This window comes from Canis lupus, chromosome 19 (assembly GCF_003254725.2).
Source record: "Canis lupus dingo isolate Sandy chromosome 19, ASM325472v2, whole genome shotgun sequence".
Classification (NCBI taxonomy): Eukaryota; Metazoa; Chordata; class Mammalia; order Carnivora; family Canidae; genus Canis; species Canis lupus.
This window is the reverse complement of record NC_064261.1, coordinates 31,509,350-31,614,655: the sequence shown is the minus strand read 5'-3', so window position 1 is coordinate 31,614,655 and position 105,306 is coordinate 31,509,350. Positions and strand designations below refer to the sequence as shown.

The following is a 105,306-nucleotide window of genomic DNA, read 5'->3' as shown; positions in this document are numbered from 1 at the left end:
AGTGTCTGCTGTGGTCAGAAGGCTACAGCTCAAAATGTAGGTGAGAGCACCTGCTTCTCAAACTAGAATGTACACAGGAGTCACATACGGATCTTGTTCACACACAGGCTCTTAAGTCCTGATCTAGGATGAGGCTGACCCTGTGCATTTCTAATAAACTCCCAAGTAACATGGATGGTGTTTGATCCTCAGACACTCTGAGTAACAAGGGCTTAGATATCTTCCTTTGTCCCTGCTGTGCTGCATTGCTGCTCTATTAACCTTCCCCAGGACATGGGTTCCCTGGCCATGCTGGAGAGATATGCCACTGCACGCTGCAGATGTGGCTGCAGCCCCTGTTCTCTGAAAGGCAGAACACCAACCTATTATGCAGTCAAGCTTTTCTACTAAAGCAAAACTGTCTTACTCTATAGGGGGAAAAAGAGAAAAAAGAAATCCATGTGCACAAAGTAGTCTAATACCTAAAAACCATTTCTTGGGAACAATAACCAAAAGGTGGCCTTGAGCCCATGAGAAGAGTTTTCCAAAGAAAGAACCATGGTCAGAAAACAACTTCACTTCAAATAATTTTCAACAGCAACAAAAAAATCTCATGCTTGGAGTTTTGTTTTTTTACTCTGTGTCCTCCCACACATAATGCTGAGAGAGTTAAGCTTTAAAAGAAATGATGAAAGAATGTCCATTATTAAGGTGGTTCACGCAAGAACTAAGGAACAACCAAAATAACTCATACAAGTTTAAGAGAAGATTTGTCACTTGGCTATTTGACAAGCTGAATCTTTTCCAAAAGCAATGACGTGGGCCCCTGGAAGCACAGAAGCTTGCTTCTACTGGGTCACTGCCCTGGTCTTTGTCAAAAGAGGAAGCCGGCAGCAGTAGAGCAGAAACTCTCAATCCCACCAGACCGGCATCAACTTATTCTAACATATTATTTGAAAACCCTTTCTACTAACCTAAAATTAAATTCAGAAATATAACCTACCTATGCTTTTTAAAATCAATATAAGGTCTTAATTGAAATATAAAGTAGAAATAATGTCTATAACACTAATAATAGTAATTATTACAAGTGATAATCTTACAGTAATTGGTTTTAGGAGAAATACAATGATACTCAACATTATCAACCAGGTATGACAAAAAATAGAAAATTCAGAAATGAAATATCATTGGAAACAAACCTAATTTGATGGATTTAATGGCCAATTGGAGAAAATTAGTGACTTTTAAAATGGAGCTGAAGAAATTACTCAGGATGCAAAAAAGAGAGAGAGAGAGAGAGAGATAAAAGACAAATGGACAGAAAATATAAAAGGAATGCTAAAAGAGATAGAGGTTAAAATGAAAAAGTCTAACGTACAAATAAGCAGAGCTCCAGAAAGAAAAAAATGGTAGAAAGGCAAATGTTAAAGAGATAAAGGGTGAGGATTTTTTAAAAGTAATAAAAGACTAGACTCTAAAAAGCAGAAAGCACAGTGCGTACCTCTGAGCAGGAAAGCATATCTGAAAACTGAAACCACACCTAGAAACATTAGGAAGCTCAAAAAGCAGCTGGAGAAAAATGACAGATTATTTACAATTGTGAAATTATAATAATAAACTTAATCAATGGAAATCAGAAAATAGTGATCTCATATCTTGAAAGTACAGAGAGGAAATAATTATCAATTTACAATTATAAATCTAGCAAAATTGATGTTAAGAAAGAAGGAAAAAAAGGACATTTCAGATATGCAAAAATTAGAGAGTTTACCAATAGTTCTTATCTAAAGAACTTTTAAAAAGTATACTTTGGATAGAAGGAAAAAATAATCCCAGGGGAGAGGCAAAAAACAAGAAGGAATAGTAAAAGAAATAGTGACCATGAAGGCAAATCTAAATAAGCCATGTCTATATAAAATAATAATAATGTCTACATATGTGAGTTTCTTCTAAAGGGTACCGAAAGACTGGACAACAATGACATGTAAGGTGACTGAGTAAATGAGTGAGTTAAAATGTTCTGAGACACTTGTATTTGTTCGGGGGTAGAAGAAATTATGGACTAATTAAGGTTTTGTTAAGTAAGTCTGGAAAAATGCTAAGGGTGACCACTAAAAACTAAAAATATAACATCCAAATCCTTAGGAGAGGAAAAAATGAAATAAAGCAAATAAACAAAAATGTCAATTCTTAAAAAGCAATAAAAGAGAGAAATAGCATAAAACAGCAGGAGACATTAAAAACAAAAGTAGAGGGCAGCCGGGTAGCTCAGCGGTTCAGCGCCGCCCTCAGCCCAGGGCCTGATCCTGGAGACCGGGGATTGAGTCCCATGTTGGGCTCCCTGCATGGAGCCTGCTTCTCCTTCTGCCTGTGTCTGCCTCTCTCTCTCTCTCTCTCTCTCTCTCTCTCTTTCCCTCTCATGAATAAATAAATAGAATCTTTAAATAAATAAAGAATAAAAAAATAAAAACAAAAGTAGATGTTAGAAAAAAATCCACATATATCAATAATCACAATAATATAAACAGATTAAATTCCTGAATTAAAAGACAGAGATTACCAGATTGGATTTTTCAATACAATTATTTACTATTTACAAGTGGCACACCTGAAAACTAAAGATAAAGCAATAGTAAAAAATGTGTTAGGCAAAAACAAACCAAATGAAAGTTGAGGTAGCTAGATTATTATACAAAGTATACTTTATGGCAAAAGACATTATTAAAGATAGAGTCACTATATATAATGATAAAGATTTAAATATTTTAAAATTGCATGCATTTAATAATGCAGCTTCAAAATACATAAAGCAAAAAAAATGACAAATTCATTGTTATACTGGGAAATCGCAACAAAAATTGTGTGTGGGTGTATGTGTGTCTATAACAACATAATCTTAAAATCATAAGGTATAAGGAAATTACATTTTTCTCAAGAAAACAGAATGAAAATATATTAGACCTGGGCAAATCTCAAAAAATTCAAAGAATAAATGTCATACAGATATATTTTCCAAACTTGGCACAAAAAAGTTAAAAATCAAGAATAAAAGGCTATATTTTAAATGCCCATACATTTTGAAATTTAAAATATAGATTTCCAAACCATTAATCAAAAAGAAAATTATAATGATTTTTTCCAAAATTTAAAATGGAATGGTAATCAAATATCTCCTTATCAAAAATTTGAGGATGCAGCAAAAATATTACTTAGAAGGAAACCAATAGTCTCAATTATTCACTAAGAATTTTTTTTTTAAGATTTTACTTATTTGGGATCCCTGGGTGGCGCAGCGGTTTGGCGCCTGCCTTTGGCCCAGGGCGCGATCCTGGAGACCCGGGATCGAATCCCACGTCGGGCTCCCCGTGCATGGAGCCTGCTTCTCCCTCTGCCTGTGTCTCTGCCTCATTCTCTCTCTCTCTCTGTGACTATCACAAATAAATAAAAAAAAAAAAAGATTTTACTTATTTAATGAGACACAGAGAGAGAGAGAGGCAGAGGGAGAAGCAGGCTCCATGCAGGGAACCTGACATGGGACGACATGGGACTCGATCCCGGATCTCCAGGATCACACCCCGGGCTGCAGGCGGCGCTAAACCGCTGCGCCACCGGGGCTACCCTATTCACTAAGAATGAATACACTAAGAATCGACCCAGTAAAAGTAAAAAGAAAGGCATACTAAATGGAGGATCAGAAATTGATGAAATAGGTCACTAGAAAGGACTGACCAAGTCAAAGCCTGGTTTTATGGTAAGACTAATCAAATTGATCAGTCTTTGATAAGTCTAGGCATGAGAAAAAGAAAGAAAAGACTCAGAAATAATCTTAGTATAAAAAGAAGACAAAACTACAGATGAAGCAAATTAAAAAGATAGTAAGAGAATACTACACATGAATTTATGTGATTAAATTGGACAACTTAGAATGGACAAAAATATAACTTACGAAAATGGATTCCAAAAAAGAAAGTCTGAATATTCCTAAGTTATTAAAAAAAAACTATCAGTAGTTTAAAATTTTTCCACCCCCACCCTCCAAAAAATTCCCCCAAAAAATCCAAGGCCCAGATGGTTTAGCAGAAAAATTTTTACTAAACTTTTAAAGAACAAACCATTCCATCTTATATAAACTTCTAAAAATTACAAAAAGATAAACTATTCTCCAACTTATTCTAGGAGGCAATGAGTGATAACAAAAATAGACAAGAACTATATGAGAAAGGAAAATTATAAGCCAATCTCACTCATGAACATAAATGCAAAAATCCCAAATAAAGATATCAGCAAATTTAATCTTGGATATATAAAAAGATTGAATACCATGACTAAGTTTGACATATTCCAGGAATACAAGTATAATTTAACATAAGAAACTCTATAAATATTCACTACATTTTTAAAAACATTTTTTGAAGATTTATTTATTTTAGAGAGAGAGGAAGCATGAGCAGGAGGGGCACAGGGAAAGAGAGACTCCACACTGAGTGCATAGCCTAACCCAGGCTCCATCTCTTGACTCTGAGATCACGACCTGAGCCGAAACCAAGAGTTGGATGCTTAACTGCGCCTCCCAGGCACCCCCCAACATTTTAATATCTCAATAGATACAGAAACAGACATGGTAAAATTTAATACCTATTCATAATTTAATTTTTTAAAGATCTCATAGCAAAACAGGAATAGAAGGGAGCTTCCTTAATCTGATAACCTATTAAAAATTCACAGAAAAAAATTTACAGAAAATATTACTCTTAATGGTGAAATGTTAGCAGTTCACCTAAAATCATGGACAAATATGAGTGCACCTGAGTGACTCAGTTAAGCAGCTACCTTCAGCTCGGTCATGATCCCAGGGTCCTGGGATCTGCTTCTGCCTCTGCTCCTCCCCACTGCTCATGTTCTCTCTCTCAAATAAAAAAATAAGTGAGTAAGTAAGTAAGTAAAATCTTCAACCACGGAGACCAGAGACAGAAAGATGACATATTTTAACTGCCAAAAAAATAAAGAGATTCAACCAAGAACTCTAAATCCTGCAAAACTATACTTGCAAAATGAGAGACAAGGAAGATCCACTTCCAACGTGACAGCGAGAGGAGCTCCATTGAGCTCCATTGAGCTCCATTGAGCTCCCTAGTGAAACTGGTGAAAATTAGTTTTTAAAACAGCATTTAAAGCCTCTAAAAATGGTTTTAGTGGCAAATAGCAAATGACAAAAGATATATTTAAGAAAATCTACCCCCAAAAAATTGGTAAGAAAGGCAAGAGTGTGTGGTATTTGAACTAAGACCATTCCTTTCCTCCTTCTTCCAGCTCATTGAGGTAAAAAGACTCCAGAATGTTCCAGAAAGACTCCAGCAAAGAACCCAGAGTTCCCTCTCCCCAAACCACCAGTTGAAGAGCTTTCTTAGGAGAAGCAGAACTTCAGTGTTTCTCATTGCACCCCCAGCTTCCTACTGCTGAAGCTAATTCCAAGCAAGTATCGTTGAGAGATATAGGCTCCTTTCTACTGCCCAGCCCCTACTTTAGAATAGAGGCCCTACCTTGGGTGTGGCATGCTAAGAATACTGAGGCCCCAATTACCCTTGTTTCAGCTCATCAGGTAATGGTTACAAACCAAAGGGACTTCAGGCTACTGCCACTACTCTAACATTCACCTCCTGGAGCAGAGGTATGACTCAGAAGCTTGCCCTAGTTCCCACCTGCAGCTCCAGAGCCTTGGCTCAGAGATTAGTGTAAATGAAGCAGGCTATAAAATAGATAGCTCCTAATCTCTTCTCAAGGACCTGACTTCATTTTCAACAGAGTGTGGGGAAGTTCAAACCTAAGGGCACTGTCAAGAACACTCAAGGTTTTATAGAAAGGCAAAGGGGAGTTTTATGGATTTTAAGATAACATAGCCTAGAATGTCAGCTGGCTGGTTTACAAGAGAACCATGGAGTAAGATGGTTGGGGCTGGAAAGACCCACCCTGGGGTCAGAACAAATATCAAACACAGACCCAAGAAGCTATTCCTTCAAAGGAGCCACACTTTGATTGGATTAGTCTGTAGAACAATTTGTGCCTGAGGGCACCACTGGAAACAATAGAGCAATCAGCTAGCAATTAGTGGAGTTTAACAGTTAGGTGTGTTCAGGAAAAGAGAACTCTACCAATACCACTGTCATCCCAAGGAACTATGGGTATTTCCAAGTTGGATCCCTGAGGAGCAGTGAATTAGAGGCTTAACACTGTATGGGAGGAAGGATAATCCAGTCACAAAAAACAAACAAGCAAATAAAAATAAACCCTTGTGTGTGGGGGTGAGGCAGTAGCCATAGTCCCCACAATATATTATCTAAAATGTCTACTTTTCAACAAAAAAAAATTTTATTTTAATTTTATTTATTCATGAGAGACACACAGAGAGAGGCAGAGACATAGACAGAAGGAGAAGCAGGCTCCCTGCAAGAAGCCTGATGTGGGACTCAATTCCAGATCCTGGGATCAGGAGCTGAGCTGAAAGCAGACGCTCAACTGCTGAGCCATCCAGACATCCCCAACAAAAAAATTCTAAGGCATGCAAGAAACAGGAAAATATAACCCATATACTGAGAAAAAAATACGACAACAAAACTGACTGTGGAAATGACAAGATATAAGATTTCACAGAAAAAGGCTTCAAGGGATGCCTGAGTGGCTCAGCGGTTGAGCCTCTGCCTTTCACTCAGGGTGTGATCCTGCAGCCCCCCAGATCGAGTCCCACATCGGGCTCCTGCAGGGAACCTGCTTCTCCCCCTGCTTATGTCTCTGCCTCTCTCTCTGTGTCTCTCATGAATAAATACATAAAATCTTAAAAAAAAAAAAGGTTTCCAAATACCCATTATAAATATGTTTAACTATGAAAGAGAAATGAAGACACAGGTAAACAAAAACCTAATACGATTAGTTTATATATAATATTAATTATACATAATATAACTAGAGATAATTCATCACTAGCAAGCCTGCTTTTACAAGATACACGAAAGGGAGTCTCCAGGCTGAATTAATAGGACACTAGACAGTAACTCAAATCCCCATGAAGAAATAAAGAACACTGGTAAAGGTAACTATAGAGGTAAATATATAAATATATTTTTTATTTATAACTCTTTCTCCCATCTTGTCACCAGTTAGACCCCTAGACCTGACTTTTACTGCTCACCTGCTTGTACCCATTGACCTCTGTCCCACATTTTTCCTCTAGCTCTTCTTTCCAGCTTGTCTCTTAACTCAAGCAAAAGACCCTAAAGGCATAACATCCCAGTGATGGAAATCAAAACTACCCCTCAAGCAATAATGACTATTCAGAGGTAGAGCTCTGTGGCCCAGACCACTCACTGCACTTAACCCCCAATTTATGTCAGTGCAGTTGGACCAGGGATTGATCCATGGAGTAACCAATAGTCATCTTTACCCATTATAATATTAAAATCACCACCCAAGGAGGAGCACAAGCCACGTTTACATAACATACAGTGTATGCATAGGCCTTAAGGTGCATGCACAACTTAAGCCTGCCTGTATATATGAAGACAAACTCCCCTAGCTACATATTCATCCTAACTCTAAATAAAAGGAATCCTGTTCAAGGATTCATGGCTTTGGATATTATTCCCCAACATCTTCTTATTTGCTGCACATAAAGTCTCTTTTATGCAACAACTCATCTGATACAGTTTCTACCTGTGACTCATCAAGGAGTGAACTCAGTTTGATTACAATCTAAAAGACAACACAAAGCAATAATTACATATCTGTGTGGATGGGCACACAGTGTATGATGATGTAATTTGTACAATAACATCACAAAAGAGGAGAATGGAATAAACGGGAGCAAAGTTACTGAAATTAAGTTTTTATTAGCCCAAACTAAATTGTTGTCAGTTAACATATCAATTATAAGTCCCAACACAATAAGAAAATGAGTTAAGATATATAGTAAAAGAAATGACAAGGGAATTGAAATGCCATACTAGAAAATGTCTTCAACACAAAGGAAAGAAGTAATGAAGAAATTGAGAAATAAAAGAAGATATGGGGTGCCTGGGTGGCTTACTCAATTAAGTGCCCAACTCAACTTCAGCTCAAGTCATGATCTCAGAGTTGTGAGATCAAGCCCCCCATCCAGCTCTGCACTGGGCATGGAGCCTATTTAAGATTCTCTCTTCCTCTGCCCCTCCCTACTTCATCTCTTCAACAGGAAAGAGAAGAAAAAGACATAGAAAACAAATAGGAATGGGGCACCTTGGTGGCTCAGTCTGTTAAGTATCTGCTTTTGGCTCAAGTCATGATCCCAGGGTCCTGAGATTGAGCCCCACATTGGGCTCCCTGCTCAGCATGGAGCCTGCTTCGCCCTCTCCTCTCTGCTCATGTTCTCTCTCGCTATCTTTATTTCTCTCAAATAAATAGATTAATTAAATAATTAAAAAAAACAAATAGGATGGCAGTCATAAGTCCTACCTTATCAATAATTGCATTAAATGTGAAAATATTTAACATCCAGTTAAAAGGCAGAGATTAGCAGGATGGATTTTTTTTTTTTTTTTACATACCTAACTATGTGTTGGCTGCAGAAACACAATGTAGATTCAAAGTCACAAATAGGTTGAAAGTAAAAGAATGGAAAAAAACATACTGTGCAAACAGTAACAAAAGAGAACTATGTCATAAAAGACTATGTAATAAAAGACTAATAGACTACAAGATAATATTTGTTACTAGAGACAACATTTTAGAACAATAAAAGTGTCAACTTATCAAGAACATATAACAGTTATAAACATATTTGAACCTAACAACAAAAATACATGAAGTAAAAAACTGTTGCAATTGAAGAGAGAAATAGGCCACTCAACAATAATAGTTGGAGACTTCAACAGCCCATTTTCCATGACAGGTAAAAAGCTTGATGAAAGATCAACAAATCAAAGATTTGAACAACATTATAAAACCACTAAACACACATCTATAGAACACCCCATCCAACAACAGCAGAATATACATTCTTAAGTACACATAGAACATTCTCCAGGAGAGACCATACAGTAGACTATAAAACCAGTCCCTATATGTTTTAAAAGATTGAAATCACACCAGGTATGTTCTCCAACTGCAGTGGAAAGCTGGAAAATAGCAGAAATACATTTTGGGAATTCACAAATATGTGGAAATTAACACGCCAGTTAGTAAAAGAAGAAATAACAAAGGAAATCAGATAATATTTTGAGATGAACTAAAACAAAAACATGATATACCAAAGCTTATAAGATACAGCTAAAGCAGTGCTTAGACAAAAATTATAGCTGTAAATACTTATATTTAAAAAGAAAAAAACATCTCAAATCAATAACCTGAAGAAACTAAAAAAGCAAAAGCAAATGAAACCCATAAAAACCAGAAGAAAGGAAATAATGGAGACTAGAGTGGAAATAAGGAAAACAGAGAAGAGAAAAACAATAGAGGGAATTCACAAAGCAAAAAGTTGGTTTTTTGAAAAGATCAACAAAATTGATAAATCTAGACTGATCAAGAAAAACAGAAAGAAACCTTAAATGACTAAAATCAGGAATAAAAGTGGGCACTTTACCACTGACCTTCCAGAAGTAAAATAGATTATAAGAGAATACCATGAGCAATTGCCTGTCAACAAACTAGATAGATTTCTAGGGAAAATTCCTAGAAAAATCACAAACTATTGACACCAAGAAGAAAATCTGAATGGACCTATACCAAGTAAAAAAAGACTGAATTAGTGATCAAAAAAACTTTAGCCCTAGACAAGAAGGCTTCATTGGTAAATTCTACCTAATTAAAAAAAACAATTAATGATAGGTCTTTACAAACATTTTCAAGACATAGGAAATATAAGACATTTCCTGTTATGGGTTGAATTAGGTCTTCTCCACTGCCCACCCACCCAAATTCAGTTCTATTCCTCAGTACCTCAGAATGTGACCTTATGAAGTGATGGGGTCTTTACAGAGGAAGTAAGTTAAAATGAGGTATTAAGGTGGGCCCTAATTTAATATAGCTTATGTTCTTATAAAAAGGGGAAATTTGGACAAATGTACACATAAAAGGAAAATGATGTGAAGGCTCACAGAGAGAAGATGATCATCTATAATCCAAGGACACAGGTCTGGAATTGATCACTCCCTGGCAGTCTCAGAAGGAGCCAACCCTGCTGCCACCTTGATTTTAGACTTCCAGATGTATGAGAACTATGAGACAATATGAATCAAGAAATATGAGGTAGTACATTTTTATTGTTTAAGCCTCCAAGATTGTAGTACTTTGTTACATCAGCCATAGCAAACTCTATGCAGCCATTATCATCCTTATAATGAAACCAGAGAAAGACATCACAAGAAAACCACAGATCAATATCCCTTGTAGATAAAGACACACCAAAAAAAAAAAAAATCCTTTATAAAATACTAGAAAATTGAACCCAGTAACATATTTTAAAATGTTATACATCATGACCAAGTAGAAAATCAATGTAAAATGCCATATTAATAGAAGAAAGGACAAAAACCGCATAACCATCTCACTAGATGTGGGGGAAAAAAAGCATGTGAGAAAAACTAACACCTTTTCATGATAAGAAATACATGATAAATTAAGTATAGAAGGAAACTTCTTCAACCTGATAAAGGGTATATATGAAGTACCTCTAACTAATATCATAATTAATGGTGAGAGCTGAGTGTCTTTTTCCTAAGATCAAAGGAAGAGAAGGATAATCATTCTCACCAAACTGTATTGGAGTCTTATCCTGGGAAATTGGGTAAGAAAATAAATAAAAGGCAGTGGAAAGGAAGAAGTAAATTATTTCTGTTTATAGGTGACATGATCTTATATACAGAAAATCCTAAGGAAGCTACTAAAAGATTAGAGCTAATAAGTGAATTCAGCAAGGTTTCAGGATAGAAGATCAATATATAAAAATCAGTTGCATTTCTATATCCAAGCAATGAACAATACAAAAATTATATTAAGAAAACAATTCCATTAATAATACCATCAAAAATACTAAAATACTTAAGAATAAATTTAACTCTGGGTGTGTGGGTGGTGCAGTTAGTTAGGCATCTGACTCTTGGTTTTGGCTCAGGTCGTGATCTTAAGGTCATGAGATCAAGCCCCACGTTGGTCTCTGCATGCTGCATGGACTCTGCTTGAGATTCTCTCTCCCTCTCCCTCTGCCCCTCCTACTCTTGCTCTCTCTCTCCCTAAAATAATAAATGAATCTTTGAAAAAAAAAAGAATAAATTAACTCAATAAACAAGAAAAGTTTCAAATAAACAATCTAACATTAAACTGAAAGGAAGAACAAAGAAAGCCCAAACTGAGAAGAAGAAAAGAAATAGTAAAGATCAGAGAAGACATTGATTGGAAGAACAAACAAACATGGTTAAAATGTCTATACAAACCAAAGCAATCTATATATCTAAAGCAATCCCTATCAAAATACCACCAGCATTGAGACACCTGGGTGGCTCAGTGGTTGAGCGTCTGCCTTTGGCTCAGGTCATGATCCCAGGTCCTTGGATCAAGTCCCACGTTGGGCTTCCTGCAGTAAGCCTGCTTCTCCCTCTGCCTATGTCTCTGCCTCTCTCTTTCTCTGTGTCTCTCATGAATGAATAAATAAAATCTTAAAAAAAAATACCACCAGCATTTTTCACAGAGCTAGAACAAATAATCCTAAAATTTGTCTGGAACCACAAAAGACCATGAATAGCCAAAGTAATCCTGACAAAGAAAAGAAAAGCTGAAGGCATCACAATTCTGTACTTCAAGCTATATTATAAAGCTGTAGTCAGTCAGCAAGACAGTATGGTACTGTCAAAAAAATAGACACATAGATCAATGGAACAAAATAGAAAACTCAGAAATAGACCAACAACTATATGATCAACTAATCTTTTACAAAGCAGGAAAGAATATCCAATGGAAAAAAGACATCTCTTTAGCAATGGTGCTGGGAAAACTGGACAGCAACATGCAGAAAAATGAAACTGGATCACTTTCTTACACCATACACAAAAATAAACCCAAAATGGATGAAAGACCTAAATGTGAGATAGGAATCCACCAAAATCCCAGAGGAGAACACAGGCAGCAACTTCTCTGACCTCAACTGGAGTAACTTCTTACTAAACATGTCACCAGAGGCAAGAGAAACAAAAGCAAAAATGAACTATTGGGACTTCATCAAGATAAAAAGCTTCTGCACAGTGAAGGAAACAATCGACAAAACTAAAAGGCAACCTACGGAATAAGAGAAGATATTTGCAAATAACATATCTGGTCCAAAGTCTATACAGAACTTGATCAAACTCAACACCCAAAAAACAAACAATCCAGTTATGAAATGTACAGAAGACATTAATAGACGCTTCTCCAAAGAAGTGTGGCTAACAGACACATGGAAATACAAATCTTCATCACAGAAATACAAATCAAAGCTACAATGAGATATCACCTCACACCTGTCAGAATGGCTAAAATTAACACAGGAAACAACAGATGTTCCTAAGGATGCAGAGAAAGGGGAACCCTCTTACACTGTTGGTGGAATGCAAACTGGTACAGCCAGCCACTCTGGAAAACAGTATGGAAGTGCCTCAAAAAGTTAAAAATAAAACTACACTTTGATTTAGCAATAACACTACTGAAATACAAAAAAAAAAAAAAGCAAATGATACAAAAATACAGATTCAAAGGGGTGCATGCATCCCGATGTTTATTGCAGCATTATTAACAATAGCCAAACTATGGAAAGATCCCAGGTGTCATCAGCTGATGAATGGATAAAGAAGATGTGGTATGTGTGTGTGTGTGTGTGTGTGTATAAATATTACTCAGCCATCACAAAGAATGAAATCTTGCTATTTGCAATGACGTGGATGGAGCTAGGGTGTATTATGCTAAGTGAATTAAGTCAGTCAGAGAAAGACAAATACCATATGATTTCACTCATACGTGGAATTTAAGAAACAAAACAGATGAACATACGAGAAGGGGGAAAAAGAGAGGGGGGATCCTGAATGATAGAGGACAAAGATCAGAGCAGAAATAAATGACATAGAGACAAGAATGAAAGAAAAATAGAAAGAGAGGAAGGAAGGAAGGAATGAAGGGAGGGAGAGTGGGAGGGAGGGGAAAAAATCAATGAAACCGGTATTTGGTTCCTTGAAAAGATAATTGAAATTGATAAATCTTTAGCCAGACTCATAAAAAAAAAGAACCCAAATAAATAAAATCAGAAATGAAAGAGAAGTAACAATTGAATTATAAAGGATTACGAAGAATTAAAAAGGATTATAAAAAGTATTAGAAAAAATTATCTGCCAAAAAATTGGACAACCTAGAAGAAATGGATAAATTCCTAGAAATGTGCGATCTTTCAAAATTGAATCAGGAAGAAATAGAAAGTCTGAACAGACTGATTCCTAGTAGTGAAATTAAATTGGCAATCAAAAACTACCAAAAAATAAAGTCCAGGACCAGATGGATTCCTGAGTGAATTCTACCAAACATTTGAAGAGGAGTTAATACCTATTCTCCTCAAACATTTCAATAAAGAAGAAGGAAAGCTTTAAAATACATTCTATGAGACAAGCATTACCCTGATACCAAAACCAGACACTACAAAAGAAGAAAACTACAGGCCAATATCCCTGATGAACACAGATGTACAAAAAATCCTCAGCAAAATATTAGCAAACTGCATTCAATAATACATTAAAAGGATCATTCACCACAATAAAGTGGGATTTATTCCAGGACTTCAAAGATGGTTCACTATTTGCAAATCAATGTAATACATGATGTCTGCAAAATAAAGGATAAAAAAAATCATATGATCATCTCAATAGATGCAGAAAAGCACTTGACAAAACTCAACATCCATTCATGATAAAAACCCTCAACAAAGCAGGTTTAGAGGGAACATACCTAAACATAATAAAGGCCATCTATGAAATGCTCAGGGCTAACATCATATTCAAACAATATGATGGTAAAAATGGTAAAAAAAAAAAAAAAAAAAAAAGAGAGAGAGAGCTTTTCCTCTAAGGTCAGGAACAAGACAAGGATGCTCACTCTCACCACTTTTATTCAACTGATACTGTAAGTCCTAGCTATGGCAATCAGACAAGAAAAAGGAGTTAAAGGCATCTAAATTGGTAAGGAAGAAATTAAACTATTACTGTTTGGAGGTGGCATGATACTATACATAGAAAATCCTGAAGACTCTACCAAAAATCTACTAGAAGTAATAAATGAATTCAATAAAGTTGTAGGATACAAAATACCCAGAAATCAATAGTTTTTACATACTAATAAGGAAGTAGCAGAAAGAGAAATTAAGAAAACAATTCCATTTACAATTGCAACAAAAAAAATAATAATACCTAGGAATAAACTTAACCAAGCAGGTGAAAGATCTGTACTCTAAAAATTATAAAACATTGATGAAAACAATTGAAGACCACCCAAACAGAAATATATTTATGCTCATGGATTAAAAGAATTAATACTGTTAAAGTGACCATTCTACACAAAGCGATTTACAGATCTATGCAATCCCTATCAAAATACCAACAGAATTTTTACAAAATTAGAACAATACTAAAATTTATATGGAACCACAAAAGACCCCAAATTAGCAAAGCCATCTTGAGAAAGAAAAGTAAATATGGAATTATCACAATTCCAGGCTTCAAGATATACTACAAAGTTGCAGTAATCAAAACAGGATAATCCTGGCACAAAAAAAACAAGTAACAACAACAATGAACTAATACAAAAGAAAAGGACACATAAATCAATGGGACAGAATAGAAAGCCCATAAATAAACTCACACTTATATAGTCAATTAATTAATGAGAAAGGAGGCAAGAATTTACAATAGGGAAAAGATACTCTCTTCAATAAATGGTGCAAGGAAAACTGGACAGCTACATGTAAAAAAAGAATGAAACTGCACCATTTTCTAACACCGTACACAAAAAAATAAGCTCAAAATGGATTAAAGATCTAAATGTGAGACCCAAAACATAAAAGTCCTAGAAGAGAACACAAGCAGCAATTTCTCTGACGTTGGCCATAGCAACGTTTTTCTGAATATATCTGCTAAAACAAGGGAACAAAAGTAAATATAAACTATTGGGACTACACCAATATAAACGTTTTAAGGAAATCAACAAAACAAAAAGGCAACCTCCTAGATGGGAAAAGATACTTGCAAATGATATATCTGATAAGGAGTTAATATACAAAATATATTAAAAATTTATATAATTCAACACAAAAAAATCCAATTAAAGAAAAGGGCAGAAGACCTGAATAGACATTTTCCCAAAGGAGACATACAAATGACCAATAGATGCATGAAAAGATGCTCAACATCACTAATCATCAGGGAAATACAAATCAAAACCACAATGAGATATCATCTTACACCTGCTGGGTTTGAGCTCCACAATGAGGGGGATAGGGTAGGGTAGGGTGGGAAATGGGTTCCGTTTGGGTCTGGAACTGGACAGATGGTGGGGTGTGTGTGTGTGTGTGTGTGTGTGTGTGTGTGTGTGTGTGTGCAGGTCTCTTCGAACACTTTATCCCTGGACTCAAAGCAGATGCAATCATCACTAATATTCAAGTGAATGACAATAAAACATTCAAACAAAATAAGAGCATAAAGAGGAATAGCAACAGTGACAGTACTCAAGGCAGGAGGTGTAATTGTCTCTCAGATGGGACTCACAGCTTTCAGCATCCTCCAAAAATTAAAGTCCAGCACAATGCAATTTGGGGGCAGACATCCAGCCATGAACACTGTCACACACCACATTGACAAGGACCAACAAATGTGTGTGTGTGTGTGTGTGTGTGTGTGTGTGCAGTCATGTCACTTGGATTATGATGACAAACATTATATTCACAGGAGGGGTGTGTGCATGCATGTATTTCCAGCTTTATCCAGGTATATGCATTCTAGGGTTTCCCCTGTGCACACACTCACATTTCTCTTCAAACAACTGGTCAAAATGAGCTCAGTAAGTACTGACAGGTTGCTACCTGGCGTTTTTGTAGATTAACTTACCGTTTATTAGAACTCAGTGATTTAAAAATGAAACAAAAAAGTAAAAGGAAAAAAAGCAAAATCACATGGGGTGTTTTCTAACTCATGAGTGTGGAATGGTGAAGGGAGGTAAAGAGGGGAGACCAAAGAAACATATTGGGTTCAGAGCACATGCCCCATACTACGGCACAAATAGAAGATACAACATAGGGAATATAGTCAATGATATAATAGCATTATATGGTGACAGATACACTTGTGATGAGCACAGGATAATGTATAGAGAGGTTGAGTCATTATGTTGCACACCTGAAACTAATGTAATGTTGTGTGTCAACTCTAGTCAAGTGAAAAAATTAAAAATACATAAATAAGTAAAATGTAAAATAAAAAGAATAAATTTAACAAGAAGGTCTAAATATACTTAAATACACTGAAACCTATATAACATCATTGAAAAAAAATCAAAGAAGACTTAAACAACCAGAAAGACACTCCACCTTCATAGATTGGAAGATTCAATATTGTTAAGATGACAACATTCCCCAAATTGATCTACAGATTCAGTGTAATCTCTATCAAAATTCCATCTGGTCTCTTTTTGGAGAAATTGATAAACAGATCCTAAAATTCATATGGAAATGCAAAGGACAGAGAATAGCCAAAACAATTTTGAAAAAGAACAAAGTTGGAGGACTCAAACTTCCCAATTTCAAAACTTACACAAAGCTATAAGTAAACAAGACTGGCCTAAGGATAGCCAGGTATATCAATGAAATAGACTTTAGAGTCTAGAAATAAACCCACACAACTATGGTCAATTGATTTTCAAAAAGGGTGCCAACTGAATGGCTAAGGAATGGTCTTTTCAACAAATGGTGCCGACACAACTGGCGGTCTCACACGAAAGAAAGAAGCTGGACCTCTATCTCACACCATATAAAGATTAACTCAGATGGATACACAACCTAATGTAAAAGCTAAAAGTATAAAACTTGTGCAACAAAACATAGATGTGAATCTTCATGACTATAGATTAGGCAGTGATTTCTTAGACATGGCATGTAAAGCACAGGAAACGAAAGACAAATGGATGAAACAGACTTCATCAAAACTGAAAATTCTCGTGCTTCAAAGGACAGCACCAAGAAATGAAAAAACAACTCACAGAATGGGAGAAAATATTTGAAATCCTTTATCTAATGAGGAACTTGTCTCCAGAATATATAAAGAGCTCTTACAACCCAACAATAAAAAGATACCTGATTATATGCTAAAGACCACCAGATTATATTCTTCATAGGTAAGTTTTATGATATGTGAATTATATTCCAATTAAAAAAAAGACAGTGAGGGCAGCCCGGGTGGCTCAGCGGTTTAGCACTGCCTGCCCAGGGTGTGATCCTGGAGACTTGGGGTCGAGTCCCACGTCAGGCTCCTTGCATAGAGCCTGCTTCTCCCTCTGCCTGTGTCTCTGCCCCTCTGTGTGTGTGTGTGTGTGTGTGTGTGTATGTGTGTGTATGTGTGTGTCTCTCATGAATAAAAATAAATTAAAAAAGACAGTGATGCAGAAGTAAATGTGAAGACATTTTAAGAATATCTTTTTTCTAAGAATATCTTAACCAATTTAATTCAAATATATTCTCCTGATGTGGATTCAGAAGTGATTTATGATGAAAATATTTTTCAAAGAAATACAAAATGTGAAGTAATTAGAAAACATTATGTAATTTTTAAATTGACAGTAATTTTTCTTTTATTGTTACACCAAAATAATGTTACATCTTACATAGATAGCTTCTTCAAATCAATGAAATAGGGCATGACAGATCTGGCATTGCAGGTTACTAGGGGAAAGGAGGTAATCAATACATGGTTCTTGGATAATCAATTACATACGTGGGGAAAAAATCAAATCCCACCTTACAACATTTACTAAAAGTAATTCCAGATAAAGACTCAAATTTCAAAGGTAAAACATTAACACTTACAGGAGAAAGTAGAGAACATCTTTATGACAAAGGGGCAGAGAAAGATTCTTTAACAAGACACAAAAGGCACTAAGCATAATATAAAAAAAAAACTCAACTATATTAAAAATTTTAAAGTCACTGAATGGTACATATTAAAGTGCTAAATTTGATGTTACATGAATTTCACCTCAGTAAAAATATTAAAAACTCTTGTTTATCAAAAGACACTTTAAGTAATATGAAATAGTAACTATACTGGAATTAAAATTTAAAACTTAATGTTAATTAATTAAAGTCTCATTTAAAAAAAAAGAACAGAGAGGGACAGCTGGGTGGCTCAATGGTTGAGCATCTGCCTTTGGCTCAGGACATGATCCCAAGATCCTGGGACTGAGTCCCACATGGGGCTCCCTATGAGGAGCCCGCTTCTCCCTCTGCCTGTGTTGCTCATGAATAAATAAATAAAATCTTAAAAAAAAAAAAACCAGAGAAAAAAATTTGTAAGAACAAAAATCAATTTTCAAAAAACTACACCCCAAAAGAAAATTAGAGAAAAGATATGAATAGGCAATTCATAGAAAAGGACATATGGGGGAAATGTAAGCATACAAAGAAAAAATGAAAATAAAGGAAAATGCAAATGAAGATCACAAAGAGCAAACCATTTCCACCAAGCAGATGTGGAAAATTAAGAAGTCTGACAAGTACTGGACCCGTGTGGATCCGAGAGGGCTTTCATATTCTACCAATGACAGTATAAACTGATGCAACAACTTTAGAAAACAACTTAGCACTATCTTGTAATGTCAAATATTTGCCCTAATTTCCCCTAGAGATACTTAGAAACATTCCTGTAGGTGTACAACAGTAAAGTATTCCTGGGTCTTCTGGGAAGGCAACAACCTTGGCGTTGTGGGTGTGTAATCTCTCCAGATCTCCCACAATAATATAGGGCAGCCAGGACTGCAAAACTAAAGTCTCATGGGCAGTAACTATGACAGACTATCACCCAGATAGTCTGATAAACCCTAAAATGTAAACCCTAAAACTGTAAACCCTAAAACTGAATGGGTGGAGACACACCTATGAGACCTGCACGGCACAGCAGCTGAATCAGAGGAGGCGACAGAGTGTGTGATAGACTTAAAAACTTCAAAATAAAAAAAAAAAAAAAAAAAAACTTCAAAATAACTGACAGGCAAGCATGAGGAAGCCAGTGGGCCAACTGGAGAAGGGATCTGCTTACTCTGACATTAGGTGGGTGCCAGGGGCAAAGTCTGAAGGTCCTGGAGAAGATTGGGACCAAGAAATACTCAGAACTGACCAGGCCAGGCTCCCAACCAGGACAAACCCCAAATGAGAAGTAACTGCTAGGAACAAAATCCAAAGGGAGCACGTCAGGAAAATAGAGAAAAGAAAAAAAGGCCCAGATAAAAGTAGGGGAGGAAAACAGAGTCAGGAGATCTCAGGAAGGAAGGTGCCATAGTTCTTTGCTACTTAATAAAAACGACAGAAGAAGATGCTCTAAAATTGTGAAATTGGAACAACTCTTATACCTCCTTTCTAAAAGTTCAGGAAATCTGGGGCACCTGGGTGGCTCAGTGGTTGAGCATATGCCTTCAGCTCAGGACATGATCCCGGGGTCCTGGGATCGAGTCCCACATCCGGCTCCCCACAGGGTGCCTGCTTCTCCCTCTGCCTATATCTCTGCCTCTCTCTCCATGTCTCTCATGAATAAACAATAAATAAAATATTTAAAAATAAAATAAACTTCAGAAAATCTAATGTTATATAACACATGTTACAGAAAAAAAAAATTAAAGTCAAATCCCATACTGTTATCAAGGAAAAAGTAAGGAACAGAATAGCATCCCTGCAGACAAGGGAAGCAGGTCAGAGAAACGCACAGATGAAAACTGTAGCATAATATTTCAAAATGGCAAAAAGATGGGGAGGAGATGGAATGAGAGCCTACAGATTAAGGGAGATTTAAAAGACACTTTAAAAAAGAAAACACAAAAAGCTGAACTGTAGCATTTAGGACTGGCCACAGTACAGCATGAACAGAGGTGATCAGCACAAAAATCCAGCTGGAGGAGTGAGAGCTACTGTTTTTGGAAATGGGAGCATTTCAGGCTGATGGGCTCCATCTCCTTGCCACAGAGGTGTTTAAATGCATTCCCTTGTTAATTCATTAATTTTCATTTTATTTTACACTCTATATACATGTGTATGTGTGTGCATGTAATATTATTTTAACAACTAAACTTCTTTTTTAAAAAGAATGTTTACAGAAGTATTGTTCATAATTGCTTCAAAATGGAAGGAGCCCCAATCCCATTGACAGGGGAACACACAAATAAATTGTACTATTCAGAGGATGGCTGATTATCCAGCGATGAAAATAAACCTCCCATTCCTCCAGTGAAACTTAGAAACAAAATATAGACAGAAAAAAAGCCAAAAAAAAAAAAAAAAGAAAATTTTACAAAAAGCTATAGAATACCATTTTTATAAACTTTAGAAACCCAACAAAAGTTATACAATACATTGTTGAGAATCTGCATACAAATGCAATTTTAAAAACTATTTTAGGGAAGCAAGGATGGTAAATACATAATTTAGGATGGAATACGTACTTGTGGGATTTTAAAAACTACATGTGAAAGGGAATAGAATGAGAAACCCAGAATTCAGGATGGTTTTCAAGGAGGACGAGACAAGGAAGGTGCTCATAAACTTTCTTCTTATGTGATGTGGGGGGTAAGCAGTGTACTTCCCATTACTATTTCATAATTTACAAATCATGAAGAGTTTAATCAGATCTGCACACAGAGAGGGGATAACGTGAAAATGGCATTCTCCCTTTTATCAACCAGCCACTCCCTTACTCAGTGGCTCAAAAGATAGCTGCTGTGTGCCTATTGTATGCCAGGCACTGGGCAAGGCTCTAGGGCAGAGCAGTGAATGAACAGACGCCACTGCTGCCCTCTGGGAGCGCACCAAGCTCCGAGGACTGAAGACGGTGCCCAGTGTGAAGTGGCTTTCCCACAGCCGCAGGTCAGAGCCAAGAGCATCCACACTCAGCGCTATCAGTGTCAGGGTGAGTGGGGGACATGGTCTTGGTATCCGTCGGAGGAGCTGATTTTTAAATTAAGGCAATTAAACAGCCAACAGGAAATAGCAGAAAGGGCAGACTGGCACTCCAAGGCCACGGTCCCCCAGCACTGCCGATTCGGTTCCATGAGGAAGTTTTAATTTTCTTAAAAATAGAATACACATACATGCATGCATACACATACACGTATACACGTGTGCGCACACATGTGCTCACACATCCAGGTTGTTCCGAGTTTATGCTCTCCCTCTGTTGCTGTGTTAGGATCTCCTTTTAGTTATGTATTCAAGGTGATGATGCACGGTGGCCAAGCTTTGTTACATTCTAGGGAAGTCCCATTTTGTTTTGAATGTCCTTACGTGATAGAATAGAGAGCTGGGAATTCCAAATCAATCTCTAAGATTTAAGCTATTTATTATTTAAATCTCAGAGTCTGAGAATTGTCGTCCAGAGCCATATTTGAACTCCAAGCTTTTTTTTTTTTTTGAAAGAGAATGTCAGGAAAGTGGGTTCCCTCTTTATCTATTTATTTTTTAAGATTTTATTTATTTATTCATGAGAGAGGCAGAGACACAGGCAGAGGGAGAAGCAGGCTCCCTGCAGGGAGCCCGATGCAGGACTTGATCCCAGGACCCCGCGATCACAACCTGAGCCAAAGGCAGATGCTTAACCACTGAGCCACTCAGGAGTCCCAGGCTCTCTCTTTAATCCCAAGTAACTGGCTGTGTCAGGTGGTGGGAGAGAACTTGCCTGGGTTCGGGAGCCACTGGGGCTGACCTCCCAGCATAACCCAGCAGAGTGGGCAAGTTCAGCAGCTTCTCCTGACTCAGCTTCTTCATCCAGCAGAGGGGATAAAAGCCACCACACAGGCTGTTGCAACAATTAAAGGGGATAATACATGGATGGCAAAGAAGAGAATGCATGTAATGAGAGCGCTGGCTGGCTTAAGTCCTGGCACCTAAGAGCACCAGTGTGTGTGCTTACACATGAGTGTATATGCACACATCATGTATGCATGTGCATATCATTACAAATACAGCCAGTCCTGCAAGATGTCTCTATTACAGCATCAGCCTGCAAGAAGTTGTACCTGAACCACCAGGGATCCTCTGGGTGGAGTGTGCTGTGTCCATTCCAAGTGCTTAATTGGCTAGGCACTTCTTGATTCTGTTGGCCAGCGTAGCCAGCAACTGCACTCCTGTTAGTTCCCTTCACCATTCCTGAGAGTGCAGGAGCCTTATTGTCTTTATATCAACGTTTCCTTCAAATCGACTCACTTTTTTTCCTTGAATACATTAATTTTTAAAGCGTTCCTGTGGAGAAGCAGCATAGCACAGAGGTTAAGAACAAAGTCTAAAGCCAAGCTGTCAGGATTTCAACATTGCCTCCCCCACTTCTGAACCTGATTTTACTCCCTCGTGCCTCAGTTTCCCATCTATAAAATGAAAGCAATTACAGTTCTTGTCACAGAGGTTTATAATATGATTATGAGAATCAGCGATTTCCCTTTATAAGCATTTAAAATGAGCCTTCCAGAGTAAGTGCTATATAAGTTTGCTAAATGAGATCTCTAACATCAATGAGAAACCAGGATCACTTGCTTCTTAACACAAATTAAACTTTAAAGATAAAAACAAAACGGTGCTATTAAATTCTAGCTAGATATTTGCCTGCTAAATACTTAGCAGGGTAGCCCTGGTGTCTTCTTAAAAATGTAAAACAGAGAGGACGGCATGAAGCTAAGGAAATCTTTAAGACTTGCCAATGGCAAACCGAGGCCTCCTCCTCCCCTCAGCCAGAAAACCTGGGGGAGAAGTGAAACAAGAATAACTTTCTCGGGGTACTACCACCTGAAATCATTCCCGGGTGTGCTAGGAGGAGGCTGCATCCACTCCGGAAAGTTCTAGAAAGGCCTATCAGAGGTAAAAAGCTGAGAAAGTGAGAGGTACTCCACGTAGCACATCTAAATGAAAAATGAAAGCAGGCACCCCTGTGTCGCTCTATCAATCGCGAACATCCCTGAGTTGAGAGCAAAATATCTCACACTGCTAGGCTGGATCTGAGGCAAAGAATCTGTTTTCACTTTAAACTGGTGTTGTTGTACAAGGCGCTGAGAGTGGGACTGTCACTCACCTATATCCTCCTCTCTGACCTTCATCTGGGGGTGACTCAGCAGTTAGTGACTCCAGTAGATGACTCTAGGTGACAGCTCCCAGCCAACATGCCTCCTCTTCTCTTCCGTGGGCAGAATTGGCTCAATTGTCATCTATGTATGCTTTTAACCACCAGTGTCACCTGAAAGGGTGGCTGGAGGGGTAGGCAAGAGATGTGGGATCCTGGCACCTCAGAACCTCCTGTTCTGTGTGGTGCATGTTCCCAGCGCATGTCAGACTCAAGTGTCTGTGGGCCCTGATGGATGGGGTGAGCACCCCGGTGCAGCCACCCACCCCCATAAAAGGATTAAGGGTGATGTTCAGAAAGCAGAGCTCCATCCCCAGAGGAAAGGTGCCACAGAGCCATCAACACACAGTTCTGCATAATCAGTTCAACACCAGAACAACAGAAATGGGAAGGGAAGATTAAAAAATAATCCAAATTTCATAGCCCTGAGGGGTGTGATGGAATGGGAAATCGGGTGAAAGCATTAAACCCAGAATCACAAAACACTCACATCTGAGTCTTTTAAAACCTCAAGGCTAAGGTAGGAAACAACATTTTTGCCCTTGGGAGAATTATCTTAAGTCCCTCTGAAAGAGTGCCCACTTCTGAACTCCTCTCTTTGTGGCGACACCATGGAGTCTGGCCACGTCAGGTGAGTGTCAGGAATAATTCACTGGGCTGTTCTCAGTGGAGGGCAAAGTTGGGAGATCTCTCCATGCGGCCCCTGGTGGGAGGCCCAGGACCCCTGCAAGATGCTGGCAACCATCTCCCTCCAGGCTTTAGGTGGGGTGCCAAGGGCGGCACCAAGGGGCAGCATGGGCAAGTGGGGGTCAGGCATGCACAGGGGTTTCACGCCCAGCATCTCCCCAGCCCTCTCATGCTCTGCTCTATGGAATGTGCTTGCTCGGCCCTGCTGCCAGGGTGTGAGCCCCCAGGTTTGCATTGGTTCTTTCTCCTCCCTCTATCCTCCCATGCCTCCCTCCTCTTCCTCTTGGTCCCCTTTCTTTTCTCCATGCCCTATTTCTGTTTTTTAAGATTTTATTTATTTATTTGAAAGAGGGAGAGAGTATAAGCAGTGGGGAGGGGCAGAGAGGAAGGAAAGCAGACTCCCCACTAAGCAGAGGGCCTGATAGGGGGCTCCATCCCAGAATCCTGGGATAGTGACCTGAGCCGAAGGCAGACACTTAACCGACTGAGCCATCCAGGTATCTCCGTGCCTCGTTTCTACTTTAGTGTTTAAAGACTGAGATTGGGGACGCCTGGGTGGCTCCACAGTTGAGTGTCTGCCTTTGGCTCAAGGTGTGATCCTGGGTCCAGGTATTGAGTCTCTCCCTTGAGAAGCCTGCTTCTACCTCTGCCTGTGTCTCTGCTTCTCTCTCTCTGTCTCTCATGAATAAATAAATAAAATCTTAAAAAAAAAAAAAAAGACTGAGATTGGAGGGTTTTCCCATTTCTGGGTTCCATACCGCCAAATCCAAAAATCAGAAATTGGGCTTTGACAATAAGACTGAGTCTTGGAAACTGAGACTTCCCAGAAGGTCCAGAATACAAGCTCTCTCAGACTGCATGACGAAATGCCCACAGACATTCAAGATCGCAGTGGAGACATTCAAAGTTGGCTACCTGGTTGTATCCAGCTTTGTTTACCCTGCTCACCATGATATGAAAACGGTTTCAGATATCGTGCTGACTCCTCCTCCCTGCCACATCCTTTTCTCCCTCCAAACACTACGGTTCTTAGAAGCCTCCCATGATTAACCAGAACCCAATATCAGTGTCCCAATGTCCTCTCAATCTTCATGACCAGGAGAGTGCATCTCACTCATATCTTCTTGGCCTTTCCAGAATTTTCCAGCATATGTACAGCTCACTCCAAGTGCATATACTAGGGGATGATTTTAGGTGGTAGCTAAGGAGTGTACATAACCAGCCAGTGACAAGAACTACCTACCGTCACTGAGCCATATTGTGAGCAGGCACCTGCTAAGCATCTGACAGACATCCTGATATTGAATCCTGATGACACCTCTTGCAGTAGCCATATTTGGCCTAGTGTTACAGACAAAGAAAATGGAGCTCAAAGTAAACTGCCCACAGTCATACAGACCCCAGAACCTGAGAGATTTCAATGAGCCACTGGGTTTGTGTGATACTGATTTAGGTATATCGTCAAATTTCCTCCACCCTGAAAATACTATTTCAGGTTTCCTCCTGCTGTTACTATGCAGAAATACTGAGGTACATCAAGCTGTGTTCATTTTGTATGCTATGTGTCTTTTTCTTTTTTTGGCAATCTAACAGCTAAAATATTTTTCATGCTTAAAACTTAAACACATGTATATAGATAAGAAATAAATATACAGGGATGCTTGGGTGGTCCAGTCAGTTAAACCTTGGACTCTATTTTTAAAAAATTATTTATTTAATATTTTATTTATTTATTTATTCATGAGAGAGAGAGAGAGAGAGACAGGCAGAGACATAGGCAGAGGGAGAAGCAGACTCCCTGTGGGGAGCCCGATGTGGGACTTGATCCCAGGACCCCAGGATCACACCCTGAGCCGAAGGCAGATGCTCGAGCATTAAGCCACCCAGGTGTCCCGTGTTGGACTCTTGATTTCAGTTTAAGTCATGATCTCAGGGTTGTGGGATCAAACCCTGAGTCAGGCCCCATGCTCAGTGGGGAATCTGCTTGAGGATTCTCTCTCCCTCTCTCCCCTCCCCTACATCACACACACATGTGTGGGTGCACATGCACTCTATTAAATAAATAAATAAATAAATAAATAAATAAATAAATAAATAAATCTTAAAATATATATATACCACAGGTATTCACCAATAGGATCTTATGGCTGACAGTTTGCTCAAGGATTTAACACAGAATTTCATGTGAATGAATTTAGATTTGAGTGTCTGTAAGTACCATAACGTGAAAACCTCTAAAATTTGGCCTGAGGCAAATTAGTATGTCTGGGCCTCAGTCTTCTCATCTGTAGGGAGAGGACACAATATCTTGTCCCAAGGTTGTGCACAAGATCAGATATTCGTATACAAAAAGCCCACCACAGTCCTCACAATACATCAGTATCTTGTCATTTCCTTCTCAGGTTCCTTAAAGAAGGGATACACATTTGTTGGCATATTCTTACTAAATTCTTAAAAATCAATAATTTAGTCAAACCCAATTCATGTACATATACACCTATATATAATAAAATTATCCACTGTGCATAAAATCATGTGAAAAGAATGACACCGTAACTATCACCTGACATTTTATTTAACATGATAGAGTGCCACTGTCTTAGTACAAAGTGACCTTAACCGCTTCGAAATTCCTTCCTTATTTTTCCAGTAACAAATCATATCGTGAAGGAAGACCTTCAGCAGGGTCATGTAATTCGAAAGGGCTTCTTTGGGGATATGTACTGGCATCTTTGGGGACTTTGGAGGAAAGACTCAGTAATTGGTTTTAATGAGGCTTTTCTCCCTCACAGGACCTATCCTGTCTCCCTTTTTATGTGTCAGGTCCTCAATGGTGGGAACCACATTTTATCTCTCTTTTGTATCCCTTAACCTAGCCAACTCATCAACAAACACATTTTAAGCAGATAGTGCATACCCAACACTGTGTCAGGACATGGAGAGAATACAAAAGAAGCAGAAATTGGGGTCTTAGCTGTGAGACACAAATAATCTCGTCAGGCAATTTGGGCACAGGCTGAGTTATCTGCATGTTATTGCTGGTATGTGAATTCCTTAATATAAGTTCCAGAAAGCCCAGGAGCTTTTAGAAGAATACAGATGCAATAGGGAAAGTGAGCCCATTCATTCATATGTAAATAAATAGACCTGTACATTTATTAAGTCCTGATATGTGCCAAGCCGTGGAGCTACAACCATGAATAAGACTTGATCCCCAAACTTGGAAAGAGCCCCATTTGTGGGGAAGATCAACATATAAAAAAAACAAGGCAACAGTGTGTTCTAAGTGTTATAAAAGACCAGGGGGCCAGGGGCCAGGACATGGTGAGGACCCAAAGGAGAGCATAATTGAGTCTACTGGTTGTGAGGTGGTGGGACAATTAGGTCAAAGGAGACCTTTGAGTCAAGGTCATCCTTGACTGTCTCCCAAGATGAATGGTAGTCTGGTGGAGAAGGGACAGAGCATTCCAGAGAACAGTGTGAGAAACTTGAGGTAGGTGGAAGCATGGTGTGTCCAGAGAGAATACAGGGTAGGGACAGAAGATGGCTATGGGAAAGATGAGGCAGCTTCCAAATCACTAGCAAAAGGCAGGAGATGTGCCTTGAGATTAAACCAAGAAGTCCCTGATGCCATGCTAGAGTATGCACTTCATCCTGGAGGAAATGGGAAGGATCAGGGAGTGACACAGTCAGACTTGCATTTTTAAAGGATCACTCTGGCAACAAGCCTGACAGATGGACCCGATGGATGAGAGTCTGTAGGTAAGGACACCAGATAGGAGAGTGTCTTGATGTCACAGGAGAGTGTCGAGATGAGAAATGATGAGGGCCCAAACCAGGACAGGAATAGTAGAAAGAGAAGAAAGGGTGTTCTTGTGCAGTGTTAATTCTAGGAAGTCTGAGCTGACTCACCCTGAGGAGACATCTGAAAATACTGAGAAGCAAAGGAGAGATCAGTCACGGTAGCTACAGTTAGGAATTTTTTTCTAGCATACTCATTGAGTATAAGGAGCCTTCCTTTTACCCCTAGAGTCCCTCCTGCCTTCCTTACAAAGATAGTGTGATACTTGGTTATGAACAGGCTCTAAAGTCCCCCTCCATCATTTACAAGCAGGGTAAATGAATGAGTAAACCTATGTAAAGTGCTCTGGTGAGGCCCCACACAGACTACACACTCACTAAATACTGTTACTGTACTATAGCGTGAGGTCTCCCTTCTCATGGCTTGGCTTGTCCTACAGAGGTTGCTGAACCTAGTTGGGGGAAAGATACTCAGGCATGGCATTTTTAACTATGGCTCCTGTCATTCACGGGAGTTCTCCATAAAGGGAGCAACCACAAACCAGAAGCCAAGCAACTAGCACACCCCAGTTCTTCCTTTTTTTTTTTTTTTTTTAAGATTTTATTTATTTGACAGAGAGGGAACAAGAGAGGGCATAAGACCACAAGCAGGAGGAGGGGCAGAGGGAGAGGGAGAAGCAGACTCCCCACTGAGCAAGGAGCCCGATGCAGAGCTCCATCCCAGGACCCTGGGATCATGACCTGAGCTGAAGGCAGATGTTTAACTGACTAAGCCACCCAGGCATCCCCACACCCCAGTTCTTAACACTTCAATACTACAGGCCCCCTCTATGCACATGGCACTCCCCAAGATCCACGCCTCATTGCCACCCCTGCTGTGAGGGCCCTGTACCCTTGAGTGCACACACTTCAGAAGGTACTAAACAGAAGGATGGCTAAACATATATTATTTTGATAAGAGGTCAGATACACATTTGAAAACAAGGGAAATCTCATTTTTTGTTCGGAAGAACAAAAAAAGAATATGACCTTGAAAATCTGTAAAGGGGGCATGATGTTTGTTCAAAGACATTAAGGATCTTTTCTGATTACTAGAGTTTTTAACTAAATATATGATAGGAAGTTCTGTTGGTTATGGAGGAAACAGATTTCCCCAAAAGCCCATGCAGGAGAGAATAAATCTCTCTTCACTCCTGAAAAACATGGTTAGCATTGGCCAAATTTTGTGCTTTTTTAAAAAAATCAAATGGCATCATTCTCTCTTCAATTCCAATTTCTTGTAATAGAAATTAACTCACTTCAGTGAGTTAAGTTGGGAGAGTAATTTAGACTGTATACATATTTCAATCAAACATCCCAAAATGAAGCCCCACAAACTAATCTATGGGGATAGAAATCAGAACAGTGGCTGCTGGTGGCAGATAGGCAGGGAGAATAGGGAAAGAGCATAAAGGAAATGTCTGAGGTGACAGGCATGCTCTGTAAAGATACATATTGGACTGCAGGGTACACATTTGTCACAACTCTTGGAACTATACATTTAAGATCTTCACGGATTAATACATGGAAATTATACTTCAATTTTTTTTTAAAGGAAGGAAGGGAGATTTCCAGTTAAACATGATAGAATGACCATATTCACCATATCATTTTTGAAAACCCTACTAAAATTGAGTAAAAGGATAATATAGGTATACTAAGCCCTTGAAAACAGAAAGACCAGAAGATAAAAGGACAACAGAGTTCATCCCATTTTGGAGATGGAAAGTGGACAGAGAAGTAGGACTTGACAAGGTATAGTTGAGTTGGAGGAAGCTCTGACTGAAGTGCTCACAGAAAGTGATGTTCCTAAGAAGCTGGCTCATTTATCCTTCCCGGGAGCCCCAGGCCACTCTGGAGGTTTATTGTCTGGGCTCTGAGGCCTAGAACACCATGAAGAAACAGGCCTCCCTCAGAGGAAGAGCCAAATTACGGAGCTTTTTAGCACCTGAAGCTTAAATACAAGTGGACAAACATTTAGGGAATGCCTTTACCGTGTAAGAAAGAACTGAAAACAAACCACTGGGAAAAGGAACATAGAAGAAACAGACACAATATAAGCAGTGGAATAAAACATTTAGCTAAAATGGTAATTAATAGTATCTTTAGAAAGAAAAGAGAAAAAAAAAAGAGAAAAAAAATCAAAAAAAAAAAAGAAAGAAAAGAGAAGATATTACACCCATAAAATCAGGAAAGGATACTACAGAAAGTAAATAGAGAACTAGAAAAAAACATTGAAAATATGATACCAGAAATATTTAAAAATAGAAAAATAGGAAGATAAAACTTAGTAAACTTCCCAGGAAGGAAAACCAAAAGACAAAAGCTAAAGGCCCAGAGGAACAATCTTGGGAGTCCAATATCTGGCTAATAGAAATGCCAGATAGAACAGAGGAAACAGAAGAAAGAAATAATCAGGGGCACCTGGGTGGTTCAGTCAGTTAAGCATCTGCCCTTGGTTCAGGTCCTGGGGTACTGGGATAGAACCCCACATCGGGCTCCCTGCTCAGTGCAGAATCTGCTTATCCCTCTGCCTCTGCCATTCCCCCCACTTGTGCTGTTAAATAAATAAATAAAGTCTTAAAAATAGAAAGTCATCAGAGAACCTACACAAGAAAACTTCCCCAAACTGAAAGACCTGAGTTTCCAAATTAAAAATATCCACCAAGGTACTCCAAAGTACTTTCTCTTTCACCAAAGAGAGAGGAGTTATCTCAGAAAACTGTGATAGAAGTCTTTTAGTAGGATTGACTTTTTTTTAACTTGGTAAAAAGTTACACATATTTTTTAATTCTCAAAAAAGAAGAGAGGGTTCATTTGATAATTTAGACAGAGTTTCATTCTGTTCTCCATTTTTATCCTTTTGATTGGTAACAGAAACCAAGAGGCTACACTGTCCTTCCTTAAATATTAAGTTGTGGGCAGCCCCAGTCAGCGGTTTAGTGCCACCTTCAGCCAGGGTGTGATCCTGGAGACCTGGATTGAGTCCCATGTCAGGCTCCCTACATGCTTCTCCCTCTGCCTGCTTCTCCCTCTGCCTGTGTCTGTGCCTCTCTCTCTCTCTCTCTCTGTCTCTCATGAATAAATAAATAAAGTCTTTAAAATATATATATTAAGTTGAGCCAACACTAGTATGTTGTACATGAATTTGTGATTACAAACACATGTGAAAGAAATCTATGTCTTTTTTTCTTTAGTTATTTAAATTTCAGTTAGTTAACATGGTATACTATTAGATTCAAGTGTACATCCTATTTCTTTATTTTCTTAAGTCTGATTTCGGGTCCCCATCTGGTCTGAAATTCAATCTCAGTCATTATTGAGCTTCCTTATGCTCTACCTATAGGTTATGTAAAGGTCCTGGGGCAAAGTATTCCAGAAGACTCCTTTAGTCTTCAGTTCATGCTGGTTTTCCCAGAGGTGCCTGTTGTCTCTATCCATGTGGTCCTGAGAAGCTGAGCAACCTGCTGGCTCCTGTGCAGAGTGGGGGTCCAGAGTTGTGGGCAGAGTGGGAGGGCCCGTCCCTTTCAGGGTAGCTATTTCCTCTCTAGAACACAGACACCTGCCAGAGGTAGAACATGCCTTGTGGAATCATTCCACCCCTCCAGCCCACTCCTCCTTCCCCTCCACCCCAAGCCTCAGCAAAACCTGCCTGACCAGCTAAGGCTCCAGGAAAGACCAGAAGAATCTGTCTTTGATCTGCTTCTGCTTTCACACTTTAAGTACCCCGGGGTTGAAACACCAAGAGCCTTGACTACCTCAGAATGAGAGGAGAAAAGAATACAGGGAATGGCATACAAACTCCCATCTCAATAAACCACGCTGACTCCTTGGCCTGGAGATCTGAGGAAGGCCAGTTAGGAGAACCTTTGGACATGGGTCTCAACAAGTGTCCATCACCTATGGGAGACCTAAGACCATAGAATGCTTGTGAGGTCAGGAGAGCATTCTATGGTCTTAGGGCTCAGCATTCCACTCGGGGCTGCAACAGTTTGGAAAAAGGAGAGCTGGGGAGGAGTTGGGAAGCTCCCACCTGATGCAGGCCTTCCTAGGATGGTCCTCTCTCCTTTCTAGCTCCTATGTCTCATCTCAAGTGTGACCAAGTCTCTCCACAGCATCTTAGCCTACAAGCCCTCCCAGCTATGGTACGTGCATTAAAGAGCTAAGCGGCACTGAGATTGGCACTGAAAGACTCTAGCCTGGGGACTGAAATTAGACTCCTAGAGTTCCCAAAGCTATAGAGAGATCTCACCATCTTGGGCCCTGCTCCCGTGGCAATTCAGCTCTCCATCCTACAGTTTTCTTCCATTGGCCAGACTTGAGTTGAATCATGAAGAAAACCTGTGGAGGCAGTTCTGAACTCTGGCAGATTGGTTTTTGATTGTGTTCACAACCTTAAAGCTGCATTTCTTTTTCTTGTTTTTTTTTTTTTAGATTATATATTTATTTATTCATGACAGAGGCAGAGACATAGGCAGAGGGAGAAGCAGGCTCGCTGCAAGGAGCCTGATGAGGGGCTTGATCCTAGGACCCCAGGATCATGACCTGAGCTGAAAGCAGATGCTCAACCACTGAGCCACCCAGGTGCCCCAAAGCTGTATTTCTTAATTTATTTGATAACCTAGAAATAAACACAAGGCTTTTTGTAAACTATTCAAAGCATATATAGGATGCCACATGTGAGTATGTCCAGCCTTAAGAAGGGAAGAGACAGCACCTCGTGCAAACAATTGCCATGTCCTGAGGTGGAAGTTACTCTGCTTCCAAAGCTCTGGGCTCTGTGTAAACTCACCTTTACACGTGGAGAAGGATCGCTTCCAGGCCCTTCCACTGAGCAGAATGTCTTCTCTAATATCACTGGTTTGGAAAGGGATTTGTTTAAGCATCTAAGCTCAGCTAAACAAAAGAAGTTGCACATAATGGAGTATCCTTGGAAGCTTTAACAAAGGATCTCTTAAAACTTGCTTATTGCTTTTCAGTCTTCAGTTTTAAAAAATAGTGCTTGACAAATAAGCAGGGCATTTAGCAAAGCGTAAACCCATTATGGTATTCTTTTTAGAAATAAGTAAGATTATTGAGGTCTGATTAAAGGTAGGTATTGGCTTTAAAATAATTAGGCACTGACTTTTGAAATAAATTTGAATTTTAAGCAGGTGCAACCATAGGATGACCTTTGAACAAGAGTACAGAATTCCATACCATTTACAGGCTGAAAGCTCTGACTTTCAGCTAACGGAGTCCGAGGCTGATCTGACAGGTAGACAAACATCCACTAAGCACAGTCACTAACGAATGCCCAGCCCTCTCGCCCTTGAGACTTTGGGGCCCAGGCAGACTCTGCTGACACCTGGTGGCAGACAGCAGGCAGGCAGGGCTGAGTCCAATGCAGATCTCCCTCCACCTGACCTGCTGCCTGGATTTCTAGTCTGTGTAATGAATATTGCCTAAAACAGCAGGGAAGATATTATCTTGGAGGAAGAGCTGTTCTACAAGATCTAAAGATTAATGGCCGGGCATTAGCACCACTGAAGAAGTCTGGGCAGACGTGGAGAATGCTCACACTGCAAAGCCTGCCTTTTGCAAGACTGTTCTTCCCAAAGACTGTATCTGTTTGAATGACCTCTGATCTACCTCAGGATCCATTCACTCTCTCACCTCTATCCCATGCCCAGAGAACAGAAAAAGGGATGGCCTTATTCTTTTTTTTTTTTTTTAAAGATTGTATTTATTTATTCATGAGAGACAGAGAGACAGAGAGAAAGGCAGAGACACAGGCAGAGGGAGAAGCAGGATCCATGCAGGGAGGCTGATGTGGGACTTGATCCCAGGACCCCAGGATCACACCCTGGGCCAAAAACAGATGCTCAACCGCTGAGCCACCCAGGTGTCCTCGGATGGCCTTATTCTTATGAAAAGGAAATTTAAATTATTCTGCTGTTGTTAATGAACTCGGCCCTAACTGAAAAACATTCCAACCGGAAGAAAGAGGACGTGTACAGGATACATTTGATAGGTAATGTGCTAAGGGTGAACTGCATCCAAGGGCAAGGCACTCAAGGCAAGGGAATGGGGAGGGAAGATTTCTTGGAAAATGAGAAGTGAGTCCTTCCCTGGGTCCCAGAAGCAGGCCTGGGAGCTGACAGGTATAGCTGGATGGGAGAAAACAGACGAGCAGTGGGAAATACCTAACTTGTAGGAAAAAACCCGGCTTGACTTCCCAGTTTTTGATATGCCTTCCCAATGTCTCATTCTGTGCCTGAACCTTCCCTGTGTGCAGTGGGAGTCATCTCCTTTGTGCAACAGCAACACAACAGATTTCCCCAAAATAAAAATGTGTGTGTGCCAGGCACTGAGCCCAGCCATCTGACTGAAACCTCAGAGCACTTCTGTGAAAGTTACCCCTATTTAACAGGGAAAGAAATGGAGATGCAGAGACTGGGTGGCTGGCCCAAGGTCACACCTCCAAACTAGGGACAGTGTGTGCAGTCTTCCAACCCAAGGCTGTATGACTTCAAAACCCATCCCCTCTCTCCCTCCTCGTGCTCACCAAAACCAAACACCAAGGGAGAAAGGATTCCAATACATCCCAAAGAGCATCGCTTGCTTTTTTCAATTTGTGTAAATTTAAATGTCACCACAAGTTCGCTTCTAGGTCACTTTTAAAACAAGCAGCTTTGCTTTGTGGCAGGTGGAGGGCGGGGGGGAATCTGCTGTAATTTGCACAGCTGTAGAATCCACTGTTCAGTTTTCTTCTCGGCTGTCCAGGGAAACAGAAACAAATGACAATCTAGGACACTTACCTTGCCTGTTGTGAATAACCACCAGGGTGCTTTTTCCACCTGGTGAAAAGCCCTCAACATGAGGCGCAGGATTGCCTCCAGGCATACACAGCAACTGCACTGCACAGGACTGTCAGCTGCATGGATGCGCAGGTACAGCAGCAACCAGCTTCAGACCAATAAGGACAAGCTGTTGATGAGATTGTTAATCTCATTTCCTCAATTCCATTTGAAACATGTATGCACTCAGGACTCCCGACCAATGACTCGAGCCTAGTCTACGATCACGTATAAACCTAGATGACTATTCTTCAAGTGCAGAAGCTTCTAGTGTTCATCCAATCTACACAGGTCTACTTTGCCATGAAATGGGTTTTCAAGAATCAAATACAATCTCAAAGTCACTTATTCACTCAAGAAAGATTTAGGCTGGCCTATTACATTCCAGAGACTGTTCCATACACTGGGGGCATTCTAATGGCAGGAGACCAGAAAAAGAATTTTTTTTAGAGTTAGAGGGGTAGGGAGTGCTGCAGAAGGCAAGCATTTGTTATTTTATATAGTATGACCAGAGAGGTCTTCCTTAATGGCATTTATGCAGACACCTGACAGAAATGAGGGAAACTCCCAAAAATAACTAGGAGAAAGGCACTGCAGGAAGAGGGAATAGCAAGTGCAAAGGCCCTGAGGTTTGAATGTGTTTGGCATACATCAGGAAGGGAAACAGGCCACAGTGGCTATACGGAGAGAGAGGAGAGATCCTGGATGAAGTCACAGAGGTGGCAGAGGCTGATCACATAAGACCCTGCAAGCCTCAGCAAGAGACTGGCTTTTTTCCTGAGTTAAGCATGACAGACTTTATGTTCTAGAACAATCACTCTGGCTGCTGGGTGGAAAACGGTAGTAGGGCAGGAGTAGGAGCAGGGAGCCTGGTTGGGATATTGCAGTAATCCCAATGGGGGACAGTGGTACCTTGGACAAGGTGTAGCGGTGAAGAAAGTGAGCCAAGGCTGAATTCTGGCTATACTTCAAAGATGGAACAAACAGGGTTGACCCATGGACTGGATGAGGGGGTCTAAGGAAAGAGAAATGACTCCAATGCTTTTGGCCTACACAAACAGATGAGAGTTCCTTCCTTTGGTGGCAAAGACTGAAAGAGTGACCAGGTCACGGGAGAAAGAGCAGAAGCTTGTTTTCTGACATTTTAAAGTCTGAGATATCTATTAGTTGATAAGCCACCTAAATGGAGATGTATAGTGGCCAGTTAGATATATGAGTGCTGGGTTCCAGGGGGTATCTGGGCTGTGGGATAAAATTAGGAGCTTGCAGCATGTTATTATTTAAAGCTGTGAGATGCATGAGCTCATCAAGAGGGTTGATGCAATTAGAGAAGCCCAAGGACTGAACCCTGGACTTTCTGATGCTGGAGGAGATGAGGAAGAACCAGCAAAGGAGATGAGAATGAGTGGCCAGTGGAGCATGAGGAAGCTACATAAGGAAAATATTTGTTCCCAGGGTCATGAGATCAAGCCCCATGTTGGGCTCTGCACTCAGCACAGAGTCTGTTTGGGATTCTCTCTCCCTCTCATGCTCATGCTCTCTCTCTTAGGAAGGAAGGAAGGAAGGAAGGAAGGAAGGAAGGAAGGAAGGAAGGAAGGAAAGAAGAAAGAAAAAGAAAGAAAGAAGAAAGAAAGAAAGAAAGAAAGAAGAAAAGAAAGAAAAGGAAAAGAAAGAAAAGAAAAGAAAAAAGAAAGAAAAGAAAAGAAAAGAAAAGAAAAGAAAAGAAAAGAAAAGAAAAGAAAAGAAAAGTTAGTTTGCAAGAAGGAAAGTGTCCATTGGTTCTATGTCGAATGCTTCTGACAGGTTAATTTGAAGACAGGGAATCATACCGCTTTGGCAGTAGGGGAACCACTGGTGACCCTGACCAGAGCTATTTCGGGAGATGGGGACAGAAAGCCAACGGGAGCGAGTTCAAGAGAAAATGAGAAGAAAGCAGGAAAAGGAAGGTGTGGACAACTCTGCCAGGGTTTGCTAGGAGACACCACAGCATGTTCACATGTGGGTGGGAATGACCCAGAAGAGATGGGGAGGACCGCACTGCAGTGATGCTCTTGGCAGGATGCCGAGATGGAGGTTGGACATGGACTGCTGGCTCAGCACTGCCATCTACCAATGGCCTGTTTCCTCAGTGAAATGAGGCAAGGTTAACAGCCCAGAATGAGGAAGAGGAGGTGTCAGGAGTTGATGGCCAAAGAGAAGCTGGAGGATGAAGGGGAGCAGGGAAGTGTGGAGCTGCAGGGCAATGTTCAGAACTTACTTGAGCCTCGCGGTCATGAACCAGAGCTCCAGTCAGCCCACATGCTTTTACCTAGCCATGTGCAGTTAATCCAGGCGCACAGTGGGATTTTACCCAGGTACCTGGGGTAGAGGTGGGGATGAGGATGAGGACCAGAGGACCTCAGGTTAGGCAGAGGGCAGGGAGAAGGTGGTAGGGAGACATCAACTCCAGGTGTGGCAAGGCTGGAGAGGTGATGGTGAGCCAGGAGTGAAGATGGTGAAGGAATGAGGCGGAGTGGCCTGGGGGCCTACAGGTGTCTGCAATAGCAGGTGGGGAGGTAGACAATGCTGAGTGTGATGGCATAAGGAACAAAGCTGGGGGTACAGGGAGGAGGAAGGGCAATGATTAAGAAATTAAATGATTTTTTTTTTTTTTGCTAAGTAGAATTTAACACTGAAAGGATAGGAGACAGCTCTTGATATTTTTGGCTCTCACTTCCCAAAAGGTGAGAAATGCAGGGGGAAGAAGTCGTCATGACCCTGATCCTCACCACTTACCTTAGTCCTGTTGAAGAAATGGAAACTTCAGAGTACTCTGGCCACTTCTCTCAGCACAAGAGCATTTCATTGGCAGCAGCATCTTTCCCTGCGTATTGGACTTAACAGGAATGAGGCTAAAACCAGAAGTTTGAGGGGCACCTGGGTGGCTCAGTGGTTAAGCGTCTGCCTTTGGCTCAGGTCATGATCCGGGTCCTGGGATTGAGTCCTGCATCAGGCTCCCCGTGGGCAGCCTGCTTCTCCTTCTGCATAGGCCTCTCTATGTCTCATGAATAAATAAATTTTAAAAATCTTTAAAAACCAAAACAAAATCTTGAGTCTCTAAGAAGCATTCTCAAAACGACCTGCCTTCATTTATCTCATGAGTCGTATGACATTATCTGGGACCTGAAATGGATTTTCTCCATCTTGAACCTCACTACCTAATGAGTGATATTACTTACCAAATACTCTGGTGAAGTACCAGAAGCACCCAACAGAGCAAGGTCACTGCTCTCTAAGAACCACACCGTAGAGCAGCATGACACACATCCTATATGTTTCTTCTAAATCATTACATATGATATAATCCTCTCACCAACAAATAATAAAAAAAAAAAAACAAGTCTCCAAAGGCCATTATCTAAAGTCAACGTTAGTTATTATAACCCAAAATGCACATTTGGGTAAGGAGGGGAAGGGTCTCAGGTCTGATTCATTGGATAAATAGATTTCCTATAATGGAAGGAAATCACAAAAGCTGTGCTCTCCTCTACCACCAACTCCCCTCCCACACATAAGCACTGGCAGTGGAAAGTGGCAAAGAGTTTCATGCTTTGGGTCCAACATGAGAGATGGGAGCTCCCCAGGCCTGCAGAACCCAAGTTCCACTCTCTTGATGGTGGAGTTCAAAATACTAACCTCAAACCAATTAAGGAACTATTATGCTTAATTCTATCACCTTTGCTAATCTGATGAATCAGAAGAGTTTTGAGTAAAACCAAGGGAAACTACAAGCACCCGATAATCAGAGCCCTGCCCCCAACATGTGTGCACACACAAACACCATGGGAAAAAGATGACAAGACTTGGGGCCTCAGACACTGTCATACTTGGACTTCTCTTTCCACTAGGGATGTGGCTCTATGACCTCAGATGCCCCTTCTTTGCCTCCACATGCAGCTACAGGTTTCCAAAGGGGCCTAGGCAAGGCCACCTCTTTGGGTGTCCCAAGTAGGCATGAACATCATCACCTCTTCTGCTTGCATTTGGAATAGGCAAAAAGACAAGGCAAATAAAACATCTTTGTAAACTCACATACAACTAGGTTTGGCTCTTTAGTGGGAACAGGGCCTGTATGTTCTTGTGGCACAAGAAGAGAAAGTAAGTTCTCTTCCAACGAAAAGGGCAAAAAATCAGGCAGGAGTGCCAACCACCAAGAGTGGGACACTGTCTCTTGGCCTGTGATTAGCATCCTTCCTGCCCTGTTTCTCCAAGGGCCTGACACCCCTTGTTTTCAAAGAGTGGCAGAATGTGGGATCTGAAGCCAGAAGAAACCTGCTCGTGGACTTCATCTGATTGTAGGTCTTGGGCAAGGACTTTATGTCTGAGAGCATCAAGGTTCTTGGTTTCAAAATAAAGGTGACGCTGCCGCACTGCTCATAAGCATCATAAGACACTTACTGAGCACATAACTCCGTGCTAGGCCCTGTCTACTAGGTGCCCTGTAGGCAATGTCTCGCTTGATCCCCAAAACTCTGTGAGGTGGGTATTATCTTCTCCATTTTACAGATGGGACTACTCACAGTTCTTTCCAATGAGAGGACTTAGATGGGATAATATTTAAAACACATGCAGTGTCCCTCCCACAGTGATGATTCGAAAGGAAAATGAGACACTTCATTTAAGAGAATTATAACATTTTAAATATTCAATGGCAGCGCTTTAGAATGCACATTTTTTAAAAATTTATTTATTTATTTATTTATACATTGAGAGACAGAGAGAGAGAGAGAGAGGCAGAGACACAGGCAGAGGGAGAAGCAGGCTCCACACAGGAAGCCTGACATGGGGCTCAATCCCGGGTCTCCAGGATCCCACCCTGGGCCGAAGGCAGCTCTAAACCGCTGAGCCACCTGGGCTGCCCTAAAATGCACATTTAAATACTGATATATGTACAAAAAAAGTATGGAACATAAGGCTATGCAAAAGAGTGACCTTTGAAGAAAGGAATTTTTACTTACCTTAGAGTTGGCTGTTTTTAAAAAGCAGATATTACCTGTATAACTTAAAAATACACCAAAAATATCAGAAACACTGAAAAACCTAGGAGATAGAATATGCCAAAATGTTGCCTAATGGGTTTTTTCCTTGCTTCTTTTAATTTCTATACAGGTATTACTTTTTTCTAATTCTTAACACAAATATATTCTCCAGGTAAATATTACAGATGAGGCTTTTAACACCGTCACCCTCTAACACTAGTCCTCTCCCCAGAGGTAATCAGTGTGATCAATTTGGTGTATGTGCTTTTGTACACATGTATAGAGGTATACACATGTGCATATTCATATACATGTACACATATATACATAGTATAGTTTTTTTTTAAGTAGGCTCCACACCTCACATGGAGCCCAACTCAGGGCTTGTACTCACAACCCTGAGATCAAAACGTGAGCTGAGCTCGAGTCAAATGCTTAACAGACTGAGACACCCAAGCGCCCCTATAAATATTTTGTGCTTTTAAACAAATGACATCACAGTTTGAATCTCTCTGTAATCCATCGGGATGTCCCAAAGATGGCCCCATGTCCATAAGTAATACATACATCTCTCACTGTTTCAGATTAAGAAGTCAAGAACATAGATACATCATAGTTTGTTTGGCTACTCTGTTACTGACTTCAATTAAGATGTGCACAGTGTTTTTCTATTGCAAATAACACTGCAGTAGATTCCCTTATAAAATGCCTCCTTCTGTAGGTATGAGAGGGTTTTCTTGGGGCAGATTCTAAGAAGTGGAACTTCTGGGTCAGTGGAATCTGCACATTTGTTATTTTAATAGATATCACACCATATTGCTTGCCTAAGTGACTGTACACGAATTTATATTCCCACTGGCAGCGTGGGCACACATCACTGCCAATACTTATTACCAAACCCTTTACACTCTTTGCCAACTTGACAAATGAAAATGTATCCTGTTGTTTTGAATTTCCTTGAATAACAGGATGTGCATCTTTTCACATGTTTATAAGCCACATAGGCTTCCTTTTTAATGAGCTACTTCTCTATAAAATGTGTCTGTTTTTCTGCTGCATGTTTGTCCTCTTCTCATAGACTTATTATATAAGTCATTCACAAATTCTGGAAGCTAATCCTTAGTCTACTTTATAAATGCAAACAGTTTCTTTCCATCTTTGTCCTTCAATCTTTGATTTTGGGGGGAGGGGAGAGCTAGTTTTTCATACAGATACATTAAAGTTAACAAATTAGAGTGTTTGCACTTTGTGTTTTAGGGAGAATTTCTCTATCCCATGGTCATAAATATAATCCACATTTTTTTCTAATAAGCTCATTTCATCTTTCATGTCAAGTTATTTAATCCATCTGAAATTTCAGTGAATGATAGGAAATAGGACCCTTAATCTTTTTTTTTTTTTTTTAATGCCTAGCCAGGTGCTAAATATCCTTCTTTTCTTTCAAGTACTTTTATTATACAAGTTGTCATATAAATTAGTCAGCTTTATTTGCTATTCTACTCCTTTGATTTTGGAGGGGTCTATTTCTATATCATCCCCCAGCTGTTTTAATTACTATACTTATAAAATATATTTTGACATCTGGTAGCCAATCCCCCTTGCCTTTTTGGTTTTCCAATTGATCTTGGTTCCTTTTGCATATGAATCTTTCAGTTTGTCAAATTACAATATAAATCCTTTGGGATTTTGATGGAGGTTACACTAAATTACAGATTCAGTATAAATCTATGTCTTTGCTATACCAAAGCTTCCATCTATGAACATGTGATCTTTCTTTATTTAGGCCTTTTACATCCTCTAGTAACATTTCTGTAGCTTTTGTGCACATGGTTCGTTATCAAGTGCTCTGGAAGTCTTTTATTACTTCTCATAATGTGTCAGTTGATCCTCTTGCAATCCTTTTGTCTGCAAATGAATGGTTTACCTCCTCCTTTCCAGTATCTATGCTTCTTATGACTTTTCTTATTGTATTAGCTACAATAAGACCTGCAGAACAATTCTGAATAGTCTTAGCAACAGTGGTCATCTTGGTCCTGTAATTTCTCTAATAGGCCTGCTTAAAACACTTCTCCATTAAGCAGGTTTTCTGTGGGTAACTTTTGTCAAGTGAGAGGCATCCTATTCTAGTCTTAGTTTTTATTCATGCCTGAGGTTGCAGATCATCAAATGTTTCTTGGCATCTATTGAGATAAGCACAATTTATTTCTCCTTTAACCTGTAGGTTTTGTGAATTACTTTGATTGGCTCAAAACTATAGAAAACCTATCTTCCATTCCTGGTAAGAGCCCGTTTCAGTTATAATATAGATCTGTTTGATTTTCATACCTCTGTCTATAACTATATGTAACTGTCTAATTAGGAAAATATACACCAGAATGAAGGATTATAAATGCATATATTTAAAAAGAAAATATAAGGTAGACATAGGCTTAAGTTGTCTTAGAAAAGAGAAACTTGTATGTAAATGAGCAAATGGAGTGTGCTTTAACCTGTTCTATGCACTAAATTCCCTATTTGGGTTTACATTGTCACCATCAGGACACTCACTCTAGTAAGAATCACCGAGCCTCCACTCCTCTTTCTGCTACACCTTCCACATACAGCATTCACTAGGTCCCAGGATCCCATCAGTCACTCCACCCCACGCCTCTAACGGGAGGCCACAGGGCAGAATGGGCAAGGTAAGGACTTTAAAGACACACCCAGCTCCAATCCCACTGCACATGGTTGCTGTTTTGAGTGAACTACTTTAACTCTCTGGACTTCAATCTTTTGATGTATGAATAGACAGGATATTAATTACCAAGACTTAAGAGCTGTGGTAAAAATTAAAATGAGATAATACACGTAAAGTACCTGACATGATGCTTACAGTGAAATGCATGACCAAATGTTAACACTATCTCACAGAAGTCTCCTCCCCTCTTCTTCCCCTGGGTCATGCCCTTGGTCAGACCCTCCAGTCTTCATCTGGTCCATGACAACTGTCCTTCTGCCATCTGGACATGGCTGCCAAAGCTCCCTTTCTAAAACACAAATCTAGCCATGTAATTTATCTGTTTAAATCTTTCCACTGGCTTCCCACTATCTACTTGATAAAGGACCAACTCCTTAGCATGATGGATGAGGCCTACATCAATCTCCCTTCTGGCCCTCCCTTCCTCCACTCCGGTCTAAGGGCTTTATACTCCAGTACACTGAAATCTGTACTTTCTACAGAAAATCACAAGCTCTCTCACAGTGCTCTGCCTCTGCATATGTTGGTCCCTTTTCCTAAAAGCCTTTCTCTTATTTTCTACTAAGTAAAAATTCTTATTCAATTTTTTAATAAAAAGCTCAACTGCGGATCCCTGGGTGGCGCAGCGGTTTGGCGCCTGCCTTTGGCCCAGGGCGCGATCCTGGAGACCCGGGATCGAATCCCACGTCGGGCTCCCGGTGCATGGAGCCTGCTTCTCCCTCCTCCTGTGTCTCTGCCTCTTTCTCTCTCTATGTCTATCATGAATAAATAAATAAATATTTAAAAAAAAAAAAAAAAAAAAAAGCTCAACTGAATACTTTTTAAAATAAAAAAAATAACCCCACACAGAATTAACTACCCCATCGATGCTCCCATAGCATTTCTCACTGCTATTCTATTAAAATTACTTCCTTAAATATCTTTCTTTACTCACTGAGGCAAAAGCTGTGTCTTATTTAATTCTTTATTAACTCTCCAGAAGCGTGGGTCACTGGTCCTTTTATAATGAATGAAACAACAAATAAATTTTCTGTTTTAAACATGGCTCTAGGGATCCCTGGGTGGCGCAGCGGTTTGGCGCCTGCCTTTGGCCCAGGGCGCGATCCTGGAGACCCGGGATCGAATCCCATGTCGGGCTCCCGGTGCATGGAGCCTGCTTCTCCCTCTGCCTATGTCTCTGCCTCTCTCTCTCTCTCTCTCTGTGTGTGTGTGACTATCATAAAAAATAAAATAAAAACTTCTGTTGTTTTTAAAAAATAAATAAATAAACATGGCTCTACTAAGTCTCTCAGCAAAGTAAAAAAAAAAACCATATTCTTATTATCTTAACCAGACTTTCAAAGCTGATTTTTTTCTTAAGTTAGCCTCTACCACAATGAAATCAATCTGCCCTACCAGCAATTTTAAGGTTCTTAGAATAATTCTAGAGCCAAGTAACCCCGTGGAGTTCTGATTAGATATACATGCTGGCTGAGAGGCCCCTTTTGAAATCCCTACTCTTCAGGTACTGGTAGTAGCCATTATCAGAGAGAGTATTGCATTATTTTGAAAGAATGTATCTTCCATGACTTAGACTTGTTCTCAATGAACAATTTTCTTCCAGAAGTGCAAACATCCTGCTACCTTCTCTCTCCAAAGAAATGAGTTTGGTTCTATTATAGCTGCTCTTAAAGTAAGGAAACATAACTCAGGGAGGAAAAAAATTCAGCCATGTTATTTGTGTGGGATGAAATATGAAAAAGAAGAAGAAACCCTCTTATATCAGAAAACCTCTCTAAAATGCACACAATTCAATTAATGCATGGTGGTGTATCATCATGAGCAAAAGGTAGCACTGGTAGTCATGAGAGACTCCTAATCTCTGCTAACCAAAGACAGTAACAGTGTACAGTGGTTCTGATAAAACTATGAGAAAAATACAAAATGAACAGAATGACCTTAGTCTTATAATCTTTTTAAAGAACCCAACATGCAAGCCATCCAAATAACCCCTAATTTCAGAAAAATAAGTTATGACTAAAAGAACCAATATTCCATGATATTTTTCTTTATTTGATACAGAGAAAGAGAGAGAGAGAGAGAAAGAACAGGGGGAGGGGCAGAGGGAGAAGCAGACTCCTCACTGAGCAGGGAGCCCAGCGTGACGCAGAACTCAATCCCAGAACCTTAAGATCATGACTTGAGCCAAAGGCAGACACTTAACCAACAGAGCCACCTAGGGACCCCTCCATGGTGATTTTTGGATAACTATTTCTTTTACTTTTTTTTTTTAAAGTGTTTTTCTCATAAATACACTATTTTCCAACAAGAAAGAAAAAGGGCAGACCTGCAGAAGGAGAAAACACAACAGACTTCAGCTCAAACAGCAGAGCCTGAGATTAATTTTTAGTGTATTTGTCAATTTCAAAAACTCACTAGTGGAATAAAGAGCTTAATACAGGTATGCAAAAAGGAAGACCCCAAGAGGTTTTCACCAGGATGAAATGGGATTAGCTTTGTAGTTCTTATAATCTTCTTCACAGAAGAATGCAATTTCAGTTTCATGAGCTGAAAAAAAAAAGACAATGGAAAAATTTTAATGTAAAACTAGATCTTAAGCAAGTATTGAAATCCATATTACTCTGATTCAGTGTTTCAGATGCCTAAGGTGAGAAAGATGAGCTACTTGTTTGGTTTCACATTTCACCAAATCAACAAGAGGCATCAGCTGTCTATATATGAATTTAGAATTCAAATAATTTAAAAGTAAAAAGAAAAATAAAAAAATTAAAAACAAGAATGAGTACAAGACGCTGGTTTCCAGGAAACCATAAAATTACTCATGCTATAGTCCCCTTAACAATCCTAGAAAATAATCGCTTATTTTTTTCCAAATGTGCTGCTCAGTTACAGAAGGAGGAGGGAAAATGCTTTTTTTTCCCCTCTGAAATTAGCCTGTAGGTATAATAATTTAATACTTAGAGGATCAGTAGAATACTTTACAGATCACTTTACATTCTCCCTCATGACCCATCAAAATATGTGTCTGAAGAAGTTAATTTTTTGCCTGCTTATGCTTAATTCATGAGGCTTCAACAATATGCAAAGTGAAAGACACAAATTGGCTTCTCCCGCAATACCTTCAAACACCTCTAATTATTCACAGGGGATATGGCACAGCTAAAGGACCCGCAAAGGAGCAGAGCAGTCACAATTCTTTCAACCTAGCAGGTCAAGGACTCCGTCTTCTAAAACAATAAGTCAGCAACATTATTAATTCAGACTGGAGACAAATCTGATGGAGAGCCTTCCAATTATTAAACATGCAATTCTTGAAGGTGTGCGCCAACAAGTTCCACATTCATTTTTTTTTCTAAATTAAACCAGAAGTTAATACAGTCTGCTTAGCTTTTACAGAAAGAGCAAAAGGGCCTGCAGACTCTCGACAAGAAAACAGACAAGATTATTTGTAATGAATACCGATCACTCAATTAACATATCCTCTAAAAACAGCCAACTAAAACTCTTCAAGCCAAATAAATAGAATACTAGGGAAAGATGCCAAGGATTACCACTGGTTTCTTAGTTTACCAAACTCATCTCATCACTAGAATTTATCACAAAAGAATGAAATGAAGGAGCTTAGCATGACATTTCAGGTAAAAAAAAATGGCTTTGCTGATTTTAAGAATATCAGATTTATTGTTTCTCAATCATGAGTGACCCATGCTCATTACAGAAAATACAGACGTGTTGAAAGAATAAAGTCACCCATTGTCTCAGATCTTCATTCCAGTCCCAGTGCATCTTCAAGATTAAATGAAGATTAATCTTGATGAAAATCAGATTGCAAACTCTCGGCACAGTGAGCCTAGGGGTGGGATGGGGGCCGAGCTGAGACAGAGAATCGGTAAGGAGGGGCTGGAGACAGATGAACCCTAGGCAAACAGGAAGTTCATGTACAGCTGAATTTTACAAGAAAAGCACATTTGAAAGACAGCTAAGAGGATCCACACTTGGAATCAGTAAAATGCTGAAAAGGGGGCTTCAGAAAATTCAATATTCAAAGAGAAGATATTTCGAGATTTATTCCCTTATATAAAAGCTCCTGGGGTTTCCTTTTTTGAAGGGAAGCCATCCCAAAGGTAGACCTATGTCATTTGCAAGTGCTGCTAATCATCCTCCAAATGGAGAACAAGCTAAGAAAGCACTCTGTTCTTCATAATCATAATGCAAGGTTTTATCTACGAAGTTGCTATTTACATACAGAACTTTACATAGTGCTTTGCCCACGCAGCACTTTGCTCAATACACACTAACTGTAATTACAATTTTCACTTACAGCAGTTGACATTTATCTGTACCCCTTTTGAGAAACGAACGCATCATATAGTTCCTCGGGATGGTAATAATAGGTTCAGAATAAGCTGAAGAAAGGACTGACAAAGCATTTTTTTGTTTTGACATGTAGGTTTTCTTGGGTCTAATTAACTTATAGATCAATTCCTTGCTTATCTAAAGTTTTTATATGCCATCTCTCACAATACATGCTCAAAATGGAATCCCCCAAGATAAAGATTTTCAGATGAATATCTTTTTTTTCAGAAAAAAAAAAAGCAAACAAGACTGACAAATGGATTAAACTCCAATACTTCACAAAGGCTGATAAAACTTAAACCCTTCAAAAATTGGAAAACAGCACACAAATTCAAAGTGGGTTACTCTGAACAGTCAAAAGTAAGGCCTAAAATGTATTTTAAACTTTAGTAATGTGGTCCTCAAACAAACAGAATGCTTTTGAAAATTTGTAAAATTCTGTTGAAAATGCTTGAGGATGATTTCCTGTAATTATACCACAAATTTACTTGCCAATTAAAGTGAAAACAAATTACAGAAGATTTTCAAGACCTCTGCATAATCACCCCTTCGGCCATTATCCCTTAAATTCTTGCTTCCTCGATTCTATTTAAAATGGCTCCAGAAGAACCCTCAGGAAGTCTACTGTGTGCCAGTCCCCTAGGGCACCTGATTTTAAATTAAATGTGCTGCAGGCAGCAGGGCACTCAGGTGTATAGTGCCCTGGCAAGTGAATCTGAAATGAATGTAAAATCTAAAATCCAATAAATACAGTGCTGGATTCATCCCTTTGTCTTACTATCAAATGAAATCAAGTAAGAAGTCTCCAAATACTGTGCACCCTTTTCATACTGACTTACAAGTTTAATGAAATGAATGCAAGCCAGGACATTCAAACTTGGAAAATGAAATGAATAATTTTATAATGTGTTCAAATAGGTCAACCCCATACATACACATCTTTCTTTTTTCATTCTTCATTTTTTTCATTCTTTTCATTTTTTTCATTCATCTTTAACAAGAAAATAATAATGACTTTAAATAAAAGGATGTAAAAAAAAAAACAATGTTAAATGGTAAATCTCAAGAAAAATTCAAGGCAATATACTTAAGCTCTTAACTATTTATTCCAAAAAAAATCACCTATCAATGAGGATTTATTGCATAGTTTCAAACTCCCTAGCCTGTACTAGTAGGCATGAAAGCCACAGTAACTGTTATCTGAGAAGAGAGACCTATACATGTGCATGGATTCTGTGGTACAGACAATTAATGATCAGGCCAGGCTGTAATGTGATAATAATTGCAGGTTATTGGCCAAAAAAGAAAAAAAAATACAGAAAGAGTGAGGTCTGGTTTCTGCAGCAATTTGAGACCAAAATAACAAAGTTTCACCCTTTCTCCTGGTCCAGGAGTATGTCCCATCCTTCCAAGGATCATAAAATCCTAATCTACAAATTATTCAAAACTACACTCACAGCTGAGTTGTTTTTTTTTTTTCTTTTTTTTTTTACAGCTGAGTTGTTCTTAAGTTTGCACCAAAGTGATCTGGCCAAGAGTTCCCAATCACAGTGTTTCATTTTATATTTGCTTCAAGCATTTGTTTTGTTTTGTTTTGTTTTGTTTGATCAGCAGGCAGAGAGGATTTCAAACAAGTTTGAAGAAAACAGATAGTAAAATAAATCTAACCTCTGATAGACTGGACACTGCCCTGTGATTCCCACAATGATGAGAGAACGGTAAAAAGGAAGGACAGTCCAGACCCCTTGTTCTGGAATCCCAAATTCACCTACTTTCCTGAGTACTGTTGTTTTGGTGTTTAAGGTAAAGAACAGCCCCTGTAACATGCCATGAAGTGAGGAAAGCATGTGGGCCCTAAGATATTACTACTCCAAAGAGAATGGGAGAGACCTGAACGTTCAGGAAACACAAATCAAACACGATCTTGATGAAGTGAGAGCCAAAGAATCCTACAATATTAGCTATACATCTGAGATAATCAAAAGGTGCGGGTCACAAAGTCAGGGTTATGGTTGTGGGCAGAGGACAAGAGTTGACACGCAAAATGAAAACAGACCACAGGGGAGCTTCAGCATGATTACAGGAGCAGGCTTAATGCACAAACTCTTCCCTCGGATAAGCACTTATGGTTTGGTCCATGGTATCTTGTTTTAAAATCTTTCCATTAAAACACAGCTGGCTTGAAAAGAGTTACCCTGCCACCATTTTCCTTAGGAGATAACAGTAGTAGAATGAGATGAAACGACATCCCCAAAATACTTACATGCAAATTTACCACTTAGGGGAATTAGTCCACAAAACTACAATCATTAATGACAAGGTAAAAAAATCTTTAAATTACAAATAACAACTCTGAGTAAAGCTTTTTCTTCTTCCTTCCAAAAAGCAAATCTTTTTATTTATGTCCTTTAGCTCTGAGTCCACAAGCAAAAATGTGCCCCGACGTCAGGCGCAGAATATACAATTGGGATCTGCAATGCAGATAAAAGGCCAGAGCAGGAACTGGAGAATTTCCTTGTGAGAAAAGAGATCTTCAAACAAGTTTGTTCCCCTAATTTCCCCTGCCCTCCAACACACACAGTCCTTCTCTTCCTTTCATGAATTCTGCAGGAAAGTCAAATGATAAATTTGTTACATTGGCATCATTCCCATGGCAACTGGCTGTGATGGCAGAGTGACAGCTCTACCGAAGGATCAAGTGGTAAAAAGGGAGAGTGATAACTTAGAATTTTTCCCTTTAACCACTTAAAAACCTAACCTGACACAGCACCAAGGGAGGGGAAATTTCCCTAGAAAAAAATCACACACTTCGAGCGTCATTTTTACAACTTGACTCCCAGTCAGAATTTTTTGTTCCTCTCCAAGGGCCATCGCCTCCTTCCCCGTGTGTAAGCGAAGCTTCTTCAGGGCACAGCCACACTGGCTTCAGGCAACACGGAGGGACACGCACAACAGAAAGCCACTGGGGCTGTGGGCTTGCCAGGGCGGAAAGGCAGGGTAAGGTTCTCACACCACCCTCAAACCAATAGGGAACTCGGGAAAAGAATCAGATTCTCATCAAAGATCCGTGGCCTTAAAACAAGAATGACGATGAGTTTGATTCTTACCTCTACAGGGGGCTCATTACACGAGTCTGAAATTAACGACAGTGAATTCAACAACTCAAGTTTTTAATAAATTCAAAACATTTGCTGATCGCCTTCTCTAAAATGGTTTCCAAATACGTATTTCTGAGGGTCTCCATGTGCATTGTTCCAGATGTTTTCATGTCATGTTTTTTTCCCACTCATCTCTTAGGACAACACTTTGAAACAGGTTTAATTGCTTCTGTTTTGTTTTACAGAAATCAAAACAGAAGTTCAAAAATACTAAATGCCTTATGAAAGGTCACAAAATAAGTAAAATGTGCAAGCCTCACTCAAATCAATTTTCTCCAACTTTAGGAGTCTATTCTTTGAAATTGGGTCCTTAATTTACAAATAGTACAAGTGTACTGTAGAAAAATTTTAAATTACAAGAACAACTAGATAATAGCAAGAAGGAAAAAAAAATCGCTTGCCATGCCACTGCCCAGAGAACTATTTCTACAATTTTGTTACATAATCTTTTCTTCATATATGCCTATAGATGTGTAAATATATACCTTCTTAAACAACAACGGTATCACACAACACATTCTATTTCCATTCAGTAAAGAAAGCTCTACGTTGGTGATTCACAAATGAGGAAGGTGAGAGAAGCCTGCCACCCCTCTGAATGCACATCTCAACCTCAGGGGAGACACAGAGGTTGAGGAAGCATATTCCTGTTGGCCTGGTTAACAGTTGCAACAGAAAGTTAAGAGTGACAAAGTCTTATTGGCCAACTTGACCTACAGGAAGTTAGAGGAAATATACGTTCCCAACAGTGGTACAAGAGAGTATCCACTTCCCAACACTCTCTTGGATACCATCACTTTTCTTCATGTCTGCAAGGCTTAAAATTACTGCCTGTCCAAGGTCACCCAGCCCGTACACAGCAGAATCAGGCTGTAAACCCCACGCACTCTGGCTCTGGTCTCTAATTCTTAACTACGAGACTAGGATACTACATAAAATAACATCTATCTTCATGTGCATTTCTCTCCGGACTAATAAGGCTGACCTATTTTTCATGTTAGCTATTTCTTCCATCAGTAGGATTTCTGATCTTTTTTCAAGCTAATTGTAAGAGCTTTTTATAAATTCAGGCTAATGACTTTCTGTCATATGTGAAGTATATTATTGTATAGTTTAGTGCTTCTCCTTTTAACTCTGTTTACATTTTTTTAGTTTTTATGTAGGCAAATCTATCATTTCTCCCCACTTTATTACTCTGCCTTCAAGGTCATACTTGGAGAGCTCTTCTCCCCAAGATCAGGAAACTACTAAGCTACATTTTATTTAAAATTCTTTTTTTTTTTTTTACATGATGACATATAATCCATCTACAATTTATTTTGAAATAAAGGTTGAGATATAATTTAAATTTTATTTTCCCAAATGCTTTGGCAAATGGGCCATTTTCTAGCTAATTCATTCTTACCCCCCTTCTTTGAGAGGTAAAAACTTTATCATTTTGTGAAATCTTAACTTTTTTTAAGTTTGTTTCTGATCTTTTCCATGGAGTTTTCAATCCCTACATCAATACCAAACCAGTCTGTTATAATAATTATATCTTTATGCTTTAACAACAAGCAGGCCTAACTTCTAGGTGTCACTTGCTATAGTAAAATAGTAGCATTGGAAGAAATAAATGCTAAAATAAAAACTGTTTTCAAATAACAGCAATCTTACATATTTATAATATGAAAAGACACTAAAGGTAGCTCATGGTAGACAAACAAGGAAAGTAAGTCTAAGACTTTGTAGCATGTTATTTAAAATCCTAATTAAAAACAAAACAAAGCAAAACAAAAATCCTATTTAAATTAGAAGACTTGTCAGGAACCCACTTTAGCCACACATCACTCAAAACTGAATTCCTAAAAAAAAAAAACAAAAAACAAAAAACAAAAAAAACTGAATTCCTGACATATGTCACTAAAATAACTCAATAGAACACCTGTCAAAAAAAACTGTAAGGCTTCCTAACATGAACCTCACTCTAGAGTGCCCCTTAGCCAGTGTGTATAATTATAAAGTAAGTGTGATCTGTGCTGTTTCATTAGAGTCGCCAACCACAAAGGTATGTCAGGGGCATAGCATCTTCAACAGCTCACGGTCTTCGTAAATCTTCACTCCTATTGCCAGATAATCTTTAGACGTACATACACAGAATTAGAGTGACATCTAATGGTGACAAAACATGGCACATGGCGTTTCTTTAAAACAGAACTACTTGCACACTGTAGGTTGAAAAGCTAACTCGGGCCCCCTTCTAACTGCACACACGGGGCTCCAATTTGAAATTCCGTGACTCAGAGGGCCCTGAGTGAACTACAGGACTATTAGAAGTCACGCTGCATGTTATACAAACAACATCTCACTTCATTATTCCATATTAGTTTTACCAGGTCCATTTCTCTCAAACCATCAGTTCACATGATGCTGATAAGAGTAAGTAGGCTATTAAGTGAGTAATAATCTGTCAATCACTTAAAATAACCCTCAGCAGAATTCTGAGCATACCTGCAGAAATGAACTTATTTGCATTCTGCACATTTGGAAAGCAGATATCTCCTGCCCTCAGTCAAATGATCTGAATGTACATCATTCTCATCCTCCTCCTCTGAATAATTATCAGGGAGTGTAAAGAGCACCAAGGGTAGCATTTACTTTGCGGTGAGTTATCCAAACATCATCAGCCCAGCATCAGCAGAGAGGGGAAGCGAGCACCCCTCCAGCACCATACCACGTTCTTTCTCACCGATTCCAGCGGCTTGCAGCGTGCTGTCTTCTTTCAGCATGAGTGTGTCATCATCTTCCAGACTCAAAACAAGCTCATTTGTCTAGAAAGAAAACCTGCATCTTATCAGTACTCGTAGGTGCTTCATATTTGGTAAGACTTCTCGAAGACACAGAATAATGTTACTCTGGATCACAGCAATAACCAAAGTCACATGCTGTTCCCATCACTGTCAGGGCAGAAGCAAATGGATGTGAGTGCCTACTATGTGCACAACTCCATAAGCACTGAGGAGACAGCACCCTGGCATAGAGCTTTGGGGCTGGGGCTGGACAAAAATCTGGGTTCCACTCATGCCCCCCTATATGTTCTAAACAAACTACATAGCCTCTCTGAGACTCAGTTTCTTCCTCTGTAAAAAAAAAGAAGGGGGCCCTGGGTGGGTCAGTTGGTTAAGAGCCCAACTTGATTTTGGCTCAGGTCATAATCTCAGGGTCGTGAGACGGAGCCCCATATCAGGTTACAAACTGGCCCAGCATGGAGCTTACTTAAGATTCTTTCTCTCCCTGTCCCCCTTCCCAAACCATGCTCCTCAATCTCTAGCTCTAAAAAGGGGCGGGGTGGGGGGGAATGAATCTTCTCTTTTGCCCTGGGGTAAGCATGAAATTAAATGATGTACAGAAAACCGTAAGGGAGTGTCAGCCACAGAGCAAGGCCTCTCCATGTTAGCTGCTGCTCTTCTGTGGCTGTCATCCTCCTCCTCCTCCTCATCTCATCCTCACAACACACTAGGAGTCAGAGAAGTTGAGAAACAGACCCAGAGGGTGTGCCTGGGTGGCTCAGTAGGTTAAGCGTCTGCCTTTGGCTCAGGTCATGATCCCAAGGTCCTGGGATCCAGCTTCTCCTCATTGGGCTCCCTGCTCAGTGGGAAGTCTGCTTCTCCTTCTCCTTCCTTCCTTTCTCCCACTCTCTACTCTCCCACCCTCTTACCCCCCACCCCACCCCCACTTGTGTGCACACGCACACATTCTTTCTCAAATAAATAGGAAAAAAATAACTAAATAAGTAAAATAAATAGGTAAAATCTTAAAACAAACAAACAAAAACCAGACCCAAGAGTATATGGAACTGAGGCCTGAGCTCTGATCAGTATGACTTTGGAGACAAGCAAGTTTACCTTGATGGCCAAAAGTCTATGCATCTCAAAACTTTGCCCTACCTAGTAAACACCTGATCCGATGTCATATTAACTTGATCCTGTGTCATACTGACAGTAACCTTTCTCTATGAGGTTTGGGATGGCGGTGGATGAGTTTGCCCTCCAATGAAATTTACAAATCCAGTTAAACATTATAACTATAGGAGAAGATTTTGAGTTGATATCTGCCCCTAAAAAGCATAGAGGTGACCACTAGTTAGACAAACCACCTGTCAGCCAGAATGTAGCTGCTTAGCAACATAGTCTATTTCTAGATGGCTAAAAGAGAACAGAAAGGCCACTCCAGTAGCCAAAATAGAAGGCCCAGAAGCCATGCTCCACAGACCATAACTTCACCCACTGGAAAGTACAGGGCTTTGACCTCCAGAGCACAGAAATTAAGGGGGGGGGAGTTATTTGTTTTGTTTTTTAAGATTTTTATTTATTTTTGCAAGACAGAGAGAGCAAGAGTGCACACACATGAGCAGGGGGACAGGCAGAGGGAGAAGCAGACTCACAAGTGGGGCTCAATCCCAGGACTAAGATCATAAATAAATAAATAAAAATAAGAAATACATAAATAATAAATAAATAAATAAATAAAATGCACAGATCTTAAGGGGAGTTCAGTTCAATGAGTGTGGACAACTGAATGATCTTCACTAGCATTCCAAAGTTTTCTTAAAGATCTTGGACATTTCTTATAAAATTTATTCTAGGATATGACTTCTTCCTTTCATAAACTTTTAACAAGAGTAGCTATCTGCTTTCCAAACTCACAAAGAAATTAGAGTTTTTATTTTAAATCATTTTAATAGGAATTATTCTGACTCTGCAAACAGCCCACTGATTATAATCCATAATACATACACAAGTACATTTTCTTGATAACCATAAATCATATTATGGTAATTACTTGCACTGTACTATTGATTCATCTATTCAATAAAAACCGAGCTCATAGTCCAAATAGGAGGCTCTCGTGAGAAGGTATCCAGGCAGCTTTTTATTGCAATAATGGGAAGAAATTTCTGTGGATATCTGGTAATTAAGAAAGCCTCTAAATGTAGAATATTAGGGGAATGGGGAATATGCCTTTCGTGATTAAGTTCATGAAGATATGGGAGTCATTTGGAAGTCTCTTCCTTTGGCTGAGAAAGGGAACTAAAATCACAGCTGGGTTGGAAAACTGATGGGCTGGTCCCACGGATGCTGACAAGCCCTACAGATGCGGAACAGAGAATGGGAAGTAGAAGCAGATGGGGAAATGAGAAAAATGTCTGGAAGCTGGATAAAGCACAACGAGGGCTTTTGGGTAAAATTTTTCTGAAGTTTTAAAACTGTATCTTTAAAAATATAACAACCCCTTTCCTTATAAAAGCTAAAGAAAAAATGTGAAGAATCATCCCCAGGAGGTATATAGTCTGTACTTAACTAGAATTGTTATGGTTTAGATGAAAATTTATAAAGCCAGGTTCTAGAAACATTCTAAGCAACTTAATTTGTTTTGGGAATCCCTCTTTTAATACATTGCTCGACTGGAAAGATAAGTCCTAATTCTATAACTCTAACATGCCAGGTTGGAACATGTGTTTATAATATAAGAAACCATTCTAAGAGATTTCCAAATACATGAGGAAATGATACTTGATTTAAGTATCATAATATCAATTATTTGAATACTACAGAATTAGGTTTTCATTTGGAAAATATGAGCATATGAACAAGCCCAACAATGTAAAAATGCAACATTAAGTAGAGAATGACATGAAATATTCTACAACTTTCTCAAAGAGCATATTGTTTCATTATAACTTTATTTCGTGTATGTGTGTGTGTGTGTGTATTTTCCCCCTATGACAAACCCACACTTCCTATTCTCCACACTTTAGAGACAAAATTATAAACCCACCTGGCCGAGAAAAGAGAAAAAGAATGATGTCTATGGCCAGACACAGTGGACATTCTAGTACCCATACAAAGTGCAGATTCCACACCACAACTCCCGACACATGTGAACACTAAATTTTAAAGCATTGTCAAGTTTGTACATACAACCTTGGTATAAAAAAATAAAGTTACTAGAAAGAACCAGTCCTGCCCTTGATTTTAGCCTAGTGAAAATGATTTTGGACTTCTGGCCTTCAAAAAACTATGAGAATAAACATGTGTTGTTTTAAGCTACAAGGAAAAAAATGTTTTTTGAAGTTTCTAAGTCAGAGTCGACAGCCATACCCTCATGCCATTTTCTTTGTACCCTGGTATACAGTTATTTGAGAGAGCTGAATGAGTTTATGGTGGGTATCCAGGACTAGAGAAAACAATGAAATTAAGTGAATTCAAAAATAAATACTTGGGGCACCTGGGTGGTTCAGTCAGTTAAGCAGCTACCTTTAACTCAGGTCATGATCCCAGGATCCTGGGATGGAGCCCCTCATCAGGCTCCCTGTTCAGAGAGGAGTCTGTTTCTCCCTCTCCTTCTATGTGTGCATGTGTGCGCTCTCTCTCTCTTTCTCTCTCTCTAATAAATAAATAATCAATCAGGAAACACTTAATTCAAAAATTGTTACAGAAACACTCCTATGAATGAGGCATTATGCCAGCTATTGGAGATACGAAGAATAATTACGGACCCTTGCTCTTGAGTAGTTTGTATTACAGAATTACAGAATAAGATAATGGCTTTAATGAGGAGTCAATGCAAAGTCACTGAGATTCAAGAAAAAAGATTGCTCTAGTCTGTATGAGAAGCAAACCTTCGACTGTGGCTTTATAAATATATTCCTCTAAAAAGAATGAGAAAACAGAAATGTAAATACATGATAAACAAACAGTTCTGTTTGGGGCAGGTAAGATACTGTTAGGACTGCAGGCCATGACCTCTCTGCAAGTAGGTTTGTTCCCAAGAGTCACAGTGCTGGATCTTCTCTTACACACACGAAGAGTTAGGTCAGAAAAAGCAGATTATTTCTAACTGTTTTTGGCTCTTTCCTTCTGGTACAGAATTAAGTAAATTAAGTGGATCAGACTGCCAGACAATGAATGGCTTTATCTGTAACCTCAATTTACCAAGTTTTGTGCTTGTGCTTGTTTTTGCTTTTCAAAAAATTAACATTTTTTAAAAGGATCTCCTACTCACAGGGACTTAGTGGGTTTTTTTTTCCCTTAATGGCTGTAGAAAGCATATTTGCAAAATTTTTAAAATGCTATTATAATGGAAAATAATTTAGAAGTATATGTGTTCATTCACTTATTCACTGAGAAAGCCAACAATGATTACTTGCTATGTGCCAGATACAGTACATATGAAACATACCTTTGCTTTATGTGCTTGATGAACAATCTTGAGTTTATCTGAAAGGAAAAAAGAAGTCTTTGTAAAAGATTATTTTAAAACTTCATTTGAATAATCTGAAATGGGAGGCTACAGCTGTGAAATTGAGAAACTTAAGTCCTTGCCTTATGATCAGCTCCATTTAAAAATCTAGAATACAGTAAAAGAAAAATACTTTTATATAGCATCATGTTAAAGGTGACTGATATATAAAGATATTTGAAAGCCTTGGTCTTAAAAAAAAAAAAAAAAAAAAAAAAAAAAAGCCTTGGTCTTTGACACATGCAACTGTGTGCCATAACCTGCAGTGAATTCAGCACATTTTCCCTTAGAAGAGGGTGGATATTACTCTATCCTGGTTTTTTTTGGAGTCACAAAAGGCTATGATTAGCAAATAATATAAAACATGTCGGACATTAATGTAAATAGTTGAAAAAATCCTACCAATCTCTCAGAATACATACAGTGACAGGAGGTCAAATTATCATCCTGACAAATTATTACCACTCTCAGAGTTCAGGCTCACTGGTAATCTGAGCAGGACTGCTAAGGCCCAAAGAATATCAGTATTTGCCTCCTGGTTTTGAAATGTTGCACAGGTTCACACCACCTAATCTGCTTTATTCAATCCTCCTTCACTCCTTAATCTGTTTATCTTGAAGTCAGGCTACACTGTGCTTTTCTAATAAGTCATTTCTCTACACTGGGTAAAGTCTGACTCTGCAACAGTGAGCTCTTAATTATAGCCAGGGCTGAGCATTCAACGGGTTTCAAGTCAGAAAGTTTCCAATTCTTCACTCAGTTTTATTTAACCAGCTAATTAATGTATTATGAAAACATATACTATTCTCTCTGCATAAACTCATAACCTAAACTAAAATTCATTTCTAGCAATCATACCATTCAATTCAATAAAGAAGTCCAACAGTAAAATGAAGTGACAGGATCTACTTAAAAAACAGGCCTTAACTGTTCTAATAATACAAGAGAATAGGATTGCAATCCACTTAAGAGCTCTAGCACTCTGAATTACCCATGATTTTAAAAGGTCAACTTTCAATTATCTATTGCAATTTTTTAAATATTTAATTCAATTTGCCAACATATAACACCCAGTGCTCATTTCATCAAGTGCCCTCCTTAGTGCCCATCACCCTTTATTGCAATTGTTAACACAATATCTGCCTAATCCTAGGACTGTAACTACATATAGTTGAGAACTAAAACTAAATCTAAGTGAAAAATGCATATATGGAATGTAAATATACCACAATTGTTAAAAATAAGCTCAGAACGTACACAAGAAAATAAACAAGTTGGCTTTTGGATTGTCTATCATTCTGAGTTACCTATTATCTTTTTCTCACTATAGATGGGTATCGGTTTATTATTAAAGACAAGTTAGTAAAGCCAGTAACAGTTTTTTAAGTAAAAGAATTCTGCTTAAAGTCTGTTACAACCAAAATGCAAAACTGTAGTTTGACCTTCCCAAGTATTAATCATGTTTTATATATTTTGCTAAAGAGCCTTTAAATTAGATAAATCCTTGCTCTATGGGTCCTGCAAACCCACAATAAGAAAGCCACATTTTGGGGATCCCTGGGTGGCGCAGCGGTTTGGCGCCTGCCTTTGGCCCAGGGCGCGATCCTGGAGACCCGGGATCGAGTCCTGCGTCGGGCTCCCGGTGCATGGAGCCTGCTTCTCCCTCTGCCTGTGTCTCTGCCTCTCTCTCTCTCTCTCTCTATCAGAAATAAATAAAAATTTAAAAAAAAAAAAAAAGAAAGCCACATTTTTTTTTAAGCAGAAGAAGAAATGACTTGAACAGAAATTTTCAGATTTTTGTCTCCAACAGAAACTGGTAAGACTTGTTAAGAGGGTCAGAGAAAGGGATCCCTGGGTGGCTCAGCGGTTTAGTGTCTGCCTTCAGCCCAGGGCATGATTCTGGAGTCCCAGGATCAAGTCCCACGTCAGGCTCCCTGCATGGAGCCTGCTTCTCCCTCTGCCTGTGTCTCTGCCTCTCTCGGTGTGTCTCTCATGAATAAATAAATAAGATCTTAAAAAAAAAAAAAAGAGGGTCAGAGAAACTACAAGCTGGCAAAAGATACTGTACTAATAATGCGCCTTTCCTTGTTGAATAATCTTTCACTTGTTTTTACTTCTTTTTTAAAAAAAATTTCATTGTTAACAGAAACAACATCTGTGGGTATTGTACCCTAAATACAAATTCCTTGAGGAAAGTAATCTCCTAAAAATAAAAATAATATATTTGTGGGGCATTTGATGTGTTCACACAAGCATGGTTTAATCTCATACGGCCTTATGAAATAAACAGTATCAGTGGCCCCGCACTGCACAGCCACCAGTATTTACTGCACACATGCACAGTGTCTAGGTAATAAGGATTTAAAAATAAGACAGCATCCAATGTGCTTCAGAACACAGTCTGGTCGGGATATACCAATCATAGATATAGATGCCAATTAAATAGGAGGAGGGGCCCTGAGAAATCTCAGACTCCCCCTGGCCTGGACAGCAAGCCCGCCCTTTGCCCAAGGGCACAGAGACCGCAACCAGAAAAGCAGAAATCTGACTCTGCACCCTTTCTACTCCTCAACACCCAATGTGTTCTATTTCCATAGAGCAGGTGGCAATACTGGAGGACAATGACATGTGAGAAAGTGACGTTTGGCCTTTCTCGCTGGACACAAAGCAACAGATTGTTACAGAGCCAAACCCAACTCAGACTGAGTCACTGGAAGTCTATCAAAACCCTGGTGGTTGTCTAGTTTCTAATGTCAGAGATAAATGTATTTACTTCTTCTGCCAATTCACCTGAATAGTATTCAACTCCTAGGACAAAACTGTTCATAAGGTGGGAAGATATAAAAGGTACATGATCTATCACCATGATGAGTAACAGTCAGATACTCTAATGCTGTAGGTATCTAAAATTTATCTTTCAAATAGTTTACATGGAACACAAGTTTGAATATGTATGCATATATACGCACACACACATGCACACACACACACACACACACTCCTCATGCAGAAAAGGAAATGGCATCTGTAGGTTGATTCAAGTTTAAGATTATATTGCAAGTCATTATACTCTGAAAGCCAGAATTGAGAAGTTTCATATTTACTTAATCGTGCTTTTTATTCCTTTCTCTTATTCAATATTTAGTATGTAAATTCTTTAAGCCCAATAAATCAAAGTACTTTCCGCTTAGTGCCTTCAACTTCTGCTTGACTACCCCTTATGACCTCACAATTAGTCTCTGGATATTAGAATGCATACACACGGTGAAGATTGTGATTTCAAAGTATTTTAGGTCATAAGTTGCTCCACCAAATGGGAACAGAATTAAAAGGCACTCCAAAAAATGATCCGAGGTAATAAAAAATTTATACTTCAAAAAATGTCCCTGTACCAATTAACAGAAATATTTATTAGATGCGTCATAATTTTCAAGTGAGGTCTCAAAGTTTGGTGAGTGTCACTGTGCTGAAGGTTAATAACTGTACCATCTTTATATCAAATAATGAAACCAAACTACCTGCCTAATTACTGCATTTTTTTAAATCAACTACTACAACAAAATTACTATATACTGTGCCCAAGTTAGTGATATTTAAAATGTTTAACCTCTTAATTCTTAGTCTTAAATCATTTTCCTTTCCCGGTTACCTGACAAATTCATTTTAGACATCATTTGCCAAACATGTTATTTGTTGCTCACAAATAGGCCACTTTCATATACTATTACAATTCACTTCAGGGATACACCAGAATTCCTATACTTCTAAATAAGTTTTCCTGTTGGTTTTTATTTATAGATAGTAGATTCATTTTTTTTAAGATTTTATTTTTATTTATTTATTCATGAGAGACAGAGAAAGAGAGAGAGGCAGAGACACAGGCAGAGGGAGAAGCACGCTCCACGCAAGGAGCCGGACACAGGACTTGATCCCGGGATTCCGGGATCACGCCCTGAGCCGAAGGCAAAGCTCAATCACTGAGCCACCCAGGCATTCCAGTAGCTTCATTTTTGAAAACCCAATTCAAATTGCTATCAACATGAAACTAATGTGAAATTATATTAATATGTTTTTAAAAAGTAAAATTAGTTACCATATTTATAATTTCTGAATGGTGGTGGCAGGCTGGTCCTTAAAGGAATATCTGTAAGAGAAATATTATTTTTATCATATTCATATAGACACTTGCGGTATATGCATAGTCTTTTATGTTCTTCTAGATCTCCAGACTAAGCCCACTTCAAAAATTTGACAGAACACAAAATGAAGCTAACATGCCATCAAAACCCAAAGGTCATCTAAAACAATGGAAGCATTGAGGAGATGCTGAGCTGTTATTAGTTGAACTAAGAATTCAGTCACATTATTAAATGAATTGTCATTTTATTAAATACAATAGCATTTGCTATACATAGCATTCCTGGGTGAGATACTATTTTCCATATGGTGACATTCATTTAGCATATGAATCTGAGAATTGGTCAGGCCAGTATAGAAACCAAGGATCAAGACAAATGTTATTACTCTTACCAAAATTCAGATAACCTACAATGTAACTACTCTAACTCCTCAAAGAAAAGAAAACAAAAACAAATTAAATATTCTTTTTAAAATAGAATTTCAAATGCCTGAGAGGGTGTGTATGGCAGAGGGCAATTTGATATAGATCAAAATTACATATGCATATATCCTTCGATCTAGCAATTCCACTTCAAGAATTGATCACAGAGATACACTTTGCACACTCTCACACCTGTGTGTAATAAGACATACATACAAAGGTACTAACTGTAGTACTGTTTACAATAGCAAATGCTCATAAAAATCCAAATGTCCTCCACTGGGGAGACTTATTAAATTATAATATGCCCCAAAAAGGAAATATATTTTTCAACTAAAAAAAAAAAAGATGCAAAGGAAATGCTCTATTAATGAGATCTTCAATATATGTTAAAGATAAAAGAAAGCATAAGGCAGACAATTTTTTTTAAGGATTTTATTTATTTGACAGAGTGTGCAAGTGAGGGCACAAGCAGGAGAAGCAGCAGGCAGAGGGAAAGGGAGAAGCAGGCTCTCTGCTGATCAGGAAGCATGATGTGGGGCTTGCTCCCAGAATCCTGGGATCATGAGCTGAGCTGAAGGCAGATGCTTAACCACCTGAGCCACCCAGGTACTCCCCAGACCATTATTTTTAAAGTAAGCCACCTTTCAAGTAAAATAGGGGAAAAGTAAGAATATATGTTTGTATTTGTTTTTATATTCTTGGGGTTGGGGAGAGCATGGTGTACTGGTAGAAGAGAAGTGGGAAGGAGATTTTTTTTACTGATTTCCTTTTATGTTCTGACCTTAAAACTGCATGCATGTGTTATTTATAAAGAAAACTTGACAAAACCCACACATCAGAATTAGGGAGTGTTTTTTTCTAGGCACATTTACCTTTTAGAGGGCCGAATATATACAAAAATTAAAATATCATTTATTCATTTATGTTACATGCATTTAAAATACCTACTACCAAGCATTCTGGGGACAAGGTAAATAAGAAGTTACCAAGACAAGTCCCCACTCTTGAGAGCACATATTCCATGTCACACCTTTAACGAAGGTATGTTCACAGCCAGGGCTAGGTCTTACTAGTGTGGTGCTCTTCTGCTACACAATAGAAGCCCCCAGTCCAGCATGAATGGCTCAGACTCAGCGGGCTGGTCCCAGGCACAGATGTTCAAACATAAAACAAAAAACTAAAATGATTCTTAGCCAAACACATTCACATGGGCCAGCCAATTGACCTGAGTGAGCAGACAGGTCAAACGGGGTGAGGGGTGCTGTGAAATCTGGGAGCATGCATCCTATTAAAGGGGCTGTTGCCATGCCATTCTTATTGGTTGCCTAAACATTTAAATGAAAACACTAAAAACAAAACTCTGAGGTTTTAGGTGAAATTCTCTGACTTTTAAAACCCTGTAAAAAAAATAATAATAAAAAAAAAATAAAACCCTGTAGGTCCAAGCAAACCTCTCTAGAGCCAGGATCCACCTGGCAGACACTTGAAACCTCTTAGCTTAGGCTTGCCAGAAAACAGAAGTTTCATTTTCTCCTTTTGTATTTCTCACTTATAATTCCTGAGCCAAAGAAGTGTTAATGAAACATTAGAAAGGGGAATTAGATCTGTTTAATTTATTACCACTTATAGTTCCTGAACAAGACAATGAAACACTGTGAAGGCACGAGGTAAGAACAGAGGGCTCCATGAAATGGCTCACACTCAGAGGTGCCTACATTTGAAAAAAATCAAATCATTGTCTTTCGTTCAGTCTGGACTCCTCACTGATGTTTTAAGAGTCTTCGGTGCAAAAGTCTTATCCTCTAGCAAATGTATCCTATTTCATATTTTGTGATGCTATTACAAAAAGTTTTTTGTAAGTTTCCAGCCATATATCAGTAATAACAATTGATTTTTGCGTATCGGTCTTGTACCTACAACCTGCTTAAGCTCCACTTATTCTAGTAGTGTTTTTATAGACTCTGCAGGATTTTTATAAGATTCATAACAAAATCATAATAGATTATTATATAGATAATCATGTCACCAGTGAATAATGGCAATTTTACTTCTTCCCAATAGCGAAGCCTTTTATTTCTTTTCCTTGCCTAAACAGATTGGCTAGAACTTCCAGCTCAGTGTTGAATAGAAGTGATCATGAGCAGATAACCCTGCCTGGTTCCTAATCTGAGGAGGAAAACACTCAGACTTCCACCGTTAAGTATGATGTTGGAGACCCATTTTTCATAGATATCCTTAATCAGTAGAATAAGTTCCCTTCTATTCCTACTTTGCTGAGAGTTTCTAACAGGAATGGATGCTGAATTTTGTCTTTATCTACTGAGATATTCATATGGTTTTTCTCCCTTAATCTATGCATATAATGAATTACATTGACTGCTTTTTGTCTTTTTTTTTGTTTTTTTTTCATTGACTGCTTTTTGTTGCCTTTTTTACATTGATTTTTTGATAGTAAATCATCCTTGCATTCCTAAGATAAATTTATTATTCCTCTTTAAATACTGTTGATTTGATTTGCTAAACTTTGGTTATGAATTTTTTCTATCTCTTTTGTGTGAAAGATATTGGTTGGTAGTGGTTTTTTTTTTTTTCTGATTACATTCTCTGGTTTTGACAGCAGGGTAAGGATAGCCTCAGAAAATCAAGTGATAAATATTTCCTCCTCTGGAACTTTATGCAAGTGTTTCTGTGGAATTGGGAATCTTTTTTTCCTTCAGCATATAGTAGAATTTACCAGCGACTAAAATTGGGACTAGAGTTTTCTGTGTGGAAATGTGTTTTAACCGTTGTTCATTTTAAGATACAGTATTATTCAGGTTATCTGCTTATTAGTGGGCTTTGGTAGTTTGAGCCTTTCAAGGAACTTCTCCACTTTCCTGGGATAACATATTTGTGGCATCAAGTTTTGTTTTGTTTTGTTTTGTTTTGGCATCAAGTTGTTTAACTTATTCCTTTATTATTCTTTTAATATCTATAGAGATTCTGTAGTAGTGCAACAACTCTTGCTGCTGATACTGATAACTTGTGTTTTCTCTCATTTTTTTCCCAATCACTCCAGCTAAAGCTTTATCAGTTTCATGTATTTCAAAGAATCGACTTTGGTTGATTATTGATTTTTTTCTGTGCTTCCTATTTTCTACTCCAATCTGTATTATTTCTTTTATTCTGCTTACTTTGGATTTAATTTACTTACCTTTTTCTCATTTCTTAACATAGAAGCTGAAGTGATTTGAGACCTTTTCATCTTTTTAATTTAGGCATTTCTAGTCCTATAAATATTCCTCCAAGTACTATTTTACCTGCTTCCCACAAATTTTGAAAAGTTGTATATTCATCTTAATTCAATTCATAATACCCTGCCTTTTGATCTCTGCTTTTACTCACAGGTTATTTTTTATATAAATTTATTTTTTTATTGGTGTTCAATTTGCCAACATATAGAATAACACCAGTGCTCATTCCATCAAGTGCCCCCCTCAGTGCCTGTCACCCAGTCACCCCCACCCCCCGCCCACCTCCCTTTCTACAACCCCTAGTTCATTTCCCAGAGTTAGGAGTCTCTCATATTCTCACAGGTTATTTTGAAGTATGCTATTTGGTTTCCAAATATTTCAGAATTTTCCAGAGATTCTTTCGTCATTGATTTCTAATCTAACTCCACTGTCAGAAAACATACACTGTAGGACTTTAATCCTTTTACATTTGTCATGACTTATTTTACAGCTTGAAATATAGTCTCTTGGTAAACGTTCTGTGTGCACTTGAGAGGAATGAATATTCTGTTATTTGGTGGAGTGTTCTATAAATGTCACTTGGGCCAATTTAGTCCAATAGCATTACTCAAGTTTTCTGTACCCTTACTGATTTTCTATCTACTTGTCCCATCAATTATTGAGGGAGCAATGCTGAAATCTCCCACAGTGATTGCAAATTCATCTATTTTTCTTTGTAGGTTATTCGTTTTGACCTCATATTTCTGAAGTTGTGTTGTGTCAGGTGCATAAGCATTTAGAATCATTATGTTGTCTTGATTAATTGATGCCTTACCATTATAAAATAATAGTCTTTATCCCTAGTAATAAACTTTACTCTGAAATCTACTTTATCTGATGTTACTGTAGTCACTCCAGTTTTCTTTTGATTGGTATTAGCATGGTGAAACTTTTTCATCCTTTTACTTTTAACTGATTTTTATCTTTATACTTAAAGAGCATTTCTTATAGGCAACATATAATTTAGAACTTCCTGTTATAGGTCTGTCTTTTAATTAGGGTGTTCAGACCATTTACATTTATTGTGATTATTAATATGATTGAATTTAAATCTACCACTTTGTTATCTGGGTTCTGTTTTGTTCTGTCCATCTGTTATTTCCTCTTCTATCTCCCTTTGGATTGACCTATTTGACAATTTATGATTCCATTTTAACTCTTTTGTTGGCATATTACCTATAACTCTTAGGTGATGTGTTTGTGCATGCACATGGTTGTTTTCAAGTCCGCAGTAAATATCTTTAACTTATTGTTCTATCTCCAAGCAATACTGTATCATTTTATAGATTGTGAAAAAATCTTGTGCTTCCATTTCTCCCTCCTAGCCTTTGTGCTAGTGCTGTCATCTATTTACATAAACCCCAAAACATATTGTTACTGTTTTTCTTTACATGGTGAAATATATTTGCAGAAAAATTATAAAATAAGAAAAAAAGGCTTTCATATTCACAAAAGATGGGGCCTGTTTCAGATTAAAGGAAATTAAGATGATATAATGTGCCATGAAAAGACACAGTGGAAGCTTAAATACATGTTTCTAATTGAAAGAAACCAGTCTGCAAAGGCTACGTATTACATAAATCCAAGCACATGATAGCCTGGAAAAAGTAAAACTAGAGACAGTAAAGAGATCAGGGATTACCTGGGGCTTGCAGGAGAGGATAAATAAGTGAAGCATGGGGGATTTTCATGGCAGTGAAACTATTCTGTATGACAGTGTAATAGTGGCTACACAACATTATTCATTTGTTGAAACCCATAGAACTTTTTATAGCACAAAGAGTGAACTTCAATGTATGCAAAGTATAAAACAAACAAACAAACCACCGTTTAGGAGGACAGAGGATCCCAGGAAAGAATGCAGATGGTGACAAGAGAATCCAGGAGTATTGCAAATGTATGAAACAAATTTCCTGAAGGTGCTGGAAGAAAAGCTGCTGACCTCAGTGACTGTAGCAATGAAGAGATTTTTTTTTAAGACTGAGGCAAAAGGAACTGCACAGAAGCACTGTACTCTAGTTAATAACAAGTTGCTTCCCAAAGGATACAGATTAACAACTCTGATACTGCTAGCCATGGATAAGGGAATTCGAAAATTAAATCCATGGATGGCAGATGACAGGAGCCAGATTCTCATTCTTGGAGTGAGAATACAAAGAGGCAGTGGGGTGGGGGAAGGGCGCACTGGTGGAAGCCAGGAGGTACATGTTGGAATGGATTGGAAAATATCAGGAAGGACACATGTTTAACATACAGATACAGATGGTGACATGAAAATACTGATAGATATGTGTATATACACAGGCTGATACATTTCTTCACTCTTTCAACTGAGAGAGCTTTAAAGAACAATACACTAGGAGTAGTGAGCACCCCTAGCACCCAGATCTGACTTTCAGGAACCAGAATTCCTTTGAGAAATGGCTGATTCTGGGACTGGGACAGGAAATACACTTAATGAGCCTGAAGCATCTTATAGTACCAGAAAGTGACTAAGTACTCAATACACACACACACACACACACACACACAGAGAGAGAGAGAGATGGCATATGTCAAAGGGGCACAGAATACAACTAAAGTTCTCAGGGGCCAAAGCCAGAAGAATTTACACAACAAAATAAAATTCCCCCCTGCATAAAAATTCCAAATAAATGATATAGATATTACCCCACTTAAGGAGGGAGAACATAACTCCCCACTCTTGAATTGTGTCTGAGCTGTTATTCCAAACAATGTGATATGAAAAGAGGGGAGAGTAACTTCACCTAACACCACCACAGCCAGATGATCTGATGGCAACGATCATAATGATGTACAAAGCACATACCTCTGATAGGATGGAATAAGTGACATTCTACCTTCAAGACCTTCCTCTCAAAAACCCATAACCCCAGGCTAATGACAAGAAAGGTATCAAGCAAATTCCACTAGGGGGCTGTCCTACAAAAGGCTTGACCCGCGCTTCTTAAAACTGTGAAAGCCATCAAGCAGGTTAGATGTGACAAGAACCTGCAGATGCCCCAGGAACCTAGGGCGATGTGATAATTGAATGTAGTGTGGAGTTCTAGAAGAGATCCTGGAACACAAAAAAGATGTTAGATAAACACTAAGGAGACCATAAGAAACCATGGACTTTAGTTAATGAGGCATCAATGTTGGCTCATTCATTCCAACAAATGTAGCAGAGTAGTAATATAAAATGTTACAAATGGGAAACTGGACAGAAACATCAGATACAAAGAAACATATGAAGACAAAGAAACCCTAACTCTTCTAGGAGTCACCCAATGGAACAGCGGCTTTACAGAGCAACATACCACCATGAGTAAGGCGGGATAAAGAGGAGTTCTGAACTAGTAGGTTGGGCAAATCCTCTAGGTTTTTTTTCTGTTTCACCAGTGGAGTGATTTTATGTTCAGAAGCAAGACCTGGAAGATTACAAAATATTGAAATGTTTTCAAATCAAAGAATAAGTGAAAGGTCTTATATTATCCAGATAATTGGTTGGTACACTATTCTAAATCTAGAAAATTAGCCATCTATGTAAGGTAGTAGTAATACAGTACGTCTGTGATCAGAATATCTGATTAACATCCATTCCCCATATGTTAATAACAGGTTTATTATATTTATAAACCTACATATAAATAATCCTATATGTTTATATTTATACTTTTTATAAATATGTGTTTATATTTATTATACAACTTTAGGTTTTAATAGCATGTTGTTGAAGAACAGTGCTTCTCAATAGAGAATGAATCCAATTTAACCAAAGTTCTTTTGCTAAGGGAGAAACAGACAGTTATGACAGGAGACCAGAGTAAGGATGGCAAAAGGTGAAGAACAGTTAGAAAAGCAAGAAGGAATCTAAAATAACCCCTCTCTTCAAAGAATAAAATAACCCCAAAAGATCTCATCACAATGACCATTTCTGGCTGTATGCAAAATTCACTATGCCACAGTGTCAAATCACTCTTCCAGCTTTCAGCTTTCAGTGTTCAAAACACTAGAGCAAAGGGAACTTAATGCAACGACTCTTCTGACACTGAGTGAATCCATTTACTTTGGAGATCCCACTTCAGTAAGTGAGGCAGAACAGAAGAGAGACAACTTAGTGTGGTGTTTAACAGTACATATGCTAAGCGAAGTCAGTCAGAGAAAGACAAATACCATACAAGTTCATATATATGTGGAATTTAAGAAACAAAACAAATGAACATAAGGGAAGGGAAGAAAAAATAAAATAACATAAAAACAGACGGGGACAAACCGTAAGAGACTCTGAACTCCAGGAAACAAACTGAGGGTTGCTGGAGAGGAGGAAGGTGGGGGGTGGGGTAACTGGATGATGGGCATTTAGGAGGGCACATGATGAAATGAGCACTAGGTATTGTGTGCAACTGATAAATCACTAAATTCTACCCCTGAAATAATACACCATATGATAACTGAATTTAAATTAAAAAAAAAAAGAGTACATGTTACAGTTAAACTGCCAGGGTTGAATTGCAGCTTTGCCTTTTATTAGCCATGTAACTTCAGGCAAGTTTCTTAACCTCTCTGTTCCTTAGTTTCTTCACCTGTCAAATGGGGATACAACAGTTCCTACTTTAGAAGGATTCTGTGAGGATGAAATGAGATCATCTAATTTAAGTTTTCAGTAAAGTACCAGACATACAGTAATGTTTGCTGTTATTATTACTTGAAAAAATGCCAGAAATAAACTCTTTGGTCTTTGTTATGTACAAAATTATAAAAGGTAGATATATGGCTCCCTAACCTTTCAGAGAAGCTCCACAGTGCCTCTAATCAGATAGGCTTGGGCACAGAGCCCACAAATGAAAAGAGTCTGCACCCCAAAAGTTCACCTTTTAGTCAGTGGGACACATTTCCCACATGCACAATTGAAACAAGGAGTTATGTTATTACTAACACAGGTGAAAGATGTGGGCAGGCAGGGCTGAGCATCTAACCGTGATCCGTACAACTACTCTAACGGAGAAGGCATCTATGGTACCCAGGAAGGGAAGAACACAGTAACCCAGGTGGTGGTGGTGGTGTGGGGAGTTAACATCTTCCCCTGCCACTGCAGCAGCCTGAAGATTATACTTCATTCTGAAGGACTATGAGAAGAACCTATCCTGTACTGTACCAAGGACATCATGGCACTTACTACCACAACACTAAGAGCACTATAATCCATAATATGCATAAAGATTTCAAAATAAGAAACATGGGGATTTGTTTTTATTTCAAAATCCAAATATGCTTCTGGTGTTATCTTTTCAAAAGCAAGACACTCTGTAATTGGCAATATCTTAGTACCAACTCTCAATTTCCCCCTAATAATTAAGAACATAGCAATAACAACATATGCTCCATATGTCAGCTTATAGTTACTTTAAGGAGTAATTATGTTGTTCTTATGAAATATTTTACAGTCACTACAAAGTAAAGCCTGGTCTATCTTCTGTGTAGGTTTCCTACCTTGCCTACTCCTTACTTAGGTAATACTGAGTAAAGTAAAACCACCCAAAGTTGGTGAGTAGGTGGGAAGATAAAAGAGAAGAGTTTAGAAATTTACAAAGTCAATCAAAAAGTAAAATGTCAAGAATTCACATTTTAAAAATTTAGCTATATACATTTGTATTGCATATATATAGATCAGGATACTGGTTTTCCAAGATCATTCTCCAGGAATGAAATCAGAGTTCCTCAGAGAAACAGCTGATCCCAAGGCTGACGGAGGGAACAAATAGAATAAGTCTGGAACATCTTGTACCAAAAATAAAGAAGCACTCAAAGAATTATGGGGGCATGTTATAGAAGGACGTGGGGAAAGATTAAAGTGGCTACCACTGGCTAAAATAGGGATAACTGGAGCATCCAAATAAATCTTGATAGTAAAGAATTATAATCCTTTGAATAAAGTAAGAATCCACAAGTCCACAATGCTATGAACAAATGATTAAATACATGGGATGGTGGGAATAGGGGTGTGAAACCTCTTCCTTAGTGTAGGAAAACAGGTATCATATGCAGAAGCAATGACAGATTAAGAAAAATTACCATTTTGCCCATTATCATCATTATCATTGTATCCAGGCAAGAATCATAAAAGAATGCTAAACTGGTGGTGTAAGTTGGATAGTAACAGGATGGTCTCAGGATATGTTCCTACAAATCACTTGTCCATTACAATTAATATTTACAGTGGAGAAACTTGACAGACCTCACTTTCACCAACTGATGAAAGTTACCATTTGCCAGTAACAGAGTTGGCGAGTGGTAGATCCTCCTGGGGTGATGCACAGAGAAGTTAGCATCACTGCTATGATTTCTCTGCCAAAACATTTAACCTAAATCTAACTGTGAGAAAACAGAAAAATCTACCTGAGTTGCATTCTACAAAACATCTGACCTGTGCTGTTCAAAACTGCCAACACAAAATAAAGACTCCAGATTAAAGAAATTCATTTCAGATTAAAGGAACTGAATGTAACATGCGACCTTGGAATTTTTTTTTGGGGGGGGGGGTTACAAAAGGCCTTATTGGAATAATGATAATCTCAAAAAGGTCTACAGAATAGGTAATAATATTGTTTCAATGTTAAATTCCTGATTTTAATCACTGTACTGTAATTAGGTAAGATAATTCCTTGCTTTTAGGAAATAAACACTTAAATATTTAGAAAGGAAGGAGAATCATGGCAGCAATGTACTTCTAAATTCAGAAAGAAAACAATGAGGGGGTAAAGAGAATAAGAGAGAAAAAGGGAAAAAAGAGGTAGGGGGGCAGGTTAAAATAAATGTAACAAAATACTGACAGTTCAGGAACCTGTGTAAGAGCATCCAGGAATTCTATCCTATTTTTGCAACTTTTCTGTCTGAAACTTTGTCAAAGTTGAAAAAAAGAAAAGATTAAGACATATCAAGTGATACATGTAGTGTGACTGGGTGGCTCAGCTGGTTGAGCATCTGCCTTCAGCTTGGGCTGTAATACCAGGGTCCTGGGATCGAGCCCCGAATCAGGCTCATCAGGGAGTCTGCTTCTCCTTCTTCTTCTGCCCCTCCCCCTACTCATGCTCTGTTGCCCTCTCTCAAATAAATAAAATCTTTTTTAAAAAATAAAGTGATATATTTGTCAAAACTATGATCTGTACATTACACCATATGTAAATTACATTTCAATTAAAATAATAAAAGCTCATTCTAGATGTTTTATCAAATGCTGGTGATTAGAACATGTCAATAATTAAAAATGGAGGTTAGAAACCCATCAAAGTCTTATCAAAAGCCTTTGCTGACTACATGCCTATTGAATTTTAAGCTAAAAATGATAAACTACCACCAGTTGGTCTGGTTGTTATTTCTATAATCACAATGACCAATAGCTCTCATGATTTTCTGGCTGTACAGACAGAGACCTGCCACTTTCCTACTGTACTTCTTGTGAGGTCCTCTGTATACTCAGCCAGGTAATACAGTTAGCTACATTGCATTCCCTTGTTAATCAACCTCCAAATACATAAGCCCATTAGAAGCAAATCTAAATATTTCTTTAATAAAAAAAAAAACGCAGGGAAAAAAGGGAGAAGCCAAACACGATGGTAATAATTCCTAAGGAAGGCACACACAAAGCTAAATGAGCCTCAGGAAGATACTTCCAACTGATAACAAGGCCCAGAATAAGAGCTGACATAGCACCTGGCTGAGAACCTAGATTAGTATCTTTCAGAGTATTTTTAAAAGATTACCATCAGCATCAGCCTTTGGCTCAGGTCATAATCCCAAGGTTCTGGTACTGAGTCCCTAGGCAGGTGCTCTGCTCAGTGGGGTGCCCGCTTTTCCCTCTCCTCCTGGCTTGTGCTCTGTCATTATCTCTGTCTCTCTCAAATAAATAAATTCTAAAAAAATAAATGATTACCATCAATGTAATAGTCATCTACATTTTTCAAAATACTAATAAAGCAAAACGACTAAGACATCTCATACCTTGCTTTAGAAAGACTATAAATTCCTTTGTAGTTTGGTCCAAATTAACTCCATGATATACTATAGGCTTGAAATTGCGATGCTCAAATGAACGAATGAGGCGAACTGTAATGGTCACTTCTTTGGAAGCCATGTGGAGAAATTCCTGTGGCAAGGGACATGAGAAGAGTCTAAGTAACATCAATTCACAATTATCTAAAAGTCTACATTTCCACCCACAAGGATCCCAAGGTTACTCCTACCTATCCACTGTGACCCTGGACAGCCTTGTCACAGTCACTGATGTCCTGACTGGCATGAAACTGACAAGGCAGGGATGCCTAGGTGGCTCAGTGGTTGAGTGTTCCTCTTTGGGGAGTGATCCTGGGGTGATCCCAGGGTCCTGGGATCAAGTCCTGAATCAAGCTCCCCGCAGGGAGCCTGCTTCTCCCTCTGCCTGTGTCTCTGCCTCTCTCTCTGTGTCTCTCATGAATAAACAAATAAAATCTTAGAAAGAAGAAAGAAAGAAAAGAAAAGAAAAGAAAAGAAAAGAAAAGAAAAGAAAGAAAGAAAGAAAGAAAGAAAGAAAGAAAGAAAGAAAGAAAGAAAGAAAGAAAGAAAAAAGAGAAGAGAAAAGAAAAGAAAAACGAAACTAACTGACAGGGCCCAGAAGATGAACACAAGTGGTGTGGGTGGGTGTTTGTGTGTGGGGAGATGTGGGATTGTCAAACACAGATACATGGCATAGACATGACTCATCTGGATTTGCCATGCCAGGTGTCTTCTTGCTTGTTCCTGATTTGGAGTACATTTGCCTTAGAGTAAACTAACAACAGATTATCAACAGATCACATTATGTACTCACAAATAGTGCCAGATTTCAGTGTCAACTTCATTTTCTGCCATGGTATTATCCATCTTCCACACTACTGTAGAAGCACATTTATTTCATCCTAAAACCATATGCTAGTGCTATGTGCTCGCTGTTTATGTTATCTTCCTTCATTCTATCACCAAACCACGAGGTATTATACTCACCTTACAGATGAAGAAACAGGTGTGCCTTGATTGGATCAGTCAGTAGAGTATGCAACTCTTGATCTTGGAGTTTTAAGTTCAAGCCCCATGTCAGGTGTAGAGATTACTTAATAAAATCTTAAAAAAAAAAAAAAAGGTGAGGAAACAGACTCAGAGAGATTGTACAAATCGTCTAAGGTCATAATGTGGATGAACAATGGAGCCTAGGGTGCCTGGGTGGCTCAGTCCATTAAGCATCCTAACTCTCGATTTTGGCTTAGGTCATGATGTCAGGGTTTTATGGGCGGAGAGCCTGCTTAAGATTCTCTCCCTCTTTCTTTGTCTGCCCCTCCCATCCCCTCTAAACACAAAACAAAACAAAATCAGGAAAAAAAAAAAAAAGACGATGCAGCCAGGTTTCAAGCATCAGTTTGATTCCCAAGTCCATGCTCTAATGTACTATTGGAAAATCATGCCATATTATTTCCTCTCAAAAAATCTACAAAGTTGCCAATGTTCTAAGGATACAATTATGGTACATTCCTATCTAGTAGAAGTACTTCATGCTACCTTCAACTTTACAAATAATTTTCTGCCATAATATACAACTATACTAGGGAAAAAACACCTCTAATGCTACACATAAGAAAGGACATCCAACCTCCCTAGTAATCAGAGAAATTCAAAATTATGAGACATAACACTCACTGAAGTAACAAACTAAAAAAAAAAAAAAATCTGATAGTACCTAGTGTTGGCAAAGAAGGGTGTAGAACCATGAGAATTTAATCAGGGAAGGTAGGCATCCCCAACAGATACCTTTTGATCCAGGAATTTCATTCAAAGGTACCCTAGGTTTTTTTTTTTTTTTTTTTTTTTATGATAGTCACAGAGAGAGAGAGAGAGAGAGGCGCAGAGACACAGGCGGAGGGAGAAGCAGGCTCCATGCACCGGGGGCCCGATGTGGGATTCGATCCCGGGTCTCCAGGATCGCGCCCTGGGCCAAAGGCAGGCGCCAAACCGCTGCGCCACCCAGGGATCCCCAAAGGTACCCTAGGGAAACTGAAATACGTGTACAAGAAAAGCACTTAATTGCAAAAAAAACCCTGTGAAAACAACATCTCTGTCAACAGAAGAGATAAGGAACTTATGGCATACAGTGAAAGAACACAAGCAGTAAAAATGAATGGACCTATAATCAACAAAAATGAATCTCAGAAATATTATGGCAAATGAAAAAAAAAAGTGGCAGAAGAGTCAGAGATCTCACCACTTATACAAAGTTCAAAAACATAGCTTTTATTATGTATAAAAGGAGACAATTATTATTTCTGAGGTGAAGGAAGGATTATGCAATTAGAGAGAAGTACAAGGGCCAATTATATCGGTAGAATTTCATATCTTGAGCAAGACGTTAGGTATATGGATAGTGTATTATTCTTTGTGGCTTTTAGTGTGTCTGAACTATTTCATAATATACACAAAAAAGCCACACTAATTTGGCCTAGAAAGTCTCTCTGTATCATACAATGCTTATATAATGCTATAATGCTATATAATATTTCAAAGAATATATAGCACATTATGTGTGAAAAGCAAAGGTTCAAACTGTCTAAATGCATAAATTTATAATTATAATTTATACTGTATTAAAAATTATTTATATTGTATTTAAATGAATGGTTCTTAATAAACTGAAAATTATTTTCTCCCTCTAAAATATTAGGTAAGGGTTCACCTTATAATCACGTTTAGTGCTTAATGACCTCAAATTAATAATTGGAATAGATAATTCCAGTATTAGCTATGACACTATTTCTTCCTAAATCTGGATTATGATGCTCCCCCAAAATTCTGATCCTAGGGACACCTGGAGGGCTCAGTGGTTGACCTTCTGCCTTTGGCTCAGGTCATGATCCCAGATTTCCAGGATCAAGTCCCACATCGGACTCCCCTTGGGGAGCTTGCTTCTCCCTCTACCTATGTCTCTGCCTCTCCTTCTGCATCTCTCCTGAATAAATAAATAAAATCTCTTTAAAAATTCTGATCCTAGAATCTACTAAAAAGCAGTTCAGCAGACATCTACAAAATTATGATATAAAATATATTGAAGTACTGAATATAGCTCTTGAAAAAGGCATAGTGTAAAAGATTTTAGAAGCAGTGTTAACTGAAATCATGACTTCTTCCTCCTGTCATCGAGCTCCCACAACAACAAAGAAGCCCTCCAAAACATAGGTACACACATCCAACCACACATGCCAGGAAGCCTATAGTGTAGTCCAAGTCCCCAAAGAGTTTAGACATGAACAGATCTACCTCAAAATCAACTCCACGTGTTTGCTGCAACACATATTTGGATTTCATATAGAATCTCAATTAATAGTAGCCGCTTTTAGCAACAGTCAACTTGGGAACAGGTCATGTAGGCAGGAGAAGATGCTAGATTCTCAGGTGCAATAAATAAGTCATAAAAATGGTCTAAGAAGCCGGGCAGACTGGCACATGCCTGCCTTATGAAACTTTTTTAATGAGAGGTTTGTTCCTTTCACTTAATGAAAAGCTGCCCAAATGTCATAAATAGTTGAAAGTTTGAATTTGCTTTAATATCTAATTTTGGTCAGCAATGCATTGTCATCTTCATCAGAAATTTGTTATAATTCATACTTAGTCCCTAAAGAATTATAGCTACTGTCAGAAGGCAACCATTTTTTGATCTGTCTTAAGGACTGCAGGAATTACAGCTTGTAGGGGCACCTGGATGGCTCAGTCTGTTAAGGGTCTGCCTTCAGCTCAGATCTTGATCTCAGCGTCCTGGGATCAAGCCCCCAGTCACATCAGGCTCCATGCATCAGCTTCACCCTCTGCCTCCCACCCAACCCCCCACTCAACCCCCCAACTAGTGCTCACTCTCTTGTATTCTCTCTCTCTCAAATAAATAAAATATTTTTCTTTTAGAAAAAGGAATTGCAGCTTGTTAGTTTAGGGAGGTGGACATACTGAAGAGGTAGTTTAAAAAGCTAATATTACAGATTATAAAACGTGACATTTTCCCAGCAGTTCAACCTACTGAAAAAAAAAGGATCTGGCCAAATTTAAAAGGCGTCCTACTGAAGCAACAGAGAAGCCAAAACCAATAAAAACTTTGGAAGAAATTAATAAAATATATTCAAAGATGGACAAAAGACTTGAATAAATGACCATGACCATGTTGTTAACTATGAAGGCTTAAAGTGTAAAGAAATCAATTCTCCTCTAAATTAATCTATAAACTGAATAAAATCTTGATCAAAATGTAAAAGTGTGCGTTGGAGGACCTGTCACAAATATTTCTAAAATCTATCTGGAAGAATAAATTTGTGAGCTTAGTCAGCAAAATCATAAAAAACGAGGCAGCACCAATTATTAAAACACATTATAAAGCAATAGCCAGACATATAATAGACATGAGTAAGCTGGTATGATTCATACATTCACTAAAGTCAGCAATAAAAATTTTAAAGGACAATTAAGCTGTAGTAATTCAAACTGTGACAATGAAGCAGGAAAAACTAGCAAATCAGTGGAACACAACAGGAAACTCAGACTCAAGATTAGGGAATTTGGTATAAAAGTGGGGAAAAGATAATTTAATATTTAATACATGGCATTGAGAAAACTGGTCATATATTCAGAGAAATATCTTTATCTCATCCCTTATACAAAAATAAATTATATGTGGAACAAATATTTACATTTAACTATAAAATCACAGAGAGGCATCAGAAAAATGGGTACATATTTCTATAATCTTAAGGTAAGAAAGGCCTATTCCTAAGTGAATAAAAATCAGCAACCATCCAGAAAAGTGCTGATAGGTAAAACAAAAATATGTAAGAAAAGATCAATCAGTACCTTAGTAGAAACATGGCTAAAGGTAATTGGCTATCTTTAGGGGTTCCTGGGTGCTTAAGTGTTGTCATTGGCTCAGATCATCATCTCCAGGTCCTGGAATCAAGCCTCACATAAGGCTCCCTGCTTAGTAGGGAGTCTGCTTCTCTCTCTCTCTCTCTCTCTCTCTGCCTTTCCCCCTGTCTGTGCCCTCTCTATATATAATAAATCAATAAAATCTTTTTTAAAAAAGGTAATTGGCTATCTTAAAAAAAGTCAATAATGTGAAAAGTTGATCAACTTTACTCGTAAGTGAAGAACTGCAAATAGTAAGATATCAATTTTGCCATCAGATTGGTAAAATGTTTAAAAGCTTAAAAAGTGGCCAAACCAGTGTCAGCAAGAACATGGAAAAATATTTTTATATGCTATTGCTAAGAACCTAAAACGAGTATGGCCTTTCTGGAGAGGAGTGAGGTAATTAAAATTTTTAGTTTGCACACCCTTTTACATGGCAGTTTCTCTTCTATTAACTTACCCTGAGAAGATAGTCATATCAAATATTTTAAAAATCCAAGAGTTCATAATGATACTTTTTAAAAGGCCAATTAGTCACTCAAGAAGCTAACAGGGCACTTATTTTTTTTTTAAACTGATTTAACAAGGTGGAGTGGGACATACAAATGAAAAAAATAATAAAATATTTTATGCTCTTCTTATACAGACTATTTTAAGGTTACCAAACAGCCGATGAAGAAAAGTTATTGTTTTTTTCTAGAAGAATTATAGCCAAAAAGCACAGAAAGAATGACAGAATTTTAAAATCATGATTTACATACCTATCAGAATGGCTAAAATAAAACGTAGTGATAACACCAAAAGTTGGTAAGGATGCAGAGAAACTAGATTTCTTATTCATTGCTAGTGGGAATGTAAAATGGTATAGCCACTCTGGAAAAGAATATAGCAGTTTCTTACAAAATTAAGCATATAACCCGTCAACTGCACTCTTGGGCATTTATGCCAGAAAAATGAATACTTATGTCTGCACAGAAACCTGAATATGAATGCTCATAACATATTCATATTTAATACCCCAAAAGTGGAAACAACCCAAACATTCTTCAACTTGTAAATGCTTAAATAAACTAGTATATCCATATCATGAAATATTACTCAGTAATAAAAAGGAATAAACTATTAATACATGCAACAATCTTGATGGATCTCAAGGAAATCAAGCTGAATGAAAAAAGCCAACCACAAAAATATCATACTGCATAATTCCATTTATAAGTCATTCTTGGAAAGACAAAATTATAGAAATGGAGAACTGATTAGTGTTGCCAGGGTTAGGAGAGGAGAGAAGGGATTGGCTATGCCTTTAAGAGGGTAGCATGAGAGAGCCTTATGATTAAAAAAAAAGAAAAAGAATCACAGCATTTCTAAGATTTTGTTTATTTGAGAGACAGAGAGAGAGGGAGTGAGAGGAAGAGAGAATCTAAAGCAGACTCTGCACTGAGCACAGAACCTGATGCAGGGCTCAATCCCACAATCACAAAATCATGATCTGAACCAAAATCAAGAGTCAGACACTTAATCACCTGAGCCAACTAGGTGCCTCAGAAATGCTCTGATTCTTGACTGCAGTATTAATCCACATTTATCAATACTGGTGATAAAATTGCATGTGCATATAGAACTAGCAAAATCTGTATACTGTCTGTGGATTATATCAATGTCAGTTCCCTGGTTGTGATGCTGGACTATACTTAAGCAAGAGATTACCACTGGGGGAAACTGGGTGAAGGGCATAAAGGAGCCCTCTACACTATTTCTTGCAACTGCATGTGAATCTACAATTATCTCAAAATTTAAAGTTCCTAAAAATCATCATTTTGAAAATTCTAATGAAGTCATACATGTAAGCAAAGATTGTAAAGGGGTGCCAAAACCATTAGGTACAAGACTGATAGGAAATGTTAGAATAGATACACTGGAGTTGATAGCCCATGAACTTACTCATCAACCTTATGAAATGATGCAAGTCTCCAGATCTAATCCCCAGTTTATGGGCTATGACGACGTGTGGAAGAACATGTCAAATGACACCAGAGAGGCCAGTAGCCAAGTTCAGACTGGAAAATTCTGCTCAGTAAATGACTTGTTTTTTCAATAAATAAGTAACACAAGAAATAAAGAAGGGGAAGAAGATTATAAATTAAAAGAGACTTAAAGAGATCAACCAAAGCATCATTTTAGATGGATTCTGATTTCATAATATTAGATATTAGTAACTATTAGTTCTTTTTATTCGATTTTATTATGTTTTTGAGTTCTTGTCTTAGAAGAGTAAGGCATATATAAGTGAAATGGTATAAATTACTTGCTTTCAAATGCCCTAGCAGAGGAAGAACAGTATGAGAGCACAGATTAAAAGAAAGAATGGTATAACATTATTAACTCCTTAAGCTGGGCATATATGGGACCTCATCATACTATTCGATTTTTTATATGTTTAAAATTTCTCACAATAAAAACATTTTAAGAAAAGCACACAAACATGTACATTCAAGGAACTTGGTTTTCACTGAAGTGTTTCTAATAGTTAACAAAAATTAGAATCCATCTAGATGCCCATCAACGAAAAAATGGTTAAGTAAACTCTGTCACACGGTCACCATAAGATAAAATCCTCTTCTGCCATTAAAAGGCAATACGGATCCATAGATACTACTTTGAAAGATGGCTAGGACACATTAGTGAATGAAAACACAAGACAGAAAACCCCAGGGATGTAGTACCTCCATGAGCACACAGAGAGGTCCAGAGTAGCATTTACCAAAATATTGACAGTGGCTATCTCTGAATGGTAGAAATAGAAAAGACTCATCTGTTTTATATTTTTAGTATTGATTGATGTGTTAATAATGAGTAAGCATTTTTAGGTTACTCTGTTTCCCTGTATACTTACAATTGTGCTTCTCTGGTGTGTTATGCATCAACAAAAAGTTATTTTTTTAAATTAAGCCATTTTTAGAAGGGATAACAGAACAAAAGCAAACAACACAGAACTTCTCAATACTATCAAGGATAGAGACAGCGAGAAACTTAGTTATGCAACTGACATGCAGTAAGGGATACCAATAAATCTCAAATGCATGCAGTAGTCAGAGGTCCCAGAAGTAGGTCACACACCCAGGATGAGTCTAATCTTGTCTAAGAGGGCACAAAGGCCCTCTATACCCAGTCCCTCCCTCCTCTTGATGCTATCTGTCACAACCACAATCTACCTTCCATATATCACTCCAGCATCAAATACAGCCCATAGTTTCCCACACATACCACTCTGTTTCCAAGCCTCGGCCATACCCTTCTGCCTCCAGCTTTCCCCAAACTCCCTCTGTCCTGCACCTCTTTGCATCACCAAGCAGGCATCCTTCAATACTCAGTGGGTACCATCTGTTCCACAACACCCTTGCTATCAGCTCCTCCTCTGCCCCAGGCTCAGCTACCAGCCCCTCTGGCTGTCCACAGCACCTGGTCATGCCACAATGAAGACAGCATTGAAAGGGTCTGGCCTATCAGCCCCTTGAGGGAAAGAATACTATTTGGCTTCTTTTTGATACCCAGCAACATGTGCGGCCTGAGGCACATCAGAGCCTCCAACAACATCAGCAGAACTGAGTGCAGCCAAGGGGCTGAGGAAAGTCTGAACCCTTTCCTACACTGTAGTCGTAGTACCTCAGGTCTATGAGCTTTGTCACGGTCCATGAAAATATTTGAGATCTTAAAAAAAAAAAAAAAAAAAAAAAAAAAAGACATATTGCTTCAGATCATGAAAACTTTTCAAAACCAAAATTAACAATTAAATACCTACGACATATAACATTTCAACAACCAACTCAACTTTATTCATAATTATATGTTAGGTTTAATATAGGATATGGATATATTTTATATGATTTAGGGGGGAGATTTGAAAAGAAACAGTACTAGGGGTGAGGAACGTAAAAGAAAAAAAAAGAGAGAAAAAACAAAGTGACAGTGCCTAGAGCTTAGGAAGGTCTTTAAACCTCCTTGCCTTAAAAAAGAAAATAAAAAACCTGTTCTGGCTGATACTTACCCAGCTGGTTTGAGATAATGAAGAAGAAGCATCCCTATCCAAAGTAAACTAAACTCTTCAAAACTAACAAATAAATAAAACAAACACAAGATCTGCTTAGGAACCTCTCTCAGGGAGCTCCCAGGATCCTGACAGGTAACCAGTGTCTCATCAGAGCCAAGGATGGATGCAGCCCAGCAGCCTCCTCTCCTGAACTAATTCTCTCTGGTCCTTACAGGACAGGTTGTAGCTGTTTTTTTTGTTTGTTTGTTTGTTTTGTGGTTTTTTTGTTTTGTTTTGTTTTGTTTTGTTTTATGGCCCAGGCTCCAGCATCATGAATAAATAGCAAAGGTGGAAATTCAGCGTGGAATGGACAGGGAAAGGCAAGCCACACAGCATGGCAGCCTCCCTAAAGGCCCAGCTACTCTCATTCTAAGCTGGCTCCTCTCCTCATGGCAAAATTCTGAGCCAAAGGACTCTAAACCGGTTGGCATAAGCTCCTGAAGTGAAAAAATAGGCACAGTACATAAAAGCTCAGAGCCTAGTATTGTGACCATTACAAAACATGCATACCCACAGAATACTCGGTTGTTGAATTAGGCTGACCTCCATCAGCTCAAAGGAAATAAATGAAAAACTAACTACAGCCAATTCTGGTTATTCGCAGTGGATAAGATCTATAAAATGGTCTCGAACACTGAATTAGTGAATACTGAAACACTGCTCCTAGGGAAATAGGGTTAGGGTTCTCATAAGTCTCTGGTACATCTGGTAGCAACACTTTCATCAACCGATCAGTACATAACCTTGTTTTACGTGTGTTTATGTTTAAAGATGCCTTATTTTATATTGTTGATTCATTATTAACATTTAACTCACAGCTAACAGCATTATAAATCGAGTGTGAAAAAAAGTTTACCTAATGCACTTTTTTTTTTTTTTCTCATTCGGGCACATCATTGCCTTCTGGGCACTGCAGGTGGGGGCCATTTTAAATAGCGGGGTCACTGACAAAAAGTACAAAAATGTGAAAAGCATGGCACTAAATAGAACACAAACCAGACACTTATTTACAACATGAAAGCTGAAACAAAAAGGTCCCCTGGTTTGACCTCAGCTGGGAACATTGATAAGTAACTTAAAATTTTCACTGTTCTACACATGTTACTTCAACCAAAAACATACTTTGAGTATTGCTTTCAGGGTTATAAATAAATTTTGGTTGAGTAGGCAAATTCACAAAGAATATGCAAATAATGAAGACTGACTTTATTTCCCCCCCCAAAAAGGACATGAGCCTTTGAAAGCATTTGAAGGAAGCATATTCTTGACCTTTTTATAAGAGAATGGAATCCAAAATGAGTTAAGTATTAGAAGTTTTAAGAGTATGAAAGCACTCAACATTCAAGCAGCTAACATGGAGGAAATTCTATAACCACCAGACAGAAGAGGGCACCAGGTGACCTTCCCTTCTGCAACCTGCAGGTTTCTGAGAAGTAGTGTATAGGACTTGAATTTTAACAGAACTCCAATGGTGAATCATTTAGGAAAAACTAAAAATCTTTATAAAGTTGTATCTCCTTCCCAAATCAAAGTATTATAAAACCAAAATTTTCATGTAAGAAGTTTGCTTTAAAGCTTGTCTTATTCACATGGGGCCTGGCTGGCTCAGTCCATAAGCATGTGACTCTTGACCTCAGGGTTGTAAGTTAAAGCTCCACGTTGGGTGTAGAGGTTACTTAAAAGTAAAATTAAAAAAATAATAATAAAAATAAAAAAGCTTGCGTTGCGCACATGAAAAAGGTACAACTTTCAAAAAAGTACTGTTCTAACCAAATACAAAAAATATATATGCATATTGCACTAAATGCCTAGTTTTCCCCTAGAGTTAGGAACTAATACTACAGGGCAAAAAGCCTATTTGCCTTCCTTTTAAAACAAATCAATAAAAAGAGGATAGGAAATACAGCTTATTGTTCTTTTATGTGAGGTAACTTAAGTGGCATAGACAATTAGGTATAAAACCAGGATAACGAAGGAATTCTGTTAAGATGACAATCACTGGAACACAAATGATCCTAAAATTGCACCTTACTATTTGTGGAGTAAATAATCGTATGTATTGCTAAATATCATCTTAAATAGGTCATTTCACCAAAAAAAAAAAAAAAAAAAAATTGTTTAAGACCAGGGGAGGGGGGGAAACATTTTTATTACTTTTTTTAAGATTTTTATCTATTTATTTATGAAAGACACAGAGAGAGAGGTAGAGACATAATGAGGAGAGGGAGAGGCAGGCTCCCTCTATGGATCCTGATGCGGGATCATGCCCTGAGCCAAAGGCAGATAGATGCTCAACCACTGAGCCACTCAGGTGCCCCTAACTTATGAATGATTTTTAAAGTCTTTAACCTCAACCTTTTCTTTTTTTTAGGTAGGTTAAGAAAAACAGCCTTCCTCCTTAAGTGTTTACATAACACAGTGCATACAAAATAAATATTAGCTAAATCTGATGGCTACCAAAATGCTTCAGTGTTGTAAGTACTTCATTGCATAATGCCATCAAAGCTGCCCTTTCCTGAAGAAGGGTCATAAGCAATTCTAATCAACAAACTGTTGAAAGCTGTTCACTCTGAGTTTATGACCCCTGAAAAACCAACACCTATAATTCCATAGACTTGCCTTTGTGACCCTCAAGGTGGGGCAAATACACAAAATCACAATTTGTGTTCTCTGCCCAATGCAAGTAAGACTCCCAGGGAACTGACACTCCTGGACACTTACCTTTTTGGAAAGAATAGTTCACACGCTTCCCTTCTTAAACAAGGTATACCAAATACAAGTTCTCTTTTTCTTGATTCACAATCATCAGTGAGAATGTTAATCCTCGTACTGTGTGTTGGGAGGTGATTCTCCACAGATCTTTCCCACTTCTGCAGTTCTTATGAGGAACTGGCTGCTTCAGTTCTGAACTATCTCTGCAAGGGTGTGTGTCTAGCAAACAAGCTAGAAACACAGAGATATCCTCTCCCTCCAGAGGCAAAGGCAGGATTGTTTACTGTCCAGTATAAAAAAAGTAGTGTCTCCCTCCAGGCTGAGGTTGGGCAGGTTTCTTTGCAGCACTTTATGAGAGATCAGGATTACCTACACTCAGGGTTGTACAGCTGCAGACTCATAGGGCAAAAGGAAATACACACACATGGTGCTCATGCTGTTGGCTGTGCTGTACTACAGTCCTCTTTGATCCAAGAGTCTCGAGTCTTCTGCCAGCACTGAGATTGGGATTTCCTAAACTCAGGGCTCTACAGCCTGACTCAAACCCATGCATGGGCAGCATTCTTCTGAGCCACTTCACATGGCCCCCATGGGATCTGTGGGGCAAGAGGCAGTGACACAAACATGCAACTCATGCTGCTGGCTGTGCTATAGCGACAGTCCTCTGTCTCTGACCCCAGAGTGCCATGTCTTCTGCCAATGTCTGGCAGACTGTGATGGGCTGTCAGCTTTCAAGTAGGGTAAAATCTCAGATTCTTCACAGTTCTTGGCAGTTGTTGCTGACAAGAATGGATGCTGGCACAGACTTTTGTACTTTTTGGATCAAAAAGGGCTTAGGGGCTATAAGAAGATCCCCTGGGATCTGATAGCATATGCTCTTGTCCAAGTGGTGGGTGTGGAGGAAAAGGGGTTAATTAAACTTTTAGAGGATGAGCAGGAAGGCCAGGACTGAAACAAGCTGTCCAGTGGTGCTCTGGCTATCAATCACTCTGCCTGGCGATGCTGCACATCACCTCACCTCTCTGATGAGAGGCAATGTGGCTGTGGCACAGTAAAGGAGTCCCCAGAGCCTAAACAAATGAAGTCGGCAATGAGGATCTAGAGCTTTGGGTGACTGAATAGTTCATTAAGTTGAGCCATGAATAGCCAGCAGGCCACTTGGAACTAAAAGTGTGCCTTGCTTACTGGCATAGAGCTGCTCTCCTGCTGTGCATCTCCAATCCTCCCCCTCACCCTCTACCCAGACATCTGCTTTAAGAAGGAGGATGATTATATTATGGGTAGGCTGAGGTCCCCCAGTCCCCAAGAGAGACTAAAGGCCTTATGCACCCAATTATGCTGGGGAGCTTCAGGGAGGGAAGGGACTCCAACTTTTACGGCTCTGGATACAGGCACCTAGGTACCATCATACCTGGTCCTGTGCTGGGAGGAAGTATCAGATCAGCCAATGGGATTTGAACAGGATCCACAGTGAGAAAGAGATAGATGCCACCCAATGGATAGAGCCCTTCAGGCCAATTCAAAGTACTGTTGTTTTGACATTTGAATGTATGAATGTGCATGTTACATTTACTTACACTTCCCCAAACTTAGAGAGTGCCAGAGGAGATTCTCCCCCCATCAGGAAGAGCTACAGGTAGAGAAATACCACCATGACAAGCTCCCCTGCCTTCCCTGTGAAGAACGAAAAATGGAAGCAGTCACTCTGCTCAGTGGGCAAAACTCAAGGCCATTCCCCATAGCTTTGGCTCATGTTCCCACAAATGGATCTTATATTTTTACTGACCCTTGAGGTGTCGCTCAAGGCCTAGTGGTTTGACTTGCCTCTGGGCAACTCATCCAGATGTCCACACATCCAGATGCTCTCTGATGAGACCCCTGGACTCCAGCTGCTGCTGGAGCCTGCACCACCCCGACCACTGCTGCTGCCTTGGTCCATCCTGGTGCACGGACACAGCAAAAAGAACTCCACCTCTGAAGCGGAGTCACCACCAAACTTGTGACTCCAACCAGAAGGTGACACGTTGGTCCCGTGGTGAGAGAAGCCACATCACAGAGACTGCTGCCCCAACCCACTCCTGGCAGATGGACTACTTTCAACCTTGACCTTCTCTCAGGACTCCACACTCCCGGGAACATTTTTTGTCTGGATTTCAGTGTTAACATTCCAAATCACCTGACTGACTCTGGTCATACCACCTCAACCCTTGAAATGAACCCATCCTGTGTGTTTGGTTTCCCATCCTATTTGCAGCCTGATCATGGTTCATCTTTTATGACAAACACTGAGGAACGATGGGCTCAAAGTCGAAGTATTCCATAGACTTCCCACTCCTCTCTACCATCCACAGCCATCTGGTATCATGACGCCCTGAAAAAGCGTCCTGAAAAAAATCAACTCAAAAAGATTTCTCAGGCACCTGGGTGGCTCAGTGGCTGAGTGTCTGCCTTCAGCTCAGGTCGTGATCCTGGGGTCCTGGGATCGAGTCCCACATTGGGCTCTCTGCTCAGTGCGGAGCCTGCTTCTCCCTCTGCCTATGTCTCTGCCTCTCTCTGTGTCTCTCATGGATAAATAAAATCTTAAAAAAAATATAATATATATATATATTTTTTTTTTAACCGTCTTTGCTTAACCTCCTGGAGCACATAACGTAGCACAGCAGTCCGTTCACTGAACGTGGCTGCCCCCAGAAAAGTACCATCTTCTCGCAGCCATTTCCTGGGTAATGACCAGAGCCAACAGGACTGGGGTAGGGACAGCAGGAGTGGGGGCGCATATACAGACCAACGTGAAATCCTGTGATTCCACCCTGGTCATTCCCTTGTATAATGCTTCTTTCTTTCATCTACAGAAACCCCCCTGCCAGCCTAACTGGTATATCCTCCATGAGACAAGTAGACAATGGGGCTTAAGGGATTTGAATTCTGGTTCAGCTACCTGGATTCTCTTGCTCAGCTGACCAGACTCTAAATCACAAGAATAAGGATCACTTGAATACACTATAGGTCACAGTGGGGAACATAATGTCTCTCTGTGGGTTTTATAAAAACTCCCTTCAGGGGGGTGCCTGGCTGGCTCAGCTGATGGAATGTGCGACTCTTGATCTTGGGGTTGCGAGTTTGAACCAACCACATTGGGTGTAAAGATTACTTAAAAATAAAATCTTAAAAAAAAAAGTCCCTTCAGGGAGCTGATTAGAAGAAAAGTAAAATTACAGCTACTGGAATGAGACATAACAATTTTTGTAGAGGTGAAGGGAGAGAAATAACCTCAGCACTTACACACAAAACAACTATACCCCAGGAAATACAGGTGGAGAGGATCACTCATTAGAGATCTTTTGTCTTTCAGAACTACCTGCCCCTACGAAAGTCCTCATGAATCAAAACCACCTGCCGAGTTTCTCTCAAATTATTCTAAGCACCTCCATTTACTGGTACCTGAATCTGCCGACTCCTGAAAGATGGCTCTGACCACGATATGATCACCGTCACCAGAACGGTCTATCAGAAACCTATCTCAGCTCTATGCCTCCCATGCTAAATACCTGTCAACATTTCTAGGTGTCTTCTCCACCTGCCCCCCCCCCCCGAGCCATCCCGTGGGACAAATGCCACTCAGCTGGTAGCATAGACAAACAAGACAGATCAGACTGCCCTCAGGCAGTCCCTCCAAAAACAAGTTCCAAATGCAATGGTGTGTACTCAAGTGAAAAACCTAATGCTTACTAGCTGGCCAAAAGGTTACACTGGAGGCCTCGACGCTTTGTATTCTCTGAGCCACAAGGGTCCTAGTCATAAACTGTAAAGGAATTTCTTTCCAAGGATACATGTGCACCCCCAGGCCTATGATTTTTGGAGAAGTCAGTATTATTAACTCGACTTCCTCCCCAAAACACTGTTATTTCCATCTTAGACCTGCAGGTGCTTTTTAAAACACCATGAGCAAGCTCTCAGGTAACCAACAAGCAGACCAACAGTAGCAATCACTCCAAAACTAATCTTACACAGGAGGAGCTTCCAGGAAGATTACCTGATTCATTAAGTGTACCCTACAATGAGTTTTCTAATTAGAAAAATGGGGGTATTAAATCTGTCCCCAGTTTTAGCTAAAGTCATCAGTAAAACTGCTTTGCAGTACAGGGCATTCAGGTCAGGATCACTTATCAGCCAGGCTTGTTATGGATGACAGAATCATTCTAGACTACAGAACTACATGCCTTACGAATATAGATATAGGGATCCCTGGGTGGCGCAGTGGTTTAGCGCCTGCCTTTGGCCCAGGGCACGATCCTGGAGACCCAGGATCGAATCCCACGTCGGGCTCCCGGTGCATGGAGCCTGCTTCTCCCTCTGCCTATGTCTCTGCCTCTCTCTCTCTCTCTCACTCTCTCTCTGTGTGACTGTCATAAATAAATAAAAAAAAATTAAAAAAAAAAAAAACGAATATAGATATAAACATCCTTAAGATAGAGCAAATAGAATTCAGCAATATATACAAAGAATTATAGGTCATGACCAAGTGAAGTTTCTTCCAAGGAAGAAAAGCTAGTTCAATACTCAAAAAGTAATCAATGTAATCTACCACATTAAAAGGCTAGAGATGAGGTGCATGGGTGCCTCAGTAGGTCAAGCACCTGCCTTTGGCTCAAGTCATGATCCCAAAGTGCTGGGATAGAGCCTTACACTAGACTACCTGCTCAGTGGGAAATCTGCTTCTCCCTCTGCCCCTCACCCTGTTCATGCTCTCTCACTCACCCTGCCTCTCAAATAAATAAAATATTTTTTAAAAAATTTTAAAACAAAAGTTTAAAGAAGAAAAATCACATCAATTAATGCAAAAAAAAAAAAAAAACCCATATGACAAATGTCTACATCCAGTCATGATAAGAACTCTCCAAAAAATAGGAATAGAGGGGACTATCTCAACTTGATAAAGCACATCCACAAAAAACAAACCCATAGCTAACATTATACTTAATGGTGAAAGACTAACTGCCTTCCCCTCAAGATGAGGAACAATGCAAGGATATCTACTCTCATCACTCTTTTAATTTTGTTTTTACTCTCATCACTCTTATTCAACACAATACTGGAAGTTCTAGCCAATGCAATATGACAAAAAAAGCAAATAAAAAACACATAAATCAGAAATAAAACTGTACCTATTTGCAGATTTTTAACATGACTATCTATAGAGAAAATCCAAAGGAATCTACAAGAAAAAAATACTTCTAGAAAAAGTGAGTTCAGCAAAGTCACAGATACAAGATAAACCTACAAAAACCAACTGTATTTCTACACACTAGCAATGAACACATGCATACAATTAAAAATACTATACCATTTGCAATCACTCAAAAGCAAATATTTCAGTATAAATCTAACATGGGACACCTGGGTGGCTCAGCAGTTGAGCGTCTGCCTTCAGCTCAGGGCATGATCCTGGAGTGCCGGGATTGGGTCCCACATCAGGCTCCCTGCATGGCCTGCCTCTGCCTATGTCTCTGCCTCTCTCTGTGTGTGTCTCTCATGAATAAGTAAATAAAATCTTTTTAAAAAAATAAGTACAAATCTAACAAAACATGTACAGGACTTATATGCTAAAAAATACAAAGTACTGATTAAATAAAAAAGGTCAAAATAAATGTTAAAACATAAGGAGTTCATACATTAGAAAACTTGAGAATAAATATATCAATTCTCCCAACGCTGATATACGAATTTAATACAATTCCTATCAAAATCACAAAATGATTTTTTTGTAGACATACACACTATTGCAAAATTTATATGAAAAGATAAAGGAACCAGAATAGCTAGAACAATTTTGAAAAAGAGGAATAAAGTTGGAGGAATCTGTTTACCCACTTTCAAGACTTCTTATATAGCTATGGTAATCAGGTCTATGTGGTATTAATGGAGGAACAGATGCAGATACCAACAAAACAGAGAGAAAACCCAGTAAAAGACCACATAAATATGCACAACAGAGTACTGATAAAGGTGAAAAGCAGTAGAGGAAAGATATTTTTTCAACATGGTGCTGAAGCAATTAGACATCAAAGTTTTGGAAAAAAAAAAAAAAAAAGAACCTCAAGTGAGTGGGGGAGATGGGTTAAGGGGATGCATTTGCTGTGATGAGCACTGGGTGTCATATGTAAGTAATGAATCAAATTCTAAATCTGACTAATAAATACACTGTGTGTTAACTGGAATTTAAATAAAAACTTGAAAAAAAAGAACCTCAATCCAAATCTTACACCATATACAAAAATTATGTTATTTGTATTATTTGCATTTATAAATGCAAAACCATAAAACTTACCAAAAAAAGAGGGGGGAATTTTCAGGATGTAGGACTAGGCAAAGAGTTATTAGATGCCAGAAGTGTGATCCATAAAAGGAAAAATTGGTAAGCTGGATTTCACTCAAAATTTTTAAAAACTTGTGCTCTATGAAAGACTCTATAAAAGGATGAAAAGAGGGATGCCTGGGTGGCTCAGTGGTTAAGCGTCTGCCTTTGGCTTGGGGCATGATCCTGGAGTCCCGGGATTGAGTCCCACATCGGGCTCCCTGCATGGGCCCTGTTTCTCCCTCTGCCTATGTTTCTGCCTCTCAATTTCAATCTCTCTCTCTCTCTCTCTCTCTGTCTTTCATGAACAAATAAATAAAATCTTAAAAAAAAAAAAGGATGAAAAGACAAGCTAAAAACAGTGAGAAAATATTTGCCAACCATAGATACAACAAAGAACTAGTACCCAGAATACATAAAGAACTCTCAAAACTCAACATTGAAAAAATACAACTAAAACATGTACAACAACACAAAGAGACATTTTACAGAAGAGATATACAGATGGCAAAAAGCACATGAAAATAGGCTCAACATCATTAGCCATTAGGAAATGCAAGTTAAAATCACAATGAGATACAGCTACAAATCAAAATCCCTAAAATGAAAGAAAGTAATAACATCAAAGGCTGGCAAGGATGTGGAAAAATTGGATCTCTCATTCATTGCTAGTAAAAAGATTTTTTTCACAAAAAATATGTATATGAATGACAAGTGGCAGCTTTATTGGTAATGGCCAAAAAGTGGAAACAATATAAATGTCCTTCAGCAGACAGACTAAATGCACCAATCAAGACAGGGTGACTGAATGGATTAAAAAAAAAAAAAAAAAAACTATACCCATCTATATATGACCTACAAGAGACTCACATCAGTTTCAAAGACACACAGAATGAAAGTGAAGGAATAGAAGAAGATAGTCCATGTAAATGGAAATGAAAAGCTGGAGTAGCAATACACATATCAGACAAAAGAGAATTTAAAACAAAAAATGTAACAAAAGACAAAGAGGAATATTACATAATGATGAAGGGGTCAATCCAACATAGGATATAACATTCATAAATATTTATGGGCCCAACATAGGAGCCCCTAAACATATAAAGCAAATATTAACAAAGGGAGAAATTGATAATAATACCATAATAGTAGGAGACTTCAATACCCTACTTACATTAATGAATATATCATCCAAAGAGAAAAATCAATCAGAAAACATTGGCCTTAAACAACACATTAGGCCAGATGGACTATACAGATATACCATTTCATCCAAAGGCAGAGAATACGTTCTTTTCAAGTGCATATGAAACATTCTCTAGGATAGATCACATGTTGACCTATAAAATAAGTCACAATAAATTCAAGAAGATGAAAACCCAGGGATGCCTGGGGTGGCTCAGTAGGTTAGGTGTCTGCCTTCGGCTCAGGTCATGATCTCAGAGTTCCGGGATAGAGTCCCACATTGGCCTCCCTGCTCAGCAGTGGGGGGGGGCGGGGGGGGGGGCTGCTTCTCCCTCTCCCTCTGCTCCTCCCCACCACTCAAACTCTAGCTTTCACTCTGTTCTCTCTCTCTCAAATAAATAAAATCTTTAAAAAAAAAAAAAAAAGAAAATCCTATCAAGAATCTTTTCTGACCACAACGGTATGAAACTAAAAATCAATTATAAGAAAATTGGAAAAAACACAAACACATGGAGACTAAATAACCAATAAGTCAAACAAGGAAATCAAAAGATACCTGAAACAAATGAAAATGGTAACATAATTTTCCAAAATCTATGGGATGCAGCAAAGGCAGTTCTAAAAGGGAACTTCATAGCAATGCAGGCCTATATCAATAAAGAAGAAAAATCCCAAACAAACAGTCTAAACTGAAGAGAACTAGAAAAAGAAGAAACAAAGTCCAAATTCAGTAGAAGAATAAAAATCAGAGCAGAATTTAAAAATAGCAACAAAAAAAGAAAAAGATGAACAAAACTAAAAGCGGGTTATTTGAAAAGATAAACAAAATCAAGCTTTTAGTGAGACTAATTCATCCAAAAAAAACAAAACAAAGAAAGGATCCAAATAAATTCAGAAATGAAAGAGAACTTACAACTGATAACACAGAAATACAAAGGATTGGGACACCCGGGAGGCTCAGCAATTGAGCATCTGCCATCGGCTCAGGGCATCATCCCAGGGGTTCCAGGATCAAGTCCCACATCAGGCTTCCTGTGAGGAGCCTGCTTCTCCCTCTGCTTGTGTCTCTGCCTCTCTCTCTCTGCATCTCTCCTGAATAAATAAATAAAATCTTTTAAAAAAATAAAAAAGAAATACAAAGGATCAAAGAGAGTACTTTGAACAATTATATGCCAACAAATTGGAAAACCTAGAAGAAATGGATAAATTCTAAGAAACATACAACCTTCCAAGGCTGACTCACAAAGAAATAGAAAATATGAATAAACTGATTATATGTAATGAAATTGAACGAGTAACTTTAAAACTCTCAAAAAACCAAAAATTCTCAAACAGATCACTTCACAGATGAATTCTACCAACATTTAAGGAAGAGTTAGTACCCACCCTTTGCAAATTATTCCAAAAAATTGAAAAGGATGACATATTTCTAAAATCACTTAATGAAATTCAGCATTGCTATGATAACAAAACCAGATAGATACTACAAAAAAGGAAAATTACAGGTCAATATCCTTGATGAACATGCATCATGCAAAAATCCCAAGCAAAATATTAACAAACCCAATTCAACAATACCTTAAAAGACCATACACACAATCAAGTGGGATTTATTTTAGGCATGCAAGGATAGTTTAACATTATTTTTCCCCATTTTCTCTTCCTCTGTCTCTTTAACTCACTTTGAAGAGTTTATACAAATCAATCAATGTGATACAGCAAATCCACAAATTGAAAGATAAAAATCATGATCATCTTGATAGATGTAGGAAAAGCATTTAACAAAATTCAACATCTCTTTATAACAAAAACTCTCAATGAAGTGGGGAGACACAATAAAGGCCATATATAATAAACCCACAGTTAATATAATAATAAAAAGCTTTTCCCCCCATTAAACAATTTATCACAACGCTACATCCACTATAATCAAAGTGATGCTGTTTATAGACATCATATAAACATTTTTATTGAGAACTGCTATGAAAAACAAGTATTTACTTGACTTTTTTTCCATTTGCTTCCACATAATAATGGCCAAGTTTATGTAACCAGTAATAAAGCTGCAAAAGCTCTTTTTTTTTTTAAAGATTTTATTTATTTATTCATAAGAGACACAGAGAGAGAGAGGCAGAGACACAGGCAGAGGGAGAAGCAGGCTCCACGCAGGGAGCCCAACATGGGACTCAATCCCGAGACTCCAGGATCACGTCCTGGTCAGAAGGCGGGTGCTAAACTGCTGAGCCACCCAGGGATCCACGTTTGTTTGTTTGTTTTTGTTTGTTTGTTTTTAGTGCATTATCTCAAAATAATGTTTTTAAAAATGGCATTATCTCCAAAAGTATTATCGGCCAAAATACCTGTCATCAGATTTTAATATTTCTAATTTTCTTGTTGAAAGGCAATAAAAAAGCTCACTGGAGGGGCTCCTGGGTTGCTCAGTGGCTAAGCTCCTGCCGTCAGCTCAGGGCATGGTCCTGGGGTCCTGAGATTGAGTTCTGCCATCAGGTTCTCCCCAGGGTGCCTGCTTTTCCCTCTGCCTGTGTCTCTGCCTCTTTCTGTGTGTCTCTTGTGAATAAATAAATAAAATCTTAAAAAAAAAAAAAAGCTTAATAGAAAATTCACCTGACAACCTAGTTTCAACGCATTAATCAAGGGTCTGTCATGTGCAAGTAGGAGCTAGGGAAACAGGCAAAATGAAAATGTAGATGTAGAAGAGTTTATACTTCTAATGAGGTTGAATAAGAACTACAGTACTGAACTCAAGATATCTTCCTAAGATGCTTCATTACTCCTATCCATAATCCTAAGTATTTCTAAACAAGATACAGGAGTCTCAGCAGCGTTTATGTTTACTTAAGTTTAAGTAAGTCTTCTCTCCTCTACTCCCAGCTAGAATAGGACACTTCTCCACAACCCCCTGCTCCTAAGCCCTGGTCTCCAAGTCTCAGCTCAGCTCAAACCACGTTAACTGGACAGAAACAGGACTCAGGAAAGGAGTGGCTTATACACAAATAAGTCACACACACGCTTCACTCACACCCAGCTTGCTACAAGCCCTCCCAATATAAACACCCAAAAGGAACAAAAGAACGGCAGAGGGTAAGGGCTGGTTAAGATGTGCAGATGCCTGGCCCCCAGAAAAGGAGTTATGCCATCAGAAAAGTTAAAGAGACAGAGGAAGAGAAAATGGGGGAAAATAATAAAAAGAGGGAAAGGAGAGAAAAGCCAAGCTGCATTCTCATCCCATCTCAGCTCTTACCTCACTCTGCCTTCACAAAACAAACGCCCCCAACTCTGCCCACCTCCTACCCCAGAAGTATTTCCAAGTGCTTCCTTTCCTTTAAAACATACTAATTTCCTCCCACCTTTGCTTGAGTCTTGCCTCAGGAATCACATTTCAAGAAGTGAAAATAAATACCAAATGGATGTAATTCATCATTTGTGAGTACTCCAGCCCTTGCCTTCTAGTAAAGCTTTACTGTAACTGTAGTCCTTTTTTTTTTTTTAATGATTAGGTTGCTTTTAGAAATTAGAGGTTTAGCTTATATCAAGAAACTTAATATTAAACTACTATTCACACCCACTGGGCATGAACAGCTTTCACTTGTTAACATACTTTGCCCATCTAGCTTTACATTGAGACCCAGTAGCTGTGAGTAGTTGAAATAGGCATCCCAAGGATGTGAGGACAGGTTGCAACAATGACAAGAGCATCTCTATGAATGGGGACAGTAATTAGGCTGCATAGGGGCTCATCAGGTTCCCCATCTTCCCTTAATATTTCAGGTGTTCTGTTTCCAGCTGGGAGTGACACAAAGAGATTACATGGTCTCTGCACCAGAATTCATCTACTAAAATAGGCTAAAGGCTATTTACCATAGCCTATAGTTGCACATTCAGTTTTTTTTTTAGATTTTATTCATTTATTCATGAGAGACAGAGAGAGAGAGAGAGAGAGAGAGAGAGAGAGAGAGGCAGAAACACAGGCAGAGGACGAAGCAGGCTCCATGCAGGGAGCCTGACATGGGACTTGATCCCGGGTCTCCAGGATCCCGCCCTGGGCTGAAGGCAGCGCTAAACCGCTGAGCCAACTAGGCTGCCCTCAGTTCTAATAAACTTAGTTTCCAAGTTCATGGCTAATCAGAATGACTACATTTCAGAGAAAGCAAAGAACTCTATTCATCACCTGCTATTTGCTCAGTGCCTAACGAGTTCCAGGGACTTTGAGACAGAGTACTGACCAATACAAGGTGATCCCTATTTTCCCTGCTCATATAGGGGAGAAAGATCAGACAGAAGAATAAATGAATAAAAATGATTATAAATAAAATTATTGCAAAGTGTGCTAATTGCTAGCAAGGATATAAACACAGCTGAGGAACCTGCATTTTCTGAGGATGTGAAGAGCAATTTCCTTTCCAATGCTATGGAAATGTAGGAATAAAAATTCATAATTTAGGGGATCCCTGGGTGGCTCAGCGGTTTAGCGCCTGCCTTTGGCCTAGGGTGCAATCCTGGAGTCCCGGGATCGAGTCCCACGTCGGGCTACCAGCATGGAGCCTGCTTCTCCCTCCTCCTGTGTCTCTGCCTCTCTCTCTCTCTCTCTCTATCATGAATAAATAAATAAATCTTTTTTAAAAATTCGTAATTTATTGACCCCTCAATATGCTCTAAAATTTACCTTAGAAAATAAATCTCAAGACGGTGGCTTATTATCATCTCTTTATTTTAAAAGCCAAATGTCATTCCAATTGCCTAGAATAGAAACAGTAAATGGAGGCCTTAAGGGAGCATTTCTGTAAGTGGAAATTACCCAAAATGAGTCCCTGAGGAATGAGGGAAGGAAGCAGGACGTGGGCTGAAGAATATGCTCAGCTATTTCAAAACCTGGCCTAAAAAAAATAATAATAAAATTAAATTAAAAAATAAAAAAAATAAAACCTGGCCTAAGATGAGCCCCATGCAAGCAAGGAAAATCACTTAGCACCCTGCTCCCTGGGACCCACAATCCTTACTAGCTACATACTTAAGTTACATTAAGGAACTTTTGTGGACTCACCCCAGCACAGAAACACCATGTGGAAAATTGGTTATGGGTTTGTTGGTGGTGGTGTTGTTTTTAGGAAAGTGGAGTATATTCCAAACAAGTAAGCAACAAATCAACTCCACTTAAACCGGCGATTGCCAAGTTAAAACACTAGCCTTGCTTTCTGCGGTGTCCAGACAAAACTACATCACATCAACCAATATTTGAGGAATATAAAGTACATTGTTGGAGTTACCTAATCTTCTCAAGTGTGCTAAACACAATAACCTAATGTTAAAACCTATGGACTTTAAGGTACATTTGACTATACATCTGACCCACACAGACAATAATCTGAATTTCCATCAAGAAATCTGTAAGCACTAAATGATGGAACAAAAAAAGAATCCAGACTTCATCTGTACCTCAGAGGGGGAAAAGAACAGCTTTGAATTGTCACTTTGCGGGGGGGGGGGGGGGGGGGGGGGAAGGGGGGGGCGGCTACATTCCTTAAGATTTAAATGTAATCTCCCCAAATTTAACTCCAAACTTTTTGTTGATACTTGTTTGGCTTTGCTTTCTCTACCAAAATTATTCACAGACTGAAGCCTCCAGATCTGCTGTCTGCTACTGCATCTCCGCTTCTTCCCATTTTATAAAGGCTGGACTACCACTAGTTAGGAAGCTGTATCTGAAAGCTTCCGCCAGGCCTTTCTTTCTAAACACCTGTCACTGTAAATGAGGGGAGGGGAAGAGGATTTATAGTCTAGTCCTCTTGATGCAAATTGGAGGAATGACCTCCAGAGAATTTTCCATCCATTTCCTCCCTTCACCCAGCTCTGGAACCACCAGAAAATTCTCATCAACCTCAAATTCTGGCATCCACCTGTGCTGCTCTTTCTGTCCCCATAGAGAACATCAGCCTCCGTGACAGCTTTGCAAAGATGAGCTTCCCCTCAGTCTCATCATTCTGTGCCTACCAGCCTCTGGCTTCCCATCTCAAAATAAAAGTCAAAATCCCCAAAGTTCCTATAAAGCGCAAGCTCTGCATCGTCTAGCCGGCCTGCGCCCCTTTAACTCCGCGGTCTCATCTCTTTTACCCTTTGACTCCACTCCTCGCTCACACTTCTACCCTTATTTTCTGCCTGGAACCCTCCTTCCCCTCCTCGAGGGTTTTTTTTTTTTTTTTTTTTTCCCAAGTGTTGTCTTCCCTTAACCCTCCACCTCCCGTGGAAAACTGTAAACTTCCAACTCCCTAACCCCCTAACAATGTTTCTACTTATTTCACTCTCGTCCCCAACGTAAGTGGCAGGAATGTAGGTTTCCTTAACTGCTGTGACCTCACGGTCTAAACGAGGGCAAGTCCGGCAGCAAAGAGCTCAGTAAACATTTACGAACGAAGGAGACCCACTCGCTCAACAGAGACTTGCTGGGAACCGGCTCCAGGTCACGTTTGCTAAGACAAGACAGGGGCACGGGCTCTACGGCACCCGGTAGAGCAATTCACGGTCAAACGCGCGGGCCGGTCGCAGCGCGCCCCAAGCTCGGGCGGAGCAGGCCTCGGCTCCCGCATCCCCCGACCGCGCAGGCCGCAGGCGCCGCCCCGGGGCATCTCCGGACCCTCCCCGGGTCCGCGGGGCGACCCGTCCGGAGGCGCGACTTCCGGGAGACACGAGACCCGTAGAAGTCTCTGCCCTTCGGCCGCCGCCCGCTCCACCCCGCCCCCGGCCCTCTCCGGCCCCCGGCCCCCGACCAGCCCCCGGCCCCCGACCAGCCCCCGGCCCCCGACCCGGCTCCGGCCCCCTCCGGCCCTCCGGCCCCTCCGGCCCCCGCCCACCCGGCGCCCGGCCTCCCCGCCCCCCACCTGCTCCCGGCGTCCCGTTCGGCTCCGCACTGCGAGCGCGCGAGCGAGCAAACCCACGTGGGTTGGGGCGAGTCGGGCGGCGCGGCGGCGCTGGGCACGCCCCCCGGCCGGAGCTGGCTGCTGATTGGCTGCTCGGCGCCGGCCCGGGAGCCGCCCGGGAGCCGCCTGCGGCTGCGCCTCTAAAGGCGCTGCCAGCCGAGCGCTGCGCCGCCGCTTCCTGCTCTTCGCCGCCCCGCCCGCCGTCCCGAGGGCTCGCGACCCGCCAGCATGTCTCAGGTAGAGGGCTTGCCTCGCCCGGGCGCCGCGGGGGACGAGGCACCTCCGGGCACGGCTCCGCGGGCTCTCCGCCCCCCGGCCCCGCCGCGCCTGCTGGCCCCCGCCCAGCTCCGACTCCCTGCACGGGGCCCGGGGAGCGGAACTTAGGGACGCGGACGCCGCTGCGCACCCGCAGCTGCTGCCAAGTTGCCGGGGGGCGGACTCGGCGGGGAAGCCGGGTCAGGGGTCGGAGGGGAGGGTCCTAGGTGGAAAGACGGTAGGTCGCAGGGCTCCGTGGACTGAAGGAGCGAGGGGACGAAGTTCTCCATCCGGGAGGTCAGGGCAGCAGGAGGGACGCCATGCGGAGCGGAGAAGTAAGGAAGTCCCGGCTGACCGCTTGGAGGTCAGGGCACGTAGGGGCTCAGCGTGCAGCGGGCAGGAAGGGGAGGGCTTGGGGACAGATAACCCAGAGGCCTTTTCCCTTCTTCCAGTACAGCCGCTTTTCGGAGATGGAGTTGTGAGGCCTGACCTCCGATTCGTCCCACCTCCCTCCAGTCCCAACAGTGGGATAGAGGTCAGCGCTGAGCGCCCAGTCCCGGGGGGCTGCTGACACCGCCGCCCTCAGGCCCGTGCCCTTCTCACCCGATTCGAACCCGCGGTGCTAGCCCTATCCACACAGCAGGGCTTTCTAGGGACCCCGGCCTGACCCAGGAGTGGTCAGGCAGTGACCACGCTGGTTTTTTCAGGGAAGTACATGCTTACTGCAGGCACTCCTGGCCTGCTTCCTTCACCACTGCGTTCCTAGCACCTGGCACATGGTGCGGTGAGAGCGTCCAGTACCTATTGTCCATCAAACGAGTGAACCGATGTGCTGCCCCTCCTCGTTCTGCTGGGTCTTTCTGCCTGCCCTGTTGGGAAGATAAGACCCTGCTTTTCCTCACGGGCATGGCAGGAGCGCTGCCTTTCCAACGCGTCTCTCCCCGTTACTGAGCTCTATTTAGCCCTCTCCTCTCCCTCATGTTTAGGCTGAGTTTGACAAAGCTGCCGAGGATGTTAAGCACCTCAAGACCAAGCCAGCAGATGATGAGATGTTGTACATCTACAGCCACTACAAACAAGCAACTGTAGGTGACATAAACACAGGTATGCTGAGATGAGCTTGGGAAGGCCCCTACTCATCAAAGCAGGCTCAGCAGCCTTGATGAGTGCTAGTACTCTTAATCTGTGGGGACTGCACACTCAAAACCACCCAGAGTCCGACTCTTCAGGTGGGACATGGTAATGGCCCATGGGGTCCTCCCCCAAAGATCATGTTCCTGACTGGGGCTCATAGACCCTGCACTGTTCTTGGTGGCTCAGGTACCAGAATTCAAATCCTAGTTTTGGAAGGGCTTTACCAGTTACCACCAGCATTTTCTATCAGCTTGGGAGGAAGCAGAGACCCCAGCCTGGAAGAGATGTGGTCCAAGCTGTCAACTCTGTAGCAGCTCTGTTACTAGACAGAGCTTTGTAGCAGCTCTGTTGTAGCAGCAAGTAGCAGCTCTGTTGAACCATACTACTTCCACCCCAGATAGGCAGGATCAAAATCAGAGCACTTGGCAGCTGGGCCAAGTTCAGATATCAGGAGCAGAGAAGCAGCTGGCTTCCTGTGGCAGATCAGAAGCGTTTTTGCTGACCATGGTTCCTCCTGACTGTTTCTTCCATATTGAAAACTCTTGGTGCAGATTTTGATGCGTAGTTTAGACTACCGTATTCTGAATACAGTCTTTCCTGCTTTGGACAATTTTTATTCTGCCTCCTAAATGCCTGAAGCTCAGGTGTGTACTGAGGCAACAGCATGATGCAATCTATGCAGGGACTCAGAGGCAGTGGCCGTGGCAGCCTAGAAGGAGGTCACTCCACTCCTCTGTTCAGGAGGAGGGTGAGTATGGCCAATTCCACTATACTTGGGGTGGGCAGTGGATGGAGCATGTGGGTGCCTGCCAGCCATCTGGAAGCAGGAAATGGTGCCCAGAGCTAAGGATTATGAGCAGTGCCAAATCAAAGTTACCAGAAAGGGCTTAGCTGAGAGAGGCTTTGGGGCAAGGGTGAGTTCTATGTTGGGTTTATAAACTCTATATTCTCCTAAGGAGGAGGAGGCCATTAGGTCTCCTATGAAGTGAGGGTGACCAGAGGGGCTGAGATGCTTTTCTGCCAAACAAGATTTTCCCAGACACTGGCCTCTGCCCTGCTTTTACATGATGAGTATGTGGACTGGCTTCGGGAAATCTGTCGCTTCCTGACTGGGAAGGCATCAGCTCATTCTAGGGCTGCACTGTCCAATATAGTCACTACTACGTGTGGCTATCTAAATTTAAATTGAAAATAGTTAAGTAAAATCCAGAGCTCAGTCCTCAGTTGTACAAGCCACATATCAAGTGCCACAAGTGGCCAGTGACCCTGAATTAGTGCAAATGTGCATATTTCCATCATCACAAAAAGGGCGGTTGGAGTGTGCTCACTCTTCCTACATGATGACTCTGTAGGTGCCTTTTCAAGCATCCCTGGGAATGCTTCTCTGAAAGCACCTGGGGAGCCTTGATGTTTCTCAGACACCGTGGTCCAGGCCTCAGGCACTGAGATTGCTCCTCTTGCCTTTTTTTCTCAGCATGGCAGTAAAATAGGTCAGCAGGGAAGTAGTGAGTATGTTCCCAGGTGCCGCTGATGACAGGTCTGGAAGCATAAAATCATGATATAACCTAAAGAATACTTTGCCTTTGGGGCGGGGTGAGGGGACGCCCACAAATTAACAAGAATTAGACTAACAATTTGGTAGAAAAATGGGGCCAGGATATGAACAGACTGTTCACAGAAAGAGTCACCAGAAAACTGATAGCAGTAACAACTGAAGGAGAGAAATTGGGTGGCTGAGAGCATGGGTGGGAGGGAAGCTTTATGGTATTCCCTTTTTAGCATTTGAAGTTTAAGCCTTATGAAGGTTGTAGTATTTGTTTAAAAGGAGAAATTTTGGAGTTATTTAACTTTTTTTTTTTTTTAAGATTTTTATTTATTTATTCATGGTAGACATAGAGAGAGAGAGAGAGGCAGAGGGAGAAGCAGGCTCCATGCTGGGAGCCTGATGTGGGACTCAATCCCGGGACTCCAGGATCATGCTCTGGGCCAAAGGCAGGTGCTAAACCGCTGAGCCACCCAGGGATCCCCGGTGTTATTTAACTTTTAAGACAAAGACTGCCTAGTAATGAGAACAGTTTTCTCCCTGTTTTCTCTAGAGCTTAAATTTGGATTTCTGTACATCTGGGTTTCTGAAGGCAGAACCCGCTATGTTAGACCCACTTAACAGAGCCAGGGAACAATAATGTTCTCCATTAGACCTTGAAGCAGATCTAATGTCTTTTCCTTCTCTTGTTTCAGAACGGCCTGGGCTGTTGGATCTCAGAGGCAAGGCCAAGTGGGATGCCTGGAATCAGCTGAAAGGTAATTGTTCCTAATCCATTTCCCTAGTCTGTGAAGCCCAGGGATAAAATATTCTCCCTTATGGAGTGTAAGGGATGAGGAGAGAAAACAGAGTGGATGAAGGCACATGCTAGAAACCAGCCTGACCCGGCCAGAGTAGGAAAAAAAACTGGGCCACCTACTTTTTCTCCTAATATCATGTCTACCTTCTCCAAGAACACCATCTCTGAGCAGTGGTATCATCTGGAGAGGAGGGGCTGGGGACCAGGTTACTTAAAAACAGACTGGGGTGGAGTGGGGGTGAAATAGTTGGCCTGGGCTTTATATGTATTCACAAGAAGGAGTGGTTTCCTGCCCATACCTTCCTCTTCTTCACAAGGCCAGGCAGTGACCCCATCCCCACCCCCACCCCCCCAGCTCAAGCAGCCCTCCCCAGCTCCTTTGCAACCAGAAAGGCACATAAAGGAAAGGAATGAGCTAATGTGTGGCAAGCTGCTGGCACATCGTAGGCCCCATGAATGGAGCTATTATATGCTAAGCAACAGCAGCCAAGAAGTATCCCAGCTCCGACTTCATCACGTGCCACCTGCGGCAGCAAGACCCAAAAGTTGGCACTGAAGTGCCTGCCAGCTTTTGTGTTCTCACTAGCTAGTTTCTGAATAAGTCCTCTGTCTTCCTGCAAATGAAAAACCCTGGGATTCAAAAAAGGCCAGAATACAATAAATACACTCCTAGGATTTGCAAGTAACTAGAACAGGAATGCCCATCTGACTGCCCATTGTCACTGGCCATTCGTACATCAGCGTCCAGGCACTCTGCAGTGCTTCAGAAAGCTCTCCGATCCCCAGTGTCTCTCCTCCACTGCAGAATCCAGGAAACTGGGTATTACTGCCTCTGAGGGACATGGTCTGTGCCCTTTGGACTGCAGTGTAAAAGTGAAGATCTGCCTCCTTTTCCTGCACAAGCCAGCTGCTTTTGCTCAGAGTTCTCAAAACTTTTCTCACAACTTCTCTCCAGGGAGAATAGGGTTCCTGGCTTTTCTTTTTCACCACCAGCTTAAATCTCTGATAGAAAATCAGCCCCGAAGAGAGAGAGGTCAGAGCCAACCACAAGAGTCCACAGGACCAGTAAAATCACTGCCGCTCCCCACTTTTAAGCTTTCCTACCTGTCTGGATTGTCCAGCCTTTCTTCCAGGGCTCAGGTTGACACTCACTCAGATTAGGAGACTCATGTGGCCAGTAGACCAATGACAGTCCTCAGGACAGCTGGACACAGTAACGGGCTCAGTGCTTTATGGAGCATCCACTGTGGGCTGAACTCCTTAAGTATTTCAAGTTGAATTCTGGCCAAGTCTGTGAGGTGCAGGGAATAGAAACCCTACTTGACAGGTGAGAAACTGGGCTTTAAGTCTGCTGTTTTTCTACCATGTTGCTCCTCTATAAATAATCCTGTTGATCTCTTACAGGGACTTCCAAGGAAGATGCCATGAAAGCTTACGTCAACAAAGTAGAAGATCTAAAGAAAAAATACGGAATATAACAACTGGATTTGGCTGCCAGCAGTGCATTTTGTCTAAACTGATCTAATGCCTTGTTTTTCTAATACTGTAGATGACATGAAATCATGCAAATAGCCCGTTAACCTAGGTCCTGAAGACCATGCAGGACATGGCTCCAACAGAGTAGGGGCTGCCATGGTTACTGACCTGCACTGAGTAGTTTTTATCCAGAAATCAATTAAAGTTGCATTTGTTACTTTAAGTCTTTGGTAGTCTGGGTCCTTGAAATAGTTTACTCTGTTCTGATCGCTCTTCCTCACTTCCTTCTTCTAAAGATGGTGTCTGGAAGTGTTTGAGCTCGCCCTCTACTCTGCTGGGGTGCAAGGCAGGTGGCCTGCCTCTTCCAAGCCTGAAGCATACCTTTGGTGGGGAGGAAAAGGATTACAGAACTAGCCTTCCTTCCTCCTTCCTTCCCCTTCCTCCCCCTTCCAGCCACACTGACCAGGTGGGCTGGCTGAGACTTTAGGCCAAAGGACTGCCAGCCCTCTGCTGGGGACATTGCTGACCTCAAGCTCTGAGGAAAGCAAAGTTGGCAAGTATTTGAGGTTTGTCTGAAGCCCCTCTAGTCCACAGTTCCAGAGCAAAGGAGCAAGGCTAGAAGCCCCAGGCAGGAATAAACTGTGCATCTGCCAAAGAGCATTCCCACAGTCCCAGGCCCATGGGCAGCCAGACCCTAGGCAGCTCAGCAGACAAAACCGAGTGGGGAGACAGGTGCTCAGCAGGGAGAGGGGAGACCAGGAC

The 105,306-nt window shown here is 39.8% G+C and overlaps 2 protein-coding genes and 1 long non-coding RNA gene across 16 annotated transcripts; 2 read left to right on the top strand and 1 right to left on the bottom strand.

Moving 5' to 3' along the window:
- Positions 1–44,518: 44,518 nt before the first annotated feature.
- On the bottom strand, positions 44,519–99,423 carry C19H2orf76 (chromosome 19 C2orf76 homolog). Of its 11 annotated transcripts, none has more exons than XR_007404022.1 (8): positions 99,299–99,423; positions 74,137–74,253; positions 73,120–73,264; positions 61,376–61,426; positions 57,223–57,260; positions 52,715–52,811; positions 44,903–45,034; positions 44,519–44,813 (listed from the first exon to the last, which is right to left on the bottom strand). XR_007404022.1 is itself a non-coding variant. In XM_049097428.1 (8 exons), the coding sequence occupies exons 4-8, from the start codon at positions 73,250–73,252 to the stop codon at positions 44,958–44,960; spliced, it is 396 nt and encodes a 131-aa protein (XP_048953385.1). In that variant the 5' UTR covers positions 73,253–73,264; positions 74,137–74,253; positions 86,443–86,539; positions 99,299–99,396; the 3' UTR covers positions 44,519–44,957. The 11 variants fall into 11 exon arrangements, 8 of the variants coding, with proteins under 8 accessions (XP_048953385.1, XP_048953388.1, XP_025285207.1 ...); XR_007404023.1 differs by having other exon boundaries at positions 52,730–52,811; XM_049097428.1 differs by adding an exon at positions 86,443–86,539 and having other exon boundaries at positions 44,519–45,034; positions 99,299–99,396.
- Positions 60,556–64,288, top strand: LOC125753071 (uncharacterized). Its single transcript, XR_007404025.1, has 3 exons — positions 60,556–60,636; positions 62,294–62,452; positions 63,942–64,288. It is a non-coding gene; the product is annotated as an uncharacterized LOC125753071 (long non-coding RNA).
- Positions 99,424–99,434: 11 nt separating the features above from the next.
- Positions 99,435–104,767, top strand: DBI (diazepam binding inhibitor, acyl-CoA binding protein). 4 transcript variants are annotated; one of them, XM_025429475.3, is made up of 4 exons: positions 99,435–99,574; positions 100,579–100,696; positions 102,965–103,027; positions 104,473–104,767. In XM_025429475.3, the coding sequence occupies exons 1-4, from the start codon at positions 99,566–99,568 to the stop codon at positions 104,544–104,546; spliced, it is 264 nt and encodes an 87-aa protein (XP_025285260.1). In that variant the 5' UTR covers positions 99,435–99,565; the 3' UTR covers positions 104,547–104,767. The 4 variants fall into 4 exon arrangements, with proteins under 4 accessions (XP_025285260.1, XP_025285249.1, XP_035557930.1 ...); XM_025429464.3 differs by having other exon boundaries at positions 99,563–99,927; XM_035702037.2 differs by lacking the exon at positions 99,435–99,574 and adding an exon at positions 99,601–99,956.
- The last annotated feature ends 539 nt before the right edge of the window (positions 104,768–105,306 follow it).

Excerpts from the sequence above, each read along its gene's own strand:
- C19H2orf76 (XM_025429422.3), bottom strand. The coding sequence starts at position 73,252 with ATGGCTTCCAAAGAAGTGACCATTACAGTTCGCCTCATTCGTTCATTT. Across the intron at positions 61,427-73,119 it reads TATAGTCTTTCTAAAGCAAG|ATATTCCTTTAAGGACCAGC; the intron begins GTATGAGATGTC and ends TTTCTCTTACAG. Across the intron at positions 45,035-52,714 it reads AATCGGTGAGAAAGAACGTG|CTCATGAAACTGAAATTGCA; the intron begins GTATGGTGCTGG and ends TTTTTTTTTCAG.
- DBI (XM_025429464.3), top strand. Across the intron at positions 100,697-102,964 it reads TGTAGGTGACATAAACACAG|AACGGCCTGGGCTGTTGGAT; the intron begins GTATGCTGAGAT and ends CTCTTGTTTCAG. Across the intron at positions 103,028-104,472 it reads TGCCTGGAATCAGCTGAAAG|GGACTTCCAAGGAAGATGCC; the intron begins GTAATTGTTCCT and ends GATCTCTTACAG.